At 36.0% G+C, this 144,179-nt stretch overlaps 5 protein-coding genes, 1 long non-coding RNA gene and 1 pseudogene across 8 annotated transcripts; 5 read left to right on the top strand and 2 right to left on the bottom strand.

Annotated features, from left to right (window-relative positions):
- Nucleotides 1-1,116: 1,116 nt before the first annotated feature.
- Nucleotides 1,117-21,666, bottom strand: LOC306872742 (transmembrane protein 94-like; the record flags this gene model as incomplete). Its single annotated transcript, XM_079421502.1, has 26 exons — nucleotides 1,117-1,189; nucleotides 2,013-2,183; nucleotides 2,498-2,591; nucleotides 2,764-2,861; nucleotides 4,115-4,263; nucleotides 4,455-4,536; nucleotides 4,819-4,904; nucleotides 5,674-5,751; nucleotides 5,837-6,017; nucleotides 6,420-6,528; nucleotides 9,244-9,343; nucleotides 9,470-9,564; nucleotides 9,646-9,757; nucleotides 10,647-10,804; nucleotides 10,905-11,050; nucleotides 11,967-12,069; nucleotides 13,053-13,226; nucleotides 14,104-14,383; nucleotides 14,473-14,649; nucleotides 15,757-15,861; nucleotides 15,994-16,110; nucleotides 16,650-16,736; nucleotides 17,074-17,176; nucleotides 17,625-17,776; nucleotides 18,123-18,319; nucleotides 21,594-21,666. The coding sequence occupies 26 exons, from the start codon at nucleotides 21,664-21,666 to the stop codon at nucleotides 1,117-1,119; spliced, it is 3,300 nt and encodes a 1,099-aa protein (XP_079277628.1).
- Nucleotides 21,667-26,449: 4,783 nt separating this feature from the next.
- On the top strand, nucleotides 26,450-36,597 carry LOC306873016 (GRB2-related adapter protein-like; the record flags this gene model as incomplete). Its single annotated transcript, XM_079422007.1, has 5 exons — nucleotides 26,450-26,527; nucleotides 27,852-27,949; nucleotides 30,234-30,353; nucleotides 33,382-33,550; nucleotides 34,728-36,597. 5 exons carry the CDS (start codon nucleotides 26,450-26,452, stop codon nucleotides 34,905-34,907), a joined length of 645 nt encoding a protein of 214 aa, XP_079278133.1. The 3' UTR covers nucleotides 34,908-36,597.
- A 1,748-nt stretch (nucleotides 36,598-38,345) lies between these two features.
- On the bottom strand, nucleotides 38,346-61,757 carry LOC306873011 (sodium/mannose cotransporter SLC5A10-like; annotated as a pseudogene). The gene is made up of 15 exons: nucleotides 61,647-61,757; nucleotides 61,283-61,354; nucleotides 59,810-59,914; nucleotides 58,835-58,894; nucleotides 58,510-58,614; nucleotides 57,296-57,387; nucleotides 55,066-55,146; nucleotides 53,896-54,101; nucleotides 51,437-51,572; nucleotides 44,181-44,288; nucleotides 43,894-44,044; nucleotides 43,217-43,385; nucleotides 40,691-40,906; nucleotides 39,347-39,437; nucleotides 38,346-38,542 (listed from the first exon to the last, which is right to left on the bottom strand). The product of its transcript is annotated as a sodium/mannose cotransporter SLC5A10-like (transcript).
- Nucleotides 45,123-54,263, top strand: LOC306873010 (protein FAM83G-like). Of its 2 annotated transcripts, none has more exons than XM_079421999.1 (5): nucleotides 45,123-46,281; nucleotides 47,764-47,931; nucleotides 48,039-48,163; nucleotides 48,794-50,021; nucleotides 51,731-54,263. In XM_079421999.1, the coding sequence occupies exons 1-5, from the start codon at nucleotides 45,820-45,822 to the stop codon at nucleotides 51,809-51,811; spliced, it is 2,064 nt and encodes a 687-aa protein (XP_079278125.1). In that variant the 5' UTR covers nucleotides 45,123-45,819; the 3' UTR covers nucleotides 51,812-54,263. The 2 variants fall into 2 exon arrangements, with proteins under 2 accessions (XP_079278125.1, XP_079278126.1); XM_079422000.1 differs by having other exon boundaries at nucleotides 45,129-46,281; nucleotides 51,399-54,257.
- Nucleotides 61,758-66,151: 4,394 nt separating the features above from the next.
- On the top strand, nucleotides 66,152-118,209 carry LOC306873018 (caskin-1-like). Its single transcript, XM_079422009.1, has 22 exons — nucleotides 66,152-66,744; nucleotides 89,846-89,897; nucleotides 93,768-93,865; nucleotides 94,397-94,542; nucleotides 94,621-94,716; nucleotides 97,445-97,566; nucleotides 98,650-98,758; nucleotides 99,847-99,955; nucleotides 100,053-100,147; nucleotides 100,407-100,521; nucleotides 103,716-103,955; nucleotides 104,989-105,090; nucleotides 108,694-108,893; nucleotides 109,004-109,085; nucleotides 109,511-109,620; nucleotides 110,591-110,701; nucleotides 111,101-111,202; nucleotides 111,487-111,625; nucleotides 113,224-114,179; nucleotides 114,451-115,084; nucleotides 115,428-116,244; nucleotides 116,338-118,209. The coding sequence occupies exons 1-22, from the start codon at nucleotides 66,651-66,653 to the stop codon at nucleotides 116,432-116,434; spliced, it is 4,626 nt and encodes a 1,541-aa protein (XP_079278135.1). The 5' UTR covers nucleotides 66,152-66,650; the 3' UTR covers nucleotides 116,435-118,209.
- An 11,227-nt stretch (nucleotides 118,210-129,436) lies between these two features.
- On the top strand, nucleotides 129,437-131,020 carry LOC306873019. Its single transcript, XR_013784451.1, has 4 exons — nucleotides 129,437-129,564; nucleotides 129,783-129,925; nucleotides 130,414-130,465; nucleotides 130,855-131,020. It is a non-coding gene; the product is annotated as an uncharacterized lncRNA (long non-coding RNA).
- Nucleotides 131,021-131,322: 302 nt separating this feature from the next.
- On the top strand, nucleotides 131,323-141,746 carry LOC306873015 (monocyte to macrophage differentiation factor 2-like). The gene is made up of 7 exons (XM_079422006.1): nucleotides 131,323-131,445; nucleotides 136,264-136,345; nucleotides 137,430-137,590; nucleotides 137,850-137,924; nucleotides 140,204-140,305; nucleotides 141,324-141,393; nucleotides 141,478-141,746. The coding sequence occupies exons 1-7, from the start codon at nucleotides 131,432-131,434 to the stop codon at nucleotides 141,679-141,681; spliced, it is 708 nt and encodes a 235-aa protein (XP_079278132.1). The 5' UTR covers nucleotides 131,323-131,431; the 3' UTR covers nucleotides 141,682-141,746.
- Nucleotides 141,747-144,179: the final 2,433 nt, after the last annotated feature.

Genomic DNA, 144,179 nt, shown 5'->3' on the forward strand with positions numbered 1-144,179 from the left:
GCCAAAAGGACAGTAAGTGAGGGTGAGGTTGCTTAGCAACCTTTGGCCTTGATGAGAGGAAACTGTAGTCACCGTTAAGTGATCACAGGTACACACACACACACACACACACACACACGAGCAAATTCAAAAGGCGGGTGATATTCCTTAGATGAATTAAGAGTTTGTTAACCTTCATTTTATCAGTAAAAGATTAATGAGGACAGAGGAAGCTTGTTCCGTAGGTAGAGGAAGCTGATAAGGGAGTTTTATGGCAAACACACAGTGCCGAATCAGCGACTTCCATTGTTTTAACATCTCAAAGGGGAGATGGGTGTGAGAGATATCATACACTCAGTACTACACATGCAAAGACCTTCCCTGGTTTGCAGAAGCATTTTTATATCATAAAGCTGCTTCGTTTCCCTATACTGTGTAAATTCAGACATCAGTAAAGTGTGTTCAGGTAGCTGACGATGTTCACACACGCACGTAGAATGACAAGTCAATTACTCTCATATCTGCTGACCCAGCATCTCATAAATGATGTTTCATTAAAAGCACTTAACACATCCATCTGTTCACGGGGCGATAATATATATTGGGCTATGGTTTTTTTATGATAATATCAACTGTCAATATAGTAAATGAGTTTTATTAGGAGGCATGGACAATAGCAAAGACATATACTGTGCTGTGTGTATGTTAAGGACTTGATACTTGAAAAGTATAATACTAATCAAAGGTTGTGCCTGACATTAAAAAAAACAAAAAACAAACAAAAAAAACTAAATAATAAAATACATGTAGTTAAAGCCTGATTATAAGGCAATCAAGAAAATCAGAAAGATTAACCTCTCTAAACTGGGAAAAAAAAATCACCATGAGAGGTTGAGGTGTCACCATGCAGTAAAATAACTTGAAAGTAAGTAAGTTGATATAACTTCATGTTGATAAAATGAAATTAGCATCTGCAGACTGGAGAGAGTGTCAGGTTGCTGATGTTGTTCTCATTGCAGTACTGCCACCTAAAGGTCAACACTGTTAATACTGAATCTCTATTTTATTTCATTCTAATATGTGATGTCAATATGAAAGGGGGCGTATGTATTTTTGTGACTTGTTTTTGACAGACTATCAAAAAGGGGAGTTCATGCCGAGTTTGGTGTCAAATTGAAGCTTCTGTCTTTTCTGGTATCTCACCCTCATCCTGTAGCAAACAATCACAAACCCACAAATATTTAACATGTATGGCACACAATAAAATAAGCAATTTATAATAACTTTAAATAATAACTTTTTGTTTTTAATTATTAAATTATTTAAAAGTGGACTTAAATGTAAAATATTTTAATAAATATCTAATAACAATAATGTTACATTTTTTAATATAATTATATATTTTACATGTTAATTCAATTAAAACATACATGATGCATGAGAACAATTTTAATTAAAAGTGATTTTATTCCGTATTAAATTGATCAAAAGTCACAAACTAAAGTTAAAATAATTCTAATGTTACAAAAGATTTTTATTTCAAATGAATGCTGTTATTTTGAACTTATATTCAAAGAAACATAAAAACTGTTTCCACAAAAATATGAAGCAGCACAACTGTTTCAGCACTGATAATAATCAGAAATGTTTCTTGAGCAGCAAATCGGCATATTAGAATGATTTCTGAAGGTTCATGTGATGCTGAAGACCGGAGTAATGATGCTGAAAATTCAGCCTTGCATCACAGGAATAAATTACATTTATTCAAATAGCAAACAGTTCTTTTAAATTGTAATAATATTTCACAATATGACTGTTTTACTGTATTTTTTGATTAAATAAATGCAGCCTTGGTGAGCATACGAAACAAACAAACATCTTACCTAACCAAACTTTTGAATGGCAGTATAGATGACTATTTGGATATACGTATATTAACTAGTGATCTAGACAGCATTATACTGTTTGCTAATGACTTATTTAAATAAGTTATAAAGTGTAACCATTGCATTATATTGTTGGGGTTGCATTACCTGATCTCATGAAGTTTGATGCCCTCGTTGATAAAGACCAGCGGGATCAGCCAGAGGATTCCTAACACCCAGGATGCCATGGGAATATCAGAGATACAGAACATGTGGTGGAGGTCAGGGTCATGCCACAAGAAGCGGGACGCTAAAGCTAAAGAAGCATTAAGAACTGGCCTGTGAGGGAAACAGAGACAACCTGCTATTTAAATGACCATGCCATATCATCCATAAAAACGCTCATGCTTCTGAAGTTATGAATTAGGCTTTAAAGGGATAGTTTGGAAAAAAAAAATAGTCAATGGCTACTGTCATATTTTTGGTTACACACTCTTTAAAATATCTTATTATGTGTTCAACAGAAGAAAGAAATGCATACTGGTTTGGAACAACTTCTGAGTAAATGATGAATGGTGAACTATCCCTTTAATGCTCATCTACATGCTAAGAACACCAAATTTATAAATATGTCATGATAAAAAGCTACTTACACAATGCAGATGACCGCACACCAGCAACGGTTGCTCAGCGGGCTCTGTTTCCACATGGGTGCTGAGCGATGCACATGACTGATAGATGTACACACTTAACACACACACAGACACAGGGAACACCAGGTTCATATTCACTTTCAGTATGCTGAATGATTTAGCTTTAAAATATGATGCAAGCTTCATGTTGTTGAAGGAACTGTTCAACCATGAATAAAAATACTGGAAGAAAATGAAAAAAGCACCACAACGGAATTGTCACTGACTGGCATTGAGCAGCACAAGAAAGGCGATGACTTTCTGCGCCAGACTTAGACCATCTGAGTGACTGCCGTACCAATCGGGAGACCACACTGTTGAATTCCTGCAGACAAACACGCCAAAAATTTCTACTTTTACCATTATACTCTATATTATTTCAATATCTCAGCAACACAACAAGGGTGAATTTGCACAAAAACAGTATATGAATTGTGTAATATGATACATTGTTGATACATGACTTCATGATATCCAAAAACAATTGTTTTTAATAATTGTCATAATATCACTTGCTCACCAATGGATCCTCTTCAGTGAATGGGTGCCGTCAGAGTGAGTCCAAACAGCTGAGAAAAACATTACAATAATCCACAAGTAATCCACACCACTCCAGTCCATTAATTAACGTCTTGTGAAGTGAAAAGCTGTGTTTTTGTAAGAAACAAATTCATCAAGACGTTTTAACTTTAAAGTGCCCTGTCCATAATCCATAATAACGCTTCTGCTAGTGAAAAAGTCCATCTCTTATTGTCCTCTCACATTGAAATCCACTGAAATATTTTAAGACGGCACTTTATCAATGCATATTTCTGACCTGATTCAGATGATACAAGATTTTCACTGGAGAAAGCAATATTATGGAAAGAGGACTCAATGTGTCAATGTGGATTATTGTGATGTTTTTATCAGCTATTTGGACTCTCATTCTGACGGCACCCATTCACGCCAGAGAATCCATTGGTGAGCAAATTATGTAATTTTTACATTTCTCCAAATCTGTTCTGAAGAAACAAACTCCTCTACATCTTAGATGGCCTGAGCATGAGTACATTTTTATAATATGTTCATTTTTGGGTGAACTATTCCTTCAACTTTTGGCAGACCGAGTGAAAAAAACAAAAAACAAAGAATACAAATCACAATTCATTTGTCACACAGAAAATAGAATATATGCAGTAGAAAGAGTAGAACTATGTTAGAATGCTATTACAAACATTCTACATGCATCACATACAATCACGGTGCACACAGCAGGGAGGATCAAGGACACGCAGATGAGGACGTAAACTCAAACAATAGACTTTAATGTCGACATCAGGACAGGGCAGGACAAGGCAAGGCAAGGCAGACACAGACACAGACACAGACAGGAAAGCCGGGGAGTAATGAGTAGACCAGACAAAATAATACTGAACAGACAGGACTGGATACACAGGATAATTAACTCAAACACACCTGGAACAGAATAAACTACTAATCACATTTAACAAGGACAGGAAACAAACCAAATATGGGCATGGAATCACGGGGAGCATGTGGAAACACAAGACACACACACAGAGGTCTGAAACATACATGATAAGTGATGTTGGGTGACACAGATCTTCATCTTGATGGTTAATATCAAGACAGAAGCTGTGCAGCATGAGGCCAAAGCATGTGAGAAAGGTGCACACGGTGAGACCAAACTTCACCAGGAAACACAGCATAAACAGCCGCAATGTCTGCAGAGAAATACACAAAACTACTGCACATCTCTTTAGCTGATGAGTGTTATGTGTATCAAAACAACTTATAATTAACTCATTAAGCAGATGCTCTTTTGCTAATATTATCCAGGCCAATGAAAGATTAATTAAAATATTCAGAAAATACTTTACAGACCCCTTTTTAAAAGCTTTTTCTGTTTCTTTACCTTTTTTGGTAGGAATCTGTGATTCTTCCCAGTAGGAACTTTCATGATAGAATTGTCCGATGGCTTTCCCAGAAGGGACACACTGGAAAGAGAAAGGAATTAGTTAAAAGAGAGTAAATAATAATACAATGATGCCTTCAAAAACTTATTCCAGGCACAAAACTAAACTAGGACAGCTATAATACATGTTTATATTCAAGGATTTGATCAGACATTCAAGATCAGGACAGTTTCAATTTTAAGAAAACACCCAATTTTAAGACTGACCACTGATCTGAATGTTTAGCAGCCCTCTCAGTATTTATTACTGATGTTTGGTCGTTTTGTGCATGTATTTGAATACATGTTATATATTCATTCATACCTCAGTAAGGGAAAATAGAAACAGGACAGAAAGAGGACATCACTTGTGCCCAGAGGAGGAGGAAGTTGACACACGCATGCCAGAATCTGTGGAAATAAACAATCACACACCAGCTTACTCAGCTGCACCTGTCAAACTCTGAGATTTAGATGTAAATCATGAGTGTGTTACTCATTACTTCTGACAGAAATGGCAAAGTCAAAGTAACTAAAAACTAAAGTGCATGTGGGACATATTAAATGAGATCTATCTATCTATCTATCTATCTATCTATCTATCTATCTATCTATCTATCTATCTATCTATTGTATGTATGTATATATATATATATATATGTGTGTGTGTGTGTGTGTGTGTGTGTGTATGTATGTATATACATACACCACACACACGCACACACACACACACACACACATATATATAGATACACATAGTACATAGATTGATAGATGATAGACAGATAGATAGATGTCAATTAAGTTAATATATAAATTAATTATATATATAAACTTGTCATAGCATTTGCGTATTTCTGCTCTTTTGTTGGTCTTGATTGCTTCTATTGTCCTCATTTGTTAGTCGTTTTGGATAAAAGCATCTGCTAAATAACTAAATGTAACTGTAAATATATATATATAGATTGTCATATATTATTTATATAATTTATACATATTATTTGTATTGGCCTTAACTGGCCTTTTTTTATATAAGAAATTATATTTCAATATAATAATAAATGCATATTAATTAATTAATGTATTTTTAGTTTTATTAATTATTATTATTATTATTATTTATTTTTACTATGCATTTATTATGCTTTATTTAGGTGACACTCCTATTCCTCTCTAATACCTGAATGAGGACAAGGGACAGCTGACACTGGAGCAAAAACAGAAAACACTTTCTGATGCCTGCTGTGGTGTGACGTGCCTGAAGAAAACAACATTATAATTGTATTTATAAAAATTACTAATATATTATACATTCATTAGTGTGCATGTGTGTCCACATTCACCTGTTTGATGAGTCTGATGACGGTGTTGTTGTCTTGTTGGTTAAACTGTACTGTGCAGGCCAACCCACAGATGGCGCTAGAGAGCTGAATTACACTCAAAGAGTCTGATGTGTTCAAAGCTGCATCAGCTGCATCAGAATTGGACCAACAACATGTGGGAACCAGAGGATCTAAAGCAATGCTGTCAATTAATAGGTCAGAAAAAATGGATAATGTACTCTATATATGATATAGTATAAAAATGCATCAAATAAATGCATAACGGCAAATGATTCCACTTAGAAATCTTGGCTATATTAGTTAGTTTCATTGTGACAAGTTATAGTACAACAGCATGCTAATAGGCTGCGAACAGGTCACGAAAGTTCAACATGTGTTTAATGAACTGTATCTACTTTTTCAGACAATATAGGTGGCAATTTTTATGCCACAATGTTTCATGCTGGAATTACAATGAGTTGGGATTAGGGTGTGTTGGTAAAATATTAAAATAAGTCACGTCATGCCATGAGTAAATCCGTTCTTGGCAGGTTATTGAGACAATGGGAAATGAGAAGAGGTGAGTTAAGGTTAGACGGATCACCTGATATCACTTTGTAAGAAAATTTCATTATTGTTGATGTTTTGACTGCTCCCGAGGCAGCACACGACCTCTCCATACTCCTGCATGATACACACCATCTCACATTCGGCTACACACACACACACACAGTTTAGGTGGCTTTGTTGATGGCGATATAAATAAGTCTGAGCAGTGTTGCCAGAACTAGAAAAAAAAGCAACCAGCTCTGACAAAGCAGGCCTAAAACTAGTTACTGCAGTTTTTTGTGCTTTCTCAGGGAGGTGTTTATGACTAAAAAATTTATTCATTTCATTCATCTGATGAAGAGCTATTTTTAAGCAATAAATGTTTTAATTATATGTTTATACAATATTATGAAACTATGCATCAGAACAAGTGGGATGAGAACACTTAGTAGGTTCAAAACATATGTATACTATGGTTCATAAGTTTGGGGTCAGTAAGATAAAAAAAAAATAAAAAATGATGTCCACCAAGAATGCATTTATTTAAAGCTGCAGTCCGTAACTTGTTTTGGTTAAAAATTATCCAAAATCATTTGGGTCATATATTCCAAGACGTGGGCTAGAATCTGTGATTGCAAAGTACAGTAAATATCCACACCGGTGCGGGACTGACTGCCACACATTCACCTCAAAACATGGCCGTGCCGACTCACAACCAAGAATCCACAAGCAACTGCAATTCCAGGTTTTCAAACAGAGATGGCGACAAAGAGGCAAAACTTACGGACTGCAGCTTTAATAAAAAATGCAGTAAAATAAGTTATACTGTTAATTATTATTACAATTTAAAATAACTGTTTTCTCTTTGAATACATTTTAAAATATACATCTGATGCCAAGCAGCATTTTTTTATATAATCAATATTGAAAATTTGTGCTGCTTAATACTTTCATGGAAACATGAAGCATTTTTTGGTGAATAGAAAGTTCAAAAGAGCTGCATTTATTTGAAATAAAAATGCAACTTTATAAATGTCTTCATTATCACTTTTGATCAGTTTAAGGCAGTGGTTCTCAAACTTTTTTGGTCATTCCCCACTTTAGACAAGGGGGAATTTTAAAGCCCCACCTGCCCCCATCGCCCCAACACAATGCTAATGAAATGCGCAACAAGCTTAATATGTTCCAATTTATTGAACTAACAAGTAGTATCGGAGTAACAAGTTGTATCTAAAATACAAACTATATACATAAAGTAACAGAAAGTTCAAAAATAAAGAAAATAAAAGTGCAGCTGTGTCATCATAACTTGCATGAAATTAAAAAAATAGAGAAAATAAAAGTGCAGCTGTCAAAATCTTTACTAATTTCAAAAATAGAAAAGATATAAAAGTGCCACTTTGCAATCTGTAAAAAGAAAAGAAGAGAAATCCATTCGGCAGGTTATCCCTGGCCTGCATTAGTGGCTGCAATTGTTTTTTTCAAGGTGACTGTTATTTTATAACATTCCCGCTTAATGTTTCCATGGCGACGCGTCATATTTGTCACGTGACACACCGCAGCCACAATAACACTGTATGATCAGATCGCCTTAATTTCCTTTTTTATTTCAAAATATTCACAAAGTTGCTTACCATGTCATCAACTATCTGATATTCCGATTCTCAAAAATGTGTAAGTGAGTGTGTTCGGTCGTTTAAAAACCTTTATAAATAATCTTGATCTATAACGTGAGATGGGCGCCACCTTGTTTCTTTGCGACTCAGTTCAGAGAGTCCTGTCTGTCATCAGTTTCTCCCGAAGTACATGCAAGAAAGTGTCCGGTGAACTCCGAGAAGAATAGAGTAAACTTTATAGTTACTTCCACTATGTTTGTCTGATGTGAATAACACACGTCGTCAAATTATATTTGAATAGATTGTTATTGCTGCTTCCACAGACATCAGTGTGTATTTTACAAACTCCAAATGTATTGTTTTACTAGTGCGCATGTGTATTTAAATGTCTGAAACCTAAAATAAACATTATTAGGTTGAAAACAATGCATAGTTGTGATATATGACAGCGCTGAGCGCGTCCCTCTCTGGTTCAGCACCAACCAGCGCGCGAAAGCATAATTTGAAACTGCCAGTTATGTCACGTCACTGAACATTCTAAATCCCATATCTGGGACCGTACTCTCAGGAGCACAGAAATAAAAATACCATATATGGGACCAAACCGGATACCGCTCAAAAGGTTAAACATTTCATTTGTAACCATGAATACAAAAATGAAACTGAAATGACGCGTTGAACACACACACACCGCGCAGTCACTCTCTAGTCTAGTGCGTGGTCTTGCTCCAGATTCCGGAAGATTTGATCTCACGTTACCATATAAGGCATAAAAAGGAAAATTTCCTCCCGTTTGGCGCGCCCCACCTGTCACATCTCTATTCCCCACCAGTGGGGCGCGCCCCACAGTTTGAGAAACGCTGGTTTAAGGCATCCTTGCTGAATAAAAGTATTCATTTCTTAATGATGGATTTACTTATTACAAACACACAGCTTTTCACTTCACAAGACATTAATTGACGGACTGGAGTCAGGTGGATTAGTTGTAGAATATTGTGATATTTTTATCAGCTGTTTATGTTTTCAAAGTATTAATTTATTTCATCTTTAAGTTCTTTAAATTGTATTTTTGAAAAGGAACTCTTTAGTCATTTTAACTGTTTTACTGTCACTTTTGATCAATCGGTTTTTCATAAATGTCTGCTCAATGCATTTTTATTGAAAAATGTATACAATTTATTCATTACAACATTTGTCAACAATATTTGAGTCATAAGAGCTAATAACATTGTGCAACGCTAATTTTGTGTGTGTGTGTCTTACTCTGCGATGTGCAGTCTGTAAATAACGGGACCAGCAACGGAACATTATCAATGTTCTCCAGATGTGGTCTCACATTCTCTATTCCTTTTGGAAGTTTTGCCTGGAAAAACAAGAATCAGATTATCTCTATTTTGGGATCCTACCTCCTGTTCCCAAGAAGGAAAACATCTTCTTAGAAGGTCTAACTAATGCCTTTATAGAAATCTGAAGTGTTAATGAGTGGCACCCTGTTTAGGTCCTCGATGAGACATGCTTCATCATGCTCCATTGCTCTTGACTCTGCCCTCTCTCTGACACTGTCTCTCAGCAGAATGTCCTCCTCTGAAATCAATAAATGCAAATTTAAAAGGATAAAAAGAACAGAACTGGTCATAACTGGCCATGCATAACTCTGTCTCTCACCTTCCTCGGTCACCGGCTCCTCCACGTTATCTGGGTCGAGAGGGAAACTCTCTGATTGGAGGGAGATGTGACAGTTCCATCCCGTCTCCAGTCCCATTTTCTCAGCAAACACCTACTCATGGGGTGATTCAACTTGTAAATAACATGAATAAAACATTCGTACAGTCGATCGTCCAACATTGTTTGAATAATGAAAATATTAAACAGCAGCTGCGATGTAAATGACATGATTTAGAACATGTTCCCACATCAACATCCTGTGTTGGTCCTACAAAAACATTCCTATCCAACAATCATAACATGATCTTAAGTCAACAAAGACCCTATTTACTTTTTTATACATGCTCCTGTTATTATAGTACAGTTTTATCAGTGCACAAAAGCATGTTATATATTTATATACTACCGTTCAAAAGTTTAGAAACGAATACTTTTTCAAGATTCCAATTTCAAATAAATGTAGTTTTGTGGAACTTTCTATTCATCAAAAATAAATAAAAATACTGAAAGAAATTGCCATGGACTCCACAAAAATATGAACTGTTATAATAACAGATTTTTTTTTTTTTAATTAGAATTATTTCTGAAGGATCATACGACACTGAAGACTGGAGTAATGATGCTGGAAATTCCGATTTGTCATCGCAGGAATAGATTATATTAAATATATTTAAATAATAATACTTCACAATAATACTGTATTTTATGATCAAATGCAGCCTTGGTGAATCTTACTGTACGTATATATATATATATATAAAAAAAAAAAAAATCATACTGAGACCAAAAATTTGAACAGTAGTATATGACATAATACATGATATAAACTGACTGTATTTTATCCAATTATATAAACTTGCTTCACCTCTGAAATTACTTTCCTTTTCATTTGATGTCACAAAGGCTTTTCAGGCTATTTGTTAACATTAGACAGGCTACAAAATACCTCTATTACCACTATGACTGTACGTTTGTGTGTAGGAGTGTTAGTGTCTGCTGACCTTACTCCGAACTTCCTCTTCACTGGAAAAATAGACAAAACGAATGCAAGCACTGTCCAGCCCTGAGATAAGTCTGACCACATCAGGACGGGCTTGGTACTGTGAGGAAACCAGACCCAGAAAGATCTGCTGCCTGAGGGGTGTGATAGAGACGTCATCTGCACACACACACACACACACACATTATACTTCCTGATAACTTTTCATTCACATACTTGATCATGTATTTTTACATAATCAGACTTTTTCCTCCTGTACCTGTAGTGTCAGTAATGTGGTTCAAAGGCAGTTCCACACAGGTGTCATCTATTTCCGGGTCATGTGGTTGTAACAGCGGCTTAAAGGAAACAGCAACACACTGACCAGCCATACAGGAACGCTGATAAAAATCCACAACTTCCCTCCTGCACACACAATAAATATTTTAACAGAAACTCTATTTTAATAGAATTTCTTTTAAAAGACTATTTTAAAATTCACCAATTCATTAATCATCATCAAAAAAAAAAAAAAAATATATAAGCAATATCACCCCCAAAAATATTAAGCAGCTCAACTGTGTTTTTTAAACATAATAAGTAATGTTTCCTGAACAGCAAATCAGCAAATTAGAATAATTTCTGAATGATCGTGTGACAATAGTCTGCAGTAATGGCTGTTTGAAATTCAGCTTGTACTGTATATATATATATATATATGTGTGTGTGTGTGTATACACTCTATATATATTCTATATATATTTTCTAATTTATATCAATTCTATATTATAAATACTTATATTTAAATATATATTTATATTAGATTAGATTTTTCATTGATTTAGTTTGTATTTCAGTCTAACAAAGCCCTTGCAGTTCCATCTGTGCGCAGCACAACAAAGTTCAGCTTCATGTAAATAAGCCGTGGTGCAATGTGAGTAAAAGTGGACTGCATTCAAATAGGAACGCCTGCTAGCACTGACTTGGCAACCTCCAGGGGTTTAATCGCTGCCAATGTGAATGTACCTTTAGAGATTCAAGATTTGGACTTGGATTTGGAAAGCTGATGATTCAGACTCCCCGAAGAAGTGTTTTATTAATGGAGAAAAAATAGTGAGATTCCCTAACACCTCTGTGTCCTTGAGCAAAGCACTTAACCCCAGATGCTCCAGGGGGATGTACCAGCAGTAAATGTGCTTTAGATAGGAACTGCTCACTGACTTTCTAAGAGCAGCAGGATGAAGCAGAAACGAGAGATGTGGTCACAGCAGGTGCTCTAACACACACACACACACACACACACATACAGAGTTCAAAGCATGACTCTACATAGAAGTCAGACCTGTGGGAGTCTGTGAGAAGTTGAATATCCTCTCCATCCCAGAATTCAGAGCATGCACCCAAAATTACGTCAGCCGAGCCATATGAGAACAACTGAAGATCACCTTAGGACAAAAACGTCATATTGAACTCTGTATGAAACATGCCAGACAGAAACAGAATGTTAGACAGTTTGTGAAATTATTAAACGGTGGATCTCAAACATATTTACTGCAAGAGATGCTCAGAATAACACAAGACTCATACCACCTTACTGCATACTAGTGTGCACATTTTCTGCATCATGCTATCATGGAATACTGTGTCCCATAATGCAATGCTCTCAGCTTGACAGTGTAATGTGACAAATGACCTGGAAGTAATATCAGCTGCAATTTTTAACATCTGTTTCTTTATTACTTGATCCAATTCCCAAGAGTTAAAATGTTTACTTGATGGAAATTTACACTTATAAAACCTCAATAAAAATTTGGTTTTCTTGACAGCTAATTGAAATAAATACATCAACAAAAACAAAATATAATAAAAAATAAATTAAACATAAATATAAATAATAATAAAAAACCAATAAAAATGACAAATGCACAAAAACTGGATGAAAACTGAAAATATAGAATTAAAAGCCAATTTAAAATATGTATAAACCTTAAATTAGTATATAAATAATACTAAAATTATGCTGTCCTATAAAGTTTCAGTTCTAGCTTCATGTGTCTTGTCTCATGGTCTCTTTCCTCTCGCATAATAATAATTTATGCATTTATGAGAAATAATTTCAAGAAATATTAAAAGTTACATAAATGTTTCATGTCCACTTGTTTATTTTGTAAGCAGCTGGGCAATAAGTGGGATATTGAATAATCTATAGATTATTATCATAAAAAAAACCTTCCACTAATGACCAGTTGGCTGTACGTTATGCCTTACATACTTTCACAAACTGTTTCTGTACACAATGCACAGTGTATGATAAATAACATCCCAGCGATCTGTTTCTAACATATTAACTGTTTACTGTTTGCTATGATGTTGTGATGTCACAAATATCCAGGTATGATGATGCATTAATCCATGTGTGTGTGCTCACCGGTGTAAGTATGGTGCACCAGCAGTGCTATGAGATGTGAGAAAGGAAGCTGTCTCATTGACACAGAAGGTGGAGCAATGGTCCCTGGGTCTCCAGGGCAGGAGATGGAGGGCAGGGTGTAGGCTGCCACACTCATTCTCTGCTCGAAAGGCTCCTTTGCAGTGGAGGAGAAGCCTGTAGATTTGCATGTACATACACTGTCACCACTACAATGCAGTTTTGCAGTTTTATTTTTGAAAAATATGAAAGACTTTAGGTTACAAGACACTCATCAAACAACAACCATGATACTACCCTTATATATTTTTTAATAACCCTGCAGTGCTATATAACTACTATGTTAAATATTAAAAATACCATGCCAGCATTTTTTTGTAATGGGAAATATACCACACCATTCAAATTAATCTTGGTATTTACACTACTGATCAGAAGTTTGGGGTCTGTACATTTTATTTTTATTTTTTAGTTTATTTGAATGTTTTTGTCTCTTAAACTGGAGCTTTCCTAAAATAAAAATACATTAAAAATGCAAAAAAAAAAAAAAAAAAAAAAAATTGAAATATTATTACAATCTAAAATCTTTTTTTTTTAAAGTATATCTTAAAATGTAAGTTATTCTTGTGATGGGAAAGCTGAATTTTTAGCATCATTACTCCAATCTTCAAACAAATAGTAGTGTGCATAATATTCCAAGGTATTTCCAAGAATACCCTGGTACATGTTTACAAAATGGTGATATGTCCAAAAAACAAAGAAAGTGCTTTCTGTAAATGATGGTATTTACTGTACGTTACTCCATGGTACTTAATATACCTTGCTTCTGATGTCCAGAAACATGGTTTTACCATAATACATATGAAGAAACACTACTGATACTTTTTTGCTAGTAATACACACTATATCCCTTTCTCTTTACTCTGGCTTCACTTTTACACTACCTCTGAGATTTTGTTGATGCTTCTGCTTTCTCACAGTTGTGAAACTACCTTGACAAAAGGTGCATTTCCCTGGAGCAATAACCACCACTATTTCTCTAATCTGGCTTTACCCAGAATCCTCGGTAGATGGCAGAGGCCCCAGGGTGGGCGGACCAGCTGACATGGGGGTCGAGTGCGCACCAGCGCGGCATGGGTCAGGTGGTCGGAGAGGCGGAGTATGCGGGTGGCAACTCCAGGGTCACAGAGGACCAACTGCACAGCCAATCCCAGAGGCCGAAGAGAGGGGGCGTGACGCTCCCAGCATGTGTCATCAAACTGCACCTGTGTGTCATCGCACTGAGCCTGACCCACCGACAAACTTAACATCTGCAGACTGCAGAGTGAGCGGATCTTGAGAATAAAGACATCAGATGAGGCCTCGTGAGATGTTATGACTCATGAAAGCAGACTAATTTTAATCAAAATATGCCTCTGTTTACCTGAATGGCATCCTTCAGGCCGACCTCTTCAGTGTCTGTGCCTCTTTCTATCTGTGCCTCTTTTTGCCTCTGTCTTTCTGTCTGTTGTGATGAGGTGGACTTGCTAAAGAACAGAATCTTCTCAGGGTTTGGACTGGGCCATGAAAGAATGCCCTGCTTATCAACACAACACAGGACCTGGAATACATAACACACACATACAAACAATTTGTGAGAACTTTTATTATTCTTAATAAATATTAAATACAACATGAATATCATAATAAATCAGAGATGCCCAAACCAATGTTTGCCCATGATGATATTAGATTTGGCCCTCCATGCCATATTACAAGAAAAAGGAAAAACATGCCATGTTCATGTTGAATTTATCAAATTTAAACTTTATTTTGGCATTGAAATAAATAAATAATTATAATTATAATTAATTAATTGATTGATTTATTCCAATGTCAAAACAAAACTTAAAATTGTTAAAACAAAAATATGTTAATTTAATTTTTGTTCCATTACATTATTTTTTTTCTATTTAACACACTTTAATATAATATCATCAGATATATTGCAACATTTACTTTTGGCCCACGGCCCTCAATCAGGATTTGGCCCTTTGTATAAAAAAGTCTGGGCACCTCTGTTATATATATTAACATTATTCTTAATATTCCTTCTAATATTGGCCAATAACCATATGATCCTTGCTGTGAATATGAGTGTGGTACTATAATCATTCAGTACTATGGTTTTACCTTCTGATACTTGTTTCTGCCATGGTACTCTTGTTGCTTTTTTTAGATTGTAAGATATCCTGCGGACCATTTAGGTATCTTAAGATATATCAAGATATTTTGTAATATTTATAAAGACATATTCAGAAATGTAATCATAAGAAGTACAGCGTAAACTAAGTTCACATTAGTTCATAAATATTCTTGCATACTGATACTGTGACAAATTGCATTCTGGTACACACTCAAAAGCTCTTATTACAGTATGGAATTACTGTGAGAGAGATAGAATAACATTTACTGCCCCAGCATCAGTGTGTGTAGCACAGAGAAACATAATGCAACGTACTGTACAGCAGGTAAGCTATAACTCAAACTGAATACACACACACATAAAAAGATATGAATGTCATTGCATTAGATCAAATATAAAAACAAGTGGCAATTATTTTAAAGACGATTTGTTTGCAGATGCCAGTTGATTATTGAATGCAATGACATGCATATATTTAATTTTGCCTTATGTCTTTTTGTGCCTGATGTCTTTTGCACTTACAGTTACAGATCCCAGATTGTGTAGCAAACTAGCAGTGTGGCAGAGTGTCGATGTTTGACCCAAGAACACTGAGTAACATTTCTTGCAGGTCAACTTCCACATTTCCTGTTCAATGAAATGGGGAAATCATTTTGGCATTCCAAATCATTACCAACAATACATCCATTCACATGGTTACAGTTGTAAGCAATAAATATACAGGCAGCAATTGTGTGGTTTCCTCTTTCTTGAACATACCCACCAGTCCTCTGGCTGTGAGCCCATCTGTAAAAGAACACGGGCCTCACCGTACATGCACACAAAAACCCAAAGCAGGGGGAAAGTCAGGGGCAACAGAGGCAAAACACCATTCACCTGAAACACAACATTTCATGTATTTGCTATAGATGCATTTTTATGTTTTGGTCAATATTTTTAAATGTACACTATTAAGATTTTATATTAAAAAAAAAATACAGTTAGCATAAAGTTACATTTTATTTCTGTGAAATATGGCATCAAAAAATATAACGCACAGCTTAACAAAGGGATAACTAGTTAGTGCTCAAACAGCTGATAAAAACATCATAATTGACAAGTAAGTACAAGTACTTGTGGATTATTGGGATGTTTTCTCAGCTGTTTGAACTCTCATTCTGACGGCACCCATTCACTGCAGAGGATCCACTGGTGAGCAAGTGATGTAATGTTACATTTCTCCAAATCTGTTCCGATGAAAAACAAACTCACCTACATTTTGGATGGCCTGAGGGTGTCAATTTCCAGCTATTTTTTATTTGTGGGTGAGTTTGTGATTTTGATATGTCTCCAATATATCACCAATATATTTCTAGTATTTGCAAGTGTTTTTCAGTGCATGTGAATTTGTGTATGACTGTTTTTGGATATCCTACAGGTAGCTGCAGGAGTGTGACAGGCCATGGTCCCACACCAGGAGCACCAAACAAAATACGCAGCAGATTCAGCACCAGAAGCAGCACCTGGAAAATGAAGGTCAGAAAGATTTGATGAAGGATGACTGACCGAACAGGAAACAAATGCATATGCCAGGGACAAAAAGAAACACAGTAGTTATTTATGTATTTTTCATTTTCATTTTCATAGACAGTGATAAAAAACTACCACTATAAAAAAAACAAACGTACCAAAAGGTACCATGGTACAACAGTACCTTGTTTTTTAGGAAGAATGGCATATGGAAATTCATACATACTACACAAATCATTTAAATGCAATGTTAGTCATTTCTTGTAAAAAAAAAAAAAAAAAAGTGCATCTGCCAAAATGTGAAAAGATAATAAAAAAAACAAGTCTTACCAGCACAAAAGGCGCTGGGACTCTTTCTAGTAAACTTTGCACAGTAAATCGTTCATTGTCCAGAACAGACACTGGTCTGTCTTGAGAAAGCTCCAAACACCTCCTACATAAAAAAGATCCTTATAAAAGAGATGACATGTCAAATTCCGGGCCTTTTTCCATAAATCATGCTCTTGTGAACATCCGGGGGCTGTAGTTTAGGAGTTCAAGTGCATTGGGTATGCTCTACCATTGTCTATGATCATTTCTGTCATGTGGTTACAAGCTGATCCAGTGATGATGGTGTAATGATGAAATATCACACTGAATGCAGTCCTTAAGCTCTTAAGTCCCTCTCTAGGATCTCTGTTTTGTGTCTGATAGATGAGCTAACATCAAAAGGCTCTTATTCAAAAGAACACCAATGAAACACAATGACACTTGTTAGCTGAAACCCTTTCCCTTTTACTTGTACTTTAGGAGAAACATCTGATACTTCCATAAAATATAACTGAGAACTACATTAAATGTTAAATATTATTAAAAGGGGGAAAATAAATAAATAAACATACTGAACCACCTCAGCCGCTGGAGTCTTTGTTACCCTAAAGAGCTGTGGTTGGAGCAAACGATGTGGGCGGGGCCTTCCACTATCCAGTGGTGAAGGGGGAGAGGAGAGATGACTAAATACATCACTGCGGGATAAAACAACATGCTCCTCTTCCTGTCCTCATAAACCAAAGACAAACCAAAAAAAAAAAAAAAATCACAACTGAGTCAGAGGTCTCATTTTATGCTTCTGTACAAAGAGAAAGAAAATTGACTCCAATCAGACAATTTGGAAAATAATTACATTTATCTGTTCAAAATAGTATAAAAGGATGAAAAATTCTGCCTTGGGTGGATTGTAGGCAAACTGTATTTACATAGCCGTATTTATTCATAATAATGTTTCACACAAAATGCAAATCCTGTTTTTTTGCCCATTCTCATTGTGTGCTACAGGAGAAAATCATATGTCTTTTCACTTTCAGGTGAACTGTTCATTTAAGCGTCTCATGTATTCTAACCTGAATTCCTCTTAGTTCAGTTGGAGCTTCACTGCCAGGGCGTAAAGAGATGATGTCACCCTCCACCAGGAGACTGACAGGTAGATTGACCAGTTTCCCATCACGATAGGTCCATTGTCGTGAAATGGCTGGGGAGGGTGGGGCAAACAAGTCCTCTGTGCCTCTTAGCCAATCAGAGGAAGGATGCTTTAAGAACTCTGTGATGCATTCAAAGAGTATAGTTATTTTTCTTGGCAAAGTATTTAGAAAATGTAGCCAGCGTAAGCTATCAACAACTTTACAGCAGAAAAATCTATTGGTAACAAAAGTAGCTTTCTACTACGTTTAAACTACTACATTTTTATAAACAAAAGCCTTTGACCTTTGAAATTTGACCTTTGATATGTGTTAAAATATCTCCAAAACTATTCAAACGTACACTGAAAAAAATTATTCATTGAATTGACTCATTTTTTTAAAGGTTACAATCAATTTATTTTAGCTAAATTTAAATAAACAAATTTAGTTGACTAACTGTCAACATATTTTTTTGTATTAAATTAAATGTAGCTAAAATAAATTGTTTGCGTCCACTTACCTTAAAAAAAACATTTCTGTGTATTTACTATTTAAATAATTAAACACATGAAACAACTATGTCATTTACATTTAATTAATTATTAATAATAATAATAATAAAAAAATGGCTGCATGTATATGCAATTGCAAGGTACTTTGAGGGTATGACACATAATAGCTACTAGGCCAAAAATGCCGCCTGTACTTTACTTGGGTTGGTAAATGTCTCTATTTGCAGTAAAGAGCACATGCAGGTATTGTCATTGTTGGCCAACAAATGCATTCGCCTGTTTGAATTTAATAAAAGTCTTTAAATGTCTATTTCATTCAGAGTTCTTTCAGTGCCAAGTATCCACCTTATTTTTCTGTAAGAGCAGACACGGCCATTTGTAAATTTAATGTGTCTGGCTTCCAGTGTCATCTGCTTCCAGCTATTTTTAGCTGTACAAAACAGCTCATTTTGCTGCTTGATATTGAAAATACTGGATACTCAAATTAAATATTGTCACATAAAAGACAACACTGTAGCATTTGTCAGTTAAAAAAATGAAAAGTTAACTAGGTGTAAATGCATATTAAAAAAAAAAAAAACTAGCCAAACTAACTGCTACCAAGAAATTTTACTAACAGCTTCACTATTTTACTAACCACTATGCCACTCTTTGACGCTGATATCTTTATATAATTTGTATAAATCATAAAGTAAAAGTGAAATCAAGCCCTTAAAGATCTAGATTCCTAGTTTCTAGTTTCGGTCAACTATGCTCAAAAGCACACTGCTAATTTTCCAGATTCACTTTGAATTTCCACTTTTTTCCACTTTAAATTAAAGGGTACCTATTATGCAAAATTAATTTATACATGTTGTTTGAACATAAATGTGTGTTGGCAGTGTGTGTACACAACCACCCTATAATGATAAAAGTCCACCTGCTCCTTTTTTTCAAATCCCCATAAATGTGATCATTGCATGGTCTCACGTGTTGAGTATTAACAATGTAGACAGCAGTATATGTACTGTATATGCTACTGTCACTTAATACACAGATCTAATATAAACATGCAATTTCTTTCCTAGCTCTTTACCTTGACAGACATAACCGACTGTGTTTTTGTAACTTATGCGTGTTTTTAACATAAACGTGTGTGTATTTGACAGTTTAACCACAGTAAGACATGAAAGAGAACTTATTTTAGTACTCACATGACCTGTGACAGCCACTTTCTGTGCGTGTGCTTCGGATGTGTGCTCAGAAAATCATATATCCGAAGTTTAAACTGATGTGGCTTTAAAACGCATGTTTTTAGTGCCATAGACATGATAATCAAAACCAAACAAATGTTTTTTGGCAAAATATCTAAAGTGCAAGCTGTAAAGGCACAGTCCTGTTATGGAAAAGGAAGCAGCAGCTCATTTGCATTAGGGGTCATACGATGAAATTTCAAGTTTTCTTTTCTCTTTGGAGTGTTACAAGCTGATTGTGCATAGACAAGACATCCCTGAAGTTGCAAAAACTAAAGTCTCAAAGCCAAAGAGATATTCTTTATCAAAGTTAAGACTCTGCCACGCCCCCCTAAAACAGGTCATTCAAACATGTCTACGTCACGATGTGGAAATATTTGCGTAATGCCGCCCAAATGTTCACGCAAAGAAAGAAGGCATGGTTTCAGTAACCGCAGTAGTGTTGATGTAGCCATGTCAGGGAGATGCTGTGTGTTTCTAGACGAAAGCAAAAGCAGTTTATTTGGCCTTCCGAGAGTACATGCATTTAGGAATCATTAAGATTACTTACAACAGAACAGCAATGCATTTTATGGCCGACCGTTTCGTGAACTTAGGAGAGGAGGCAATTCTGACTTTGCTATGACAATCTGGCGCTTCTGAATCAGTGACTGTAAGTATGTTTTGTTATTAGTTTAAGTATTTGCTATTGACTGTTCAAATGGAAAGTTTTGCACGTCATGTGTGTGTGTGTGTGTGTGTGTGTGTGTTAGCGCACATGAGAGAGAGAGAGGGTCGCATCACAGTGGAGTCAGCTGTCTTAACCTCGGCTTGTGTACTGCAAACACATACGAGCATCATCGCTGTGTCTGTCACTCTGTTCCCCTTTTGGGATTGAACTGATGATAAAACTAAGGACATTATTAACTGTCTTTACATTTATCTTGAAAGCCGAAGCTCGCTATTATGGTAAGGGGCTACATTTCAGACGAGTGCTTGCGGTGTTCGGCCAATCACAATGCACTGTGCCAGTTGGCCAATCAGAGCAGACTGCGCTTGTCGGAAGGAGGGACTTTGTAGAAAATTATGCCTTTGAGGGAGGCGGGGCATAGAGGACCTACAATAATGTACAGTATTTGAAAAAATAATGTGTTTTTTGAACATTAAAGCATGTCTACATATTCTGTTACACCAAATACACAAAATAATGGTCTTTAAAAAAAGCATCATATGACCCCTTAAAGGTACATGCATGAAAAAGCGTTTTTCTGCTTCCACTCAAGCCCAGCATTTTCAAAATGACATAATAAATGATCTGTTGGTTATTTTGAACTGAAATTTCACAGACACATTCTGGGGACATCTGAGACTACATCTTGTTAAAAGGAACATAATAGGTGCCCTTTAAATTATTTATTCTAGATTTAAATGAGAATAAATGAGAGCAAATGGACTGGTGTTAGTCCTGCTTCTGAGACATTTGCAGTTTGGAGTTTTTTTTTTTTTTTAATGAAACTTTACTAAGATACACAATTAAGCCTTCAAACCATGAAATAGCAAACTCTAGGCAATAAAATGTATTTTCTGGCAGGAAAGTAGATGAGGATGCTTAGTCTTGCACAAGGTCAAACTATAGTGGATGATTCAAACGAATGATGCAGTGGGAATGTTTGCTTAGTAGGGTGACTAACCCTGTAAAGTGTTCAGTAAAGTCTCCACTCTGCGGGGCATCTCCTCGCTCTTCAGCCACTGGAGGACTGTCATGGCAATCAGCCCAGTCAGAAGAAGAAGCAACACTGTGCATCCGCCAATCAAAGCTGTGCTGTCACTATGACAACCATACAAAAAGATAATTTATGTAACATTTCAGACTTTATGCAAATTACTGATTATTCAGTGTTTAAGATGCACAAAGCATTTTTATTTATTTATTTATTCTTTTGGCTGATAACACAATGTTTTTTTTTTTGTTTTTTTTGGTAGGTATATTCATCACGCACCAATCTTTTAAAAAATTGATGTTACCTGTTTGGTTCAGCCACATGACAGGTGATCAGACTTGTTGCACACAGGGTTGTCAGTAAAACCCCTGACCAGTGAAGACTGGACCAACGCACAGAGTGATGCAGAAAACATCTGCTCCATGCTGCCTGAACAACATCATACCAAAAGATCACCTTATGAGATGACCTTATGCGATGGTATCAGGATGTAAATCGTCTTTTGGAGCCATTATTTTTAAACACAGACATGAATTACCAATTGCACGCAAGCCCACTTGCCTTCCAGTGGCCATCTTTCATACAGCTCTCTCTGTTTTGTTGTAGGACAGACGATAGCTGAGTGTGCAGCTGAGATAGAGCCTCCACCGAGGACAAGCCGAGTTGTCTCTAATAAGAGAGATATGTTACAAAATCTGATATGCATGCAAATCATCTTCATTGAGCTGAAATACAGTACATAGACCTCTACTGTGACAGCAAGACCCTTTGAGGGACATGTTATCTGTACCTATGCTAGGTTTTAAAACCTTGGATAAAAGGAAAAAATATTAAGAGGAATTAAAATAAAAAATACACTAAAAATATAATAACATGGGCAGGTGTCACTGCTACATATTATTTACCACATTGTAAACGGAGACCTACCCCCAGCACTCAACCTAAACTGGTCCGGGTATGCATGCCCATATCTCAGCCAAAATCAGACCAGCCCTTACGGTCCGTAATTGGGCCGAATGTGGCTAAATGCGCCATGTCTCAGTGCAAATCGGGCCAGAGCCGCACATCCAAAGCCTAGCCAAATCTGGCAACCATTACTGGGCCAGAGCTGGCTCACTGCCAGAACACAGCCGAGTGAGCCGACACTCATTGGCCCGATTTCACTGACTACCTGGGTATACTAATATTATATACTAATATCTGCTTATTAGTACGGTTGAATTGGATAATTGAAGATTAGCAGCAAAGACACTGATTAATAAAATGGGATTAAATCCATAAATAATATTTGTGTTAGCAAACTGAATTATTGCAGGTTTGCGTAATGTGAGTCTAAGTTTGCTCTTCACTGTATTTATTCATTTTGAGGAATACTGAATCTGTTTTTGTGCAAGTGAGCTAAGTAAATGCATGTTCACATTTAGCCTAAAACTACAGTAACCACTGGATTTACACAAAACAACGCCTCTAAACTTATTCCTGATTTCTCTCAACATGGGGCCAGGAGAGCTGTCGGTCAATAAATAGGAAAACAAAGTAACTGGCATTACTTATTTGAAAGAGTAACTTAGATATTTCCTAAAATTATAATTGTAAATTAAATAGTAATGCGTTACTTTACTTGAAAAAAGTAATCTAATTGTAATCTAAAAGTAACCTGCGTTGCCTGTAATGTGTTACCCCCAACACTGTCAATGACTGACTTATAAAGATGCTTGTTTTGTTCCTGAATAAATCAGTTTTGAACGAATCAGTTGATTGAATTATTCTCTCATAATAAAGATAGTCACTTGTTGCCACAAACTGGTGTAACGATGTAATCTGCAGAAGGTTTCAGAGGAAAATCCCCACCTCTAAAACACAGACCCATTCATCCCATGTCCATGCCGAGTCTGGCAACCGCAACCGCAGCCGGGCCGAGTTATTTCTTTCGGCCTGCCGGATCTGGGCTATTATCGGGCCGTTTTGGTTTCCTGGGATATTTTTGTGAGCTTTGAATTTTCTTCTCTTGTGTCCTATTCTTCACGCAATTCAGAATGGCAGCACAGCTGAAAGATTTGTTTGAGCTTTTTGAATTTACATTTAATTTACATTTCCTTCAGCCTGAGGCTTATTTGTTTCACTTTTGGTGTGAAAGGGCTTTTACATTTACAAAAAAAAAATAAAAATAGAAAGAACATTTTTAATATTCAAACAAACAAGCAAGTCCAAGCCAGATGAGAAAATGTAACACAAAAGTAATGCAAAACGTAACTGTCAGTCCTCTGTCGTGTGTGTCATGTGTTCCTGCCTCTTGTGTCCATATTTGGTTTGTTTCCTGTCCTTGTTAAATGTAATCATTAGTTAATCCTTGTCCAGCTGTGTTTGTCTCGTTATCTATGATTTACCTGTGTATTTATAGTCCTGTCTGTTCAGTTTGATTTGGTCTGGTCAACTCGTTACTCCCAGGTGTTCCTGTCTGTGTCTTGCCCTGCCTTGATGTCATCAGTAAAGACTATTATTTGAAGTTATATCCTCGTCTGCGTGCTCCTGTTTCCTCCCTGCTGTGTGCACCGTGACAGTAACATTTCTTTTATAAAAATTAATAAATTAATGCAATTAGTTTTTTAGGGAGTAATGCAATATTATAATCCATTATTTTTAAAAGTAACTTTCCCCAACACTGGTGATTTTTAAAAAATGCAGGAACTATATTTCTATAATCACATGCTTTGTACAATATCTAAATATATGTGTATGTATGTGTATATATATATATATATATATATATATATATAAATAAAAATTATGAATATGAGTTTGCAACGATTCAGCATCTGAATAGCCGCTATCTGAATATGAGATCTCAGTCTTGTTCTGAATTGCAAGCTATCATTATTATCATTCTGAAAATTAAGCAAGATTCATGAAATTTAAATCATGGTTATTCATGAATGACCTCAAGAATTACTGAGTAATACCTACATTTACATAATACCTTTAACTTAAACTGAAAAGGTTAAAGAGAGCTAAATAATTATCATTTGCATATTAAAAATATGATAAATAGAAAATTCTGACAGGTCTACTATTACTTTAGAAATTTCTCAAACTACAGTACGGTAGCCTATTTGAAATTAAAACAGCTAGGTTTATATGAACTTTAATTTTCCTGCCTATATGAATCCTCCCTGCTACCAAATGCATTTAGTGTTATATTAAACATTCTTTGCAAATATGGAGTACAAAATAATATCAGTATTCTATGCACTGGCTCAGTAACTTTCTTTTCTTTTTTTGTTTAAACCTAAAATTATGTTTCTGTACTCACCGGCTCACAGCTATCATCCATCGAAGTTCTCATTGTGAGCACTGAAAGGCACTTTGACCGTTTCTTACATGTTTGTGTGTGGTAGGGGGCTGGGGGGATGCTGCCACCAGCACATGTTTTTAGAGATGCCAACTAACTGTCAGCTGTCAGGTACAGAACATTGAAATCATCTCCATGCAAACATGCACGAATCAGAAATTAAATATTCAGTTCAGTCTCATGTTTAAACTATATAGCTCTGAAATGTCATAAAACGAGTTAATCAAGCTGCACTAAGAGGCAGCTAGGGAGAAATGAGATATTGTGTGACCATGTGCGCTTGTTAAATGTCGTGTCATCTGAATCAGAGAGGACGTGACCAGCATGCATAACAATCAAACACATGCACAGCTGCAGCAAGCGCTCTTAATAAGGGTCATGTTGTTGGTTCAAACAGAAAACTGCCAGAGGATATCAAGCATGTGCCCCCTTCAACAAGATTTATGATTTAAATTTTAACATACCTCTGTCATAAAATAAAATTATATATTGTAAATACAATGTTTAGAATATTTTAGTAATACAAATGGAATAACCGCACAGAACAATAAATCAAAACTCTCTTATTTGAACTTCTTTGTAACCCATATATTTTCAGCGTATACTGTATATTAGAGGTTTACCGATAGTGGAATTGACCAATAACAATAACTAGGTTGGACCACGCTGGCCAAAAAAACAATTAATCAACCAATAGTTTTAAAAATGTTTTAAAATAATAATAATAAAAATTGTATTTAAAATATACATTTAAAAAAATTGTGTGAGTACATTTTATTATAAATTTATATATAATTTATTATATATCATGTATATATTTTAAAATAAATTTATACACGGTATACATAAAGAGACACAGATATGCAAATGTACATATATGTGTGTATATATATATATATATATATATATATATAAGATTATTTTTGTTTGTCTACAAATCTATTATCAAAAACATTGAAACATAGATGAAGACAAGAAACAAAGTGTGGTCACTTTTTTGTAGATTACATTATATATTTGAGAAATTGAATGGAAAGCGTGTGATATTCTGATCTGGTCACTAGTTTCCTGTACACTTTAATTCTCTGTTTCTCACTTCTCTCTCTCTCTCTCTCGCTGTCTTTCTCTCTCTCCATCCTCCTCCATTCCCACCGTGCACAGCTGTACTACGGCAGACACACATTTTCTCTCAGATTCTCTATCATCATTGTGCCTCCTCAGTTTTCCACTCAGTATTTTTGTTGCTCCAGTTTTTCTGTGCTGGAGGCTACTCATCATTCTTCTACAAATTATTTGTCTCATTCACCATCTCCATTATACATCTCCATACTCCATCCTTTTTAATCATCTTCTTTACCATTTAATTTATTACAATTTGCACTTGTCCTTTCCCATCAATTTCTCTCTGAACTCTTTCTTCTTTTCATCCCGGTCTCATTTCCACTATCTGTTCTTTTGTTTTTATGTTGTTTCTTCAATGGAGGCTGAGGCACTTTATAGTTTCAGAGCAACTGAATGCGATGAGCTCAGTTTCCAGAAGGGTGACATCTTGAAGGTGAGTCTGTGTGTGTGTGTGTGTGTGTGTGTGTGTGCGTATGTGTGTGTGTGTGTGCGTGTGTGTGCATGCATGTGCGTGTGTGTGTGTGTGCGTGTGTGTGCATGCATGTGTGTGTGTGTGTGTGTGTGTGTGTGTGTGTGCAGTAGTTTTCTGTGGATATGTGGCACACTTGGATGAAACTATAAAGGATACCAGTCTGCATGCTGCATGTTTGCATGAAATACTAGATCAGTGAGTCAGTTGGGAGTGTGTGCACTTAGTCTTAGCATGTATTTCAGAATGGATATCTGTGTGAATAGGTGGTGATATGTGTAGCTGGGCGGCTTGTGAGATGGTACAGTACAAGGTAATTCTTGTGTGAAGATATCTTTATGAAGATATCTTTATAGGCTCCTTTATAAATGTGACCTTGGACCACAAAACCACTCATAAGTGTCAATTTTTTTAAATTGAGATTTCTACATAATCTGAAAGCTAAATAAATACGCTTTTCATTGATGTATGGTATGCTAGGATAGGACAATATTTGACCTAGATACAACTATTTGAAAATCTGGAATCTGAGGGTGCCAAAAAAATAAAAAAATAAATAAAAAACATACAGTAAAGGCAGTAAAACACTACCATAGTCAGTTATTTGTTTATGTGTAATTTGCATTTCTTTGCAAACAGCTTTTTTGTTTTGATTACCAAATTATGTTATCTGGGGAATTGCATACATAATATGTATATGGATACATGAAATGTCTTTTAAATTTATCTAAGAAAATGGTAAAGTTAGAGATTTAAACTTTTTTTTATTTTGGTAAATTAAATTCAAAATATATTTTTTGAATTTAATATATTATAATATATATTTTGAATTTAATACATTTAATATATATTTGAATATAACATATATTTCCAAAGCAATTTCTGAAAAACATATGCAGAAAACTCAATTACCCTACTTTGGTATATGTACTTAAAATAGCCTGGACCAAATGTTTTTGTCAGCTGAACTCCTCTGATGTATATACTTGAAGTATTTGATGGTATTCCAATATAGAAAAGTGAACAAGTGTTTTATTTAAAAAGTAAATAATTTCAAGATATTTTAAAATAAAATCTATCAAAATAAAATAGTTTCAAATTAAATATTTTAAAAATATAAATTTCAAAATAGTAATTAATTTAGCTTTTTAAAGATTTAATTATTAGATTTTCTTTATTCATGAGCCCTAGTTTTGGAAAGCCTGGCCTAGTTTATTCTTAAATAAGGAGGATACATATCTAACCTAAGATAGTGGACATCTGAATACTAGTCTTATGATTATTTTAGGTGACCAACATGGATAATGATCCGAACTGGCACATGGCTGAGCTGTTTGGTAGGCGGGGCTATGTACCGAAGAACTATATCAATGTAAGACCTCACACGTAAGTATCACATGACAGAAATTAATCTAATGAATCTGTGAATGACCTGGCAAAATTCGTTAAGGCAAGAAACTTCTGGCAAAAACATTGTTTTTTAATGCACTGGTCAATTTTGTCTTTGAGTCAAGTTTGGCTTTTCATAACGTGTTGATTCAGACAAGTTAGTGTTGTTGATGGAAAGAAAACATACAAAATGCACTTCTAGTACATATCTTTATAGGCCATTATCTCAAAATGAGGTTATATGGTGTTTATATCATTAGTTTTATACAACATTTTATTCCTAAAAACATGTTTTTTTCTGTTTTTACAGTATTTATGGAGCGATAAAAAGAGATATCCAAGAGATATGCTTCTGTAAAAAACCTTTAACTATACTATATCAATACAATTAAACAAGAATGTTGATCGTGGCTTTGTCCATTGTTTAGACTTCTGTTCTAGAAATGTATGCAAATGAGTGCATATTCACCTGGGGCGTCTTAATTTTTTGGGAAAATTTTGCAGTCTTTAAAAGGAAATGGTATAGTTCTAGCCATATGATAATAAATCACTTCAAGTGGAGACAGCCTAGTCATATTTTCAGAGTCTGTTATTGTGATGTTTTATGCAGAGACACTGTCTCAGTTGGAAACTAGGGCATTTCCAAAATCTATTCATGTTATACTTTTCGTTTTTACTTTATTTGTAGTGCTGATATCTCTAGTGGTCCACAAAGTATTTGACAAGTGTTGCTTTCTCCATGGTTCTAATTGTGTTGAGCAAGATAGCAGTTGCACGAGTTGGAAAGGTGCTGCTGGATGCTCAGCTGGAGCGAGTTTAGGGTTGGGTTTAGGATTATTAGTCATCCGGACTAGAAAAAAAAAAAAAGATTTTTGAAGAAGAAGCTACTTCTGAAGTACAAATGTAGGGATTTCCCAGCATTTCACCTCACTGTGATGTCATATGACACCCATTGCTGTGGGTGTGGCCTTCCCAAAGGTGTGACTGGGACTGAAACTGCTTGGGAAGGACTTCCTTACCTTGCAGTTTGATTGAGAAACCTGTGAGGCATTGAGGATAGGTAAAAGTCAAAGCCCAGACCAAACCCCAACAATCATGCTGTAGCTTGACCTGAACATAGCAGTTTATGACTGAGAACCTATTCTGAAATAAAAGAATGAGTCAGTTAAAAATCACAATCATGATAAAAAGAGCGGACTGAATGAGATCAATCGCGGCTTATGATAAATGCAGATGAAGCTACTTATTAAGTATAAGATGGCAAAATGTTTTCACGCAATTAAACTGACATGTTATTTCACTCTATATCATGCAGGCACTTGTATCTCTAAAAGTGTGAAAATACCCAGTGATACAAAAGGGGGGAAAAAAAGCAATGCACATACTGCACACACTTATATTTTAATTCTATAGTGAATTTTGTGAACAAATTTTTTATATTTAAGGGGAATCAATCCCTCTGAACTCAATAAACCCCCCCCCCCCCAAAAAAAAACATATATGTATATATATATATATATATATATATATATATATATATATATATATATATATATATATATATATTTATTTATTTGAACTTGAAAAGTTAAAGTTGCATAATATGCAATGATTGTAATAATAATTTGCCATTTCTGTAGCTAAAACATTACATCATAGCACAAGCAAACTCACATAGGTTTAATTCCCAGGGAATGTATGAATTGATAAAATATACACCATAAATGGAATGTAAAAGATATTAAATGCCAAATGCATAAATGTTCATTTAATAGTGGCCTATTTAGATGAAGTCTAACTTCATATCACAACAGCAGATTATTCCCTTTATTTATGTGATTTTAAATTATTCAATATCATGTGTTTTTTTCTAAATGTACATTGAAAGTGCTTGAGACAAAAGAACACTCACAAAATACTTTAAAATGTCACATATTGTAAACCTCAACACACGAAACAGACACGAAAAACAACCAACTAGTCTTTTTAACAGAGGAATAAACTTAAAAAAAATGCGACAACAAAATCAGCAACAACAAAGTAAATATAACTGGCAAATGGTCAAACAATGAAACCATGTTAATTATTCATGCCCTGGTGCATGCTGGGAATAGACAGACTGGGACTAAACCACAAATCGATTTTTCAGTGTAGGCCTATTTGAACAAAACGTTAAGATTTTGCACTTGCTGGTTTGACTTAAAACATAGAAACAAGTCCCCTTTCAATCCATAAATATACAATATGATGTTGAACTGACAGCTGAGCTTGTATTTTGCAGGTGGTTTGTGGGTGGAATTTCACGGCAGGCTGCAGAAAACCGTCTGAGACCGTTGGAGTGTGGAGCGTTTCTCATTAGGGAGAGCGAGAGCACACCGGGAGAGTTCTCTGTGTCTGTCAGGTCAGATGCACCCTTACAAATGAAACCTGCCTTCACCGGACTATACAGAACAGCACAAACATGTATGCTTCATATATTGTGTTCCCTATTAAGGCTTGTTAGTATTATTCCCTGCATTTGCTGCATGCAAACGTTGACAATGGATGTGAGCGTACTCGCATATGCGTGTGTGTTAATGTGTGTCCTTGTTACCCTATCTGGTTCTTCATTAACACACTCTAATTAGAGTGGAGTGCATGGTAGCGTGTTGCTGTGATGCAATCTTTTGCTCCCAGCACTCCAGAACCTATTTAAACAGTTCAGAGTTCTCTAGGTGGAAACTGAAACCTTTTAGATATTCCAACCAAAAAGTACATTTCGTAACACTTTCTTGAAAACCTCTATATGGAATAACTAGGATGTTGCTTGGATGTTAGTTGCTAGGTGGTTACAGTCCAAGTCAAAAGAACCTATCAAGGTTTTATTAAGGGATTGCTCACCCAAAAATGAAAATTCGGTCATCGTTTAATCATTAGTTTTATACCTGAATGAGTTTTGTTCTTCTGTTGAGCACAAAAGGATGTATTCTGAAGAATGTTGGTAACCAAACAGTTGATGGTAGCCATTGACGTCCATAGTATGGAAAGAAATACCATGGACGTCAATGGCTACCAGCACAAATTTGGTTACAAATATGTGTTTTTGTGTGCTAAACAGAAGAATGAAACTCATTAAGGTTTGGCAAATCTTGAGGGTGAGTAAATGATGACAGAAGTTTCCTGTTTGCACTCTAAAAAATGCTGGGTTAAATACAATCCAGTCGCTGGGTAAAATATGGACGGACCCAGCGGTTGGGTTAAACATTTAACCCAATTGTTGGTTGAAAACAACCCAGCATGTGTTCTGTCCAATATTTACCCAGCACTGGGTTGTATTTAACCCAGCATTTTTTAGAGTGTGGGGAGAACTATTCTTTTAAGTCCGATTTTTTTTTTCACCTGTTTTATTGTTCATTAGTTGCCAAGCCATATGTTTAATGACTTTAGGATTCACTCATTTCTGTGGCACAAATGGTGCAGTGCTAGAGCATAATACTTGAATAATCCTCTTAAACATAAGTATAAAGAATAATAATGCGTGCCTTAGCATCAACCCCTTTTCTTTTCTTTTATTTACAGCTCAATGTAGAATTCTATTGAAAAAGTTGGCATGCATTGGGAGGGTGGACATGCATAGATTATTTTTAGATCACTTTGCTATACACCTCTGAAGACCTGACCTAAAACGTCAAATCCTACTGAGACAGAGAGAAAGAAATAGAAAGAGAAATCGAGGGACAGTTGCAACACAATCGCAGCACAATGAATCCAATTCTGCCATGTATTATTAGCACAGTGCTTCCTAACAAGCTTGAGTACCTGAAGCCAGCACAGATGTTTCTGGGTGTGTTTACATGTGTGTGATAGAGAGAGAGAGGGAGAGAGAAAAAAGAAACAAAAGAGAGGGAAAGAGAGAAAGATACAGTAATAATCAGCTATATGTGCCCATAATTCAACCTTTACAGATCCAAGGACTCCTGTATAAAAACTGCTAGAATTGTTTTAGGAAGATTAGCTAATGTTAATGCTTAAAAGATCATTAGCAAATGTTCATTCAAATAGAAATTTAAGGAACTGTTTATATATCACATGTACAGACCATCTGGGGATGTGCTCGGTAACACTGCAAACAGGTGTTTTTGTCATAATTGTTCAATTATTGTGTAATTTAGCACAGCTGGAATGTTATATTGACTAGTCATAATACAGGAATACACAAAACTCAGACAATTAATGTGAGACGTTTGAGTTGGAGACTGAGAATTTTTAATATGGCTCTGGTAAGTCATATCTAATGACTGCGATTATACTGACTCAATCTTGCTCTCCCTAAACATGCCCTGTTGTTTTGATGATCTTCAGTATAACTCACACACAAATCCACATCCCTGAGGCAGTTCCTCATTCTGTCAGTGTTTCTGTCTGAACAAGCTGAGTGATCCATGCAGTATTGCATGGACTAATGAGCATCTGTGTGTGTGTGTGTGTGTGTGTGTGTGTGTGTGTGTGAGCAAAACCCGTACAGGTTAAGAACAGGCGTGGCAGGGTGGAGCCGCCAGATGATAAAAAAAAAAAAGGGGTGGACCAGCCGGGTGATTAAAGACACCTGCTGCAGGTGCAGGGTGTGCGTCAGTGCCTGCACATTTCTCAGTAACCCAGAAACAATTAATAGCATGTTTTCCCAATATCTTTTTTGTAGAATGATTTATATTGGATCATCATCAAAATAAGATTAATCAATAATTAAAAAAATTATCTTACATTTATATTTTCTCCAAAGTAATTTTGTAATATATATATAAATATATTTATATAACATATTTATTATAAAATATTTATTAAAAACATGCAAATAGTTGTAATTATTATACAATGGTAAGGCAAGGCAAGTTTATTTATATAGCACATTTCATACACAATGGTAATTCAAAGTGCTTTACATCAAAGGAGGTAAAATAATCACAACAATAAAACAGGGAAAAACTTTTAAAATGATTTAGAAACGGTAGATCAAAACATTTTTCTCATACTTACAGGACATATAGACAATGCATATAATGTATTATTGGATCTTGATCGAATATGCATAGATATTATATTGTTGCCTATTGACTGGATTGTTTAATTTTAAACATCTTTAATATTTATATGCTGTTTAATGTTCTGTAATGCGCATTTGATCTTCTGAGAAGAATATACAGGAGCATAAGCACTAAGTCTAAATTGATTAAAGTTATTAACTCTCTGCTTCCACATCATTGTGATGCAAGAATTTGCTGACAGCTGAAATGTCAAACTGAGATTTATTAGGCAAAACCTTTAATCAAACACTGTTATGTTTGATTTCATAAACTGGTAAGTCAAGCCAAGATCTACCCCTTTATCTTGAAGGTAAGTAACCCATCTCTCTCTCTCTCTCTCTCTCTCTCTCGCTCTCTCGCTCTCTCTAGTTACGGGGACCATGTGCAGCACTTTAAGGTGTTGAAAGATGGACTGGGGCAGTTCTTCATATGGGATGAAGTCTTCAACTCCCTCAACCAGCTGGTGGACTTCTACAAAATCAACAGCATTGCCAAAGAGAGAACCGTCTTCCTGAAAGAGCCTGAGGGATCATTAGCTGTAAGAGTTGTGACATGTATATGAGCACATTATGTTTTTTACAGAGGTGCCAAAGTTTAACTCTGGTGAACTCTGATCTGCAACTGTGCAAAATGAAAGGATGTCTGACCAATAAAGTTTATAAACTCAAACTTTGATCTCTTGGCTCAATGCACAATGCAAACCTACATGGCTTGAGCTTGACCATATCCTGTTGCTGATATTTTTTAGGATCTTTTTGAGTCAAATGCAACCCCTCCTTGATCTGTATATCATTGCTGAGTTTCAAGGTTCAAGGTTAGAGTTGGCTTTGGGATTGGGTTACCCATGGAAGCCAGTTTATTACAGTTATTTTGTTTATTTCTCTTAAATTGTGACTTCATTATCTAACAATTGTGGCAGTGTTTTTTCAGAACTTAAAATTGCAACTTTATTTCTCATAGCCATTACTTTATAACTCACAATTTTGGTAACTGTTTTCACAAATGTAACCTTGTTCTCATTATTGTAACTTTTTTCTTGTAATTGTGACTGTATCTCACAATTGCAACATTATTTCTTCTAAACTGTGATTTATTTCTTAAAATTGACTTTGTTTCTTACATTTGCAACTTTATTTCTGACAAGCATGACTTTACATCTCATAATTGTGGCAGCTTCTTCATAATTGTAACTTTTTTCCTGTAATTGCATCTCACAATTACAACTCTTTCTCTTAAATTTCAGTTTTATTTCTTTTAATTGCGACCTTTGTTTTTTACATTAGCAACTTTATTTTTGACAGTCATAACTTTATATCTCACAACTGTGGCAATTTTTTTTCTTGTAATTGCGACTGTATTTCACAATTACAACTATATTTCGACTAAATTTCAATTGTATTTCTTCCAAGATTAAAAAAAAATCAATTTTATTTCTCATAGCCTAATTGTGAGACATTTGTTTCATAATTACAATAATTTTTTCATGATTGTGACTATTGCAACTGTATTTCTCCTAAATTTAGATTTTATTTCTTGTAATTGCGACTTTATTTCTCATAGTCATGCCTTTAAAGCTAACAATGTGACTTTCTAACACGTTGTATTGTCACTCTGAGGTGGAAACAGGCTTGCATACGTAGGACTGTGTTTTGTTTGACTGCTGATCCAGTGCAGTCTTGTCATGTCCGTGATTTGTGTGTGTGTTTCTGTTTCAGAGGCCACGTCATGCCCATGCCCTCTTTGACTTCACATCGAATCATGCCATTCATCTACGTTTCTTGCGCGGTGATGTCATCGACCTGCTCGACTGTTCGGATTCTCAGTGTTGGAGGGGGCGGTGCCGTGGAAGAGTGGGCGTGTTTCCACCGGAGTATGTGCAGCCAATTTATCACTGAATTTCAGCTATGCGTGTCACCATCCTGTACAGTTAAACTCATTGGGTGAGAGCCCCGAACATATTCATCAGTAACACGTTTTGCATAAATCTGAAGGTAAACTAAGCCTTATTCATCAATGTTTAATGTATCAGGTGATTAAGGTTTTGAAGGTTTGAATTTAACCACGTGTCAAAGGTCAACCTTTGCCCATCATCTTTGTTGATCGCTTTCAGAAGGCAAACTTGTTATAACTTGTCAACAAACCAGTTTTGTAACACCTTTAATGAACATAGCAATTGACTAGCTTCCTGTCTATTCTTCTTTCAAATACTTTAAAGTCCTTTCAAATAAAGGTATGACATTAGAATTGGAGTATCAAACTTGCATATTTTTACTGCTCTTAATATTTTATATTGATAGTGCAAAAAATGCATTATCATGTCATTTTCTTTTCATGCAGAAATGAGCCAGACCTACTATGTATTTATTTTATTCAATATAAAATTCTGCATACATGGTAAATATTATATTGTTTTCTTTATTGTGCTTATGCCATAAACATACTTTTGACAATTACTAATGACACTTTTTGTGATTTAAATAACTGTGAAAATACTTTCTGCAGTCCCAGATTAATATGCAGAGACAACTTTAAATCATTTGCATGTTGATTTCTCTGTAAACACTGTGGCTTTGTGGTGCTATCAAAACATTTGCTCAGCCAATGATGTGAGTTTGGGGTGGGGCTATCATTTTGAACATCCAATGGCAGATTGGGTGAGTGTCACGTTTATTTTGTAATTCTGTTTAATGCCAACAGAATTTACACACTTTAATTTTTTCATTTATTTGATTTAAATTTTTTACTGTAATGTTGAAATAATTACCGTAATTAATTTAATTTAGACCTCTAGTAATTATTATAATTTGCTCATTTAATTTTCTAAACAATATTTTAACAAATCATTGAAAAAACAGAAAATGTATTTATGTTGTTAAATACAGAGGTGATTACAAAAATGTGTTGCATAGGACACATAAAAATTATATATATATGTTTTTTTTTTTTTTTATGATTTTCTGTACCCATTATTAGAGAGAGCGAGTTATTTCATTGTTATCATTTATATGTCTGTTCAGGAAGACCACTGACTGATGATCTGCTGGAAAACAAATGTTGGATCCACCTATGCTATGTGAAAACATTTGGAACATCTAGTGCTGTTTACGTCATGACCAAAAAATAAGCAATAATAAGCTGATATTATTTTTTGAGTGACATAAAATAATTGCTCTCTACTGATTAGTTCATTTATGTAATTTCATTTACATTATCATGTACGATTTGTAAAATGAAAGGTTAAACTGTTATTTTCCCATGAAAATACTCCTGCTGTTCAATGATATACACAATATACAATATATCAGCAAGCAAGGCTTTGCTGCAACGCTGCTGTTCTGACATGTAATGCAATAAAATAAGAAACTCAACTTTACACCTATTAACATATAAATTGCCTGTACACGTTTAGATAGCAAGCATTGCTATTTATGTTGTGTTATGATAGACATTTTAAATCTATAACTTTTGTAGAAATATAGCAATGTCAGGTGTAATATTGCGTGATCATGTAAGGATGTATTTTGCAAGCACATATTGTCTCTATGAACTGTCAACTCAAGGGAAAAAAATAAACTTTTATTTACTAAGTGTATTGCTTGTACTTGTAGTCCAGATGTAAAGGAGGTTTAGTACAATTAGCCCAAAATGTTTCAAATCTGCTAAAAAAACAAAAAACTAGGTTTACACATTTGCTTTGTGATTTTAATGCATCAGTTTTCATTTGCACATTAACAATAAAACAATATAAATTAAGAGAAAAATTTGAACATCCACAAATATTTAACAGTTAAGGTTTCTCATAATTTTCTATTCTTAAAATCATTCACAAGCTGTTCTTACAATCATATAAACTATGGCTACTCTGACGCTATTGTTGAAATAATTATTTAGACACAAATTACAGTCAACCTGTACAGAAAATTACAGTTTAATCACAGATCATTTATTTTCAAGAAGAACAACTGCAGTTAAATTTACACCCACATCCGTGGGAGTATCTAGTAATGAGCATATTTATTTTTCTCCCAGTCAATGTGAACGTATTTATCAAACATGCACTATGAGCTCTTACTGTAAGCATAACGTATTACCTTTTAAGCATGCACAGTGAGAAAACTCACGGCCATTTTTTTTTTTTGCTCTATTCTTAAAGACAAATATACAGTTCTTCTACGTAAGCAGTGCATATATGCATTATATGTAAATCTAACTGAAGAACTATTAAAACATAATCCCAATAATTTAAAGGGATTTTATGGAAGCTTGTTTCCTCCATGGCTGTGGTTCTCAAACCTGTCCTGGAGTACCCACAGCCTTACACATTTTGTATGTCTCCCTCATCTATCACACCTGATTCAACTCATCAGCTCATTAGTGAAGACTGCAAGACCTGTGTCAGATATAGGCTGTGTCCAAATTCAGGGTCTGCATCCTCCTTAGGATCCTTCCTACCCGGTTGAAGGAGGAGGGATCCTCCGACGTCCGCAAAACCCGGAAGTCGGTGTTTGTGAATTTGGACAGCCTACCCTTCTTTCAGTTCCCTCCCTTACCCGTTGCTCATATCCTGTCGCCTAGCAACCGTGACAGCGCCAAGCAAGAAGCGGGAAAATGGACAAACAAAGAGTTATTCTCCTCATTTTAATTCTTTTGGAAGAAATAAAGCAATTAAATAAATTAAATACTTTCTTTGCTCGTTGTCGGAGAGTTTTTTATATCAGACTACAAGACAGTCACATCCAGGTAAGCCATTATAGCCTATTTTTATTTGTTTTTAAGTATTCTACTAATTTCTCCTACAAATTCATTGAGCCGAAGCATAAACTTTAGCTTGTTTTGTCAGAGAAACTCCTCTCCCACTCCGCTACCGCTCGCTTCGTCCGCCATTACGCTCTGCCGAAAAGAATTATGGGATAGGTAGGACGGGAAAGGATCCACCACACCCATCCTTCCAATTCGGGGAAAAGGAGGACGTATTTGTGGGCCGCATTTGAAGGATCCTACGAATTTGGACAGCCTTCGTCGCGGCGGTGTGACGTAACATCCTTCAAATGAGTACTCCGAAGGATGCAGACCCTGAATTTGGACACAGCCATAGGGAGACATACAAAACATGCAGTGCTGGGGGTACTTCATGGAAAGGTTTGAGAACCACTGCTCCATGGGATAAAAAATTACAAAGGTAACTGTGACTTTTTATCTCACAGTTCTGAGGGGGAAAAAAAACAATATTGTGCGATATAAACTCAAACTCGCAATTGCAAGAAAGTCTATGAGAAGTCTAGGTGATGCATTGTACCAAAAAGACAAAGAAACGATGTGTGTGGCGGTGTGCGTTATGCATAGTACGCATAGAGGAATATGTTGACACACATGAGAATGATGGCATTGACACAACAGAAACGAAACCAGAAGGGATCTTCTCTGATGCCGGGAATCACAGGAGGTGGCGTCCCGGTTGCAAATCGTCCCGGACGAGGGCTACAGAACCCAGCGGTGCGCACACACTTACCCCTGTGCACAGACTCACAACCTACACAAAAATGGTGATTGTGAAATTAACTGGCAAGGGAGCTCTACAGTGATGATAGTATTGAATGGTAATGCCATGGTGCTTTGTTATATACTGAATGATTGCATGTTCATAAACTATGGGATTTACATGGTTTTCTAAGGGATTTACAAGGTTTTCTTGAAGGAACACCAAAGTATTATCATGACTTATTATACACAAAAGGCTTTATAGCTGAATTAAATGACATATTGCATGATTGCATTCTGATTTCATTTTTTTTTTCAATGTTGTGTTTGATAAAATAATACACTGTATGCAGTAAGCTTTCATTCAAAACCAAGAAAATGACTTGGTATTTTTCTCAGCTCCTTGTGTGTGTTCTCACGCATATAAGACACTTTTGTTTTGTCAACTCATACACATATGTAGAACAGCACCACACCCTGATGAATAGGCCACAACAATCCTCATGAGATCTATCATGCAGTAAACTCCTCACACACCTCCGTTCTGTATTAGGAAGCTGGATTAATGTGTGTATAGTTTTGACAACTTGTGAAGTCCAAAATGTCCTCACTATTCAAAAAATATCCTGACTAATATAGTGAAACCTGTTGACTGACTAGTCCTTACTAGTTTATGATTATGAGGCTTGCTGTATAAATAAGCCAAATCATGTTTCTAATCTAGTGTTATATTTAGGGCTGAAGTCCTGCTTAGGTGATAGAAAATATCACTAAACCTAATTTAAAAACAATGGAAGTCTATAAAATGACGTCAATAATATCATAAAACAAATGTGTGTGTGTGTGTGTTCCATACCGTCTGTCCTGCGGCTGAGTGTAGTTACTTTCTGTAGAGGTATTTCTCTCTCGGTGCTGTTATGTAGAGTCCACCAGGTAAGATTATGTGTCTGAAACAAAATCATACACAAGTCACTCGAGACATGATATAAGTATGCATATATGTACTACTGGGTTTTATTAAATTTAGTAAATCAATTCTTAAAATTTCAAACAAATTCTGAAGGAAGGGACTGATTAAAAATTCTATGAGTAGAATTCTAAGAGTATAGTATAGTGTAGTATAGTATACTGGGGAACCATAAATACTGTAGAGGCTAGGCTATCTTTGAAATGACATACTACTATACTATTTTTATTGTTTCTGCAGTATATAGGTAATGCACGGGATTTTTTCTGTATATTTAATTCTGTAGCCTGTAATGCAATGCACCTGACTGAACCTTCCATTTACAGTCAAACAAATGAAGTGAAATTAATATTAGCAATGATTTAAGCTCTTTTCTTTACTTGTTATACTTGATCAGACTGTCAAGAGTTGAGACATTTTTAAACAAAACTGTAGTAAAATAACCAGTTTTGTATCTCTTCTGGGAAGTAAATTGCAGAATTAAACATACTTGCAATTAGGTCATGTGGCAACAGTGAAGCATTTTGCAAAACTGTTTGACATTCTGCCTTAAGTACATTACTATTTAAAAGTCTGATGTCAGTAAGGTTTAACGGAAAGAAATAAACACTATATTTAGCAAGGATGCATTAAATTAATAAAAAGTGACAGTAAAGACATTTATGATGTTTCAAAAGATTTCTATTTCAAATAAATGCTGCTCTTTTAAACAATATTATTTATTTACAATAGAAACCAGCTTCCACAAAAATATTAGGCAGCTCAACTGTTTTTAACTTTGATAATAAGAAATGTTTCTTGAGCATTTTAGTATGATTTATGAAATGTAATATAATATATGAAATGATAGTGTATGTGTATGTATGTATGATATACATACATACATATGTGTATATGTGTGTGTGTGTGTGTATGTGTATATGTATATGTATGTGCGAAACAAAATATATTAGAAGAAAGTTATTTTCAATTGTAACAATATTTCATAACATTACAATCTTCGGTGTATTTTAGGTCAAATAATGCAGCCTTGGTTAAGGGACTCCTTACAAAAACATTTGAAAAAATCTTACTGACTGCAAACGTTTGAAAGGTAGAAAACGCCATTCTGAACAAAGTCAAAGTCTAAAAGTCAGACAAGGAGCTACAAGTATTATAAATGTTTCTTAAATATTTGTTAGAAATTCTTCTTTTTTAAAATCTATGAAAACATTTTCTAAGAGAGGCTATTACCTGTTCGTCAGTGGGTGGAGGGTTCAGTAGACTGATCACCACTACAACAAAAGCAGTCAGGGCACAGAGTATGATGGCAAAGTGCAGGTAGTGTACACTCCTCAAGACAGAGGGAGCAGGGTCAAAAACACCACAGCGGGGGGGAGGAAACGCAAACTCTAGAACCATCCGTGTCAATCCCACCGCTAGACCCACCATCAGGCCCCAGAATGCTCCCTGCATACACAATATCAAAAAAAAGGAAGCCTTCTTCAGGAAACCTCTTAGCATTTGCATTTATGAATTTTGGCAGACACTTTTATCCAAAACTTGCATTGCATTTAAGATATATATTTTATCAGTTTCTTGAGAATTGAACCCATGACCTAGGCATTGCTAGCTACACGCGCTACTGTTAGAGCTACAGGAAGACTTAGCATTTTCTGGTGCTCTACATACCAACAGGTGTGTTCTTTTACTCGGTGTGTTATAAGAGCGTGGGAGACTGTTAAACTATTTTTTTTTTTTTTTACATTTCAGGTATCTTGCGAGGATGCACTGAATGATCTCTGAGCCGAGATTCCTGACATGACAGGCTCTTATTTGCTTATTTAATGTACTTAAGGGTGGAGCGAGCTGTGAAGGTCCCATGACAAACACATGAATTCCTGTGAAGCATGTCATATTTCAGTGATATTTATTCAAGTGTTTTGCCAAAAATGTGTTGCGTGTAAAGACAGTAGATATGAACTATTAAACTGAATTTTGTTCTATTTTGTGTCACTGACTCACACAGATGCACTTACACAAATACGTTCACTGTAACGATTTATTTCTTACCCTATGAATGTCACCTGGCCACTTTTAGTTTCTTTAGGCAGGCTTCTTTTTTTTCGGGGGAACATTAGCTTTCGCAATAACATGGCCTAACCGTAAACCAATGTTAAAGTTCTCCACTTACTGCCTTTTTTTCCCCAGAGCAATTATACTTATCTGAGATCTCACAAACTAAAATGGGTATTTCCTTTTTGCTATGGGGGACGGAGGATAACACTGTACTAAATGACCCTTCAGGGTAAAAGAACGGGAATTTTGAATTCCCACCCTCCCAGTTTTAAAGCTCTTAAATGTTTAGTTCAACAGGTTTTTATTCTTTTTAAACTGCCTGTTTCTTTTTAAACAGCTAATCTTTTGCTAAGTTACAGCCGATGTGAGCAGATACGGTCACTCTAATGCAGTCAATGAGAAAACTGCAGTTTTGTTCTTTGCTCAAAGTAAAACATCCAAGATAATCAGCCTGGTACACCACAAGCCTTCTGAAATGTTCATTCTAAGCATATTTTAGGGGGATTTCACAGAACTGAACGAATCACATGGCCTTTTTTATTTTTTTTTTGCACTCTCACACAATGTTTCTCCTGTTCTAAGAATATATCTTGTTTATTCCCAGCAAAGATCTCAAAGAAACATTTCACATTGGCATCATCTATCCATTTATCTATCTATTTTACATATTCTTTTCACTATAACATTATTAGGGCTGGGCGATAATTCGATAACGATAATTATCGCGATATAATTTTCCTCGTTAAAATGTGGTATACTCACTTTGAATTTTATTACAGGAGTAATGGTATATAATTATAGTGTATGTATTTGTGATTAAGCTATAGTATGTGTGCATTTATACATAATGCTTTTAGACTACTGTTTTTCATACAAATAGGCTAACCTACCTAAAAACCATATAGTTATATTTTTACCATAGTATTGAGGTGCTATATGTGTGGTTTTAATTGCGTTTATCATGATATTATTTTTAATATTATCAGGCAACCCAAACTTGTTTCTTGATTTGAAACAATATCACTTATTAGAACATGCAGAAACTAAGAAATATATATATATTTTTTTTAATTTAGATATTTATTTTAAGGAAAATTAGAAAATGGAGCAAAATTCTGGCTTTAAACTTGAAAGAAATAAAGATTTGACATTTATCGTGATAATTATCAATATCGACTGATATGAAAAAAATGGTGATAATTTTTTTGGCCATATCACCCGGCCCTAACTATACTTATTAACAGGATAGAAGATCACTGTCACATGCAACTGGAAAGATTTTACTGAATGAAAAAATAAAATGCCGCTTATACATGGGTGTGACTTATCAATGTCCCGTTTGTGTTCAGTTTCAAAAACACAATATATAATGACTCAGCAACACCAATAAAATGGCTTATATTAAGGTGCTATATTAAGATGTGACCTACTTTCTGTACAATAAAAGTATCTATCTTATCAATCACTTCCAAGTGAAAGTTACGCTCTCTTTTGCTGTCATTCAGACATGTACTCACTCTTGTGTGTTTTAACAGACAAATACACACACCCTCACTATTGTGCTACAATAAAATAGGCCGACATTCCTTCTTCATGAGAGAGAAGTGGTTTCCTTGAATGCATTTGAGTGTTTAATTTTGGTATGTCAATATGTACATAGTCTAAGTGAGGCCTCAGACAGTGTTTATGTGTGTGCATTACCGCCTCATTAGTTCTTTTCCAGAAAATAGCCATTACAAAAATGGCTGTTACAGGAGGGGCTAGATAGCTGGTTACTGACTGGATGTAAACATACAGCTGACCGCTGTTAGCGCTCTGAAGAATCGGGATCCAAACCACGCTAATCACCACCAAAATAACAGTCATAATCCTGGGAAAACATATGGACATACATTTTATGATCATCTTCAGTTTCAACCACAGTTCTTAATACGGACAATGAAAGTCATTATGTTAATGATATTAAAGTTAAGTTCTAATACAAAATCTAAATCGTATTGAACCCTATTAGTAATATTTGCTGATTAATTTCTATTAATCATTATTATTCGGCTATTAGTCTTCTTCCATTGTCTAGTTCCGTGAATAAGTATTTGTGGTATGAATAAGTATTTGGTTATTTCCATTTAAATGGAGCTCAACCCAATGACAGGGCATAAATATGAGCTAATCTAAATGATTAATTTATGTCTAGCTCATACTGCATTTTTGAGGCTATGAATCATCTCTACATACTTTCATGTAATTGCTTTTGAATAAAAAACATGATGTTGGATCTTAGATAACAAATAACCTTTATGCATTACATAATGATTAATGATTTGAAATAGGAGACACAATTCCGTGCATGAAATGCAAACAAACACAGTCATCAACACCTGCCAACCAGCAGCAGCTCCTTTTCACTAGCACCTCTTCGATACTTCTTCCAGATGTCCATGGTGAAGAGGGTGCTACTGCTGTTAAAGATGGAGGTCAGTGATGACATTAAAGCGGCCATCATTACAGCTATCATTAAGCCCCTGAGGCCTGGAACACACACGTGTACAATCATTGCATGATTTATGCTAAAAAGACCATGACATTGACTACGCATCTGGTAAAGTACATGTTAACAATTCAAACATATACACAATTTGAAAAAACAAAAACTGATCCTCATTACTGTTGGGCATGAGCTCGATGACCAGTTTTGGAAAAGCAATGTTGGAAAAGCCCACCTCTGCATCACACACCTTTACACACTCTTCAGGGTCCACACAAGCCACTGTGTCTAAGGGGTACAATGACGTAGTTTATATATATATATATATATATATATATATATATATATATATACACATACACACACAGTAGGGGCCAAAATTGTTAGAACACTAGTATTTTCAGTCAGTTATTTCTACCTTTTTGTCTATCTTTCGCTTTAGTGTGTCAGTAGGAAATATCAGTTTATATTTCCAAACATTAATTTTGCCATTAATTGTAATAATCCAGTGAGATTTGTGTTTGCACAAGGAGTGTGACAACAGCCAGTGCTCCACACAGAGATCATCATCCAGTCTGTCTGGAATAACATGAAGGAACAGAACAAACAGAGACAGATCTGAGACGTCTCCAAGACGCTTCAAGAAGGCCTGTTTATTTATCTGCATGTTATATGATCATTAACCATCAGAAAATCATTTGCGAATCCCTGGCCTAATTAATAATAAATAAATACATAAATAAACTGATAAGTGACAGTTATAAAACAAATCATTCATGAAAATGGAAATAGTAACATACAAATCCTATATCAAACTATTAAATGTATCAAACAGAAGCTTTAGTCGTCTTAATTTAGTCGTCTTAAAAACCATTGCTAGAAGAAAAAAAAAGCACATTAAAGCAAATGCATTCAAAATAAAGTTCTTGTGGCAGCTTCCATGCGTGACAACTATCCCCAGGAGTCAATTTAAGTGTCTGCCTATACTTATACAAAGTCAGGGGAGGAAATAGGAAGTGTTTGTTTCACTTTCTTTGGTTTCCAGCAACTTTTTTCTTCCCGGATACCCCGCCCAAACCCGCGTCATCGGCGCTCATGCCACCAGACATCCAGCCTCTTCCTCCTTCCAGCTCCACAGAAGTAGGGCAAAGTAACACAAAAGCCCCACAGGACTTTACTGGGCAACAATCTCAGGATATTGTTTATAACGGGAGACGTGGAAGAAACTTGCAACACTCTGGTGAACAATCCGGAAGCTTGTTTTTCTCGTCGGCGTCGGAGGTTTCCAGGGTTCGTGCTTTTGTGGAAGACCCTAAACTCGGATCCAGTCGGTTTGATTGCAGTCAGTCAGCGTGTGTGTGTGTGTGCCCCTCCCGGTCAGGTGACTGAGGTGTGTCTAATCACTAGAGCCTGTGGAGATGCTTTGTTCTAGTCTACCTGTTGGTAACTGAAAGATGATCTCCGGCTCAGCGGTCAGCTGCGTCCTGTACTGAACTAGGACTCTGCTCGGGGAGACATGATCAAATAACATATGAGGCATTGTTTATAACTTTAAGAAACAATATCGCCTTTATTTTTATGAAAAAACGAGCTTTTGTGCGTAATTTATCGCTGAGCCGCTTTATTCGAAAAGAAAAAAAACTAGGCTACTTTATCTCACTTTACCATGGAAACCCTTTACCTCGATCGCAAAAGGGGGTTTCTAGTAGTTAACCAACTTTACTAAGAGTTTTTATACTTTTCTGGGATTACAGTGAGACTTAAATAATACGAGAAGAAATAAGAGTCGGCTTTAATTCGGTTTGTGTGTGGAAACGCTATGGCTCTTTCTCAGGTCCAGTGTCTTGATGACAATCATGTGAACTGGCGTCTGAATGAATCCAAACCGGAGTTTTTTTACAGCGAGGATCAGCGGCTCGCGCTTGAAGCGCTTATTACTAAAGGACGCGACGCGTTTGACGCCTATGTGAAAGAGCACGAGCTGCGTCCTTTCCTGTCGGAATCCGAACTCGAGCAGCTGCGTCGGAGCATCGAAGATTATAAACCCGGTTCTGAGCATCAAAAACCAGATGGTACAACAGATGGAGAGGACGGTGCGGTTTCATTGCAGTATTGGCCGGACCGCTCTGATACCTCCATACCGAATCTGGACCTCGGATGGCCAGACTGTAATTCTTACCGCGGAGTGACGCGCGTCAATGTGTTCGCGCAACCTCCAGTGGACGGACAGACGACGCATATAAAAGAGGTTGTGAGAAAGGCCATCGCACAAGCACAGAAGGTGGGTGAACTAGAGAAACTTGAATAGCACGTTTATATGGTCAGTCAGCCACAGAAACACTGTCCACTCTCAAAAAGAACCGTTCTTACCCGCCTCTTTATGTAGCCTGGGCTATTCTGTGACTTTCACAAGGACGTTTTTTGAGAAGTATGGTGCAAAATCGTGAACGCAACCCAGTTTTCCTTTTTCTTTTAGTGCAATTAGGCAAATATCAACTATTTTAACCACAAGAGATTTGGTTTCATATTTTTGGTATGTAAAACTATACTAAATTGTTAAATAATGACAGCATTCACTTGCACGCTGAAGCAGCCGTCGCTTGCTATGGTTACATCAGGTGAAAGCGATTTCTGTTCGCAGATCCCGACTAAAGGCCAATTCACACCGCACAGACAAACTCCAACAAACTACTTTTTTTTCACCCGACTGAACATGCTTATAGATATAGAGTTGGTCGGTGTCTTTTGGTGCAGTGTGAACATGAGTTATTTTTCATAAGGTTCTAAATCCAGCAGCCAACTTGTTTGTTCGAGTTTGTCTGTGCGGTGTGAATTGGCCTTAACTTGTAGTCTAGTGTCTTGTGGTTACAGAAACCATGCATATCTTTGTTTGAAACGTTCATGGAAAATATTTCTGAACTTATGGAAAATTAACATTAATTTCTTGATGTTTCATCATAATAGTTTCTTCAGAACAGCTTATAAGTGCAATGGACAATAATAAAGTTTAATTGTGGACCTCAAAAAGTTCTCCTTTCACTGTAAAATATTTTTTGGTCAAAAGTGTTAAACTATTTTATGTTGCTAAGTCATAACCATGGCTTGGCTCTTTAATATGTGTTAGTCTTTAGTAAGCTAAATACTCATCTTACATTACATAAAGTTATAATTTTAATAGTAATAATCAATGACAACATCAGTGGGGTGTTATGGCTCTTAGCAAAAGAGCTGCTATGCTTATGTTTGTCAACACGCACTATTCAAAACAACTCTTCTGCTATAAGCTGATTAATTTTTAAAATGATAACCTGGAATTGTTAGGAAATAATTGAGTTCAGCAGAAAATGAACTAAACATGTTAAATGTCCAAATATCCATCACGTTTCACAATGGTACTAGTTTCCAACTGACTCATTTGTCTTGTTAGAACTTGAATCCAGCAGTTCGGCCTGTGACACATACCAGCCGAAATTCCCTTCCTCCCCCTCTCTCTTTAAGACACACACACTCAAATACTCAATCAAAGAGATTGCTTTTTCTAAAGACATTTCACACAATGAGAGCTTATAAAGAGATATCGGTCTTAATAGGTGTAGTACAACAGATTAAGGGTGTGTAGGAGTTGTTTTGTGTCATCATGCTGTCTTCTTAATAAAGGGAACATATTCCATACTTAAAATAGAATTGGAATTGGAATATGACCTTTTTGTGTATAATCATATGTACACCGAGAAATAATACAAAACCATTTGTGTTTTTGCAGATGATTGCTGTGGTAATGGATGTTTTCACAGACGTTGACATTTTCAAGGATCTAATAGAGGCTGGATTTAAAAAGAAAGTAGCTATATACATTATTATAGATTTTGCAGCTATACAGCCCTTCCTAAATATGTGTGAGAGAGCCAAAATGCACAGGGGACACCTCAATGTGAGTAGAAGACACATGCATTAATGTCTGTTTTGTAGACTTTTATTAAAATGAGAAAATATGCAGTTTGTGTGTGTCAGTGTATGAATAACAATTTGTGTTTGTAGCATCTTCGGGTGCGATGCATCGGTGGTGCCGAATTCTTTACACGCTCCGCTCAGAAGGTGCATGGCTCTTTGAGTCAGAAATTCATGTTTGTGGATGGAGACCGTGCTGTGTCCGGCTCATACAGGTTTGTTTTGTGTGCTTAAATGTGTAAATGTACATATACATGAATTTTTTGTCTTTTTAAAATACAAGCCAGTCACACTAGACTGTAAGGAAGCTTATTAACTTAAAAACTGTCTGCCTTGTAAATTGCAAGTTCAATTTGGTATGGGTAAGAGAATCTCAAGAACCATAAACCAAACTTGAAGCAGGAACAGTCTTAACTAAACTAGAAACATCACTTATTTCACCCAGACATCTGATAGAGAACATGGGAAAACATTCAATTCACAATGGCAAATTAAAAGATGATAATTTACAAGGGTGTAACATGGTAACAAAACAATCAAACTATAAGCTGAATAAAAAAAAAAGATTAGTCAAACAATAATCAAATCACAAGACAGACCTAATAAACCAATCATATGGCATGAAATGTCAGAATACCAAAAGAAAAGGGAAGTGTGAACATACAAAAAAAGCTGGGTGAGTGAGCTATTGTCACACAACTGAAAAACATGCCATCACCTCAACAGTGGTGGTAACACACTCTAAGATGTTTTGGTTTGCTAGTTTAAATGACAATTTATGTGATTGTGCTGTGCATGTTGTTTGTTTATTCTCTTTTCTGACTTAAGGCATCTTTATGTTTCAGTTTTACATGGACAGCTTCTCGTTTCGACCGCAACATCATTACAGTCCTGACGGGACAGGCTGTTGAAACTTTTGACAAGCAGTTCCGCGAACTATACCTGAACTCTCGTGGGGTCAGTCTAATCAAGATCCCATTGGCGGACCCTCCGGAGCCTGACCCTGCCCCAATTGCTGTTCCTCCCCCTGTTCCTGTAACTGTTGCAAGAAAACTAATTAACCCCAAATATGCATTGCTTAATATAGATTCAGCAAGCAAAGCCTCTTCAGACAAGGCTAGTGCCAAGAATAGTAACTGCAAACATCCTATGGTCCAGATTCTCAAACCTCAACGGGAGTTGATAGAAAAACCGAAACAGCACCCAGGACTTGTAGGTCTGCAAAAGGCAGATCTCATACCCTACTTGCCCACCTGGCCTGAGCCAGACCCACCCAGTGATGTTATTGGGTTTATTAATATCCGTGATACAAGCAAGCCAACGCGGGTGCATTTAATGCGCTCGCAAATGTTCGAAACATCTCAAGCAATACGTTTTAAAGACCCTTTCACTGGCCCACCTGAGGAGCCGTTACCAGATAAGGCAAGTCCTCGTTCTAAAACAACACAATTGTCTAAAACAGTTACTGTAGATGCAAATGTTCAATCGAGCACCCAAACTCAGCCAGAGACTGAGTCTAGCAATGCCCATCAAGATACACCAGCCAATTCATCCCATTTGCCAAGCTCTCCGATCCAGCAAGAAGAACCCCAACCCAACCCTCCTCGACAAGAGAAGCAGTCCAACCCTGAACCAACAGAAGTCAAACAGGCTTTAGAAATGCCTGTGCCCAAGCCACGCACCCTTCAGTTGGTGGTGAATAGACCGGAGGCCTCTGGAGATGCAGAGGTCACTTTAGTCAGAAGGGACGAAAACCAGACAAACTATGCAAACATGGACACCTGTGACAACGATGCTGACAGCACCGCTGTTATCTGTGCACAATCATTAAAGGATAAAGATGACAATTCCACAATGTCAGATGAATACTATGAATGTACTGACTCTGACAGTAGTGAAAAACTCCCTAACGGAAGGTTAACAGGTTCTGGTCGTGTTGGAGACCACAGCCCTGATGCGCTTAACATGATGGCCCGTTTCTCTCAATCCATGCTGGACTTGCGATCGGATGATGTCGAAAAAAACACTGCTGAGAAAAATCTACTGAACATGCAGAACAGAGATAAAACAAAGGTAGGTTGGATTTTTAATTGGTGTGACTGAATGTGAAAGTGCTTTTTTTCAGATTGGGTTTTTCACTCCACCAGTCTATAAACCTGGGAGTGTCTCAAGTAGATGAAAAGAAGCCAGGCGTGTGTGTTATGGAACGCACAAGGGCGTGCCGTAGTGTGTTCCCGGACTCAGTTGACATTTACAGCACGCCTGAGCCTGTATAAGTGCTAAAACACATGCATGGGGGTAGTGGGGGAGAAGGGGAAAATGTAAATGAAGCTTCGTATCAGACGAGAATTTGAAGATAGCATTTTATTAGGGTTTGTCAGATCCTCGTTTTGGTGGGATTTCCCAATGGAAAAAGTAATCGACATGTGGCTCTGACTAAATTGTTTGAAGTGAAGGAAACGTTTGTTTAGGAATAAACAATATATCAGCTATAAGTCAATGTATCTACATGCATGTGTTGGCCATTATCGGATATTTAATTGTGCTTTCTAAATTATTACAAATTACAAAATGTGCAGATGTTACAAATTTAGCATACAGTTAATTTTAACATACAGTATAAATGTATTCTAGAGTTAACTTGCCTAAATTTGTAGCATATAAAATGTAGTTTTAAATATTTTAATTTTCATTTATTTAAATAGAAAATTGTTTAATATCAATTATTCATTGTTTATCAGTGAAACGGTGTTGGACAGAATTTTAATACTGGATATTTAAAATCCAAACTTTTATTGCATAGTTCTTACAATCCCACTTTATATTAGGTGGCCTTAACTACTAAATACTTACATAAAAAAATAAGTACATGTACTTATTGTGTTCATATTGTAATGCAAAACACTTAAGGTCAGGGACAGGTTTGGTGGTATGAGTAGGGTTAAAGATGGGTGTAAGGGATGGGTCAACAGTGTAATTATAAAAGTAATTAAAGATGTAATTACATGCATGTATTTTTTGAAATATAAGTACAATGTAAAGGCATGTATGTATACAATAAGTGCATTGTATCAAAGGATTAATCTAAATGTAAGTACATAAGGCCACCTAATATAAAGTGGGACCGTTCTTACAAATCTTTACCTATAATGCCACCGTTAATCTTGTCTCATGCTATTTCCATTATGTCTAATGTTTGAAAATGCTTCTGTTTAGTATGATGTGTAGTATTAATATTTATTTGGGTGTAATACCCTGCTTAAGGTTGTAGCTGGTTTTTGTGTATTTGCTGATGTAGTGTAGTTCATTTTGGATCTGCAACAAACCAGCTACCATTTACCAAAAAACAGCTTGACTACTTTAAGATGGTATGACCCAATTATCTATAGGTATAGGCTTAAAAGGTGACAAAGCTTGCACAAAAGATGACATAGCACTGAATTTTTGCAGCACTAGCGGATACAGCAGCTGGAGCGTGTGTGTAGTACCTGGGTAGAGTGCCCTGCTGATCATTCCAGGTAGGATGATGAAGATCATGGGAAGCATCTTGAGATAGCTGGCAAAGATCGATGCTCCTTTGGCATGACTCAGATTCTTGGCTGACAGAGACCTCTGCACGATTACCGGCCAAGATACAGATCAACCAACGTTACTTTTTGTTTTCTGAGTTCATCAAATTCATCAGAACAGTTTATATTTTGTTGAATCATTTGAAGTCATGCCTGAAGGGTTTTTTTTTTTTTATCCTTTTTCTTTCTCATATACACCTTCCTCCCTTTCAGCTTTACCAGATGGTTTCCAGATCACCTGTTCGCGACATTTATGGCCGGGCCAAAGTGGTGATTGCTAAACCTGGAGTTTAACATAGACCCCCTAAAAGCAGCGGTCATGTGATCGGGGGCCACAGGTACTGGCAGGGGAAGGCGTATGCTGACCTCCCCTCAAATGGATCAGGCCAGCAAAATCTAAACCGCTCAGGTCGGTCCCCTAGAAGACAAAGCCACGCCTATACGATAGAAGGACTGCGAACCAGCCAAACACACGCTCAGCGGCTCATACACTCTCAATCACTCTCTCCCACTCATCGGGCTTCTCAAACAAAGTCTCCGTCTCCTCGTAGACGGGTTGAGACTCGTATGCCATTAGGAATCTCTTTATCTAAACTCGCCAGCTACAAACACCTCAGGGGGAAGGTTCCAGTGAACATGTCTGGTTTTGCTTTGGGGGATAAATTGTTGACACAGAGACACAAGGAAAATTAACTGATTTATGGTGGCTTTCTTTCAAAAAATTATCAACTTTGTATTGAGTACAAAGGCATGAATGTGCAATGATGTAGCCACCAGTCTCCACTGATAAAGACTTTTTAACTGGAGTTCAACTGGATCTTTAAACTGGACCGTGGCAAGCAAAACTCGTTACAAGCAGCCTGACTCTTTATTGATGTGCCTTTGTGTAATCTGGACTAGTGCAAAAAATTTGGTGGTGGATTTGTGACCATGGTGATGGCGATTTCACATTCACCCCTGTTGTTGACTAATTATTGTCTCAGCTTGTGGGAAAAGGACGTTGAAAAGGTTAAGGTACAGTACAAACTGACAGAGAGTTCATTTTAAAGTCTGCATTTGTCCATGGTTTTATCCGAGGAGATCAAACTGTCTCAAGGCCTGTTCACACCAAGATGAATGATTGTTGTAATTAAACATTTTTATGTGAATCGCTTCAGACTGATACAAACGTTTGCATGTTGTCAGTGTGACAGATTCTTTTTTTATGGAGAGGCGTTCTAATCTCTTTTCCATTGCATTGCGGAAAAAAAAGACTGGTCAACCAAGATTAGTGCTTTTAGTCACATGCCCAGAGGTGCTGCTGTTATATAGAATTAGTACTTTGTGGTACTCTCAAGCAGAATATTTTGAATAGAAACAGTGAAAAAAGCTGGGTATTTCAGTTTTTCCATAAGCGCCACCTACTGACAGAAAGTGAATTTGTATTTTGATTCAGCCTGTCTATAGTTTTTTTTTTTAGTTTTTTTTTTGAGAAAGTCAGACCACACTTTTGTGCCGATCATTATTGGTGTGAACCAGCCTTCAGAATTAGCCTTTGAGTTTGAGTCAAGACCAAACCCTCCCAAGATCCAGACCAAGACCTGGACCTAAACTCAGACCAAGACCTAGCTATTTTAACAAACTGAAACTTACGCAGAAAAACACTGAATTTATTGCAGCACTGAGCCACTTTGTGCAGTGTTGAATTGACTGTGGTCATGACTGAGACCCTTAGCCAAGATCCAGACCAAGTTTTGAGCTTCCAACCAGAAGACCCAAGTCATCAGACCCAGACCAATCCCACATTAATTGGGTTTTGAGGGGACTCCAACTCAGACAGTATTTCCAGGAATTTAATAATGTTCTCCTTTGGTAATTATTTGTTTTGTTTAATGCCTGCTAATGAGGTTTGGAAATACATGCTTTAAAAAAAAAAATTAAGATGTGCACTGTACATTATAGAAGGAAAGTGTTACAATTTTTTTCTATAATTTTCCCACTCTGATGCTAGTCTGCACACAATGATTTTCACAGTTTCTGTGAGAATATACTTGAATAATTTGGAGATGGTTTATTGGCGCAGGACTCAATATAGATTTTAGTTGACTCAAATCATTTGCATCGAATTGCAAGGGTCTACCCTGAATTAGGTCTAATTGTGGAAAGATATTCAGACTTGGTAGATCGTTTTTCTAAAAGGTCTTTACCCCTGTCTCTAAAACTGCAGTTTTTGTTGTGTCAAGTGATATGTTAAATATCTTCTAGCAGAGTGCAACTCGTAATGCAAAGTACATTTGCAACACTGTCCTTTATGCAAAGCTTTTTTACATTGTGTTGTGAAAACCAGGGTAGCCTTGTTATCCATTTTTGAGAGTAAGTGTGTGTGTGTTGAAGCATACCTGATCGGTGCACCAGTACCATGTTGCAAGAATGGTCAATCCCAGTGTCATGCCTGGCCAGGGTAGATCTCCATGCACAGGGTCTCTGAAAAGGTGCATGGCATCAGGCCTGGGCAAGTGACATGTCGTGTTTGGGATGATCTTAGATGGCACAGCTTTCAAATACACGCTCTCCAGGTTACTGTAGCATCCAATCTTATTGAATGCTGTAACATGTACATAAATACATATCAGCTAAATCTACTACTTTATGGGTAATGTGTAGAGGTTTAGCATTATTTGTTTTTGTAGTAGCATCAAAATGACTTGGCGTCAAAACGGAATGTAAATTTTGAATTGATTCCAATTAAAATATTTAAATTTCTTTAACTTGTTTAGACTTTTGCATTTCTCATATTTGTTTTCTTGTATCTGTGTACATTTTTTATTTAATTTTAGGTTCTTTAGCAACTTGGAGAAAGTCATCTCTAAAGGTTTAAGACATTAATGGGTATTTTTCCCAATTTCCACACCTCCATAGCATTTTTTATAATGTGTTTTAATGTGTGCTAACCGGATGTGGTTTAAACCTCTCTCTTTGACTTTTATTTTTCTGGTCATGTTACAGGATATTTTCTTTGTTGCCTGATTTCTATTTCTGTGACAGCCACAGTGAAATCTGGTCCTAATTATACCAAATATGCTGTTATTTTTGCCTGTTTTAACTTTCTTTTGTGGAAAGACAAATTCCAGATGATGAATTCCAAGACAAAAGGTTTGACCCTAATGTGCATAACACCATGAGAATGCTTTTAAAGCTTGTTCACATTGAATATTCAAAATGTAATGCATTTATGCAAGAAAAAAAATTATTTGTGTATATTTAATTTGTTTTAGATTACCTGTCAAATAATTTTTTTCTTAAGATTTTTTTTTATTTTATCGTTTTGCCTATATCGGCAGACTACCAGAGATATGTCAAGGTAAGATTTAGGATTTCTTGAAATGCAGTGAATGAATGAATGTATGTAAACCACATAACCTGGAAAATGTGCCTGCCAAACACTTTCTCTTACAGCTGCCATCTTTTTCCAGAAGTGCCACTTTCGCGATGTACTTACTTCCTAAGTGACAGTTGGCATGAGATCACTGCCACAGGAGAATAAAAGAAGAAGCCTGAGATTGACTGACCTGTAATGGTTAGGATGACTGCTCCAATGATCATGATGAAGGTCTGAAGAGTGTCGGTGTAGATAACAGCAGCCAAGCCACCTGGTGAAACAGAGGACTAAGCGGGTATTGCTCACTTCTCTCATGATGGTTTAATGTGATATGAGTCAACAGGGTCAAGTCTGAATCAGCACTTGTAGACAGAGGAGTGAATACAGTGACAGCAGTGCTTCGGATTAAAGTAATCATGCAATTATGCTGGAATGTATCATGTACCTGATGGTAGATGAACAAATTCAGAGTTACAGGATTAGTTTCGAATTGACAAAACCAAACCACTCCAATCTGGCTTTGTTGGTACCATGATGCTGATCATCAACTTTCTTTGTCAACTCAGGCTTTGATCCTGAGTTTGTGGAGCACGTGCACATGAATGTGAGACATCACTGCCGAACAGCCAATCACATGCCTTGGTTAAAGGTTAAAGGTGTTGCTAAAGGGTAAAGAATATGAGGAATTTAAATGCATTTACAATGAAAAAAATTACTTGTTCACGAAAGAGGACAAATCAAATAAATTATTTTGCTTTATCAGTGCAGTCACAAGTGAAACTTAAGTTGGTTTATATAGTTGGAAATATCCAGCCATAGAGACTCAAATGTAAGGTCACATAGTAATTTTTAAAGCATTATCTGTTGATTCTACAGCTTATTTATATTACACAATATCTGTACTGTATATATTAACATTAATTTAAAATAAATGATTTATAATAAGTTAAACTAAAATTGCTAATTGATAATATAAATCATATAAAATAACTACATAATTATCATTAAAGCCAGACATTTAATTTGGAGTAAGACAAACTGGGGGAGTGACTTTTTTTTGTGTCAGACATGTCACTTTGCTCACATCTGATTGGTCCAATTTCAGTTTGAGATCTCTAACTCAGAACATAACCTGCCCCGGTGCAGGTTAGCCGTGGAGTGCAAGTTACTATGACAATGAACGCAGCTAAAAGCAAAGCCACTTTCATGGTACCTAAAACCCAGGATTGGTGCAAACTAAACTGAAATTTACCTGGCTAGCCAGCTAATCCGGCTTCATGGTACAGGCTTCATAATTACTACTGCAGAAATGAACTGATGCTGAACCACTGGGCTTCAGTGAGAAAGTTTAAACAAGTAATCATTTAGTAGCAGCTTTTATCCAAACAACTGGTCAACACGGGACTACTCAAACCCAGGTTAAGCAGTTCGCTCGAGGACTCTTCTATTTTAGAATTTACACTATCCACAACTCCAACGAGGAACATTCCTGTTTCAAGCCTTGAGCTTTAACCATTACGCCATCCCATCCAGTTATACAGCATTACAGAGCAAAAGGAAGACCGCAATTGATTATTGCATCTGCTTGCTTGGCTGTAAATCTGTGCGCAACACGGTGAGACATCAAAAGCTGTGCTTTGTCACGCTACACTGCTGCTTGTTTACCGCAAATACTAATTATAAAACCACTCACTACTGAAAAATGTAGTGGTACCACTTTACAAGTATCATGAGCACTTATTAATCTAGTTTATTGTTAAGTTACAAATATACTATTGTTCATTGTTAATACAATGCATTAGTATATGTGGAAGTCAACATTAGCCTAAATCAACAAATGCTCTAATAAGCATACCTGCTTATTGTTTTAATATGCCTAATGCATATATAGACCCTGCCGTTTAAAAGTTTTTAAAAAATTTTTTAAAATAAACTAAAAAGAAGAATACTTCCATTTATCAAGGATGCAAGGATTCAGTTTATCAAAGATGAGAGTAAAGACATTCACAACTGTCAGTTTCAAACAAATGCTGTTCTTCTTATCAACTTACTATACATTAACTTTACTGAAAAAAGTATATCTGTTTTCACACAAATATTAAGCAGCACAAATGTTGCCAACATTGATAATAATGAGAAATATCTCATGAGCACGAGGATCATGTGACAATGAATACTGGAGTAAAGATGTTGAAAAATCAGCTTTGCAATCAGAAGAATAAAGGACACTTTAAAATATAGTAAAATAGAAAAAACTGTTATTTTAAATTGTAATAATATTCCACAAAAAGACTGTTTAATCTGTTTTGATCAAAACAATGCAGGACTGGTAAGCATAAAAACAACAAAAACATTAATAAAACTTATGAACCTCAAACTTTTGAACCGTATATACAAAATACATACATGCACATACAAACCTGCAATAGTGTAGAGGGCAGTGACCACCAACATGAGCTCAGTGGAGAGGTAGAGATCCCAGCCCAAACAAAGCTCCAGAGTACAGATCTGTCTGTGAACGATACAGAATTTTGAGATCAGGTTGCTTACTTTGTCGCCAATTTGTGTTTGTCCTAAAATGACTTGGAGAACAGAATAGTTAAGAGTACAGTATATAGAGCCATTAAATGAATGTTGCAATATAGCTTTAGATCAGTTGGTCTTGGAAGAATTTATTAAGAAATATTTGAGGTCTGACTTTTAATTCTAGACTTTGCTATCTTGTCAAATCTAAGAAAATCTTTAAGAAAATCTGAGAAGTAGGAGACTTAAGCAAAGGGCTTAACGTGCTGTCTATGATAACCAGTTAAAATATCAACAAGATCTCATTTATTATCTTTTTTTCCCCAATGGGAAGTGTTAAAATATTTTTTTTTTCAGTTATTTTCTTGGGTATTTGCATACACTGCTATTCTAAAGTTTGTAGTCAGCAATATTTATATATATATTTATGTATACATGTGTGTACACACAAATTGAATGACTTTTTTTTTGTCTTAATGTATTTTAAAATGTTATTTATTCCCATGGTGGCAGTATTTTCTGATTTGCTGCTCAAAAAACATTTCGTATTATTATCATTGTTGAACACAGTTTAAAAAAGAGCAACATGATACATTTTTTAAAGGATTGTTTGATTAATAGAAAGTTCAAAAGAACAACATTTATTTAAAAATAGAACATTATAAATCTTCTTGCTGAATTAGTATGAATTTCTTAAAAATATCATACTGAGCCCAAACTTTTATATGGTAGTTTTACCACTTATAACATCTAACACTTTTATGACAAATAATGTTTTTATTTTGTTTGTTTTTTTTTTTTTTATGTTCCACAGTTTAATACCTAGCATTATGGGTTTGTTAGTAAGCCAGCAAGGGAGCATGAGCATTTGCGTGTAAGTGTTTTTGTGTGTCTGCAGTGAAAAACAGATGTTGAAACACAACTAAACTACATTCTCTTTCACTTCACATTCCTTAGGTACAGAAACATGCCAGCGCAGCAATACAGGTCTCAATAAATGAAGCCTTTGTAGATTAATGCTTGACTTTTAGCTTTGTGGGAATATATGTGAATGAAATGGCAAAAAAAAAACTGTATGAAACATTATGAATGTATGTGTTTTCGTGCTCACTGAGATCTTGGTAAACACAGACAGCATCAGACTGAGAGCTGACAAGTACATGCGAATTCGCTCTCCTCCAAACCGCCGACCCAGATACTCTGGCATTGTGACAATCTGTGAGAGAGAGACAGGAAGTGCAGAGAGAATGGCACGAACTAAGGAAATTAATAGGCAAATCTGGGAAAGTAGCACATGTGGTGAGAAAGAAAGAGACTGTGAGTCTATGGTGCATGTGGCGGCGTTAAACATAAGTTCTCAATTATTAATTCACAGATTAAATAGCTCACTTGGCTCTTCGGTGTAAGAAGTGGTTTGGTGCATGTCTAAAACTCACCCCAGAAGACACATAAACTGGGACAAAGATCCAGGCAAGAGCCAACAGGACATACGTTGCCTAACAGAGAGGGAAAGTATATTACTGCACTGCAGAAAATCTGTTTGTTTTTCAGTGAAGCACATTTAAACAAGATCAGTTCACCTAAGAAGCAAATCTGCATGAGATAATATGTTTGCTTTGAAATATGGAAGCAAACATAGTATCTTTCTTTATACTTGCACTTGTTTGCGCCTCAGTGTGCAAATAGTCTCTACAATTAGTCATGAAAAAAAACTTTATTTTTTTATTTTAAATTTGTGTCTCTGCCACTAATAATGGCAGAGAACATAACAATGAAGGAGAACGTCAAAATAGATGGGAATTATTGCACAAATGTTTTTTCAGTGTCAGATTTTGGCAAATTGCATTGAAACCAATGTGTGAAATGAATGTCATCCAAGCACTTACCGACAAATTTAAGTGTGCAAATACTTTTTAGTTCTAGTGTATCATAAATATAAATATGTGTAAATAATTTCCACCTACTTTAACTTAAAAAGTTCAGTTGCTGCCTTAAATTATTTTGGAAGTCATTTCAACTTGAATTATCTTAAACTTGAATATTTTTTTTATTATTTAATTGTTAAAGTTATTTTTTAACTTCACTTACATTTAAAACTAATATATATCTATATATTTAGACAAGTAAAAAAAAAAATATTCTGACAAATGACAGACTAGACAAAAGACTGACAGAAAGGACCAACAGTCTAGACAAAAATTTAAGAATAGGATGCTCAGCACCCATAATTCCAGAAGCTGGTCCTTTTTCTCCCCCTAGTGCTGATCGAATATAGGTGCATTTACATGAAGTTTGATTAGTGTTTGAAATAATGCCCAATAGCAAATTGTGACTAATACATTTTTTGTACTTGTTCAAAATAAATGCAAGAAGGAAATTGGGAAAGAGGTATTTAAAATGATGTCACTCACATTCCACTCAAATCCAGCCACAGCAATCCCCCCCGCTGCTCCTGTCCCAGCCAGACCGATGAACAATCCTGAACCCTCACTGCTGGCAAACACAGATGCACCAATCTGCATCCATTCATGCCACATAGTACAGTTCTCTACATAAAACAACTAGATTAACAACAGACAGCATCAGACTTCATTTCTGTAGGCTAGTTGACATGACACATCAGGCAGTGCCTGGAGTGTGTCATGCATGCTAAACTAATCAACATTGTTTTAATTCTTGTATAATTATTTAACATGTCTAATATGTATAATAATTATATACAGGCCTAAATTTGTATGACCTCATTTTAATTGAGATACTACATGGAGTTTTAATCCTATACATTTTTTTTTGTCATTCTGCATGACTAATTAAAGGAATTGCAAAAGAGGAAAAATTATTGGTGTTGGAGAAAACGGTAAAAAAAAAAAAAAAAAAACACCTAAAATATATGTTTCCCTATATGTGTCTGAAAACCACTAGTTCCAAAAATTATTTTTTTTTTAAATTCTGAATTATACATAATAATATGCATAAAAAATAATTAACACTCATTTTAATGTCTTGTTATTTGGTCTGTCTATTGCATTAATTAGCGGCTCTCTATCTGTGCAAAATAATTTTGTTCAGCATGAGCTGAGATATTAAAGCCCATATTTTGCTTTAGTGGAAGCTGGAAATTTCTTTTGTAGAGTTCACTTGATAAATGTCACAAATTTGGTTAGTGATCTGATTTGATAAGTGCAAAATTTTCATAATGCATAATGTATTTGCTTTATTATAATTTTTTCAGTCTCTTTTGGTTGATTTATAGCTTTTACTTTCTGTGGTTTGATTTTTTGACCTCAACATATACATTTTGACCTAAAATCTGGATTTAGGAAATAAGTAGTTCATGTAGCCTACATGTTTTATCTACAGATTTACCTATTTAAAAAAAGAAGCTACATTTTACAAAATTATTCATACAACACTTGCCTTTGTAGTAGTTTATATTACTGCACTACCTAAAATGTACGTTTTTTTTTTTTTTTTTTTTTTTAGGTAGCTATTTGTTTGTAATAAAAGAAAACAAGCAGGTAAAAAAAACCAAAAAACTTTTCATTTCATTTCATTGTTTTTTTGTTTTTTGTTAAAAAATAAACTGATTATTTGTCATTTTATTTGTTCATTATTAGTCTGTTTTTAGGCTTTAACCATACTAAACCAAGGTCAATTGTATTATTATTATTATTATTTTTAAGTAGTTTTAAACATAAACAATAGCAGATAAAAAGATTATTACAAATAATCTGTTTATTTAAAAAGAAGATTAATAAAGGTAATTTCATCTGCTCATAATCAGGCTTTAATTATAGTAAAGTGAGGCAAAAATAGTAAAAACAAAACAAAAAACATTTAAAATATTTCTTTAGTTGGGTCAGTTTACAGTAATTATCACTTACAGGCCACCAAGCCATGTCTCTGCCAGCCAGAAAATATCCACTTAGTGTGTTTCTGCTCACTGTGCAAGATGACTGAAACACACACACACACACACACACACACACACACAGAACAATTTATGCAAAACTAAAATGGAGTTGTATTTCTCACCCTAACATCACAGATAATGTTAGAATAGTATTCTATTTTAAATAGTTTCTATTTCCACAGTTTACATCCACGTTTTTACAGAAAAATGAGATTTGTGTTTCAAATATATAAACACTGTGAGAACAGAAAATGATTAAACTATTATTTAAATAATAATTATTATCTATGATTCATACAAACACACAATTATCAAAATACACTAATGCAGCTCACCCATATTCCAACAGCGACGTTCAGTAACAAATATGCTCCGATTACAATGATATCAGATACACTGAAAGACTGGGAAAGGGCGAAAAATTTAGTGGTAGAGTTAGCCGCCATGTCCTGCCTTCACACACACCACACACAGACTAAGACAAGGAGGACAGAAAGACACAAGGCGTTCCGTTCAGTCAGCTCTGTGTGTGAATTGATCATTAAACACATCAGTTTAATGAAGCAAACTTGCACCTACATGAGAACAACAAGGCAGGTGAAACAGATCCCTGCTGCTTGCTGTGGGTTGAGAGATGTACGCACACACCTGCACACAGACACAAACACTCATGACTACACACACGCATTCATACATACATGCTTAATCGAATAATCAGAGCATTTAGACGTGTGATCTAACTAACCTAATGTGACTGACAAAGTCTAAAAAACATCCCTAGACACACTTAACAAAGTTAATCATTTATTTAAACAGCAAGTGGTGCTACCCATTAACACATGCACTAACCATTAGCATCAATCTTACACATGGACATAATTATACTCACTAGCGATATCTTTAGTATTAACTGGGGTCACTGTTCACATCGGGCGCACTTTATTTTACAGTGTGGCAGGGGTGTTTGCAACCTAATTTCCTGGAAATACAACACTATTCACCCAAGATGAAGTTAATTATTGGAGTTAATTAATTTTAATGCATATCATGTTCTGCTGCTTATTCAGTAAGCTTTTTAGTTCATATTGAGAAATTTTGATGAATAAATAATGTCTTTGGCTGATTCTAGTATTGCTTTCCAGTATATTGTGCTATTTTGGACTTGGCAGTTTTAAATTATGATGGCATATATAATATTTTGTCTCCCATTTGAGTTAATTATTACTTTGATACTTATTTTGTTTATACGCTGGCACTGAAAAATGTAGGACATTTTTTTATATATATTTTGTAAGTCTCTTATGCTCACCTGCATTTATTTGGTCAAAAAATACAGTAAAAATAGTAATACTGTGAAATATTATTGTAATTTAAAATAACTGTTTGTTTTATTATTTGTTACCCTGGAGCACAAAACCAGTCTTAAGTCGCTGGGGTATATTTGTAGCAATAGCCAAAAATACATTGTATGGGTCAAAATTATTCATTTTTCTTTCATGCCAAAAATCATTAGGATATTAAATAAAGATCATGTTCCATGAAGATATTTTGTAAATGTCCTACTGTGAATATATCAAAACTTAATTTTTGATTAGTAATATGCATTGTTAAGAACTTGATTTGGACAATTTTAAAGGCGATTTTCTCAATATTTAGATTTTTTTTTTGCACCCTCAGATTTTCAAATAGTTGCATCTCGGCCTAATATTGTCCTATCATAACAAACCATACATCAATGGAAAGATTATTTATTCAGTATAAATTATTCATGTATAAATCTCGATTTCGGAAAATTGACCCTTATGCCTGGTTTTGTGGTCCAGGGTCACATTTTAATATATTTTAAAATATAATTTATTCCAGTGATGTAAAGCTGAATATTCAAAAGTCATTACGACACTGATTTGGTGCTCAAGAAGCACCTCTTATTATTAATATCTTTTGTGAAAACAATTTCAGACAGCTGAAAAGAATAGCATTTATCTTCAATAGAATTATTTTGTAACAATGTGAAAGTCTTTACAGACACTTTTGGTCAATTTGATAATTTGATGCATCCTTGATGAATTTCTTTCATTTCTTTCAAAAAAAAAAAGCACCTTTTGCTAAAGGTGATTATTATGGTATTAGAAAACAAACAGTGAAGTTTGTGACAGTGAATTTTAAAGAAGAAAGACTGAAATTGTATTTTCTTGAGCTTGTTATGCATTTATGCATAATCTTTGTACTATAGTGATGAGAATCTACAAATATTATTAATATTAAAATGGCAAAAAATAATATCTAATAATAATAAAATAATATTAATAAAATAATAATAATAATAAATGGTTTTTGGGTGCATTACGGTACATTGCACTGAAAATAGAAGAGATCCCTTACTGTATCTCAGTCCTTTTCCTGGATATTTACCTTCGAAAGAGTTCAGTTCCAGCGCAGTCAACACACCTGCTGAATTTGTTGGTTCAGTTGTGTTTAATTAGAGTTGGAGCTAATCTCTGCAGGAAGGTAGATCTCAGGAGTAAACTGTAGGTGAACTAGTGATTAATGTTCTGAGTGATAAACACATATGTATCAGATCCAGGTTGAGAGAGCAGGGAACTGGTAGGAGAGGAATCTCCCTGCAGTTCATTTGGATAATAAGTTTTACCTGAGTATAAATTTAGCCACCGCAGTCCTTAAAACTGACAGAGCAAAATAAGTAAAGAACGGCCAATTACCCACTGACTGATGTGGGTTAGAATGGAGCTCAAATTAGACATCTGCTCTGGTTTTGCTGACACCCTTAGAGAATAATGTATCGTATCACAGACTTTTAATTGTAAGATTGTCACCAAAATTATGGCTGAAATGGCAGATATAGAGAATGAGAGCGGTTAAATTATATGAAAATAATCAGTATGGCTATCAGTGTCTGAGGGCCACCAGTGAGATTTAAAGGAACAGCTCACACATTATTCCCCCAAATGAAATTTCAATTATGTGGAAAACACAAGACGATCTTTTACAGAATTGTTTAGCTCTTTTCCATAAAATTAAGTTATATTTTGACCAGGGGCTAGTATGCTCCAAAAAAGATGCCTTGTGTGCTGTATTTGTTTTCTGAAGCCATACAGTAAGTTTTTGGACCAGGTGATGGACAGTATAAAAAAACTGTGTGAACATTGCAGAATATTCAATATAAGAAAGAAGGTCAGATATTCATAAAACAGTGTGCTATTTCCCCTATTTCTATAGAGGAACGTGTGCCTTTGGCTATTCATGCACGGTCAGTATCTACCCTGCTAAAATCTGTCCTGTGACCTTTCTCCTCAAAAACATGCTCGCTCACACACACAGAAACACACACAAATACAACACACACTGCTTTCCTCCTTTTTAATCTGTCAGGCTCATAGGAAAGGGTCTATTTAGTCACGCCCCCTGATTGATGCAGCACCATCAATTTAACCAAGCAGTCTCTCCCTCACACACACACACACACACACACACACACACACACATGATATGGCAAGCTGTTTTATCATTTATTTCATTTAATTTCTTTTTACGTTATTAATATTTCAATTACTAGTAAGTCATCCAGTAGTGATTAGTGTTCTTTTTTAAATTAGTCACTAAAAGAAGAAATTCAGGGGAACTATTATCATAATTTAAATAAATGATTGCAATTTTAAAAATTCCAATGTATTGTAATTAAAACTTTCTGTTATGTTGAAGTTTTTGGGGTACCATTGTGCTAAGAGTAGCGCTCATATTAAGGTTGTGGGTGGCTATATGAAAGTAAACAGTAAATTATCAGCCTCGATGACAGATATAATGCAGCGAATAATAAGGTGCTAATCTGATTAATCAAAAGACAGAATAGATTTTATAACAAACATTTAGGACTACTCACCCAACGCGTTGTACACGTAAACTCATGCCAAATATCACGATGTGTGCTGAATGAAACTTCTTGATTTCATAGCGATAAACATCTCATGGCCTTCGCGTCTGTGTATTGACGCTAAAAGTTTCCAATTGAAAGCAATGCAGGTCCGAGTTTGCCGATATACGCCGAGAGGCACTTCACAGTGACGCTAAAGGCGCTTGACCATGCTTCGGTTTTTGACGCCTAGGGAGTGAGAATGGGTTGGCATATTCTGGTTCAAATAAATAAGGCTGAGCAAAAAAAATTTGCAAGTCATCCTCTCTGTCGAAATCTTCAGACATGTTTACGAAGACTGTTTTATGTGCAGTGTGCATCTTCCTCTGCTTGTAAACAAGGCACATCTCATTCGGGTTCTATGTCAGAACAAATATCTGTCTGCTGAATAAAGTCATTATAACTGACATAATAATGTCAGTTGAATAAAGTCGTTATTTTTGTGTTCTTTGTGGACATGATGTCCTTACTACCTTTCTGGGCCTTGAACGTGGTAGTTGCATGCATTGCTGTCTATGGAGACATATGCTGTCTATGTCCATGGTCAGAAAGCTCACAGATTTCATCAAAAATATCTTAATTTGTGTTCCAAAGATGAACAAAGGTCTTACAGGTTTGGAACGACATGAGGGTGTGTAATTAATGACAGAATTGTCATTTTTGGGTGAACTATCACTTAAAAAAATTGTTTTCCAGTTTCACTAATAAATGTTGTAGTTTTTCTAATAGGCCTACTATGTACTGTTAGAAAATAGTGTGTATTCCGGTAAAACTGAAAAAAAGAAAAAAAAAGATTGTGTGTTATTTAACTAAAAATATGTAAAGTAACAAAATCGATACTAGTTAGTTGTAAAGAGTTAATGTTAAATCGGCTTGCCATACACACACACACACACACACACACACACACACACACAAACATGCGCACATGAGAAAGCGACAGCGGATTACAACCTCCAGCGACCGCGCACACATCTGCCTGGATGTTTACGTAATATATACGGTCTCTCTATGAGCTTTGGGTCAAAGAGACGCCTTCCGTTTTGATTTACAGAGCATCTGCTTTTGTGTAGCAATACAACCATGTCACCGTGCGTAAATACGCGCAAGATTTCCGCGCCGCCTCTTTAACCTGAAAACGTTTGGACTCTGTCACCTCAGCACGCAATAACACCGTTTTTCGTCGTTAGGGACTGCGTGGACGCCACTGGTCACTCCACTGGGCATGTAAACGCGTTTTACGCGTCTAGCGCGTCTCTGCGCACTCGACCTTTTTACGATGTACGGCGGGGATGCGCTGGCGTTAACGGCACCGTTATGGTCGCCAGGTCCCCTGAAGATGCGCTGTATGTAGAAGTATAGCCATGACTGCATGTGTGAGAGAGGGTGCTTGAGTGTGTGATTGGACAGGATGGGAAAAGAACAGGAACTCTTGCAGGCGGTGAAGACGGAGGATCTGATTACCGTCCAGCGGCTCCTCCAGAGACCCAAACAGGGCAAAGCGAGTGAGTATCACACCCACCGATCTTTAAATGTCTCATCACACCCTTCACACACCCCCTTGCTATAGCAGAGCTTCAATGATCACATAAGCACACATGGCTTTGGAATTATTGATATTATATAGCGAAACGCTTGGCTTTGGTGAAATAAATAAATGTTTCGTTAACAATTTCTTGCGTTTTCCCATCAGTTTCCTCGTAAGAGCATGTAGATAAAATGAATTTGTAGGCCTTATGCATATTAGTGTCGCTGGGAACCGACAACCGGTTCTTTTTCAGAACGGCTTCAATTTTTAAAACATTGAAACCAAATGATTTTACAGAACGGTTCTCTGTAGTGCAATTTTCCTCCGATTTCCGCTGAGCACCACAGAAGCGTTCTAAACGAACGACTCTTATTAGCATTTTCCTTTTAGTGAATCACGCCAGGCCAGTTTCGTCCGAATGACTCCAGAGTGAGTCGGCTCTTTTTTTTAGTTATAATATCAGCGCAGATATCGACATTCGTTCATTATAACGCGAGCGTTCCACTTGTGTCGCGTCGCTAAGGGTAGATGGGTTGTCAATACTTGATGCTCGCTGTGTGTAACGGCATGAAAGTGGCGGGCCGCGCCAAATCCGCTTTGACGTCCAGATGAGCGCGCGCTCGGATATGGCAGGTGGCTCAAGATCTCTAAAGATTAAAGAGATGGAGTATTGAAGGAAACATGTGCAGATGGATATTGTCATTTTACATGTATGGTCCATTAGATGCTATGTCTACCTGTTTATAATATATACATTTATGCTGTTTAAAGATACCGTTTTATTGTTTTTAATTTATGTCAAAAGTAGGTTGCCTGTTATTCAATATTAGATATTGTGCCTATTTGATTTAACTAGCTGTCCTTCAAATGAGATAGATAGATAGATAGATAGATAGATAGATAGATAGATAGATAGATAGATAGATAGATAGATAGATAGATAGATAGAGACCATCTTGTTGTCCTTGTTGGGAAGCATGAGGCTCAGGAAGGGAAGAGGGATTATATCAGTGAAAAGCGCCAGATGTCAGAGTGATAAAGTGTGTGAGTACAAGAGAGAGAGAGTGAGAGGCCACTCACTCATTTGGGTGGCTGTGCATTATATTGTGTAAAGGGGCATCCATAATGTCAGAGGTTTGCTAGGTCACAGTAGTTTTGGTTGAGTATGGCATGACCATGTGTTTGTGGTTGGAGAGATTAAATAAAAAAATACTCAGAAGGCATGTAAGTTTATAAACACCTCTCTTAAAGGAATAGTTCGCTCAAAAATTACTCAGGCTGTCCAAGATATAGATAAAGTAAAAAAAAAGTAAAGTCGTGACGTATTGTCAAGTATGGTGACCCATACTCGAAATTGGTGCTCTGCGTTTAACCCATCCAAGTGCACACACACAGCAGTGAGTAGTGAACAAATGCACACACACACACACACACACACACACACACACACACACCGTGAACACACACCCGGAGCAGTGGGCAGCCATGCTGCAGCGCCCGGGGAGCAGTTGGGGGTTCGGTGCCTTGCTCAAGGGCACCTCAGTCGTGGTATTGAGGGTGGAGAGAGCGCTGGACATTCCCTCCCCCCACCTACAATCCCTGCCGGCCGGGGGCTCGAACTCGCAACCTTTCGATTACGAGTCCGACTCTCTAACCATTAGGCCACGACTTCCCCGATGATTATGTTCCTCCACTGGAACAGATTTGGATAAATATAGCATTACATTGCTTGCTCACCAATAAATCCTCTACAGTGAATGGGTGCCGTCAGAAGGAGAGTACAAATAACTGATAAAAACATCATAACAATCCACAAGTAATCCACACCACTCCAGTCCATTGGTTAATGTCTTGTGAAATGAAAAGCTGTGTGTTTGTAAGAAACAAATCCATCAAGGCATTTTTAAACTTTAAATTGTTGCTTCTGTCTAAAACATCCATACTAGTCTTCTATTAATCTCTTCGGTGTAAAAGTTGTCTCATCTGAATCAGGAGAAATAAATACGTTGATCAAGCACCGTTTAATACAAGTAAGTTGGTGAATTTTGATGTTAGAGGACGAGGAGATGGACTTTTTCACTGGATAAACATTATGGGTTATGGACTCGCCAGTTTAAAGTTAAAATGCCTTATTTATGGAATTGTTTCTTACAAACACACAACTTCTCAATTCATAACTCATTAATTGATGGACTGGAGTGGTGTGGATTACTTGTGGATTGATGTCTTAATCAGCTGACTCTCAGTCTGATGGCACCCATTTACTGCAGAGGATTCGTTGTTGAGTGATGTAATGCAAAATTTCTCCAAATCTGATGCAGAATTTTGATCTCCAAATTTTGACGCAGAAGCAAACTCATCAACTACTTGTAAGGCCTGTTCACACCAAGGAATATAGCGATAACGATGAAGATATAGTTTTAAAAATCCTTGAAAATGTAAAAGAATAGCACCACCACAGCGCATAACTGCAGTGCATGCTTAAAATAAAGAGAACATTATTGTGTGTCGGTGGGGGCACCAATACAGTTGTAATATTGTAATAGTTATCATTCTTGGTATGAACAGACCTTCAGAGTAAGAGTGAATATTTTACACGGCAAGCAAAACAGGCTGTCATTGCTGTCTCAACCCAGAATGAGGATGCAGATAGTTTGTGACTGTTTTGGTAGGTCAAAAATTATGCTCAGCTGGAATAGAGTTTCCTCTCATTTATACAATAAATAGTGTCCTGGACATTCAGCGACTGTTGCACAAGATCAGGCACACACACCCAAACATACAAGCACACATGTCTATAATTGAAATGCAATTACCACTTCCAGTGCCGGGTAACATCCCAGGTGCTGAGAGATGTATCTCCTGCTATGGTAGGAGGGGTGGCCTGAAATGAAAGCAGGCCATTCTGTGTGTGTATGTATGTGTGTGTGTGTGTGTGTGTGTGTGTGTGTGTGAGAGAGAGAGAGAGTTTTACAATAATAGCTATACTGAAGATGCCCTTCTTTCTTTTGTGTTGGTAAAGAAACCATTCAATTTTTTTCCAGTGCATTTTTAGACACTATAATTTTTTAGAAAAAGAGAGGATTGAAATTTTTATGTATACCTATAATTTGTCAAAATGATAGAAAATTATGGAGTGCAGGACACAATACACTGTGGAGTAAATATACTACATAGATGATCTTTTAAGAGAGAAGTCGCTATTTTTCTCTCTTGGCATGGTAAAAGCGAGGATCAACTGGTATGTCAATATGCCAGACTGCATACATACTTTCTGTGATTGTTGCTAAACCCTTGCTAACACCTTTACATCAATGTCCAATATGTTCTGTGCTGCTGTAGTAGTTAGAGTATACCAGAGCTGCTGATGTTCCTGTCTCAAATCATCTCTCAAGAGACTCATAAACAAAATTGTATGTTCTCTGAAGGTTTATTAAATTACATCCTTGAACTTTCTCTTCCTTGACCGTTGTTTGATAGCACCTCCCCTGAAACTACAACAGAAGAAAAGAAACTTGGTACAAAATTTTGTGTTTTGATTGGTTTTGCTAAATGAATTCTAGTTTATAATATCTAATATCTCTATGTTAGTCATTGTTTTGAACAATTTAAATTGCCGAACAGAGAAAATAAAAAAAGTGATGGTGTTTAAGGAAGTGGTTATTGGCTCTTGCAAATATGAATATTTAATAAGTAGGCGGGGGGAAGAAATGCATTCCTTTTACCTCAGATGCCTGAGCTGGGAATGATGTCACAACCAAATTGATTGCGTTCCAGTACACAAGTGGGAAAACCAAGATGGAGACATGAACTGTTAATACCAATCAACATTTTGTTTGCACAGATAATGCCGAAGTATCATGTCCAAAGACAGAGGTTAAAGTACTGTGTGCACTGCTGAGTTTAGTGAGACACAGACACACAGAAGTGCTAATAAACAATATATTACTACTGTTTCACTTTTGCTGATGTGCTGAGAATTTTAGATTCCGAACTCATGGTTGTTGCATTCATAGATATGTATAGATACGCTCTAGGCACGTAGATGTGGCCGCCTTCTTGGAACGGTCAACTTGACGTCATTCACCATATTATAGGTTCGCACAGAGCCATTCTGTGCAGGATTGTGCCATCTTTCGAATATTTAGTGATTACTATGGTGAATGACTTTAAGTTGACCATTACAATATGGCGAACAGCTTACGTATAGTGGCCAAACGGTATAGAACAGTACAGTATAGTGTAGTACGTATAGAAACAGTCGATAATGAGGCATCTGTGTATACATATCTGTGATTGCATTCACTTTTCATTCGACTTGGGGGTTGGAATTTCTGGTATCCATGTACAAATGGAATGCACCTTTATATCGATTGTAAATAGATGTTGGTAACGAATAAGGCAGCAGTTGTGCTCATGATTCTGTTTAGTTCTGTTTAGTGCTTCTTGTAATCAGTTCAAACCTTGTTCACATTGGGAAATAATTTTTATGCTGAACAAATCTTCTACTCTAAAAATGTAATTTGAAGCATTGGTTATTTAAGCTTTTTGTTATTTTGTGTTTTTAAGAATGAATAAATGTGCATATAAATGTGCATTTTTACGTCCTTGTTCCTCACCGGTATCTGAACATGTTGATTTAGTAGAGCAGATGTCCATAGACCTCCCAAAAGATTAAATTAGTGGCTGTAAGAGTTATTAGCCTATACATGTTGACTTGAGTCTGCTATTTCAAGAAACTCCTTTCTCTTGTTCTAGAGCAGTTAAATGTCGCTCTTACATGGGCAGTTAACCACTGGTTGTTGACATCAGGGCACCTAAAGCATCTGCTACTGTGATTAGCATAGAGAATAGGGCAGTAAGTAGCTTTCAGTTCAGTTTGAGCATGCTAAAATATGTTTGAACTACACTGACTACATCACATACAGAAATGAATATAATTTTAAATGGCCAGATCAGGTGTGAATACTGTCACCTCATTAAATAACAACACGTAGTTGCATTTAGTGTGCGCAATAAAATGGCCTGGACAATATAAATCATATTTGATCCAGAGAATATGAAACAATTCATTACTTCTCATGTTATTCCAAGTCTTTTATGAATGGCAAGCCACCCACAGATTCATTCAAGCAGCAGAACAGATGGAAAGTAGGGAAAAATCAAAGCGTTTTAGAAATGTTTGTTCACAGCGTAAAAGATTCTCGAAAATCCACGACTGGAACAGGTTCATACGAGGTGGCACATTTGACCTATTTTTAGTATATTTCTGTCACTGAATTCATTTTCACATGTTTCCCAAAGGTATTAAGAGATAAAAAGAAAATCCAAGTGGACCAGATGTTTGATAATTTACCAGCTAACAGCATTTGTATTGGTTTTAAATACTCATTTTTATATCTAGAGTATGTGCTTGTCTGTATGTGTTTTCATCTATATAGTATTGTAATATAGCCATAAAATGATCGATGGATTGTTGCATCATAAAATACGGATGAGGAAATCTTTCTTGAGGCTAGCAGAGTATTAGTTTTCTGGAAATGTGAATTTTCTGACTGATTATATGCATGAGTGTCTCTTTATGAATTGATGGGGACAGTTGAGATTTTGCTCCCAGGATGTTGTTGGATAGTGCATTGAATGTCTGTCTAATGCCATGGTTTTCAACTGGGGGTCCACAGACCTGTGATGGTCCGTAAAAGTACTGCATTGGGTCAGTGGACTATAATGTGAAAAAAGTATTTATTCATTATTTATTTCCTATGTTTGGTTCTTAATGCAGTTATGTAGTCTTTTATTTGAAAAGCTACATTTTTTTATTGTATCTTATTGATTTAGTATATTTACAGTTGAACTTATTCACTTATTATTGAACTAATTAATAGAAATATTATTAGAAAGAGATTCCTGAGTTGGAAAAGTTTGTTTAAGTGTTATCAGTTTGTGTTTGAGGCATTTTTTTGTGATCTTTCTGTTTTAATGAACCAAAATCACATTTGTTCATCAGTGGATGTATATCAGGAGTGGCGGCACATTTGTTTAAATTCTGCGTTGTGATTTTAGTACAATAGATAGCGAGATGCACAAAAAAGCGCTGATGCTTTCTGCTACTGATAACAACCTCATTGAGCACTCAGCAAAATATTACAAATAACAAATTCCAGCACTGACTCACCATGCATAAACAAAATGAAACCTAAGCTTGACAATTGGAAATGTTTCCTCTGTATCAGATAAATCCCTATTGTTGTGAGACAAATTGACACCTACTGTATGATTATGTGAAACAGGAGCAAGCATTGTGTTAAAGATTTATAGATACTCAAACTTGAGTGATGTTTTTGGACTACAGTTACCTCATTCATGTGTATCTGTTTTTCTGCAACTGTGCCTCCTCACAGGGCCTCATTTCTACACGGTGTGTGTGTGTGTGTGTGTGTGTTTCTGGCCATCCTGTATGGTGTGAGCAGGACATTCCCAAAGCAGCAAAAAGAAAATGCCAGAACACATCAGCTCAACTAGCCATGAACATCAATGCACTCTCAGAAAAAGGAAGAGGGAGAGAAAGGAAAGGAAAGGAAATGAAATACCATTTAGCTCACCCTAAAGGAGAATACATGCATCTTGCAGAACTTTATAGACAGGACTTTTTGTAAGTGTATCTCATATCTAGGGAATATTGATCAAAAAAGCACTACTGTAATTCAACTCAATAGAGACTAGTACATTTACATTATTTGCATTTAACCCTCTGATGCATTGTGACTACTACAGATGTGTAACTGTCAGAAATGATTTATTCTATATTAATGAAATTTAAATGATTATTTTTGTATTTTGAAGTTAATATCTGTGTTGTTATTGCTAACTAAAACTAAAGCTAAATCTATTAAAAATGCGTTCCTTAACTGACATAACGCTTAAATAAAATAAGATGTAAATATTACACAAAACTAAAATGTTGCTTTGGCAATGATCGGAAATTAAGTGCTGAAACTAAAATAATAATTATAAATAAAATGAATTGTACATATCAAATACTAAAAACTAATAAAAATGATAAAAGCTCATAAAAACGACTCAAACTTATAATAATATTAAAATGAAAACTTTTTATAGTATGAAATATAAGCTAATTCAAAATATTATTAAAATACTGTAATTGTATTTTTTAAATTATAGTTTTTTTTTAGCACTGATATATTCCCTACTGGTATGTGTTTTTATTAGTGTGGTTATGTAGTGGAAATAGTTGATATATAGTTGTTGTCACGTGTTGGTTTCAGTTTAGTTCCTGTTTGTCCTTATTTGGTCGGTTTCCTGTCATTAGTTAATCATCATTTATTCCATTCACCTGTCTTGTATTAATCATCTTGTTTCCTCATTAGTTTGTGTTCTTTATAAGCCTTGAGTTCAGTAGTCGTCTTCATCGTGTCTTAAATGTATGTTTACGCTGTTTATCCTGTTGTTGAATATGTTTACTCCTTTAAAGAACCTTATTATTCATAATCCCTTGTCTTCCTGCCTTCCTACATCAGCATCGCGTAACAGTTGTAAGGCCACAGGTTATGAATTAACCATGTTTATTGAAACATTTCCTGAGAACTTTTACGTTTTTTGGTCCCTTGAATGCTGTCTGACCTTGAAAAGTAGTTAAAATCAGAAGATGAAGCGAAATTGTTTTGCAGCAGTTGAATTACTTGCATCCAGCAAGAGTTATTAATGTTTTAATCCAGCTCTTTTCATGCATTCATAACTGTCAAATCTGTAAAACCCAGTGCTAATGTGGGTTTTACGATGGCTTCCTCAGTGGTGGTTTTGTCATGTCATTGTCAGATTGTATTGGTATTGTAAACTCGAGCTGATCCGTCTCCAGTTGCAGCTGACTGATTGGTTGGGCCATAATTTTCCCAGACAAGGAGGTTTCATTGGACTTGAGGCCAAATGTGGAGCTGAGAATGTGAACACTGAAGATTCATCTGTATGTACAAGGCCAAGTGTGTGCGGTGCAGCAGGACGAACCTGCGCTCATAACAGGGTGACACAGATTCCTGCACAGGCCGTTTCCTTTGACCAGAGCCCTTGTGTCCTTGAGAAGGGTGCTTAACCTCTGTGAGTCTATATATATATATATATATATATATATATATATATATGAGCGTCATTCCCTTGTCTAAACTTCTACTGTAATTCATAATTCATTTCTTCTATTGACTTGAGTTGTTCACACCACTGTGACATTCTAGTGACAGCACTGATATGCAGAAGACATTATTTGCGAAGTAGATTATATGATTGATTGGTTGGTCATGATCATGATTGATTTATTGATTTAGTTAAATATCATCATTACTTCATATACAACTTTGTATATCTCAAGGTTATTTCAGATACTTCTAGGTATAAAAATGTTCATATTTGTAGGTGTTTTTATAGTCATTCATTTATTTATTCATTATATCTCTTAAATCTCACTGTTATTTTAAATACTACTGGGTGTACAAAGATGGTACCTGTATTAATTAATTAATTTGCTAATTAAATCTGTTATATTAAAATTATTTCAAATACTACTGGTTATACATAAATGGTAACTCTGTAGGTATTCATTCATTCATTCATTCATTCATTAAATCCAGTGCTGTCAAATGATTAATCGCAATTAATCGCATCCAAAATAAAAGTTTTTATTTACATAATATATCTGTGTGTGCTTTGTTTATTTATAATGTATGTATACATACACAAACATACAGTATAGGCTATATTTTGAAAATATTTACATGCATATATTTATATCCATATAATTTTTATATAAATATATTTAATATATAAACATAACATATTTTTCTTAAATATATACATGCGTGGGCGTGTATTTATATGCATAATTAATATACACAGCACACACACATATACTATGTGAACAAAAGCTTTTATTTTGGATGCGATTAATCACGATTAATCGCTTGACAGCACTAATTAAATCTGTTAAAAAGTTATTTCAAATGCTACTGGGTAGTATTATATACAAAAACGGTAACTCTAGGTATTCATGCATTCATTCATTCAATATAAATCTCACAGTTGTTTCAAATATTCAAAAATAGTAACTCTGGGATAACACAAGAGCTTGTGTGTTTTATGTAACCAGATGACATGCCACTTATTAAAATTAGGCGAACATATTAGTGCCCCCCCCCCCCCCCCCCCCCCCAAAGGGATAGTTCACCCAAAAATGAAAATTCTGTCATCATTTACTCACCCCCAAGTAGTTCCAAACCTGTATGAATGTCTTTGTTCTGCTGAACACAAAGGAAGATATTCTGAAGAATGTGGGAAACAGAGCAGTTCTGGGGCACCATTGACTTCCATAGTATTTTTTTTTTCTACTGTGGAAATCAATGGTGCCCCAAAACAGCCTGGTTACAAACTTTCTTCAAAATATCTTCCTTTGTTTTTGACAGAACAAAGACATTCATACAGGTTTGGAACTACTTGAGGGTGAGTAAATGATGACAGAATTTTTCATTTTTGGGTGAACTATCCCTTTAAATTCAAATTCAAATTTTATTTGTCACATACATATACATACGTAGTACGACATGTAGTGAAATGTATTGTACGACTGTCCAACAAATTGTCCAACAAAATTAAGAAAAACCTCAAGTTTAAGTAAGTAACACTTTTTTAAATATCTATTTCGTTTACTCACAAGTGCAAATGAAAGCAGAATAGTAGTAAAGGAAAACAATGCATGCATTTCCTTGCACAACAGGCAGCAGAAATAGTGTCTGACTATGTATAGCACCTGAAGTTGTTGATGTTAATGTGTAGTAAAATATTCCAGGGGTCGTGGTAGGTCAGCTGAAGTCTGGACATCGCAGGTTTTTGCTGCATTGAGCTGAGCTTGACAGGTCTTGTCTTGGAGATGAAAACAGAAGAAGGCATGCCTTCAGCAAGATGACTTGTGCTGGTTCCGCTTGTGTCATTTTACAAAGCTGTTGCGGGTTTATTCTGGGCTTTGGAAAAGAACAGTATCTGAAAATATGCATGTTATTTTCTTAAAGGAACAGTTCACACAAAATAAACATTCTCTCACCATTCACTCATCCTCATGTTGTTCCAAACATGTATTTAAGTAAACATTTAAAGGAACAGTTCACCTATAAAATAAAAATAGCTGAAAATTGAATCGCCCTCAGGCCAGTTTTTTTCACACCAATGGATTTTCTGCAGTAAATGGGTACCGTCAGAATGAGAGTCCAAGCAGCTGATAAAAACATCACACAATAATTCACAAGTAATCAACACCACTCCAGTCCATCAATTAACATCCTGTGAAGCAAAACTGCATGTTTGTAAGAAACATCAAACCAACACTTCTGGCAAAATTACCAGTCCATGATCCAGAATAATGCTTTCCATTTCCTTTGAAATACAATATGTTGAACATTATAGTTGTTTTTATATGTATTTAAAAGTAATTAAGCATGTATAAATAAATACAGAGACCAAAAATTTAAGAAATGACATTGTGATGATAGATTATGTGACAACATGGAGCGATGCACAGAGGTGTGCGCTTTTTAGATTGGGTTTGTGTTGAAGAGCCACTAATAAGTAATTTATTCAGGGCTCTCACCCTTGTTAACAAGTGTAAATGTCATCATCATTATATATGTCTGAAGGATTGAAGTCTGTAAGGTAAAACATGCACTTACTGATATAAATCAATCAGTCTGCTGTTTTATTCCAACCATAACTCCTGATTAGATTCTTCCATAAATATTCAGTTTATCCGTAGAGTTAAAGTACACGTTTACTGGGGCAAAGTAAAACTATTAAGTAGTGTGCTGAAACTTAGTGTCCCTTTTTATAGCTGTAACCTAAGAGCTGTGTCAACGTTCTGGTTCTCTTTTCATCTTTAATGGAAGAAACAAAGTCATACAGTTTTGGAACAACATGATAACAGAATTGTCTTTGGATGAAACTTTTCCATTAGATGCTGACTTCATAGGACTTTTCATAAGAGTTTTGTTAGATGATTTTGGTATGAAGAAACGCCAACAAAACACCGCATGAAAGCACTTCATAATCTCCTACAAACATCATTTCAACACAATTCATTTTGTCCTCAGTTTAAATTGTCTCTCAAAAACTGTGGCTTTAATAAGGATATTATAAATATGATTATTTAAAGAGAGTCCAAACAAGAACATAGAGAGCATGTTTAAATAATCCGCACACAAAGGGTATATAAACAGGTGCTTATATATTTCAAGAAGTCATTTATTCCTATGATGGCAAAGCATGAAATAATTCTAATATGCTGATTTGAATATATTAAATTAGAAACCAGTTATTTTAAATTGTAATAATATTTCACATTATTATAGTTTTTACTATAGTTTTGATCAAATAAACACAGCCTTGATGAGCTTGAGATACGTTTTTCAAATTAATACAAGTTTTTGAGTGTATTTCATTTCATATTTCAAATAATTTTATACTTAAAATATCGTAATATTGCTTGTGAAATAGTATTTGAGGTCTAAGGTTTGAGGAAATAATTTGCTGATTGTTTTTTGCATCCTTGTTTCATGTTGTTCTCACAGCTGAGATGAACATCTGGTTTTGTGTATACGGGGACAGTGTACATGCTTAAATACTATTATTCATAAAACTAGTCAATCGAGTTTCCATGGCAATGCTGAGCATCTGTATTGGCTGAGACTAGAGCTGTGTGTCTGGGCATCGACATATTGCACATCCGTTTTTTTATCCTCTTAAGGCTTTGTGTCGGTGTGTGTATTTGATGGAGGGACAGGCTAATCCCTGAGGTGACGAGAAATGACCAGAGGAACAATAGTACTGTTCCTGCTAAAACTCCAGATCTGAGGCTGCCTGAATGTTAGTTATATTAAATGACTTGTGACTTTATTGCGGTGCACATACAGAAGCACTGTGAAATACGAAATAAGTAGTATGTGACAATCACAGCCAATCAGCATATATTTAACATTTAATAGAGTGCAACAGTGCTTGCCCTCTTTCCCATCAGAAAGTATGTCTCCAGTTCATTTTTCCCAAAGAGATATTTAAAAAGTCTTTGTTAAAGGGTTATAAGCCATGAAATAAAACCAACCTGCAATGAGATGACTCACATCATTACAAACATTCATTTGAAGCAAAAAAGTGTTTGAAAATTGTACAAAATGACAAGATATACTTAACATATTTTACAGTATAATGGAAAGATCTATGAGGTATTGTGAATGATATTAAAAAACGGTAGCAAAATATATAATGGCGGGGCCATTCAGCACAGCATCACTGAAATAGAAACTAAACAACTGACAAAATGTCCTGTAGCTCATCATGAGAGAAAAATGTACATTTACATGGACGAGATATAACTTTACCTAAGATTAAACAATTAGGCACCGAAGAAGGTCATGCTGTGGCTGAAATGTTTGCTGTTCCTCTGTAAAGCTGTTGTTTTTTAATCTCGCATTTGCATTTTTGTTGTCTCGTGTGAGCTTTTTTGAAACTTTTTGCCTTTTATGAGGAGATATGGTATAAAGCGTTTTTTTCCTCTCTCTTCTCAGGAGAAACAGATTTTCACTCAAGTCTCCATTTAATGTCATTGCCGTCTAGGAGAAACATTGGAAATATTAAAGAAACTCCTTCGTGATTTTTCTTTTCTATGAGTTCCCTCATATATATTTTTAGAGTCTAGTGTGAAACTGACAGTCACGTGTATGGCACGTGAGGCCAAACTAGTGGAAGAAAATTGTTGTTCTCTCCATGTTTCTCTCTCTCTCTCATTTTCTTTTCACAGTCAGATTGCTCAAGCTTCAGGCCATGGCTGTTTTAAACTGCACACAGTTAGATGATGCTGAGGGATGCTGAGGGTTTGTGTGTGTATTGTGAGAGTGTGTGTAAATACGCAGCGCACACTAGTCCTTTTTGGTGGTATTGAAAGGACCGTGGTACATTTGCTGTGACACAAAGAACCAAATATAACTCACAGAATTCAAAAGGAGTGTAGTGGTAAGTGTGGCAGTATATGTTCAGCACGCTTTTTGCAGTTCTGCCCATTTATAGCACTCATGCTTTCAGGTCATTTTAAAATGATAATCATTAAATATCTATAATTATAGCTGTGGGTTAAAGCATGAGAATGGGGGAGGGATATGATGTGTGTGTGCGTGTGTTGTTCAGATTACTGTGCTTGTCCCAGATTATGTTTCAGAGCTGAGAGATTAAATTACTTCCTTTAAAAAAACAGGCATGGTGGAATTCCATTATTATGCGTGTGCTTTCTGAATTAAAGAATTACAATTTCCTCACATAATTTACTTCAACATTTCAGTCTAAAATGAGGAAGAAAATACATTATATTTTTCATAAAGTAAACATTTGTAAAACCAGTTTTTATTAGATTAAAATGAATAATTAAATATTAAGTGCTGGTCTTTGTTTTTAAAGGTGAATCTTACATCACATTTCAGTCTAAAATGAGGAATATACTTTGTATTAAGAAAGTATTTGTAAACCATTTCTTATTTAATTTAATTTAATTTAATTTAATTTAATTTAATTTAATTTAATTTAATTTAATTTAATTTAATTTAATTTAATTTAATTTAATTTAATTTAATTTAATTTAATTTAATTTAATTTAATTTAAATACAACTGAAATAACATATATATTTTATTTTAGCATTACATTAGTCCCATGCTTTGTTTTCAAGGGTGAAACTCACATTACATTTATAATACATCCCCATAGTCTAAAATGGGGAAAAATGACTATATTTTGTATAAAAATGTTTGTAAGACCTTTTTCTCATTAGATTCTATTGAAATGAAATTAGTATATTTGTATATAAATACAAATGAAACAATGGCATTTTTGTAGAATATTTATTTAAATATTTATTTTGTATTACAGTAATGACTATTGAGGCTTTATTTTCATGAAAATGGTGGAACAATGTAAAAAAGTCTTATTGTTTTTATTTTATTTAGGCAAAATATCATTTTTTTTTCTTCCTTTTGATTTTAGTATGAAATGTGCTGGTGTGCACCCGTGAAACATATCATATCTCCAGAGTGAACCTTATCCACTGCTATAAATTATATTCCATTTCCATTTCCTCTTGGGGGAGTACATTGAGAAGCGTTAATCTAATTCCTGAATTGGGAATATTAACCTCAGTGTCAATTGCATTAAAGGTTTGCAGCTCTTGTCATCTCTTTTGTATTGAACTTGTGTTGTATCCGTCAGTATCTTCATAACCAGTGATAAGGCTGGATAAGTCTCAGCCCGTCCCCACGGGGGATTTGAAGCTCAATAAGTCATGTTCTGTGTTCACCCCATCCCGAGGTCCATCATCAATATCATAGAGCTTGACAGATTAAGGTTTTCAAACATGAAAAAAAAACATAATTATGTAATATTTTTATTCTGAGAGTTATTCTAAAAGAAAGAGGGAGAATCAACATGTTTTCTATGAATAGACCTTTATACCCCCAACGAGCACTATATCACTTTCAAAAAACCATTTATAATAGTTAAATCATTTAAAGGTGGGGTAAGTGATTTCTGATTTCTGCCAATCTCGCCAAAACTAACACGCCCCTACCCCAAAAGGGTCTCATCTCTATTTTGATAGCTCCACCCCACACATGTACGCATCCCAGGCAACGATTTGTTCTGTGAAACAAACCAATGTTACTCACCTATCGAGAAGAAACAAAGCAACCTTGGCATCCGATCACAGGTCTATAGAAGTCATTATAATCAGTGATGCTGTCTACACTGGATGTCACAACAAATCCCGGACAGTAAACTGCTGCGGCGTTCTATTTATGACATATTGACACAAATTTCAAATGATTTTCAACAGTTGCTTTGTCGCGACCAGTGTAGACAGACTTTAGCTGTTGCAGGGTGTATACACGGTGTAAGCCTTCTTTTGTTCCACAGACGTTTCCCTCTTTTGTTTTTTATTCGCCATCTCTATCTTTCTGTTGTTGCTTGGCTCGGCTAATATCTATGCATATATGCACTGATGAGCGCTCTCTCCTTGCATCATGAGTAGACACGCCCCTTATTGCTGATTGGCTACAAATTTGTTTTTGGTACTGGGCCCGTTTTCTAAAGCGTATTTGAAAAAATACATACCCACCTTTAAAGGGCACCTATTATGCAAAATCCACTTTTACATGGTGTTTGGACATAAATGTGTGGCAGTGTGTGAACACAACCACCCTACAATGATTAAATATCCACCCACTCCTAATTTTTTAATCCCCTTTAAAAAGTCTGTCTCGCTAGGCCTGCCATTTTGATTCTCACGCAGTGTGACATCACATTGCTTAGGGCCGGGCCACAGGGGTTGATTGACAGCCCTGCATTGCTATAGTTTCTGCCCTCAGCGGTTGTATGCTGTCCTCCATTTTCTCTGCACTTGAGCAGTTGTAACATCAATAATGTCTCGCAAGCAATCCCGGTGCTCTGTGTTTGGATGTAAGACTGAACATAAGAGTCTTCATTTTCTCCCAACATCTGAGCTGCTGAGGACGCTGTGGATTACTTTAATTTTTCTTGGTAATGCACCTCAAATCTACCTAAATACGTGTATCACTCCAGACTCCTTTGTGAATGTCATGTCGGTATAGTCCTTAGTGTTTTAACAGTATTTGTGTACATTAAGTATTTTTTAACTGATCAGCACCATACTTGTGAGATTAGTTCACGCTGTTCTTAACGCGAGATTCGCACGCGAGTCCATTGATCCGCCCCGATGACAGGTCAGCGCGGCGCAAGCTCTGCAACATCGCGCTGTTTCAGTGCATTTTGCTTCCTGTATGTATGACTAAACACCGGTTCTTTCACTCTCAGTTATGTTGCTCCTACCGGCTGTTTATTGCTGTAGATATGCAAGGCAGAGAGACGTATGCGCAACGCCCTCTTCTGGAGACGGGGCGGGAATATGCAGCTCATTTGCATTTAAAGTGATACGCTCCAAATCTTCCAGCTGTTTTTTAGACACACCCCAAAAATTACATTTTCCAGCTGTTATAATAAATGATCTGTTAGGTACTTTGGGCTGAAACTTCACAGACACATTCTGGGGACACCCAAGACCAATATTGCATCTTGTAAAAAAGGGGCATAATAGGTGTCCTTTAAAAAAATGGTATCTGTCACATTAGGTACATTATGTACATTAGTATGAAATGTTTATCACAGCCTTTTCCCAATGTAAAGGAATAGTCCACCTAAATATGAAAATTCTGTCATCTTATATCTTACAATTTTGACTTTTTTCTTGCAATTTTGACTTTTTATATATCAGTTATTTTCTTGCAAATCTGAGAAGAAAAGTCAGAGTTGTGACATACTGTATAAATACAGTTACAGGAAAAAAGGTTGGATTTGTGAGATAAAAAGTTGCAGTTAGCTTTTTATTTTTTTTATTCTGTGTGGGAAACAAATAAACAAACAAACAACGTTCTATACTCAGATTTGCGAGAAAAAATTTCCAAATTCTGAGTTATTTACTCTGAAATGTGACATGTGACACTGATGACAAATGTGACAGAATGTTCCTATTGTAAGCCACACCATGTAAATTACAGTGAAGTATCAATACACTGATACATTACTGTCATTTGGATCTACAGTAGTTAGTGCCGGTAGGGCTGTGTATCTGATTTAGAATCTATCTGCGATTGTGGAGCTGATGTCAGTCACTTGCTTGTCTAGGCATATGTGTCATGGGCTGTTGATGAATTGATTTCTTAATTACCAACAGAATGAAGTACAATGTAGGGACTTTAAAACTGCTTTAGTTCAATGATTATCCTCTTTTCTTAAGTCCTAGAGACCAGCAGACTACATGAAGCACAATAGCCCCTAAATGTTAACAAGAGGCGAGAGCCTTGGTAATTAACTTCAGTGCTGTCATGCAGCACAAGAGTTTGTCTGGAAAGTCAAGAATACGCTACACAAGAACAGTGCATTTTGAAAGTGAAGTGTGTCATTTTTTGTGTAACTAGCAGCAGTTGTAAATGCAAAAATAATGACTGTCCTGTGGATGTTGTGTGGCTATGCATGGTGTCTTTTGGGCGTGTGCCCAATTACCCATATGGTTAATCTGGCCCACAGCCTAACTTTGCCTAATTTAATTTTTTAAAAAGGGATACTGCTTCTTCACCATTAATAGAGGGCAATGAGGGCATCTAAATTCTGTCCACTATTTGTTGCACGAAATTATGAAATCTCCAGGCTACAGGTGATTTTTGTCAAAGATAGAGGAGCTGGTATAATGGGAAGGGGTAAAGGACTTAAAATATATTTTGCACAAGGAAGTATTTGTAAGACCATGTTTGCATTCGATTCTCATTACTATTTAATTTCATATTTAATTACATTTAATTTTGTAATTTATTTTTTTATTTGAATTTTTTCATAATTAAGAATTGCATTCATTAAAATTAGAGAATGAGAGTGCTGTTCTTTGTTTTTGAGGGTGAATCTCACGTCATATTTTAGACTAAAATGGTCTTAATCTAATCTAAAAACATGAATATCAAGTGAATTCACCATTATTTTTTATAGTGCTTTATACAATATGTTTCAAAGCTTCCTGATTCACAGGAAAATAACAGAATCAGCGATTGCAAAATGAATCAAATATGAGGAGAATCCAAATTCTGCTATAAAGCAGTTCTAATAAGACAATAGTGTCATTATTCAGCTCCAGTCAGTTCAGTGATGGTTCAGTTCAGTTCAATTACTCTATTATCAAACAAGTTCAGTTAAGCTGTAAGCAGTTTCAAGAGTCTAAGTGTTGCTGGAGAGACTGTGGGATTATTAGGAACTATTGGAGCACTTTTTAATGTTTCCCAGCTGTGACTTTCTGATTTATCAGTGCCCTGCATAGCTAATGAATTTAACTGGTTCATGATAGCTCAGTGTTGCTGTAAGGCCTAAATAAAAAAAATTGTTTATGGGAAATTTGGTAGCTAACTTTTGTGCAGTCCAAACTGGATTAAGCATATGGGCATTTTGGCATTTGCCCAGGAGCACCACATCCAGGGATGGGCATCATAAATGCCATCATTTACTCACCCGCATGCCTTTCTAAACTCTTATGACTTTCTTTCTTCTGTAGAACACAAAAGTGTACCAGTATATCCAAGCCACTCTTTTTTCATACAGTGAAGGTGAATGATGACCATGGATGTCGAGAAAGATTTCAAGACAGGATTTAGTGAAATAACTTGTGAAATTTCACTGTTTCACACACACTCAGCTATCCTATGAATGCAAAAGACTTAGAATATAGTGCACAAGTCATACAAACTACTTTTATGGCGCTTGACAACATCTGGTCCTCGTCCGCTTTCATTTTTAAGGAAGAGAGCATCTCAGACATTCCGCTAAACTTCTTATTTTGTGTTCCTCTCATTTTGGAACAACATGGGCAAGTAAATTATATCAAGATTTTCATTTTTTGGGTGACCTAATCCTTTAAAGGGAGCCTATTATGTAAAATTCACTTTGTGTGTTGGCAGTGTGTGTACACAACCACCCTATAATGATAAAAATCCACCTGCTCCTTTTTTTAATCCCCATAAATCATAAGCAGTGTCTCAGAGCAAACTGCTTGCAGAATCTGTACAATGTGACATCACTTTGGCACAGGCCCCGCCCACGACTGTTGACAGACAATGGCGTATTAGCAGAGACCCCACGCTGAGTGAACCGCACACAGTCTGCCATGTTTATCTTCATACTAGAGCATTTAAAAGCAGCATTCAAGTAAGAAACGTTTTTCTTTTATTTGGGTCATATCATCAGCATGGACAGCAGTATAGGTACTGTATATTATACTGCTGTCACTTAATACACAGATCTAATATGTGACCTGTGCTGGCAAAATTAGTCACAATGAGCTAATTTTCAAAAATTAGTTATTTTTATTTTAAAAAATGATGTATGATTTGTTGGAATCGGACAAAAAATGACTGAGCTACACCTGTTTGATGTCGATGGAGTCAGCAAAGTAAATTTAGAGAAAAACTGATTTCAAGTTTTCTGAGGGTTCCAAAGCAAAATCACTCAGAAACATTACATCTTTTCCCCCACATATTTTCTTAATAATTATTAATAATTAGATTAATAATCACAATATAGCTATTTTTTATTTTATCTTTGTTGTTATAAATAAGAACTGATGCAAAACATAAACAAATATAAGAAGGAAACAAGTGTATTTCCTTTTTTCGTTTTACATCTAAACATAAGCATTCAATTAGTAAACTGTAAAAATCACTTAAGTGTGTTCATTAAAAATAAATTATTAAATTGATTATTAGTTTATGTGTGCACTTTTGGATGAGAGGCCGCACAAGAAGCGAGTGGAGAAAAGGTACTCCTCTCAGAAAACATGCAAATAAAGATACTTTTAGATGTTTAATTACTATTTGGAGCACTGGGATCAATAGATGAGGGCTTAATGAACTCATTTTTGTGAAAATGTCAAATTCAAAAATCAAAATTAGCCAGTGCGCATTACTACTCATTTTGCCAGCACGGGTCACAAATAAACATGCGATTTCTTTCCCAGCTGTTTACCTTTACAGACACAACCGACTGTGTTTTTGTAACTTGTGTGTTTTTAGCATAAACGTGTGTGTATTTGACAGTTTAAGCACAATAAGACATGAAAGAGAATTTAGTTTAGTAATTGCTTCGGATGTGTGTGCTCAGAAAACCATATCAGAAGTTTAAACTAATATAGCTTTAAAACGCATGATTTCAAAAGAATGAACGGAATAGCTCGAACCCAAAGATTCGAGAAATTAACTAATCAGGTCTGTCTCCGGTACAGCCTGCATAGCTTCAGTTTATGAGTGAAAAGAGTGAATGATACAGATCGCGTGGTGAAGAAAACTAACAAACTGCATAACCTGAAACAAAAAATGTATTGTGTCTTTTTCTTATAATTTGGTTTTATTGCATTGTCTTACTTGAAACGATGTATAGGTTAATGTGTTGTGAAATTTGGCTATTATCATGTAACATTTTAATTATATTCTGCTGAAGTGAAGGAAATGACTTGTTTGTTCATTTTGATGAACGAGATTCAAAGATCCAAGTCAGTAAAATTATCCGATCTTCCCATCAATAGCAAGGAGCAGCAGCTCATTTGCATTTAAAGAGACATGAATGAAAACAGCATGTTTCTGCTCCCACTCAAAATAGCCATTTGAAATTATATAATAAATTATCTGTGGGGTATTTTGAGCTGAAAATTCATAGACATGATCTAGGGACACCCGAGAGTTGTATTACATCTTGTAAAAAGGGGCATAAATCTTCTCCTTTAAGGAAGAGAGCAGCTCAGACATTCTGCTAAACTTCTCATTTTGTGTCCCTCTCAATTTGGAACAATATGTGTAAGTAAATGAAGTCAAGATTTTCATTTTTGGGTGACCTAATCCTTTAAAAGACCATAAACTGTATGACAACAAAATGCCAGGGATTTCTGCACTTTTTGAGCATTGCTTAGGGAGAAGTTATGTTTATGAGCAAAAATTTGATTTCCGCATTTTGCCATGGCAGATGATGGATTATATCATCTTAACCTTTAACCTCTTGTAGATTTCCAAGTCTTAGACACTCTGAAACACTCCAGCTGGGTCTTTTGGCTCATAAAGCTGTGAATTAACCGAATGCATCACCGAAAGAGGATCCAAGGGCGAGATGAGTCTTATAGAATGTTTGAAGCACAGGAGATTTTGTGTGCTCGTGAGCAGGAGCTGGGCAACACCGATTGTTATTGTCATGGTTAAGGTCAAGGTTTCCATAGCAACAGGCACCAATGAGGTTGTAGTGATAATGGTATGAATAATTTATCACATGGAAGGATTATGACCGAGTTCCAAAAGACCTCATGGTGTGCGACTGTATGGTTGCCAGTTTGTGAATGTATACAAAATGTATGTATCTACCCATAACTTCCTCATTGATCATGATACTAGAGAGACATTGCATAGCAACTCCAGGTGAGGCGTTGCCATTTCTGTCACATTCGTTAATTGGCATCACAGTGACATTGAGTCATCATGGAAATGCTCATTTGCGTTTTTATCATTTCATTCCGTATTGTTTCTGAAGGTGACTTAGATAGAATGTCTGAGATTGTGTGTGTACAAAATGAAATGCTTAATTAGTTGTTGTATATTAAATGTGCACTAATTACGTATCTATTAATTTACTGTTTTCAAGAGATAATGTTGAATAGGGAAATTAATTAACTAATTCATCATCCTCACCAAGTCATAAGCATAATTGATTAGGCTGTGATCAGCGAGTATGAATAATAATATCATTTATGCATAATGAATAGCTTCTTAAGCATGTTTATTAGAATAAGACTGTTATTAAGGTCAAACGAGCAGCGCACATACACATACAGGTTGCTTATTTCACCGTTTAGTGATATTTCCCTGAATTATACATTTCTCTCACTTTCTGTCTGTCTCTACACCCCCATCGCCTGTCTCACACTCTGAGAAGGCTGCCATCTGGACTCCTTTCATTTAGCACACATACATACACACACACACACACACACACATACATCTGGAGATTAATATATCAAGCCATAGACATTTGATGGAAATATCGCCCAGAATTTAATACATAGCTTTGATTTTGATTAGGATTGTCAGTGTGTTTGTAATTTGTGGTTGTGTGGATGTGTGGCTCATAACCAGCTGTGATTAAGTTTTGCTTGAGTTTAATGAATGGAAACTCTACCTGCTGGCTTCAACTGAGAGGAATCCCCTCTGTGACTGATCCACATCTCGCTTTGACCTTAGACCTCGATATGTGGGAAAATATTTTATACCTGCTAATTAGGGTTCTGGTTCAAAGCAAAAATCACTTAAAATGGAATTAAGAATGCACAATGTGTGTGTGTGTGTGTGTGTGTGTTGTGTGTGTGTGTGTGAGTGTCGAGTGTGTGTGTGTGTGTGTAATATTTATGTATATGTATATATTTCAGAAAAAATGCTATGTTTATGTATTAAATTTATAATATAAATTATATGAATATAGATATAGACATAAATAATTACATGTAAATATTTTCAAAATATATAATGTATATGCGTGTATTTATATATACATAATAAATATTCACAGAACACACAAATATTATGCAAACAGAAACTTATTTTGTATGCGATTAATCTCGATTATGTTACGCGATGCTGATCCAGGAAGGCATGAAGACAAGGGATTCAGAATAATCAGGTTCTTTAATGGTGCAAACGTTTTCAACAACAGCATAAACATAACTTTACTTTAAGACACGACGAAGAAGCTGAACTCAAGGCTTATAAAGAACACAAACTAATGAGGAAACAAGATGATTAATACAAGACAGGTGAATGGAATAAACGATGATTAACTAATGACAGGAAACCGACCAAATAAGGACAAACAGGAACTAAACTGAAACCAACACGTGACAGATTAATCGTTTGATAGCACTAATATATATATATATATATATATATATATATATATATATATATATATATATATATATATATATATATATATATTAGTTACACACACTCACACACACACACACACACATATATATATATATATATATATATATATATATATATATATATATATGCGATGTGTAAGAAGACTTCATAAGAAACAATATCATACTTCCATAATACTATTTATAATAGGACCAGTCATATTATTCAGTTATTATTTAAATAAATGCAATTAAACGTACTATTATTGTTGTTGTGTTTATTATTATTATTTTACAATTTTGTATTAAAAGTAAACACAAAGCATCTATTATTACGTTTCATATGTAATCATTGCATTACGTTTATGTCTGAACTACAAATTTTTTGTTAGTTTAACAAATGTATTTTGTTAGTTAATTAATCGTCTTTCCTTACAATTATAATAATTAAAACTAATCAAAACTGTTTTCTGTTTTCTCTCCAGAGCTCCTGGGTGCTGCTAAGAAAGTGAATGTGAATTTCCAGGACACAGACGGGTGAGGTTCATTTGTACTCATGCACTATCAATTAGTGATCAGCTGATGTGGACTATTCAGTGGCCATTGGCTATATTAAACAGGAAACTGCATTCGCAACTTAATGTGACATATTTCCTGGTAACACAGATCAGGATTTTGTATTAATTAGCAATTGATTGGATTGTGAATTGTATTTACCCAAATAACCATTAGGTGGTTGGAGGAAAAGAGCTGAAAACTAAGAATGCTTGGTGACATCACTACCATACAGTCTATTTTCATTTCATGGTTAAATTATCTACTGGACAGTTGGGTATGATGTTGAATAAACTTTTGTATTGTTTGAATTTTCAAGATTCCTACAGTGCAGAATACAGGTGTGTTGTTATTAGAATGCTACAGTGTATTAGAGTAAGAGAGAGTGAGTCTGTGTGTGTGTGTGTGTGTGTGTGTGTGTGTGTGCGTGCGTGTGCGTGTGTGTGTGTGTATACACACACATGGCTTGGGGCTCTGGCAGAGAAAAATCTCTTACTGATGGAAGTAGGTCATAGCCTCCTGCTCAGTTAGGCAGTGAGGGATCGGAGTGAAGTGGTGGAGTTGAGCTTTAATGAAGTCCGATTAGGGATCCTCTAAAAAGTTACACAGGAAGCTGAAAGCACTTGGGCTGGAAATGAGATATTAGGATTGGGGTATTATTAGGAGATATGTGACCCTGAACCACAAAACCAGTCTTAAGCCCGGTACACACCAAGTCAACGCCGACGAACTAGTGGCGACGAAAGCAGACTGCGGGGTCGGCCACTTCGACGACGACTTCGGCAGCGTCTGGGTCCAAAGTTGCCCTGACACACCAAGCCGACGCTCGACACCCGACGGCCAAGTAGCACGTCGTTCTGCGCCTGCGTAAAGAAGAAATTCCTTTCCGTACCAGCAGGTGGCAGTAGTCTGTGTTTGTTACTCAAAGCCGGAAACCAGAAGAGCTAAAGGGATACAAAACATAAACAAAGGTGCCTGAAATCAGATCAGAATCTCGCTCACCACAGACAGAATCTTGATATTTCAAAAATGTTTGACACATTGCAAATGGCACTGGCGTTGTCAGCCCTTGGTCTTTTGCTTGTTGAAGAGGAAAAGAAGAAGCGGCCGCGAAAAATACGGAGAAAGTGTATAAATCTCAATTTAAAAAAAAAGACCCTTATGACTGGTTTTGTGGTCCTGGTACACATGTAGGCTGTTTTGAAGAAGATATTTAGACCACATATTAAGAAAAGGCCTAGTAATTAGTAGACCCGCACAGATACAGCTAAAGATTTTTTGCAGAATAATAATACCTGTCATTCAGTCCCCATTTCTGATTTCAAGTTCTACACATCATCTTGTTTTTCCTTATTTATTTGCATTTTAAACACATGTTGAATATATGTTGTTCAACAGAAAATATTTAATATTTAATATTTTTGGACCTTATGATTCAGCTACCAGTTAGACTTTATAGAGGTGAATCAGGGAAGTTGCAATGCACAAAATTTCAGGCCACCACTCCACACATGCACAGTAATGCTCCATCTCTCACTGAGAAAAAATGAGTATGATTGTTTGAGAAATTTAATCAAAAACAGATTTTGAAAAGTCAGACTTTTGTCTTCTGCTTCGTTACTGTCTGTTGTCTTGAATCCATAGTAATATCTATCTAATATCTAGGTTGCTGGTTAGATGTTAACATGAATGACAGATGCTAACACTGTTGCTGAGAGATACCATACCAGATTGTATCATGCCTTTAAGGTTTTGAGAAATTGTATCTCTACTTACATTATGAAATAAAATGTATAACTGAATTGGTAAAAAAAAAACAAATCTTTAAAATGTGCAATGATTATTATTTCATCAAAATGTCTAGCTTGCAGAGTGTTTTGATGCAACAGGCAATCAATATATTTTATTAAAAAAGATTTAGCTTATTTTAGGTACCTGTAGGCTCGGTTTCACAAACGGGGCTTAGCTTAAAGGGGTCATATGATGCGATTTCAAGTTTTCCTTTCTCTTTGGAGTGTAAGCTGTTCATGCATAGATAAGATCCCTAAAGTTGCAAAAACTAAAGTCTCAAAACCAAAGAGATATTCTTTATAAAAGTTAAGACTCTGCCACGCCCCCCTAAAACGGCTCATTCAAACACGCCGCCACATGTCTACGTCACGGTGTGGGAAGATTTGCAAAACACCGCCCAAATGTATACGCAAAGAAAGAGTGATTTTTATTCTCGCTGTAGTATTGTTGCTGCCGCTGGTGCTATGTCCTGGAGACACTATGTTTTGTTGTGAAAGTGAAAGTACTTTGTTTGGGCTTCCAAAAGAGGACACAACTAGAAATCAGTGGTTAAGTTGTATTTACAACACTGTTCCAGAACAGTTCAACCCAAATATTCAAGTGTGTGCAGCACATTTTACGGAGGACTATTTCCTGAACCTGGGAGAGTAGCCTACAATGCTACCTCTGCACAAAGGCTGTTTCTATAAAGTGGGGCAATTCCAACTTTGCAAGGACAGTCTGGTGCTTCTGAATCATAGCCTGTAAGTATGTTTTCATATTTAAAGAATTTGCCACTGACTATTCAAACACGAGTTTTGAGCAGTGTAGAGTCGTGCTAGTTGTTTGTTGTTTGTCAAATGCAGACATGGTACTATTTGCGTGGTGCGATGCAACACGACGCATAAAAAGACAGTATAAGTCATTATAATCAGTAATTATGTCCCCACTGGATGCAACAAATGCCTCGTTTGTAATAGGTTTTATTGTGTTTGTCTCGTCACGCTGGGACATGGCATCACAATACGGTAAGGGGCGTAACATTTCCGACTCACGCTTGAGGTATTCGGCCAATCGCAACACACTGGTTAACTGGCCAATCAGAGCACACCTCGCTTCTCAGAATGATGAGCTTTGTAAAAACTGCCGCTTTTCAGAAAGGCGGCGCATATAGGAGCAACACAAATGTACAGTATGTGGAAAATAATGTGTTTTTTAACCTTAAACCACATAAACACATTGCGTTACACCAAATACACAAAATAATGTTATTTTCTGCAACTTCATATGACCCCTTTAAGCCAGGACTAGGCCTTAGTTAAATTAAGATATTTAAGTGACTTTTACAAAAATGCCTTAGAAGAAAACATTAAGGTGTGCTTCTTGACAGAGAACAATGACATATTTTAAGATATGCCAGAGCAAGATATTTTCAGTTGAGACAGCTCAAACGTGTATTTTAGTCTGGGACTAGCTTAAGCCTTGTCTGTGAAACCGGGGGTAATGTAGGTCCCACTTTTACTTCTGCTTTGAACACTCAGTATTTCTAAAAGCTAAAAGATTTAGAAGATTTAAAAATATATATATACATTTTTATAGTTTTTTATAGTATAGAAATTATGACATAAACATTTGGAATTATAAGATACTATTTATGTCAAAATGAGATTTTATCTCATGAATTCTTGAGTTTACATTTTAATTATGATTGTTTATGTCATAATTTTGACATAGGTCATAATATACTTTTTATCTCATATTTGAATCATAATTATGATTCACCAAAGCATTTTTTTTTTTCTTATATGGCAGGAATGGGCTTCAATACATATTTGAGATACAGTGGGTTAATTTAATTTCTTACAATTGCACCCAATAACTCTTATTTTAACAATGACTTCTTGTTTTAAATGTGGCATTATGTTCTGGTCTTTCTCATTTTACATTAAATCAGTTACTTTCGCAATGATACTTTCCATATTTAAATCCATTCCACAGGTTTCCCTCCAGAAACCTATACAGATTTTAAATGTCAGTAGAAATGGTTAATGCATTATGTTTTTTTGTGCTTTTGTTTTATAGGTTATCTGCCCTGCATCATGCTGCTCTTAGCGGTAACGTGGAGGTGATTTCACTGTTGCTTGAGTCACAAGCTGTCGTAGACATCAAAGACCAGAACGGTACAAACACACAGCACCACACACACATGCAGATGTATTGAATCCAGTTAGTAGTAACTGTCTTTATACATTACAGTAGTAATGCACAGTATTTACTTAACACAGATTAATCAATTATCAAAACAGCCGTTTCTTAAAATAACTGTTTTCTATTTATTATATTTTAAAATGTAATTAATTCCTGTGATGGCAAAACTGAATTTTCAGCATCATTACTCCAGTCTTCAGTGTCACATGATCCTTCATAAATCATTATAATATGCTAATATGCTGCTCAAGAAACATGCTTTGTTGAAAACTGTTGTACAGCATAATATTTTTGTGGTAACTGTGGGTTTTCTGATAAATACAGTTTAAAAGAACAACATTTATTCGAAATAATAATCTTGTGTAACATTATGAATGTTTTTACCGTCATTTTTGATCAATATAATGTGTACTTGATGAATAAAAGTATTAATTTCTTACTAACCCCAAACTTTTGAATTGTTGTGTATGTTTCTCATTCAAATATCTTCCCTTTTTCTGAAGGGATGCGGCCCTTACATTACGCTGCTTGGCAGGGCAAGTGTGAGCCCATGAAAATGCTGCTCAAGGCGGGCTCATCAGTCAACAGCCAATCAGATGAGGGACAGATCCCTTTACACCTCTCATCACAACACGGCCATTATGAAGGAGTGAGTACACACACACAAACAATTAGACTCATGCTGCACACACACATACTCACTGTACTGCACTGTGTGTGTTTGCAGAGCGAGATGCTGATCCAACATCAGTCGAACCCCTGCCTCAGAGACCACGCTGGGAAAACCCCTCTAGACTTGGCCTGCGAATTTGGACGAGTCACGGTCAGTTAGGCTGTGTTTGTGCGTATCTGTCAGCGTGTATGCAGGGGTTTGTGATAGATAGATAGATGAGAAGCTGTGCTCTCCTGTGTGATTGTGGGAACTACACCTCTTCTCACGTTCTCAGCCAAATGCAGGAAACCCCTTATTCACTCACAGCCCGGTTTTCACTGCTTCCAAATGAGCACAAGAGTTTGTCATAACAGTTTATTATAATCAACCTCAAATCTGTCTCTCTTCCATGGAACACGACAAGGGAATTTTTAAAATGGTACTGGATGCTATTTCAAAATATTGAAAGAGCCATAAATGTGTTATACTCTAAATCCATATGCACTATATTCCAACTTATCTGAAGTCATATGATAGCTTTATGTGAAAAAAACAGAGCGAAATTTAATCTTTGACTCAAAATAAGGGTTCTTTGTTGGCATCTATGGTTCCATGGAAGAGTTTTTAACATCCATGGAATCTTTCCACTGCAAAAAGGGTTCTTCATAGTGGGAAAATGTACTTCATATTATTAAAATATTTTTTCACACTGAGAAAAATGCTTTTGGCATCACAGCAAAAACTCCCTTTTCAAAAATATTCCCTTTTGGAACCTTTACTTTGTGTAATTTACTGATGATCTTAACCTCATTGAGCAGTTAACCATTGTAACTGAATCACGGAATTCCCTGAGATCATTCAGAGAACTAAACCAGTCTGATTTGTGAATGAAGCATTCAGTCCGCATTTGGGAACAGGATCCGATTCACTGAGAAGTTTCTACTTAAAAGAATTATTCATTTGTGAATGAATCGTTGCTTTTCATGTGAACACAATAAGGAGAGCTAGGGCAGTTGTCTGGATCCATCGAAAATGGTTTTAAATTCAGTCTGTTCCTCACTTAAATCTATCAGCTTTAGAGGTCTTTCACTATATATGAGTCCATGTATGAATTTAGGAGTGTATGATACTTTTATGGTGTCTTGGCATCTGTCTGAAGCTTGAAAGCCTCCTTTTGTGTTCTAGAAGAAATACATTTCTGGGTTTGGAGGGTGTCATTGAGGGAACTATTCCTTACTATTCATGTTTGTTTTATTGACATACTGTTTTATTTGTCATATTAAATCTTTTTTTTTTACCTTTCTTCAAAAGGCAGATTTTGTTGTGTTAAAGTTGCTGCATATAATGTTCTGTTTTGCTAACTTAAGTCTTCTGATTGGCTAAACAATAGCGATCGAATCCCTTTTTGCTGTTGACACAGCTTAAAGCTGTCAGAGAGACAGGTGTGATTTCTCACGATACCTATTTCTGTGATATCTGTCAGATAGTAGGGCTTTTATTGTATGCTATTCCATAAAAATATATTTACAGCACCATTAACTAACAAAAAAAAAAATTAAAAGCATAAAATAAAAAGATTTAATATATTATATAATAAATGGTGCACTTTTATGGTTAAATTCTGAGTGAGGTACCAATTCATTATTTTGCACATAATATTTTATTTTGTGGGCAGCAGTGCCAACATTTAATCAAACCCTTTTCCTACACAGTTATTTAAGTGAAAACCATCTAAATTTACTGTGGTTAACAAGGTGGTTATTCAATGCCACAATTTTTGGACATATACATATTTCTGTCATGACAACTCTCAGAGGGATTGGCATGGTAATGTACATGGCAATGTTAATATGTCTGGTCTTGGCGGAATAGATCTGCTACGCTGCTGCTGCGCAGAGTAAGCACTGCTACTGCCAATACATCCACAACATGCTGCTGTGGGCATGTAATGAATACTGCTGCTGCTGCAAATACAGCATACATGAAATAACCCCATGTAGAATATATGAATCACCTCGTAGCAGATCTATACAGGTGGAGCTGGGGAAGGTGGAGGGTTTCTGAAGCACGCTGCGAACTGCTACAGCAAGCACTAGTCATATATTTGAATGCTGAGCAGCTAGCTCATTGGCTACTGATACAGGAGAGAACCAGTCAGCTGTGCCATGTGATAATGATGTCATTAGGTCAGATTGAGATAGACCTATCGGACTGCGCCATCTAGAGTTTCACGCCAGAACTCTGTATTTATATACATAGACATTGTAGTATTTTTTCCCCCCTTTATTCTACTTTTTGTTCTGGGACATTTATAAGGATTAGTATAATAATTTTGTATTTATAAACAGTTTTTTTTTTTTTTTCTTTTCTTTTGAACGTCAGTCTACCCAGGGACTACAGACAGATGAAAATTAGTCATCTTGGCTAAATATGGCACATTGCTTCTATGTGTTATTAATCGGTATTGTTCCTGAATGGACAGTTCACCCAATATGAAAATCTGTCATAATTTACTCATCCTCAAGTTGTTGCATCTGAATTTGCAGTCTGAATTTTTATTCTGCTGAACACAAAAGAAGATATTTTGAAGAATATTTGTAACCAGACTGTTTTCTGGTCCCCGTTAACTTCCATAGCATTTTTTCCATACTATGGAAGACAATGGAGACCAGCAACTATTTGATTACCAAAATATCTTATTTTATCTTCAGCAGAAAATCAAATCATACAGGTTTGAAACAACATGAGAGTAAGTAAATGATGACATAATGTTCATTGTTGGGTGAACTATCCCTCTAAAGAAAGAAAGAATGAATATATAGCAGATCAAACAGACATTAAACACCTATGTAAGCTGTGTTTGTGCAGTATGCATCTATCTTTTCTGTGTGTCCTACAGTTGGTGCAGTTGCTCCTGAACAGTAACATGTGTGCTGCTATGTTAGAACCGAAGCCCTCCGATCCCAATGGCATCAGTCCGCTCCATTTGGCGGCTAAGAATGGACATATCGAGATCATCAAGTAGGTGCTCACTGGACTTTGCCCTTTTGCACTTTATCGCACTGAAGTCATCATTTAGGTTACATCTTACATGTAAGGTACAACCTATCTTTAATGGTACAGTTCAAGTGAGCATATTATTATAACTCATATGCTCATATGTTTGCACATGTAATTTGCCATGTATTAGAACTTAAATTTCAAACTATCCAGTGAGGTGATTAGAACAATTTATCATTTATCATTTTAATATCATGAATACTTGTCTTACCATGACTTATTTTTTGGTGAATCTCAAAAAAATATAAATGGGTATTTTAGTTTAGAAGTTTTCTATTAAAATATAAAACAGTTATTTCAATATTTATACTATTTCATTTTTATATTACTGTCCGTAAGCTTAAGAGACATCTTTTAAAACTTTTGAAAAAATTTAAACATTGGAATGGTAATGGATGTAAAGTCTGCAAAACTCAGAGGATGTTATGCATTTTTTCATGAGGAGTTGTACTAGTTTTATTATTGCTTTCATTTAAATTCTTTACAAGGGGACAGACATTGATGGTGCGAAATCCTGACACAGCATTTAGCTCACTGACACAAAACTGCATGACTGATGTGCTAAGACAGGTCAGGAGCAAAGGGATCGGGGATGATGAGAGAAATGAAAGGCACTGTGGGCTGTCCGATCAGTCCCCGGAGGCTTCATTCATTAGATCCACACACACACACATTCAAAGCGCGTGTCCTCATTTTTCCCTTTGATGGCCAGTGCCATCACTGCCTAGTGACGCACAACGTTAATTAGTGATTTCATCACTCAACGCACATATTAGATTGTTTATGGATCAATATGAAGACGAGTTTGAGTGGATGGGTGTGAAGGACATAGTTTTACTTAGTTTAAATTGCTGCAAATTTATAATTACTTTAATTTCATTTATTTATTTATTTTCCTGGAAAGAAGTGTTTATTAGATCTAGATCTTTTTATGTACAGATTAATAAACGTTGTACTGTTGGTATGAATGGTATTGAGAAATATGTCTTTTAGTGTGTTTAAATAAAAAAATTTTATGACGTTTTCTTGTGTGCATGTGTTCAGGTTACTGATCCAGGCTGGTATAGATATAAACCGACAAACAAAATCAGGCACAGCGCTGCATGAAGCTGCTCTTTGTGGGAAAACCGAGGCTGTACGACTGCTGCTGGATGTGAGTAATTTGACTGCTTGCCAATGGTATGCATTATTTTTTTAATATACAATGCCATTAAAACATTGGGAGTTGGTAAGATTTTTTTATATTTATGAAAGATAAATTCAGGCTCACCAAGACTGCATTATTTTGATAAAAATACAGTAAAAGAGTAATATTGTGAATTATTTTATTATTTTTCGTATGTTTTAAAATGTAATTTATTATTTTGACACAAAGCTGAATTGTCAGCATCATTGCTTTAGTCTTTAATGTCACATAATCCTTCAGAAATCATTCTAATATGCTGATTTCTTGCTTAAGAAACATTTCTTATCAATGTCGAAAACAGTTGCTGCTTAATATTTTTGTGGAAACCATAATACATTTTTCAGGATTTTTTTATTAATAGAAAGTTCAAAAGAGCAGCATTTATTTGAAATTTTGTTAACATTATAAATGTGACCGTGGAGCACAAAACCAGTCTTAAGTCGCTGGGGAATATTTGTCGCAATAGCCAAAAATACATTGAATTGGTCAAAATTATCAATTTTTCTTTTATGCTAAAAATCATTAGGATATTAAGTAAAGATCGTGTTCTATGAGGGTATTTTGTAAATTTCCTACCATGAATATATTAAAACTTAATTTTTGATTGGTAATATGCATTGCTAAGAACTTCATTTGGACAACTTTAAAGGCAATTTTCTCAGTATTTAGATTTTTTTGCACCCTCAGATTCCAGATTTTCAAATAATCCTAACAAATACATCAATGGAAATCTTATTTATTCATCTTTCAGATTATGTATAAATCTCAATTACGAAAAATTGACCCTTATGACTGGTTTTGTGGTCCAGGGTCACAAATATCTTTACTGTCACTTTTGATCAATTTAATGCATCTTTGCTGAACAAAAATATAAATTTATTTCAGAAAAAAACTTACTTAAACCAAACCTTTGAGTGGTAGTATATTCTGTCACTGTGACAACTGAATTTATTTCTTGCATAGAATAAATAAATGAGATAAATGGCTGGCCAGTTGTGCTTTATTTACTTGCCAAAGCCAAGTTTACCATGTGAATGTGTTTTCTATCTCTTCAGAGTGGTATCAGTGCTGGGGTGAGGAACACGTACTCTCAGACAGCTCTGGATATTGTTAACCAGTTCACCACTACCCAAGCCAGCAAGGAAATCAAGCAGATGCTGAGAGGTACAATAGGGCAAAGTTTCTGAAAATACAAAAACACATAGAAATGTCCAAGGCTTTCTAAATTCGCTGGTATCTGTGTGTGTGTTCATGCATATAGATGCATCAGCTGCCATGCAAGTGAGGGCTCTGAAGGATTACTGCAACAACTACGACCTGACAAGCCTCAATATTAAAACAGGCGACATCATCACGGTAAAGAAGCAATTCTTGAACTGTAACATTGTAATGTAGAAATGTATTTCTGTATTTTACACCCAGGGATGGCATGCATATTTCTTAAGAGGAACGAAGCACTTATTTAAAACTCTATAGTGGTTTTTTATATACACTTCTATTAAAAAGTTTAAATCACATTTGATTTTGACACTGAAATAATTTGAGTTTTGTCACATGGTGCAGTGCATGTTTTCTACTGCAGGCTCATTCTGGAACATTTCTGTTTGGTCCTCAGGTCTTGGAGCAGCATTCTGACGGAAGATGGAAGGGCTGTATCCACGACAACCGAACAGGAAATGACCGTGTGGGTTACTTTCCGTCCAACATGGTGGAAGTCATCAAAAGGGCAGGTGTGCCATTGCATCACCACATGAGCCTTCTAGGATGTCATGTGACACATATGCACATATTACATTAAGGTCAATCTGAAGCTCATCTACCTGGCACTTAAATAAATGTCTGTGTGTGTGTGTTTAAATGATTTTGATTTAGTCGCATGCATTTCTGCATACATGAGTATTTATGTATTCATTTTCATGTGTGTGCGTGTGTGTGTGTGTGTTAGGGATGGGCATTTTGTTTGTTTCAACCACTTGAGTAAATGGAAGAAGTAAATAGATAAATCAACTAAGTACTAAGGGAGCAGATATCACTATACTATTGGAACAAACCTGCTGACATAAATGAAACCGCTTGTATGTAGCTTATGAAGAGAGAAAGTGATCAGATGTTCCTGACAAATGAAAAAAAAAGTCCCATAGACTTAGAATAGAATTCATTTTTTCTTTCTTTTTTGGGAACCTGTGATGCTTTTTTCTTTGATTCTTATGAATAAAAAGTTTAAAAGGAAAAAGGATTTCTGAAGGATCATGTGACTCTGAAGACTGGTGTAATGATGCTGAAAATTCAGCGTTGCTTCACAGGAATAAATTATATTTTAAAGTATATTAAAAGAGTTATTTAAAATTGCAATAACATTTCACAATTTTTTCCCCTGTATTTTTGATCAAATAGATACAGCCTTGATGATCATAAGAAGCCTCTTCAAAAAATATTAGAAGTCTTACTGATCCCAAACTTTTGAACAGACGTGTACTTGATTGTAAGACCAGAATATCATAGAGAAAGAGTGGACAGTTTGAGTGACCACCAAGTACACTCTTAGCAACCACATAGCACTTCATTAATGGTGCAGTGTGTAATATTGACAGCTAGAGGTTGAAAAGAGTACTGCAGTCCAAATTTAAAATACTGGTGAGAGTTGTTGTCATCCTCGGTCTTAACACTCACAGGTTGCCAGATTGGGGATACACAACAGGAACAAACACAATTGACAATGGAAGGTGTTGCACCTTACACTGTAAATTGAAGACTTGATTTATTCACGTTTGAATATTCATTTGGTTCTTTGGCTTTTTAGATGGATACTAAGGCTTTTTAGGCCAGGTAGAATCTGCAATCTCTCACCCAGTTTGTTTGCTGGCTTCCATGATTTCAATATGCTGTGATTTCCAACAACGGGCAACCCAGGGTGCTGAAGTACTATTGGGTAAATTGGCAGTGGGCGGAATCACAGAGACCAAAACAAAAACAGACATTCCAACATGGAACACACGTTTCAAAATAGAATAACTGGCTGTAGCATAGCTATGTGAAATTTGCATAATATCTGCAAACATATCATTTTCATGCATACATTTACGCTTTAGTACAGTCAAAAAATAAAACAAAAAGCAATGCATTCGTAGCAATGCATTCAATAAAACCACAAAGAATACTGTAGCAACCACATAGCAACACATTAAAAATCACCTTAAAAACATATAGCAATAAATAAATTGCTTAAATGTTTTTTTTAAGTTGTAAACAAAATGAAATCTCAAAATTATTATATTTTCATAATTGATCATTGCTGTCTGTATTTCAAAATGTGTATTCATGCCCATGGTAGATGTGTGTGGATGTCATTCGTTCGCTCTATATCCAACTGTCCTACCCTTTATCACCAGTCAAGTGATTCTAATTAGAAGCGTCAGCTTGAAGAGATGAAATAGGGAGTGACAAACAGAGCAGATGAGAGTGGCTCATCTATCTGTCACTGTTCGGTCATCTCTGAGTCCACCTGTACCATAATTTCATGTCCCCATTTATTTTCATTCAACCCACATCAGTGAATTCGCACTTTTGCACATTCACACACATGCAAACAGGCTTTCACACATTTATACATGCAAATCAGCGGCGGCTGCTGCTTCTCGAATGTGAAGAAACAACATCACTTATCAGTGTCAGAATATGTATTCAGATTTACATTTTTTATTCTAATGTCCGTAATTTGTTATGCATACTTCTCAAACTACTACTTATCCAGTACCATGGGTTATGCCTTTGAGGCTGTGTTGGGCTGGTTGGGATCCAGTCCATATAAGAGAAGCTGGGCTTGTAGGCAAGACCTAAAAATACAGTGATTAAAAAGTAAGGCTGCATTATTAATCATATTATAAAAGCTGCTTTATCAAATCAAAGAGGTTGCGATTTAATTAATTAAATATATGCACTGCAGGTTTCAGAGTAAAGCGTGGCACTGAGTTTATGTGCACGTGAGCAGCTCATGATCTGGGGTTTTTTAGTTTCTCGAAGTGGCTCAGTTTGCAGTAAATGCTGATCTACAGGGATTCATCTTACTGTTTGGATCACTTACTGTGCATTTGGACAATATTAGCTAACCATATTTCCAAACTTGTAATGAGAAGTATTTATAAACTGAGTTGAGGTTTACCGCCAAATAAAATCAGCAAATTTACCAATTTTATTAAATACTTTTTACAGATAAATATTAAAATAGTAATATATCTTACTTTAATATGAATTAACAAGACTATACCGCTACTAATCATTATTATTTATTTATTTATTTATTCATTTTTATATTTATATATAATTACACCATTTCTGGCCAAATTGTGCAGTTCCTCTTGTCGGATGAACATGGATATTTGCACCATTAAAATCTGTGGTGCAGCGGGGCTCTATGGGCTGTGTGATTACAAAATGCATTGCTGGGTTTTACTTTACACTTTTTTTAAAAAACATTTCTTCAATATTGAAATATGCCAATATTGAATTGTTACATATATTGATTAATGTACATAGGCGACACTCCAACGCACTTCCAATCCCTGTTATCTGCCCTTTTCATGCATGAATTGTAGACTGCATGCATAGCACATAGATCAGTTATAAATATGTTTGTTTTGGCGGGAATGCATTGCAAGTATACTGTATGTTGTGGAAATAGTATGCATGAGTAAAGTTTTTTTTATTTTATTTTTTATTTTAATTTTTTTAGTATTCTAAGCTTAAGTGTACATAAGTTCATTTTCACCTTGCATGTTAACTTACAGGGTAAAGTTAAGCTCAACAATAGAGTTAGACAATTTTGCTTGAACATGTTTTGTTTTGTTTCCTTTCCTGTTTTTTTGTTTTTGTTGTTGTTGTTCTTTTTGTTTGTGTTTTTTTGGTGTTGCCGTTCTGTTGTACCCAGGACCCTCAACCCAACAGTATCTTAAGATACAGATCCGTCCGCCAGCAATTGGTTCAGTTGTCATGGTGAACGGTGACTCCTGCCACATTTTTTCTCTGCCCCTCACTCCCCCTCCCCCTCCTACCCAACCCCTTACCCATCAGCCCCTCTTCACCTCATTTGGCTATAATATGCCTACCTGCAGCACATTTGGGTATGAACCAGCCTCCTCCTGCTCAGAGGAGCCACAAAAAGAGACAGGTATAAACACACATAACACAGTCAGAAAAATACCTACATTTACCCATCATGAGTGTATCATATCATACACCTGGCATTTTTTTTTTTTTCTTTTTAAACTTCATGAACATAGTAAAATGCAGTGAACAGATGTGAATCTGAATGTTTTTGGTAAACTCGGATGCGAAAAAATGAGAGATATTTGTGTGAATCTGACTAAACCTATCGAGAACATTTCAAAGGTCATATTTCACCTCAAGAAAAAAGTTAAAAATCACATTTTGCATGAAGAAAAATATTTTTTAACCATTGTGACATTATTTTTATGTCTGTTAAACAACTTCCTCACCAATTCTCTTTACCATATAGTGCAAAAATTATCATAATGTGAAAAGGCATGTATTATTCAGCAGATTTTTTAAAAATAAAAATTAATCATTTTATTCAGTGAGGAGACCTGTGACACTGAAGATTGGAGTAATGATGCTGAAAATTCAGCATTGACATCACAGGAATTAATTACTTAGTAAAATGTTAAAACATATATAATTAAAATTGTAATAATAGCTCATAATATTACAATTTTTACTGTATTTTATATCAATTTAATGCAGTCTGCATAAGATATTTCTTTCAAATAGATAAAAAATATTACCGACCTAGTTTTTTTTTAACAGTAGTGTTTTGTTTGTTGCACTGCCTTTTTATGAATACGAAAACAAACCAAATTGTATTACAGCACTTTTTCTGCAAATTAATGTATTACAGTAGAGAGGATCTTTTTGTTTCAATGCTAGACATAACATTTCACAGCTAACTGGAGTTTTCTATTTCTGCAAGGGGTCTGAATATTTTTTGCAGGAAACATAACATATATTTTCATCAGCAAGGCTCCCAGATTACTGACGGATATGCTACAGTCCATTTAAACTGTCCTAAATGATCCCTTTGCTATCTGCACCCTCGGTGTGCATCTGTGGTTGCCAATTAGGAGTTTGCAAAGTAATGTTTTATTCTTACATCACTGTGTTTGTGTGTGTCTGATATCTTTCAGGCTCAAGGGGATCCGTTTCCAGCCCTCATGGTTCTCCAACCCTTAGCGGCCAGCAGAGTGGCACTAACGAGGATATTTGGGTACTGAGGAAACCTTTAGCTGGTAAAAACACAGTTTTTTTTAATGGACAGTTGATGTGACATGCTATATGTTATCTAGAACTATTTTTTTAAATGTTCATATTATGTTTGCAGCGTTTATTACGTCACTGTAAAAAAAAAAGAAAAAAAGTTGAGCAAACCTAAAAGTTTAAGGCAACCATCAGCTTCAGCAGATTTCTGAGTTTTCTCAACTTATGTTTGTAGGAGATTTTTGAGTTTTCTCAACTTTTTGTCGTATAAACTTAAAATAAAAAGTTGAGAAAATTCAAAACTCTGCTGAAGCTGGTTGCCTTAAACTTATTATTTTTTTTTTACACGGCTGTAAAAAATAAAAAGTTGAGAGAACAGGGTGCCCAACCCTGTTCCTGGCGATCGAGTGTCCTGCAAAGTTTAGCTCCAACTCTAATCAAACACACCTGAAGCAACTAATTAAGGTCTTTGGGATTGCATGAAAATTAAAGGCAGGTGTGTTTGATTAGAGTTGGAGCAAATTTTTGCAGGACAGTTGATCGCCAGGAACAGGGTTGGGGACCCCTGATTTAAGGCAACCAGTTTCAGCAGATTTTTGAGTTTTCTCAACTTTTTATTGGTTGCCTTAAAGGGCACCTATTATACCCCTTTTTACAAGATGTAATACTGGTCTTAGGTCCCCAGAATGTGTCTGTGATGTTTCAGCCCAAAATGGAGTGTATGACTTTAAATGCAAATGAGCTGCATATTCCCGCTCCGTCTCCAGAAGAGGGTGTCGCATATATGGCTCTCTGCATTGCATATCTACAGCAATAAATAGCCGGTAAAAGCAACAAAACTGAGAGCGAGAGAACCGCTGTTTAGCTGTACATATAGGAAACCAAATGCACTGAAAGTGGGATGAAACAGCATAATGTTGCAGATAGTCTCGCGTAGCCAGACCTCAGACTGACGGCTGAAGGTCTGGAATGTATGGTAGCTTTTGTTGGCCAAGGCCCAACTGTATTATTTTTTCAGTCAAGAGTAGTGAGTTTTTTTTTCCTCTTTGTGTTTTGTTGTTTTAATGTTAAAGAATAAAAATTCTGTCATCTGTCTGTCGATTCTTTAAGAGCTGCACGGATCTAATATACAGGCACGCATCCGTTTCTCTCAACTGTTTACTTTCATTTTAGACATAACCAACAGTCTGTATGTAAACCTTGTGTGTTTTGACAGTATTAGCTCAAAAGATAACTTAGTTGAGTAATCAGGCGCTCTTAGACAGGCCTTTTAGTGCTCGCGCTTCAGGTGTACGGGCTCGGAAAAAGCGCATGTCTGACTAGCGCGCGAATGAAAAGCTTAACCGGCAAGGCTTTAAACACACTCAAATTATGTACTTTTGTGATTGCAAATAAGTGCAGTGTTCCGTGAGTGTAACTCTACCGCTGACTTAACACTGATGTGAATGCATGTCGCGCTGTACAGTATATTGATACGGCAGCACCAGAACTGCAGCTGATAGAATGTGTGCTGTAGCACGATACTTCGATATTTCTTCAAAAGCCATTTTTATCGTCCACGATCAAAAATCGTCATAGCGAACACCCCTACTTTCAAGTTTACTTTACTTTTCAAGTTATCAAACCTAAACCTACACTACGAAGAGAAACTCATAGTTCTTTCATTAATTTCATATTGACTGAAATACCCTGTATTCCCTGATTCACTCCCAGTATCAACACAACTTTTCTTCTATTTTCTTTTTTTTTTTTGTAAAATAAAGAAAACAAATAAGGTGCGCTTTCTGCATTCTCAGTCTCCGTGAATATCTTCCTGAAGCGAGTCACTAGAATGAATGAAAACGACATGAGAAATACAGTATATCTAAAGAAAGCTCGAAGTGTCTATTATTAAATGAAGTAAGTCATGTCGAAGACAAATATTCTCAAAAAAAAAAAAAGTATGAAACCAACGCGAGGTCCAGTCTTCCCCGTCTGAGCTCACCTATTATATGATCATGGCCACGCACATCGCGCGGTGTAAGATAATCACACGCGAAACCAAGCTTGAGACGCGCGAACATGTAAACGCTCACGTCACCTCTATAGAAAGATTCAAGTTCATCTCGGCTACTTTTCATTTTTGGAAGAAGACGCACGCGCTGTGAGGAATAAGCCTTGAATTGTGATGCCGACGCGGTTTAATCCAGCGCTTGATCTCATTCTGATGAGTCATTTATTTTTTACTTTATTAGTGTTACTGTGACTTTTCCCAAACTATAATGCCAGACTAAAATATGTCGAGTGCAACATTTTGAAATATGATAGGCCACCATAGGCAACCTTTCATTGCATCTAAATGTTGTAAGACTCTCATTTTAGCTGGCAGAGTAACAACTCTGTTGACGTTACAGCTGCTTGAGCATGGAGAAAATGAAGGACAGCGTACAACCGCTGAGGGCGGAAACTATAGCAATGCAGGGCTGTCAATCAAGCCCTGTGGCCCGGCCCTAAGCAATGTGATGTCACACTGCGTGAGAATCAAAACGGCAGGCCTAGTGAGACTGACTTGGTTTAAAGGGGATTAGGAGTGGGTGGATTTTTATCATTGTAGGGTTGTTGTGTTCACACACTGCCAACACACATTTATGTCCAACACCATGTAAAAGTGGATTTTGCATAATAGGTGCCCTTTAAACTTTTAAGTTTGCTCAACTTTTATTAACCTAGGTCTCATATTAACCTAGAGACTACATTGAATATTTATGCTTTTAAAAATATACACTACCATTCCAAAGTTTGAGATCAGTAAGATTTTTAATGTTTTTGACATTATACTCACCAAGGCTGCATTTATTTGATCAACTATAACAAACAGTAATATTGTGAAATATTAATACAATTTTATATAGCCATTTTCTATTTTGATATTGTATATGTTGAAATGTAATTTATACCTGATTTTATGCTTTTTTTAATGCTACTCTCCCCCCCCCCCCCCCCCCCCCCCCCAAAAAAAAAAGAATACCAACATTTTGATTATTAGTGCATAAAAAATAAGTAAACAGGACTATTTAGTTCTAAACCTGTATTTATTTATTTTGAATGTATGACCTTTTTCATACATAAAATACAGCGATTTACATTGTTAGGATCCTAAAAGTAAAAAAATCTGATAAAAGTAAAAAGTAGTTCATATAGGACAATATTACAAGTCTGAAGCCATACATAAAACCATACCATATATGATGAAAAGACATTGAAGTTGTTTTTCACCAAAAATATCAACACATCTCATTTGTGCATTCAATTACAGTGCTTCAAGAGTCATCGCACCACATATTTGGCTCGAATGCATCTTGTGATAGATTGTGACAGCAATACGGATGCATCTCTTGAAATGAATGCAACCAAATGGCATTTGATTTTTAAAACAGAGGATGATCCAAAAACTTTACCATATACATCCATATAGATTCAAATATGATCATGTTATTTGTCAGCAACCCAAATACACACTACAGAACTTTTTACAACTACAGGATGTGCCTTTTAAATATCTCATGTTTCTCTAAAAGTAGTTAAAGCAAACGTATGCACAAACATGGACATACTTTTTTTTTTGGTTTTCTTTCATGATAACTTGTGTCTGTCAGCAGGGGGTAGTGTTGGCAGTATGGGCAGCACAGGCAGTCTGACCAGTGGACGTTCATCTACTAGCGGACAAAGTAGTAATGCCAACGCTCACCTCACCAACTCACCTGCGCCCGTGCCAACCACCCCCACGCACTCACCTGGGGTGAACACGCTTGGCCTCAACGTCCCGGGACTGCATGCTCAGGCCGAGGGTGTGAAGGTGCGGCACACACAAAGCCCAAAGATGCACACAAGGACAGATGTGTCTGTCTTTCTCTTTTTTTCTCACATTACTGATCATGTGTGTGTGCATTTGTGTGTGTGTTTTAGCTGTTGGCCACGGTGCTGTCCCAGTCAGCCAAAGCAAAAGAACATCTAATGGACCAATCTCAGTCTTTAGATCCTAATTCAGGTACTGCGATATATATATATATATATACCAGTATTCTCAGGAACTTCAATTTTTCTCAGACATTTTAGTTACTTTTGTACATGTAATGGTGTCCAGGTGGTTTTTAGGGGATGTGTGAAGTAAGTAAAAGAGCAAAACAATCCGCCAGAAAACTATTGAAAAAACCTATCTATCTATCTATCTATCTATCTATCTATCTATCTATCTATCTATCTATCTATCTATCTATCTATCTATCTATCTATCTATCTATCTATCTATCTATCTATCTATCTATCTATCTATCTATCTATCTATCTATCTATCATTTGTACACATCTTATATGTCCATACTCATAAGCCCATACTACTATTCAGAGTCATAATAAGTAAAAATATGAAATGTGAATTTTATTTTATTTTACATTTAAATTTTTTCCCCATAGTGTCTTCTCAGCGCACTCAGAGTGCATCTGCTGTCCCACGTCAGCAAAGAAAGAAACCCTTTGTGGATCCATTGCTACAGAGGAAAGATGAAGTTTCAGCTGAGAGCAAGGCAAGTGTGTGTGTGTGTGTGTGTGTGTGTGTGTGTGTGTGTGTGTGGTGGACCAGATTTGTTTATGTGAATCATAATGTGTCTATATTTGTCTCTTGGGTGGTCAGATACTGGTCAGAGTGTTTTAATGAGAATGAATATCGTAAAACTTAAAGCTATACACTTTTAAACATACACTACTATCCAAAATTTTGTAAGCTTTTTAAATCTTTCTGAAAGTAGTCTCCTTTGCTCACCAAGGTGTTTATAATATTGTGAAATAATATTACAAGTTAAAGTAACGGTTTTCTATTTTTTCATATTTTAAAGTTATTCCTCTGATGTAAAGCTGAATTTTCAGCATCATTACTCCAGTCTTCAGTGTCTCATGATCCTTCAGAAATAATTCTGACATGCTGATTTGGTGCTCAAGAAAGATTTATTATGATTTATTATTATTATTAATGCTGCAAACAGTTGTGCTGCTTGGTCTTTTTGTGGTAAATGTGATGTTTTTCAGTATTCTTTCAAGAATAGAAAGGTCAAAAGAACATTTATTCGTAGAAAACATATAAATGTTCAAAATAACATTTTGAAAGGTATTAGTAAGTACTGTTTGTACTTGTAAGTATCAGATAACACCTTAGTACTTTGATATATCGTAATGCTGGATCATTACTATATTCATATGTTAGGGTTTATATCAAGATATTTTAAAGAATATATCCAAAAAACAGTATCGCCATGATCATTTTTGGTTAGTGAAGTATAATTTTGAAGCAAGTATGTTATTTGCTGCCACACAGTGGTTAAAGTGTGTACTGCCTGACACACTTTGATAACATATCTGGACATGGAATCATGAATCTGTCAAAGGAATGTGTGAATTGATGCATTTCTGTTTTTCCCCTGCCTTGTGTGTGTGTGTGTGTGTGTGTGTGTGTGTGTGTGTGTGTGTGTGTGTGTGTGTGTGTGTGTGTGTGTGTTTTAGAGCTCAGAGGCAGTTGTTGAATGGCTCACTAGTGCACAGCTGCAGTTCTACACAACAAACTTTCTCACTGCTGGTTATGACCTGCAGACCATAAGCAGAATGACACCAGAGGTAATGCAAACACACAAAGCTCAGATATACGTTGTCAATCATCATTTCTTGTGTTTGTGTAAGTATTTAATACATATGATGCAAAGTCTTTTGAAGTATTAAAATGATGAATTCTTGAATAAATGTTGCATTCTGTAACTATATATGCATAGTGGCCCCAAAAAGTATTTTGAGACTTTCCACACAAAATATCATTATAACATTCAGATAATTTGGAGAGTGACTTAAGTGCCCTTATTATTTTTGAGTCCACTTGTCATTATAGGAACAGTCAGAATAAAATACATCATACATTTTTGCAAATAGTTCTTTAATTGTTATATATATTTACAATTATTCTAACTGTTTATATCAGTTTTGAGATTTTATAAGCTGTGTGTATGTGTGTGCACCACACAGGACCTCACTGCTATTGGAGTGACAAAACCAGGGCACAGGAAGAAAATGCTTTCAGAGATCAGCAAAATAAACATCCCAGACTGGATACCTCAAGAGAAACCTGTAAGAGAAAAAAGTGGGGTTCCAGAAATCTGGAATTCAAAATATAATAAAAAGGAAATTCTACAGAAAGCTTTATTATTTTGAGTATATTGAGAATATTTTGACTATTTTTATGTCTCTAATCAAATATGTACATTTATAAAGTTATATTGTAGAACATGATTATCAGGCCTTACATGAAATTCATGCTCATTTTTTATATAAAGTTGATTATACAGTATTTATATATACACATGTACAATTTTATGTGATGTGTAATGTGAACTTGCTGTTGCACCTTATAGTCAAATCTGGCTGAGTGGCTGTCGGCAATTGGTCTCAATCAATACTACCAGATACTGGTTCAGAACGGCTATGACAATATGGACTTCATTAGTGATATTACCCTGGAGGACCTAAAAGAGATCGGCATCACTAAACTAGGCATGTATACTACGCATTATATGTTTACATTTAGAATTTATGCAGAAAAGACTGGCATGAATGATCACCAGTATATTGTTTTTTGGATGGAGGCATGTTGGTGCTGGTGTGCCCAACCAGTCTTTTTATCTAGCTTAACTAGCTACACTTCCTTGATCAAGCAGCCTCGCCATCTGCATTTCGCTACTAAATGTCATGAGGAATAGGAGGACATTCAAATACTCCAAAGCATAAATGTTGAATAAGTTGGATATAAGATAAATATCATATGTGTTGTTTAGCCATAAATCTATGGTTCTTTTTGTTCTCTACGTTCTTCTGTGCTGGTAAGAGAACTTTCAAGAAGATGCTGCCACACCGCGTTTGTCAGCACTTGACTTAAACCACAATCAGGCCTGATTGCCAAAGCCTTGGCATGACTCAGGGTACCAGGCAGTGTTGTAGTCGAGACCAGCTCATTTGAGTCCAAGTCAAGACCGAGTTCAGAGAGGGCTGAGTCCGAGTCAAGACCGAGTTCAGAGAGGGCTGAGTCCGAGTCAAGACCGAGTTCAGAGAGGGTTGAGTCCGAGTCAAGACCGAGACCAGAGAGGTTGGAGTCCAAGACAAGTCCAAGTCCACATAAGGTTGGGTCTGAGACAAGACCTAAAGAAATCTTCAAGAATATGTCAAATGTTTGGTGGAAACAATAAAATTGGCACCATACTCAAACAGTACATCAGATATGGCATGTACACTGCATTTTATTTAATTAGCGTGATATTGGTTTAAAAAATATTATCAGTTAAGGGTAAAAAGGCCACAAAGTAAGGTGCTGTAAAGGCAATTTTATTACAATTATGACTTGTCAGTTGTTTAGTGCTCTTGTCCACATAACATCGTTGTACCACTATATACATCCACCCAACATTTCTAGTACATATAACATTACTGTACCACTCTATACTGTAAGTCCACATAACATTTCTCGTGCACGTAACATTCCTGTACCAGTATACCTGTATATGTTCAACTGTAACAAGTTTTACATAACTTTTAACATTTAAGCTTAAGTACTCTTGTCTAAAAACATCTTACTGCATATGAACTCTTTGTGGCTCTTATATGCAAACTGAATAATAGATGATGTAACAGACATTTTCAACACATAGTTAAGAGGCTCCACATGACATCCTGACCTGAGTCCTGCTGCCTTCGCACTAACGTTAGTCTCAAGTCATACGCAATTGCACACAAGAAAATAACCAATCATTGGACGTGTCAATCAAACATCAATTTAGAGAAATATTAACATATAGTAATAATCATGAAATATTTTGATTGCGACTCGGGAATAAGTCCAATTCCTAATATGTTAGAGTACGAGTCAATACCAAGTCAAAATGCACACAAGTCCATGACTAGACCAAGACCATTAAAATATGGTCTCGAGACCTAGTTTAAGACCGAATCCAAGTCTCGAGTACTCGACACTGGTACCAGGCACCATTGATGCTATTATAATAATTCATGCTGGTCTTTTCAGCAGGGAAAAGCTTACAGGCTGAACCTAACAGACAAAAATAATAACTTTTCACCTCTGCCTTTTCTTTCCCACTAAGGACACCAAAAGAAATTGATGTTAGCTGTCAAACGACTGAGTGAATCTCCAGAAGCAGACATTGCCACCAAGGAGAGCCAGTTAGAAGAAAGCACAGATTCAAAACAATCATTAGAAACCAGCACAGAACCAGATGAGAACTCTGTCCCCTCTGTTCGTATACGTAAAAGAACAGAGGGACGTTCGGAGGGACGTAGCTCTCCCCGGCATAGCACCCAAGGGCGGGGCATACAAAGAGCTAATGCCCCTCCTCCTCTGAAGAAACCCAGCTCAATTGAGAGTCCCACCCCAACACCTCCACACACCCCTACTAAAGGCAGAAGTTCATCTTCTGCTTCAAATTCTCCTTCACACATTCCTTCCTCCCCGCTAAAAACACAGAGCAGAGCTAGAGGGCCTTGCGAATCTCCCCGCTCGCATTCTCACGCTCGTACTGTCCCCTTACTTTGCCTACCGCCTGAAGGAGAAACCGAAGAGGGCAATAGCCAAACTCTGCCCCTGCCAAGACGCGGACAATCCATTGTTACTGATGCTGAGCATGACTTACCCATTCCAGACTCCTCTGTGAAATACGCCACACTAGGTGGACATAGGGTTACACCCAGCAGCTCCTCGAGAGCCTCTAGTGAAACTCTTGACATCAACAGTGTCAATCGCAGTCAGTCATTTGCTACAGCTCGGCCGCGCAGACGGACTCGTCCTCCAACTCCACCGAAGCGTTCATGCTCTTCCATTTCCACTGGTAACCTAGCTGACGAGGCTGCAGCAGATGATGCAAGGTCTAGTGAAAATAGGGCTAACAATTTGCTACTCAATGTGACATACAGGGAGCGCAGACGTAGTGACTGTGGCATTGCCTCTGAAAAAACTTCATCTGGGGGCAGCGTAAGAGACATTGCTGCCATGCTTGAAATGTCCAATCTCGGAAGCAGTGGAAAAGCAAGTGGTTATCTGCAGGTAATTAAACAGTTCTAGGCATTGTTTTAAGCTACCATAGCTAATGCCCAATGGTGTTTTTTAATGCAAAAAAATTTATCTTACAATGCACTTAAAATCAATTCACAAATTAAAAGGTTTTGTATAGAAATACATGAGCTTTCATATTTTTTCTGATGCATACACCATGTAACTGGATAGACAAAGTAACTAGGAACTGTGCAATGCATTTACATTTTGAATAATGAGTACTGATGCCCAGCACGGTTTTGATGTTTTACCTGTTCCCCAGGCAAGCCATAACCTCCTGCGGCAGAACCGTGAAGTTCTGAATTCTGATGCAGATAGTCGCCGCCGCACAATCAGCGAATTTTATGACTCTTATATGCAGCCTGATGATGATGTACGAGAAGAAGAGATGAACCGAGTCATGCAAGACTCCTCACATCATAGACCAGCACCTCGTGAAACCCAACCACTTAAACAGGCCCCTGAACCACGTCCTCGTTCCATGATCACTCATCTGGAAGCGGGAGTTTCCTTTCTGCCACAAGAGGAGTGGTCACGGATGGATGCCACAGCAACTTTGAGAAGACCACGACCACCACATCACCCAGATTGTGAACATTTTAACCTGACAGAAACAAGTACTATAAAGCGAAGACCCAAAGCATTGGCTCCACCACAGAGTAATGGCACTGATGGAGATGGGCCAGAGAACATTCGGAGAAGGCCTGTATCAGAAGCTTGTGTTGGAGATGGTGGTAGGGAGGAAGAACTGCATCATTATGGCTTTGGCTCTCTTCCCAGACAAATACTAAAACCCCCAGTTTCACCTAAACCAGCAATGACCCTTCGAAAACCAGATCCCCCAACTCCTACAAGGAGGGTTCCCTTACCTGGACCAGAAGGTCAATATAGCCCAGGTAACAATGCAATCTAATAGATCATTAATTTTCTTTTTTTGTTTTCACTCTTTGTCCTGCAAACTGGTCTGTCTGTAGCAAACTAGCAAGCAAGTTTAAACCAGTCTAGCAAGCAAAAATAGAAATTCATCCATGCATGAAGTTCATGGGTATTTTTTCACAGTTGCTCAAGGAAATCAGATCTCTTCTTAGCTTGTATCTCGCATTTAAATAGCCACATAGCAATAGATGCCTTCCTGATTTATGGTTAATGTTGTAAAAAGACTTTTATGAAATGATTTGGACAAGTTTTATATTATGTTGTTTATATATATGTTTTTTTTTTTTGTTTGTTTCTATATAGTGGAGGTTAAAAAAGTCCCACCTCCAGTATCTCCCAAGCCAAGTCCGCCTCCTACACTGCCCAAACCGGTAAAAATCAAACCAATCCACACAATTGGAACTCCTGGCTCTCCTCAGGCAGATGTTCTCAACCCATCCAGTGCCTCCTTCAGCCAAGCTCCTTCTGAGCAACTGGAGCATCTACCACAGACTTCGAGTCCGGTCACCCCAAAACCAATAGATGGGATCATGCTTTCCCCTCGTGCAGCAACGTCTCCAGCTCAGAGTCCACAAACGCCTCAGACACCCCAAACCCCACAAACACCTTCTACACCAGGTTCAGGATCAGCTCCAGTGAAGCCCCCGAGGTCTTCCATGGCTGGTCTATCAGTGGATATTCCAAGCCCTCTGGAAGTAGAACTGCCTGGAGTGGATGTGCAAAAGAAGCTAAGAGAAGTAGAAAAACAAAGAGAGGAAGATGACAGTAGGAGGCAAGAAAGAGTAGAGGAAGTTGGAATTGCTAGAATGGAAAGGACAGGCCTGATCCAGGTGGATCAAATGTTTCAAGGTGAAGAAGGCCTGATTTCAGATATAGGGGAGGGAGCAGGACCCGTGGTAATGAGAAGGAGGAAGGTAGGTGTAGCCAGACAGACACAAGTAGAGGGTGAACCACAAGATGGAGAAGGAAAGACAGAGGTGGAAAGCCAAGGGTTACTGAAGGTTGCTGAAACCGGGGGCTCTGCTTTGGGGGACATGGTACAACTCAGACTGGAGGAGACCAGTGCATCCCTGGCTGCTGCTCTGGAAGTAGTGGAGGAGAATATTAAGAAGGATGACAGGTATAAACACTAAAAGAAATCATTTTCTTCAAATCATCTTTCTTCTGATGACGATGTTAGTTGTTGAAATCTCTTCCATTCTGTCTACTCTAGCTCCATTGTGGACAACAAGAGCACAGTCAACATTCTCGATGACATTGGCAGCATGTTTGATGATCTTGCGGATCAGTTGGAGGCCATGTTAGATTAAAAAACAAAAGGTATACCAGATTCCATAGGGAGTGTGACACACTTGAGCTTCATGAAGTTTCTCCGTGAGGGCCACCGGGATGCCATCTCAGCAGGATTGGAAACTCAATAGGGCAAATGAATCTCTTCCATTCCAACACGTTTAAAAGTCAAACTTCAACTGAGCATCTCTAAGAAAAATCCTAATTGTTGACTAATGTTTTTCTCAAACCCCTTTCATTCTCCACCAGCCTTTCCTCTAGTGGCCAGAGTAGGTACTGCAAGTATGTATCCTGACCTGCTGTCATGCTGCTTCCAGAGATAAGCACAATATTAAGAGAGACTATGTGACAAGCTTTCTAGATATTATTTAAGCAGAGAAATGCTAATATGTATGAGTGTGTGTATATGTGTGTACTACATGTTGGGTAAGGGTTGACTATCGATGAATATGCTAAGACCAGTAAAGGTAAGTCGTTTTCTCTTTTATGAAGTTAGGAAGCTGTATTGTTCTTTTCCACATCTCTGCTGAGAGCTTGTCCACATGTAAAGGAGATCTTTGAATTTTACCTTGTGGTCTTCAGCTGGAAAATTTACTAAACACTTGGTTTGGACTAAATATATGAAGAGCACAACACCATTTATGACCCTGAAGATATTCAGACTTTTTGGACTGTTTTGTCCAAGATATCTTTGTTCCCTTGAAGTATAATGAAGAAAAGCTTTGGACTTGAAAAGGTATATTGTAATCTTTATGTATGTTATTAATGTTGTTGCTGTTGTTGTTGTTGTTGTTGTTGTCAGTGTGTGTGAATGTTTGACTGTGTAGTGTAGTTCTTGCATTGACAAATCCCACCCTGCCCAAGGTATAATACATAGATATAGACAGAATTCAGAATAAGATGCTGGAAAGAGTAGTGTATATATGACATATAGGTTATAGTTATCATTGATAGTCTAGAGTATGGAATGCATCAATATGGAATGCTACAGACACCTGCTCATTCCTAATGTGCTCTAATAAGTTTTTGTGTGTGTTTGTTTGTGTGTTTCGAGGGGAGGTCAGTTTGAGAGTGAGAGAATTAGGAAGTGTATGTTTATAGTTTTGGGAAAAAAGACTGTATGTTTGTCTTCTCTTACAAAAATGTGCCATGTTTTTGGATATGGTACCATGGCATTTTTGAAGTAGCTTGGATGACCATGTTAATTCTACAGTACATGTATATGGTAATCATACAGTACTGTTGTATTACCATCTGATACCATAGTACCACCACAGTACTTTTTTGTAAGGGCTGAGTAAGTGTTAATCTCTTGGACAGTGCAATTATTCCTGTTTTGTCATGCAAACAAAAAAAAAAAGGCTTGCTGACAGGAGAAGTTGCATATTCTATACAAGTGGCTAAAATTAGATATAAGACTATGTCATCACAAGATGTATAAGACTACAGAGCAATATTTTTTATCCATAAACCATGTTATTAATTTTAGCTTTATAAGTGATACTCTAAAACCAGCCATCTGGAATACAACAGAGCTGAACATTTTCCGACAATCATGACAATGTTGTCCTTGATTATGACCCTGCAAAGTCAATGGAATAGATGTTGGAATATGAAATCTTTTACAGTGTAAAACTGTGTAATAATCAGTTGTTATTTTGTGTAAACCTTCAGATGGCAAATGTGTTTGTCTGACCCTGGTGAAAAAAATATATATCATCAAAGACCTCTTCCATGTAAAAAGCATTGCGAATATGTGGAATTAATATAAATAAATTAACCACAGTGGCATCTGAGAGTTTGGTCATGCAATTTCATTTTTTATGACCATTTATATTGTGGTTTGAATCACATTAAGGAATGTTATAAAAAAAATAGTTTGTGGTAGTTTGTAATATGCATAAGCAATTCATTAATAGCTCTTCCACAAATAATATCCACATTTATCTATCTATATCTAACAAAAGCACATTAAACACATCTATCTATCTATCTGATCATGCACTATTTACTAAAGATCTGCAAATGACATATTCTCTGTTGTTTATTGCTGGAATAATGTATATGTGAGATGAAAAAGAAAGAAGTGAAAAGTCAAGAACTTAATCTCTGTAGTCGTTCCATTCCAGTAATACAATAATGACACCTTCTAAAAACATTCAATGTCACGTTTGATTCAGCACATTATGTACATTATCCAGAATCACTCCAGACCCTTTAGATTCCCAGCTGCATGTTGGTGCTTCTTCTCTTCAGTTCACCTCACTCATTTTCTACAGGGTTCAGGTCAGAGGACTGGAATGGCCAGCAGAAGCTTGGTTTTGTGCTCAGTGACCCATTTTTGTGTTGTTTTGGAGGTTTGGGTTTGGATTATTGTACGGTTGGAAGATCCAAACATGGCCCATTATAAGATTTCAGAGTCAGTCACTTATTGATTTTTTATCTGTTGGTATTTGATAGAATCCATGATACCATGTCCGGGACCTCCAGCAGAAATATAGGCCCACAACATCAAAAATACAGCAGTATATTTCATTGTACACATGGGGTACTTTTTATCCCTGTTCAACAAACCCATCTTGAGTGTTTGCTGCTAAAAAGGTCATTTTTTTGTTTCATCTGACCATAGAAGCCAGTCCCATTTGAAGTTCCAGTCGTGTCTGATAACTGAATATGCTGGAGTTTGTTTTTGGATGAGCTAGGATAATTTTTCTTGACACCCTCTCAAACAACATGTGGTGATGTAGGTGCTGTTTGACAATTTTTTTAAGGTTTTCTGACCCCGAGACTCAACTATTTTCTGCAATTCTCCAGCTGTGTTCTTCGGAGAGTCTTTAGCCACTCAAACTCTCCTTCTCACCGTGCATTAGGACGATATAGACCAGTGATGGGCAAACTTGGCCCTTCCAGGGCACTTTCTTGCAGACATTTGATCCAACCCTGATAAAACTCACCTGCCTGTAGCCTTCTAGTAGTCTTGAACAAAATGATTAGCTGGTTCAGTTGTGTTTGATTAGGGTTGGAGCTAAACTCTGAAGGAAAGTGGCCTGGAAGGGCCAAGTTTGCCCACCCCTGATATAGACACACATACTCTTCCAGGCAGTTTTGTAACATTTTATGTTGATTGGAAATTCTTAATTATTGCCCTGATGGTGGAAATGGGAATTTTCATTGCTCTAGCTCTTTTCTTAAAGCCACTTCACTAATTTGTGAAGCTCAGTTATCTTTTGCTGCACATCTTCAAGGACATCATGTGCTTGGAACCTGAAGTATTGGCTGGGTCGCAAACAGAAGACATCATCAATGCTGTATTTGGACGTGTCAAGGATGGGTGTAAAGTAATAAAGCACTACATTCATTGTTTTGTGTGTAATTTGTAGGCCTATGTGTGTGTTGTATATGACTTTTAACATATTTTGCTGAACTTCATTTAACATATTTTGCTGAATCTTAGTTCAACCAGGAGCAGGCGGTCAGCATTACACCTGTGACCCCGAAATCTCAGACCAGTCTTTCTGCATGGTTTATGTCATAGCTGTGGATACAGTCCAATTCACAGATGATCTTCTTATTGACAAGCTGAGGATAATCCACCAGAGAATCAGTGATAAGGGTAAAACTGACATTACAAATGAGAATGGGCGTAATGATAGGGGGATTGGTTTGTTTCAGTGCGTAAGTGGACAACATCCAGAGACAGGTTGCATTAGTTGTTTACAGTAGCCTATTTGAAGATCCAGAAAATTTATGTGGTACAGTTATGTGGATATATTCATGCCTTTCAATAAACACTGCCACAAATTTGCTCAATTTTATTGAAGAAAAAAAATAACTTGCCATAGAACCTCCACACTGTCTCTGCATTTGCTGTAGGGATTCCTCGAGTGATTGTCATGACTAAAGTGGATGAAGCATGTCCTCTGGTCAAATATTATCTTAGGAAGATCCACAAAAGCAAGAAGATCAAAGAGAATGTAGATATACTTTTACCGCATTTTCTGTTGTTTTCATTTGAATAAAATAATGCTCAAACATGTTATCTAATATGCTAAGATCTTAAATGATTGGTTAATATATGGTCTGATACTTGGGTCATTATTATTAACATTTTACCAAAATCATGCTCATGTGGAGTTACAAGGTTTGTGACTATTTATTAATGATGAGAAAAATAATAATTAGAAGAAGAAGAAAAATGAGCGTGTGCTTGTGACCATGATTCATATACACAGTGGATTCAGTGAACACAAGTGTAGTAAAATAAAATGGAAATATATAGATTTCTTGGGAAGAACCAATAAATAATGTGATATGCAAAAAGCACTGTAGGTGGTGTATGATAGACACTAGTTGGCAGATGCTATGAAAGAGATGTGATGTTGATTGTGGGCAATACAGGATGGGTATTGAAAAGTAGTTTTATGCTGAGAGCATTTTGATATCCTCCACCCATTATGATCGTGACAGATGACCTCTGAAATGACGGGAGAGCACATACATTTTCCTTTACTGTCCAGTCTATTATTTAAAGTGAAACTGAAAGTTAGACCTGCATGTATAAATATAGCCTCTGATGAGAGCTGCCATCACATCACGCCTATACATCCCACTGAACACAAGTCAGTAGTAGCTCTGTGATTCCTCTTATTACTCTGTTCAATTTAAAAAGCTTTGTGTATTTCTACAGTGTGGTGTGGTATTATTTTCTAAATGGGACGTTCATCATCAAAAGTGACTCAAGAAAAACAAGAGACATCAACAACAAAAGCAGCACCAGAAGGTAAGTAACTATTGCTATTTAATGAAATTTGATCTTTTTAAATTCATAAATTCATAAAATGTATCTGTTTAACAAAAGGCCTTACAATATTCAGAATTCAAAGACTGCATTTATAAAATGTTGGATGCTGTGATCACTCCCAGGTGTCTGTTAGAATACAGTAACCAGGCAAGGACTGAATTTTTGCAGTGTGGGCATAATATTGGTAGGCCTACATCACAAGAATGGGTAATGGGTGTGGTTCTGAAACAGAAACTAATCTAATCTGTGATTGATGTAAACGACAGCACAGAACTGCGCTGTACGTAGGCCAGCCTATAACATGCTGGCTGTTTCAAAGGGATCCAATTTCTTCCTCTGGAATCCACACTTACAAGACGTAATGTCTCTTAAGACTATCGGCTAGAAGTCTGCTGCAGAGCTCGGCAGAAGTGCACAGAGCAAGCACCCTTCTGAAACATAAATAGGACAAATAGGACCCCAATGCGACAGTGGCGAGCGGTGACTGAGTGCTAAGATTAAGATTTTTATTTATTTATTCATTCATTTAGTTTTTATTCCCAGTGAATAGGTGTTAAAACTCCCACCAGGTTGAACTACTCCAACAATAGACCATGCAAAATACCAAATAATAATAATAATATATTTAAAATATTACCAAGTGACTTTGCAAACAACAATAAAATCAGAGAAGGACACAAGTCACAAGTATACGAAAAATAAAGTTATGTTTCCTATTTTTTCCTGGTGTTTGTAATTATTTAAAATGTCATACACATTTTTATAAACCTTTTTGATTATTATTTTTTACTACTTAGACATGTTGACAATAACATCTTCAACACTGTTTATGATATGTTTTTAGTGGACTTTCAAAATTTGCTTTGCTTGAGAAAGCATGAAAATATACAGTTACGTTTTTTCATATGATTTAGTCGAGTTGGTTTTGCATCAAACACAATGTAATTTTCGAGATCTGGCATCTCCAGTTTTCCGCTTTTACCACGCGCATGAAATCACGCGCATACCAGCAAACCACTGAGAACGCGCATCAATCCTGATGATGAGTCAGCAACAGAGCTGAGGCTTACTGGAAGCTTCCGTCACTGACGTAGATTTACTGAAATTACAGTTGTTTTAAAATAAATACTTTTACATACTTATTCCCAACGCTTTATTAAGCTTTAAGTCACATCTCAAATCACAAGAACATCCGTGCGTGGCGGTCATTTAAGTGCTCAACACTGCAAGTGCACATACTGTAGTGCGCTATTTGGACCTCACTTAATGGCTGGTGCAGGGGCGTAGCCATCATTTCAAAAGTGGAGGGGGCGGAATGTCTAGTGTTATACCTGTTCTTTTTTTTCAGTTAACCCTTGTCTAATTGACAGGTTTTATTTTTAATCATACCTTTTTGCTTAATATGCTTTATGATTATATTGTTATATATGATTATAAAACAGAAGGAAAGAAAGAGAGAAAAAAGAAAAAAAGAAAGAAATACAACAGCTTGTCACTGGGACAGTACCCTTAAAAGGACATCGTTGTACCTTATTTACCCCCAAAAATTTCATAGTTGTACATTACGGTACATATTGGTACTCTAATATGCACCTGTTTGACTATAAGTTACAAAGATGTCCTTATAAGGGTACTATTGTTTACATATTTCAGATTGTATTTTGTGAGTGTTGTATGTAGAGTACATGGCACACAGTAATAGATACTTGCACATTCACATACTCCTTTATTCTGTTCTGTTCTATTATACATTAGTCTGTTTAGTCTATATTAAAAGACATATCTTATCATAGACAATGCTGTAAATAATCTTTACCTCTGAAGCCTCACTGAAAGTTCCTGCCTCATTCACTCTCAGCTGTGAATTCACTTCTGCCTCTGTCTATAGCAAATAAAGCAGTGTTTGAAACATCTACATACAGGGAATAGTGACATACAGAAGAAAATAACTAATTAAGTACACTGCTGGACAATAACCAATCATTTGTATCCTAAATTATTATTTAACACTTTAGAATGGGGAACACATATTCACTAACTATGACTTTTACTTCAATAAACTCTTAATGTACTGCTTATTAATAGCTTGTAAGGTAGTCGTTGTAGTTGTTAAGTTTAGGATTATGGGATGCAGAATATGATCATGAAGAATACAGAATTAATATGTGCTTAAGTACTAATAAACAACCTATATGCAAGCTAATAATTACCTAAAATGATAGCTGAGAAGTTGTTCATCATACTAATGTTATTTTTTTATTTTTCTATATTTGACTAATTATGTGTTTTCGATGATTGATCCATATATAATCCTACAAACGATTGTGTATTAATAGATTTTATAAAATGTAAAAACATACAGGTGTTAAAAGCCACTCTATCAGTTCTTCTCACCTGCAGTTTGTTTTTCTTGCGTGTCGTCCTAACAAACCTAGGCTGACTGTTTCTTGTTCATTCTTGACAACACATAAAAACGTCAAATTAGTGCAATAATGACAGAGCAGCCCTAAATGAAGATCGGTCCAGTATCAGATCAGTGCTTGCAGACTTGATTGAAATACATCATGTAACTTAGATGTGGCAGAGTTAAACATGTCACAATGCTGCAAACGCTGTAAAATCTCAGTTCAACATTATCTTTATTCTTATTTGAAGGGTTCTGATAACATACATACGTGTTAAAATAAATAAGTGCATGTTTATCCAGGCAGCTTCTTTTTTTTTTCTCCATATAATGAACATCAAAACTTGCTAATTATTCAGCAAGAGCAATAGGCAGAGTCACTCAACATTGTGCAACACTATTCGGATCCCACATGCCAACTTACGCTGCTTGACTTCTTCGTAATTAAGGAGTGAAGAGTTTGTTGCCGCTTTGAACTCATCGCGACCTCTAATGAATGAAGAATACAGCGCGGGACCGCGGGCGCGAGCCTGGGCATGTCGTGACGTCACAAACTGAGTGACTGATTGCCATGGAAACGTAAACGTCATGTATATCTTGTCTCTTTGAATTTTAAATCATTCTGCATTTATATACATTGCTCCAGTAAAACCTCAACATGTCGAGAACACAACTGTCCAATGAAAAAGTGCGGGGGACGAATTTACTTTTTATAAAAAGTGGGGGGTCACGTCCCCCGCGTAATCTACGCCCCTGGGCTGGTGCGCCACATAACCCCACCCCGTCCAACTTGTAACAGCTATGTGTAAAATTATTATAAGACATGGACATCAGTCAGTATCAGTAATCAAATGTACATTTTCATAATATTTTATATTAAGCCTATATATATTTTCTTAATTAACCAAAAAAAAAGGTTTGTGTGTGTGTGTGTGTGTGTGTGAGTGCAGTCACAACTGTAACAAACGTCGCCTTATATGCCGTGGTGGATGCATGTTATTGAGTTCATCCCACCTTTTCTTAGCAATTTTAATGGCATGACAAGAATCATATGCCTTTTAAGCAGATTACACACTATAAGTAGCCTACATTCTCAGAAAGAGATACTACCAATTGTTCTACCAGAGATACTACCAATTGTTCAACTGAGCTATTTGTATCATCTATATTTTTATCTATATGTATTTTGATTTTGATTTTTTCACAGAACTGGATGGACCATGGAGGAAATTTAACTGGGAGTAAGTATACATGTACAAAGGTTATGTAGACACGTGCATTTGTCCAGTATTATCAGTATCTTATTATCAGATAGTCTGTTCGAAGATATGGTAAAGTCTATATTTGTAGAAAGCCCAGATAAAAGCTCAAATTATATTTCGACATACCTACTTATAAATATACATTGTCTAATGCAAATTAAGAAGATGGAATAGGCTACTCCAGGACACTCGTGGTGAAAATTAAAAGCCTTTAATTCCCTGGGCTAAATCATTAAAAAATGAGTAAATCTACACTAGAGGATATATTTTATTATTTTTTAAGAATATATTTATTGTTGTTTTGAATAGTTTTTACATCGCAGGACATTGTGTGCAGGCTTTTGTTCCCCTTTACTTCTTTCAAAATATCAAACTATAAATGTAATTATTTAAAAAGAAAATTACAAACATATATCAGCTGAATAAAATACCTCCAAAAAAATCATCCACATACAAAAATATTTTTTATATAGTCTCACACGTTATTTTTATTTATTTAGTGTGCAGATAAATTTGTCTCTTGTCTTTTGTAGACAGAAGGATGCGCTGAAAAGCTGTCTAGAAAATTTTGGACTGAGTAATCCAGATGTGACAAGCGTCAAAATACTGGTGGCTGGACAAATTGGAGCAGGGAAGTCCAGCTTTATTAACTCTGTCATTTGTGCCTTTCAAGGAGAAATAGTTTGTGAAGCACTAGCTGATGCTTCTGAATCAGCTGCCAGTCACAGTTTCACACGCAAAGTGAGCATTATTTGACTTCTATACTCCACACACAGAACTAAAAAAAAGCTCTTAGAGCTAGGAAAATGTGGTTGCTAAGACTGTAGGAATATGCCTTAAGGAAATATAGATGAATCATTAATCAAATAAATCAATAAAATGTGTTTAAAATAATAAGCATTGTGTGATATTTTATAATAAATGTGTTGCCATTTTTCTTGGTCTTTGTTTACAGCTGAATACATACCACATCAGAAGTGCAGATGCAGAATTGCCTTTTGAAATCTGTGACATCATCGGCTTAGAACCTACAAATATATCTGAACGTGAACCAGATGACATTGTCAAAGCCATATTTGGTCATATGAAGGAGGGATATAATGTAATAATAATTTCCTACATTAATTTGATTTAAAATGAACATGTGACCCTGGACCACAAAACCAGTCTTAGGTCACAGGAGTATATTTGTAGCAATAGACAAAAATACATTGTATGGGTCAAAATGATCAATTTTTCTTTTATGCCAAAAATCATTAGGATATTAAGTAAAGATCATGTTCCATGAAGATATTTTGTAAATGTCCTACCGTAAATATATTAAAACTTATTTTTTTTTATTGATAATATGCATTTCTTCATTTTGACAGCACAAAAAGTTTCTCAATATTTAGATTTTTTTTTTTTTTTTTTTTTTGCACCCCCAGATTCCAGATATTCAAATAGTTGTATCTCGGCCAAATATTGCCCTATAACCATACATCAAGGGAAAGCTTATTTATTCAGCTTTCAGATGATCTATAAATCTCAATTTCGAAAAATTAACACTTATGAGTTTTGTGGTCCACATACAGTTTTTGAATATGTGCAATATCTCTCACATTTTCTTTATTTTGCCTTTATTTCACATAGTTTAGCGAGGAGAATCCACTTGAAAGCGGCAGTGAACATTACAATGAAACCCCTTCACTGTCTGATCAAGCATTCTGCCTGGTTTACGTCATAGATGCAAATACATTCCAATTGTGTAAGGATGAGATAATTGTCCAAAAGTTGAGGAACATCCGCCAGAAAATCAGTGATAATGGTAAAGAAAAAAATGCAGGATTTTTAGCTTAATTTTAAAGATCATATGAATATTTTGAGGGGTGAGAACCAGAAAGGCGTAAGTGACATTTCACTAACTTTACAGGAGAGCCAAAACAAAAATTTTACCATAGTTTGATCTGACTTTGTGTACTGATTTCAATTGTTTATAATAAAAATGTGTACACTCATGGATGACAGTACTTTTGCCAATAGAAAGAGCTCATTAAGAGCTTTCATGTTATAGTATATATATATATATATATATATATATATATATATATATATATATCCATTTCACCAAAAATGTCACTTACGCCCTTCTGGTTCTCACCCCTCTATTTGATCTACATTTCAATAATAAATGAAGTTCTAAGTTAATTCTATTAACATTGCTCTAAGCATATAATTAATTTAGACATTCTTTCTTGTTCTAGCTATTCCACAAGTGATTGTCATGACTAAAGTAGATGAAGCATGTCCACTGGTCAAAAATGATCTAAGGAAGATCTACACTAGCAAGAGGATCAAAGAAACGGTAGGTAATTTAATCATCTATGCATGTTGTTTTCTAAGGTTTTACCAACAAATTTGCATTCTGTTTCTGTCCAGATGGAGTTGTGCAGAGTCAAAGTGGGTGTGCCATTGAGCCACATCTTTCCAGTGAAGAACTACCATGATGAGATTGACACAGATGATGATGTTGATGTTTTGATTCTCAAGGCATTTGATCAGATTGTGCGTTCTGCTAATGCAAGACTGAGGCGTGGTGCTTCCAACCTATCAGTTTTTACGACAAAAACCACCAATAAGAGTATTTAGGGCTGAATAAAAGATAAATAACTAAAAGTAGCCTATACCGTCATCTGAATCAAGACAGGTTCTAACCAACCATTTGACAACAGTAAAGTGACTATCACGCAGTATTAGAAATTAATACACAAATTAGCTGTGTCAGTGTGATTAACTCGAACACAACAATAACAAACTCAAAATTATGGTCAACTATGAGCATTTTGCTCCCTACTGAACTATTGTATTTTTTTTATTTTTTTTTTACTTTTCGGTATCAACTGGCACTATTTAGATCATTCAGCATCTACACATAGCTTAGTGCATAATGGTAGCAGAGAATCAAAATGCTAATCAGTACTACTCTATTATATAACCTTTATTTAACCCTTGTGCATCAATAATAATAAAAAAAAGTTACACACAGGTCCATAATGTCAAAAAACTGTGATAACAATTTGAAGCTTGGGAGCACATACTTAAGTTTGGCCTCATTTTAAAGAAGACCCATGGCAGGTTATTGTTGAAGTAAAAAAAGTTTAAAAAGTTAAATTAAAAAAAAAAGTTATAGAGGTTTAAGTTTATGAAAATGATTTATGAACAATATTTTATATAAAATATATATTTTAGGAAACATGTTGAACTATAAACCTGCTAGAAAATCAAAGCCATAAATCTAAACAAGTTGTGTTCCAAATTTGAGGTTGATATCTAAAAAAAATAGCATTCAGTAAGAATTTGTTTGGGCGCAGTTCCAAATATTTCCCATTAGATGCCAGTAAAACTCTGCTGGTGCACATAGTGCTTGGATTTGTGATTTGTCACAAATTCAGATTGTCTCAAATTTTACAAGAACACGCATGCAAACACACAACTTTTTTATGACACACATAAAACCACACTCTGACATCCATACCAACACACCCACACAATTATATTTGCATTATTTATCCAATTGGCTCTATAATATGCAGAAGCAGAAAACAGGAATAAAGCATTTGCTTTATAGGCCAAACCTGAAAAATGGCACCATCTTGTAAAAAATAGTAAAAAATAAATAAATTTTGAAGCTTTGCCAACAGAATGAAAGCCTATTAACAAAAATTGCATCATTTTACAGTTAAACGGCACTGTGATTAAAAATAGCAGTTTTAATGGGTTTCAATGGGGACATTTTTGTCCAAAATGTACTGAGAGGAACAGTTTTTTGTACCTAGTGCAAAATAGATTTATTAAAGGAAATGGGGTGCCATAGCAAAATTACAATACAAATACACACCTGTGCCAAAATTTATGTAGCTGGCAATAACACAGGTAAAATGATCAAAAAAAAAAAACTGAAAAGGGCAAAAATGTCCAAAAGGTTGCACAAGGGTTAAATATGTGATGCAAAATCCTTTATGCTACTACTCCATTCCCACTTTTTCCAACATATCTCTTCATGTAAAGTCTCTTAAAGTAATGATATGTACTCATTTAATTACTTAAAATTCCACAGTAAGTTTCCAAAGAAGCCATGGTCTTCTGGTTTTGCCGTAGTGAGTTCTACTGGTACAGCCCAAAAACTAGTCGCTTGAAGTATAGGCTACCGCTATGTTTTGTGAGGCACCTAATCTGCTCTAGCTTTCCCAGCATGTTGCTTCATGTTACAAAAGCATCTGGTAAATATAAACAGATTTCCACGAAAAAGGCTGAATATAATAGTTATGTTAATAGTGATGTAATAGAAAATGTTATAGAATAAAAAGCCATATAAAGATATGGAACAAATGGCAAGAGAAGTTATGAAGCATGCCGAATTCAGCTTGTCTGCATGGAGATATTACTGACAAAGAAATTAAATCTTAATAAAAATAACTTGTCATTGGATACTTGTTATTTTGGGGTCATGTCTGTATTTTATGCAAAGACTCAAGCCAGCCAGCAGAGGGCATGCATGAGCTTTGAAAGCATCTTTGATTCGCTGGTGGAGGTCACAAAGAAGACTTCTTATAAAAACCGTGGCACAACGCTAGTCCTTCCTCTTTGTTCAGCAGTGCAGTGCAACATGTCCTCTTCAGAAAGTCGTTATGTGCTCGCAAGCGTGTAAGTAATCTTCTTTTGCTTTCAGTTTAGTGTTTCAACGCTCTCTTAAGAAGGCGATCATAATGATTTAAGACTATCTCTGTAAAGATTTAGTAATGCTGTCTAAATTAAGGTCTTCGTTGCGTGTGATTTCGCTAAACTCGTAAATCTCCCGCTAGATTTCGAGGTGCTTGAGCTGGGTTTACACATGTTAACTTCTCTCTATGTTCTGCTTGTAGAGTTTCCAGTCTGTCTCGTGATGGGACTGCTGAAGCACGTGGCCTCGGAGGACTTCCGCCATAGGAGTTTGTAAATGTTGAACATCTGGGTTTGATGCATCGATTAGGAATCGCAATGAACGCAACGAAGAGTTGAGTTTGTGGTACGTGAACAAAGTTTAGTCAAACTATGCTTTATTTTGAGTGAATGTTGGAGCCGCTGATGACTTCTAATACTTTTCTGACACCTCGTATGAACGCTGCATTGCAGCAGCTGATTATAAACTCTAGTCTGAGGCTCTTTTGATTGACATGTTATTTTTTTGAGTTTGATCGCTTTTTTTCCATGTTTGTAAAGTTTTTGGAAACTTGTGGAGTTTAGTCTTTAGCTAGTTGAATCCAGGCCCATATTGTTAGTGTCTTAAAACGTATTGTGTAAACTAATGTGGTTCTATAATATAAGAATTAGGCTACCATATGATATACAGACGTGAATAAGCCCCGCCCCTTTTGTGGGACATTAACTACAGTAGCTGAGCACCTAGCTACAACAGACATGGAAATTTATTGGTCAATGTTGAAACTTTGACGTGGTGTTTGGCATTTAAGGTATGATGCTTGTTACTAATGTTACTTGTTTCTATCATGTCAGCTTTGGGAAGAATGAAGTTCCCGTCTAGAAAGATGATGTGGCTTCATAAGAGGTGAGACCCTTTCATTTTCCCACAATTTAGTGTCACACCGCAGTTGGAAGTAGATTACAACCTTTCAAAGTTGTCAAACTACACAATTCTTGTCTTGAAGATAACTTCAAACCTTTTTTTGATCCACTTCAAATGTTGACTATGAGAGCCTGGTAATGACGTGGTGTTTTTAGGAGGTTGCGGGAATAGTTTATAATGGCATATTTGTACAAACACTGCAGTGATGAGAAACTGTTTAACTGATCCATGGTTAATGGGTCTGATTGTAAACTCTCTCCCTGAGCTGTGCTGCATACTATCCCAGAATGCATCTCTGGACTGGGCGAGGCTGTGTGGTTGAGACTATGCTTTGATATGGTGCACATTTTATCTTTGTTTGTTGTTTGCAGGTGCAAGATGACCAAGAAGCCCATTTGGTGGTATGACCGCTCTCTGGGGCGTCTGCGTGTATGTCACTGCTATGCAAATGTGATTTTGAAACTTTGAATGTAGTGTTATAATCTTGAATGCACTTTAGATGAATGGATGAGTGTCTCAATAAAAACGTGTACAAAACCTTAATTTGTGTGGTTATCTGGTATAATTTGAGGGATGCTGCTAGCTACATTCATCTGGATTATTGTGGTGGTTGTAGGTTTGGTGTCTTATGAAATATGCGCCAATGGCGTCTATACCCTTATGAATCTTTAATTTGCTAGCGCATAGGGCATGCGTGCAATATCAGTGAATGCACTGATCTAATAGACAATGCATTGTATAAACCCAACCTCCTATACGGATGATCCACTCGTTTCTGACGGCAGGAAGACCGTTACATGCTCCCTACTTCCGGATTACTGCTCATGTTGTGTAGTTCATCAGCCGAATGATATTTAAGAGCGATGGTTTTTATAGAGGAGTGTTTCTGAAAGCCGCTCTGAACTGTTTTCATCTGGACTCGAGCAACTGTTGGGTTTACGCGTTTAAATGAAACTTGTAAGGTGAGTAAATATGCCGTCGTCGATTAAATGGTCATTTAGCGACAGTTCTGGATTTAGCATGCAAGCTTATTCTCAGTGCTGGTTTTTTTTGTCTAGAGCTGTCTTTTGTGATGACACCCACGCGCCACAAAGAGGCTAAATGTTACGTGTTTATACGGAAAATGGCAATCTTTGGCGTTAAACGTATTGTTGACTTTCTGGAAAATCGCGTTATGTTTATACGATATTAACTTCCTATAAACAAGCCTCGTGGATCGTCCATTTATATCTATATATATATATACGAGCAGCTAATCTGGATCAGCTCGGTTCATGATGTTAGCAAGTGCTAATTGGGTAGATACACGTTTTGAGTGATGCTGGACTGGCTCTTATGGATTCAAGTTAACATCGTTTAGGCTCAATATTTGACTTGACGTGACTTTAGTTACTAATAATAAAAGTTAAAAGGTGGGTTTGATGCCCCCCCCCCCCCCTTTTGAGCTTATAGTAAAAATGTCTGGGTGGTGTCATACAAACAAGACGAAATCTAATTAAAAGGCTGACATTCTTCAAGAAAAAAGGGAAGAATTGTCCAAAATATTTGAATGAATTTTTAAAATAATATTTAAAATAGAGAACAGTCAGAAGTGAATCAGATTGTTTTGATATAGATAGTTGGATCCTTTTATGGAAAAGGCATATATATATTTTTGACAGGCAAATTTTTAAATACAAAAAATAAATTTTGTAGTTGTTCAAACATTAAGGTCGTGTACACAAATTCATATTACAATTTTAAATTAAGTGATTTTAGTGTTTTTTTCCCATCTAGATGAATCATCCGTAGCCTTAAATGTAATTTAAAAATTAATTTCCTTAACATGCTTAATTTTATTTAGATGTTCTCAGTAACTGAAGAGTTTAGAAAAAGTATTTGCATTTCTTTTTAGTTTTTGTACATGATCTCATTTTTGTTCTATAATTTCAGAGTTGCCTTCTTAATTGTAGTTAGCAGACTTATTTTTTCTGTAAATTGCATAAAACTGAGAAATATTTTTAAAATACCATTCACTTAAGCATACTTTAGCAGTGATTCATATTTCAGCCACAGAAGTTAATTTATTTTTAATGTAATACAGTTATTGCTATTATTGGTTGCACCACATGAGTAGTTGCTCCAAATGACACAAAGATCTTACATAATCTATTTAAAGAAACATGTGAAAAGTTCAGCATATGGCATTAACTGCAGTAATTTTTTTAGACCCAGTTATTTCTAAACTTTGCCCAACCTTGGCTGCTCAGTTGACCCTTCGCTGGGAGTTTGATTAACAGGCAATCTGAGAAATCATAATGCCAAATCTGCCATTTTTGTCCAACAAACAAACCAGACAGGAGAGTAGATTAACACCGTTGGACTTGAACTTGAAAAATAGTGTTTGTTGACATCTTTTCGCAGTTGAAACAAGATACCTTCTGATGTTCATTCATGTTTATTTTGTGCTATGACTAGTAAGAGATGATTGGTGACATGCCGCTTGAACTGAGGTGCTACAGCGATCTGTCATGACACATTAAAGAGCCACAAAACAGTATTTGTTGTTTGAATTTCTTTAAAAAATTACAAAATTTGAACTCTGAGACTTTAATACCGAAAGGTACCTGCTCTGTCTTGTATGTCGGCGTGTTGTCAGTGTCTTGTTTGCTCCGAGATGTATTTTTCACTGCATAAGAACATGATGTGTGGCATAAAAGTGCCATGGTTTGTCGGATGGTTTGTCTGATGTAGTAGACTCAATTTAGAGTTGCTGGCTCAGGTTCTGAGATGAAATTATAAACATCTTTCTTACAGCAGAAAATTACATCTGGAGTTTGTGCTAGACTGCAGGGTCAGAATTAACATGCTGCCTATGGTGAGCGTTTATTTTACTTTGCTAGGCAGTGGAATCTGGTAAAATAGATTAAAATGTTTATTAATAAATTACTAATAAAGGCATGATTACCAAACTGAAATTAGATGCTCTAAATTCCCATTTTTTTGCATTTTTTCTCATATTGTACAAAGATTAAACACAAACCACTCAAAATGACCCAAATTGCATAAAAATCTAGTATTTTGTGTATATAAACCATTAATTGAATATAAAAGCACAAAAACTGAATCTGGGACATATATCTATAATGGAAAACACTCTGCAGTGGTCGCACCACATTATATTTTTAAATTCAGTCAAAATTTACAAGCACAGAATTAGCCACCTAAACAAAACAAGCTAGCTTCCCATGAAAGGTCACTATGAAATTTAGGATAAAAAAATAAATGCTTGTAGAAATAACTTAATATTCAGTGTTTTTTTTTTAGGTCATACCACATGATATCCAAATGTGGTAACTACATACCAGCCATTAAAAAGTTTTTTTTTTTTTTTTCAAATTTGAAAGAGTTTCAAACCAGCTTGATGCTTCTATGGGTCCTTGGCAAATTGTTATATCATGCAAAGTCTTATCTTTGAATGGATTTCAACATAAAAGTACCAAAATGGTAGTTTCTTGATGGTCGCACCACATGATATTTTTAAAGTTTGTTTGAATATTATGATGGAAATATAAATACAAATGCTTTGCAATTTTATACAGGAATAATTTTATTATATTTCTCCAAGTTGAGTTTTTACCAAAAAGTTCTATTTTGGTTTCATCTGACCATATGACATTCTCCCAATCCTCTTCTGGATCATCCAAATGCTCTCTAGCAAACTTCAGACGGGCCCGGACATGTACTGGCTTAAGCAGGGGGACACTTCTGGCACTGCAGGATTTGAGTCCCTGGCGGCGTAGTGTGTTGCTGATGGTAGCCTTTGTTACTTTGGTCCCAGCTCTCTGCAGGTCATTCACTAGGTCCCCCCGTGTGGTTCTGGGATTTTTGCTCAACGTTCTTGTGATCATTTGGACCCCACGGGGTGAGATCTTGCGTGGAGCCCCAGATCGAGGGAGATTATCAGTGGTCTTGTATGTCTTCCATTTTCTAATAATTGCTCCCACAGTTGATTTCTTCACACCAAGCTGCTTGCCTATTGCAGATTCAGTCTTCCCAGCCTGGTGCAGGTCTACAATTTTCAACAGCTCTTTGGTCTTGGCCAAAGTGGAGTTTGGAGTGTGACTGTTTGAGGTTGTGGACAGGTGTCTTTTATACTGATAACGAGTTCAAACAGGTGCCATTAATACAGGTAACGAGTGGAGGACAGAGGAGCCTCTTAAAGAAGAAGTTACAGGTCTGTGAGAGTCAGACATCTTGCTTGTTTGTAGGTGACCAAATACTTATTTTACCAAGGAATTTACCAATTAATTCATTAAAAATCCTACAATGTGATTTCCTGGATTCTTTTCCCCCCATTCTGTCTCCCATAGTTGAAGTGTACCTATGATGAAAATTACAGGCCTCTCTCATCTTTTGAAGTGGGAGAACTTGCACAATTGGTGGCTGACTAAATACTTTTTTGCCCAACTGTATGTGGGAGATGTGTATTATATATGGCATCATTTTATGCATTTAAACCAATTTTTAACTGAAAAAATGCAATCGGACAGAAAATTTAGGCGTCACGTCATTGACCCATATATATATATATATATATAAATAATCCAACATTTTCTTTTTTCAGCAATTGCACAAGTGATTGACACAAAGCCAACATCACTAAAAGATTAACTCAATTGTCTTTCTGTGGGGTGCATGAGTTTCAGCAAATGTTGACTCAGTGATCAGTAAAATTAAAACTAGAACAAATTTAGGCCATGATATTTGGGTTACTAACAATAGAAATTAGGACAGATGCGTGTTATACGTGTTGAACTAGATGTGGTCATTAAGAGAAACAACCATACTAAAAGTCAAATCAGTTCTGTCTGACCTAATTGCAGATTTCAGACTATATTGTTTAACTTCATAATGCAGAAATCTTGTCTATGTTTTTTAACGTCATCATGCTGCTGTGTGCTCACAACTACTATTATTCTTTTTTTGTTTTTTGGTTCAGGCAAATAGCTACTCCTTTAATCTCTTTTTAGTTTTCAACCCCTCTAAACATGAACATGCGAGACTGGCATTTAGGAACGTTATGTACTAGTCATCCTACTAATTAAAGTGAAGTTATGTGTAATAGCTACATTGCTACATCTGAATTTTGCATCATTGCATGACATTTCTAGGAAGGTCTAGGTTTATTCTACTGGACTTTCTCTATTTGGCATAAAACAGTGATCCTGAATTCAAAGTGTTACTTTGTGGTACAAAAGAAGTAGAAAAAAGAAACCACACACAGCCTCATTCATTTTTCGTCACAGTCTCTATGTTTCCATGACAACAGTGACATCAGCTCTGTGCAGAGATGTGTGTAAGGATGAAAGACTCCTCTGCTGTGGTTCTCTATGGTTACTAACCTCTTCCAGCCAACAGCAAAAGTTATTGTGAGTCACATGATCATTTGACCTACATGGCGACTAACTCATTAGCAATTACAGTAAAACAATACATATAATACAACAATGCAATAACGCATACATTTAACAGAAAAAGGCAGTTTTTTTGTATTTATACTGTATACTCTAAAAATGTACATCAAGCCCATTAGAATTTATTAGAAAGATTTTATTGAAATGACCAGTTTAAAACAACTGATTTAGTTAAACAACATTCAATCACAAATTTCAGGAGCAACACTCACTTTGTCTTTTTTATTATGCTTTAGGTAAGTATTAGTAAGTTATGCATTACATTTTTAGTTTGTAGTTAGCATTACTTCATCCTGTTTTCTAGCTCTTTTTTTTATTTTCTAGATTTATGAACAATCGTGCACCATCTAATAAGAGATATCAGCCAACAGAATATGAGCACGCTGCTAACTGTGCCACACATGCGGTGAGTTGTGTGTTTACAGTCTTAAAGGAATAATTCACACAAAAATGAAAATTTACTCACCCTCAGGCCATCCGAAGTGTAGAGGAGTTTGTTTCTTCAAATGAACAGATTTGGAACAATGTAGCATTACATCACTTGCTCACCAATGGATCCTCTGCAGTGAATGGGTGCCATCAGAAGACAATATCACAATAAGTAATCCACACAACTCCAGTCCATCAATCAATGTCTTAAGAAGTGAAAAGCTGCTTATTGTGATGTTTTTATAAGCTGTTTGGACTCATTCTGACGGCACCCATTCACTTTAGAGCAGTGGTCTCAAACTCAATTCCTGGAGGGCCACAGCTCTGCAGAGTTTAGCTCCAACCAGCCCCAAATCACACCTGCTTGGAAGTTTCTAGTAATCCTGAAGACCTTGATTAGCTGGATCAGGTGTGTTTGATTAGGGTTGGAGCTAAACTGTGCAGGGCTTTCGCCCTCCAGGAATTGAGTTTGAGACCAATGCTTTAGAGCAGTGGTTCTCAAACCTGTCCTGGGGACCCCCAGCCACCGCATATTTTGTATGCCTCTCTCATAGGCCACACCCATTTCAAGTCTTGCAGACTCTACTAATGAGCTGATGAGTTGAATCAGGTGTGTTAAATGAGGGAGACATACAAAATATGCTGTGGTTGGGGGTCCCCAGGACAGGGTTGAGAACCACTGCTTTAGAGGATCCATAGATGAGCAAGTTACGTAATGCAATTTTTTTCCAAATCTGTTCCGATGAAGAAACAACTCATCTACATGGTTGCAAAGAGGCAGAAAACTTCTGGAAATCTTCGGTAAATTTCTGGAAACTTTCTAGAATTTTTGGAGTTTCCAGGATTTTGGGGAATTTTTTTTTTTTTACAGAAATGTTCTGCCCCTTTTCAACCCAACTCATCTACACTTTTGATGGCCTGAGTGTGAGTAAATTTTAAGCAAATTTTCAGTTTTGGGTGAGCTATTCCTTTAATCATAATTATATATATAATTAGTTTGAAATTTTTTCCTCTACAGTTCACATTGGCGATCATGATCTGTTACTGTATTTTATCCTCAGCTCTGGATCATTCCCAGCATTGTGGGAGGGATCTTGTTGTACCTCTTGTCTGATGACCACTGGGAGGAGATTTCAGCATGGCTCTATGGGGCAGGACTATCAAGCCTTTTCATCATATCCACAGTTTTCCATACTATCTCCTGGAAAAAGTCTCATCTCCGGTAAGAGTATGACCTAAAGCTTTTTGAATAGTTCATTTTCAGTCTGTGTACTCTGAATCCAGACACTTGAACATGCATGTCTGTCTAGCAAGTTGCAAGTGTTTGTTTTAATATCTTGAAATTAAGCTTGCGTAGCTGTAAGCGTCTACACGTACTTGCAATATCATCATCTTTCAGGCCTAAATGATAATCCAGCTTCATATTTATTTAAAGATGAACTGGTGAAGTGAAATCTAATATCTGTTACTTTACTTTTTAGATTGGTTGAGCACTGTTTCCACATGTGCGACAGGATGGTGATCTATTTCTTCATTGCAGCGTCCTACACACCTTGGTGAGCTTTTGTCGAGAGTAAATGTTTTTGAGAAACTGGTTTTTAGTCTGCATTATAGATTAATGGATTTTTGTTAAATTTGGGGTGGGGAGATGGCTAACAATGTAAAGACCAAGGGTTTATATGTGACCAAGGGTTTGTTTCCACTAAGATTTTTGAATGGGGAGATTTTAGCAGAAATACTGATGGTGTGAAAGATTCTGATTCCACAGAAAAATGTTGAAGCACCAATAATGTTGTAAAAAATTATTTGCTGCTTAAACTTACAACAGTGTTGTATTGATTCGATTTCAAATATTATGTCAAGCCAAACCAGTGTTTTCATAAATTTAGATAATTTTCTGAACTACGTTAAACTGATACAGTTTAAAACAATTCCCAGCCCAATTCACATATTTAACTAAATAAACAGCTTTTTCGTTGCTTTGGGTTTTAGTCATTTTAACTTGTCCTACTTGATACACAGTTGCATAGCTTTGCCTTATGAATGTCAATTATACTTTTATTTGTTTATTTGGCAAACTTATTTATCCAAATTGACACACTGTACAGTGCATTTAGGATTTACATTTATGAGTATTTATATATCCTGAAAATTAAATGGTGAGACTTTCACTGATAGTTTGATGTTCAAAATACAGTGCCCTCCAAAAGTATTGGAACAGTACATACAAAATTGCTCTGTTGGCTGTGGAGTCAAGACATTTACAAATATGATTAAAAGATGAATATGAGACAAAACTACAGAATGTCACATTTTATTATTGGGTTATTCAACACATAGATGTTTTACCAGCTAAGAAGTTCAGCAGTTTTACAGTTTCATCCCCCTATCTGATGTGAGCATAAGTATAGGAACAGTTGCCTCACAGGTCTTTCTAAGCGATCAGCTGTGTCCTGTTGCATTAATTCTTCAGATATTAAAAGCAGGGAATATGTTGCATCAGTTATATCCATTACTTCTGTATTCTGAATCTTGCATTCGATGATGACACACACCAGGATGAAGATGAGGGAGCTGACTTTGTGAAAGCAAGCAATTTGGATGCTAAAAGAAAAGAGGAGAAGAGGACTAGCAAAAACAAAGGGCATGGAGAAATCAAGAGTTTGGAAACCACCAGCAACCAACAACTACCTGATCGGCTGAGAAAACAACAGTAGTTGGTGACAGACAAATCATAAAAGCTGTGAAAATGAACCCTAAAAGACGTGTCTGTAAAATCACCAACAACTTCCAGAAAGCTGGGGTGATGCTCTGACAATCTACTGTCCTCAGGAGACTTTGACACAGAATTACAGATGCTACACAGCAAGATGCAAACCTCTGACCAGCACCAAAAATAGAAAGACAAGATTAGAGTTTGTATAAAAGCACAAAGATGAGCCAGAAGAGTTTTGGAGCTGTTTATGGACCGATGAGACAAAGATGAACCTTTATCTAAGTGATGGGAAAGCAAAAATGTGGATAAAAAAAGGGAACTCCAAATTATCCCAAGCATACAGCTTCATCTGTAAAGCATGGTGGAGGTGGTGTCATGGCATGGGCATGCATGGCTGCCTCTGGAACAGGCCCTCTCAACTTTACTGATGACTTGATGTATGATGACAGTAGCAGAATGAAATTGGAAGGGTACAAAACCATCTTGCCTACCAATATTCAAGAAAATGCCACCAGATTCATTGGGAAGTGCTTCATATTGCATCAGGACAATGACCCAAAACACCCTGCCAGTTCAGTCAAGGAATTTATAAGGGCAAAGAAATGGAAAGTCTTAGATTGCCCAAGTCAATCTCCAGATTTAAATCTGATTGAACATGAATTTAACCAGCTAAAGAGGAGAGTAATGCAGAAACTCCCCAAAACAAGCAACAATTAGAATTGGCTTCATTAAAGGCTGGGAAAAGTATTTCAAAGGATGAGAGCAAGACTCTGGTGATGTCTATGGGTCACAGACTCACTGCTGTGATTGTGCGCAAGGAATCTGCAACTAAATAATAGCTTTTAATCTGCCTTATGTTCAGCTGTCCCAATACTTATGCTCACATCAATGAGTGGGATGAACTCTAAAAGTGCTGTTCTTTTTATTTGGTAAAACATCTATGTGTTGAAACGGTTAATAATAAAATGTGACATTCTGTAGTTTTGTCTCATATTCATCTTTGAATCATATTTGCAAATGTCTTGACTCCACAGCCAACAGAGCACTTTTGTCTTTACTCTTCCAATACTTATGGAGGGCACTGTACCTTTAATTAAGAATCTAATGTATTTATGGCAGGCTGACGCTGCGGGATCTTGGTCCATGGGCTGCCCATATGCGTTGGGTGGTCTGGCTGATGGCAACTGGAGGAACTGCCTATGTTTTCTTCTTTCATGAAAGGTATTGCATGTGTTAAGAGTATCAAGAAAATCTTTAATAATGATTAAGATTGTTAATTTCTAAATTTTAGACTTTTGAAAGAAATAGCATTGATTTTTCTAATTTGTTGATTACAGTACCCTGTATCATATTTGTTGAATGAAATCAAATACTTTTCTTACTAATTTTGAGGTGCTAAAGACTAGTGTGTTTTTTTGCTCTGGCATCTCACATTAGTCCACAAAATATGATGTGCATTTCATAGATTTTTTATTTTTTCGACAACCATTTGCAAGGTGAGGAAGTCTTGTATTGTAAGCAGAAACACTGCCACATTGACATGATTCTAGAGATGCACCGATAGCAATTTTCTTGGCTGATTCAGATTTCCGATTTTTTTTGGAAGTGTGACCTGCCGATACCGATTTTTGCCAATTCCGATTTTCTTTCTAAGAACTATAATTGACAGCATGTACAAACAAACATCTATGCAAATTTCAATGCAAAAATTATTTACATAATAAAATAAATTATTAAACATTACAATTCCCACAATCTGGACTAAGTTGCAGATTTTCTCTCACTTAAACAACTCTCAAAATAAAGTGCTCTGTGACTGGAAAGAGGAAGAAATAGTTAACTTAAAATGAGTTGCTGTATGTAACAAAACAGATGTAATTTCCCACTGTGTATATAAATAGTAATTTTCTCATTCAAAAACGTGGATTCATTCAACAACGAAACACCGCTGTGTTGCTCGGAGACACCCAATACTATTTTTTTTTTTGTTATTAAAATTATTTTTGATTGCTTTTTGTTATTTTGTATTTAGTAGTTTTAATTTTTGGGTGAACAATTCCCTTAAACCTGAGATGTATAATTTGAAAAATCTTGAAAAAATTCGAATAGATATAATTTGAAATGCATGTCTGCTTGAAGATGCATAACTGTGTTATCTTTTTCCTGTAATGATACAAAAGCACCTTGAACATGTTCTGTGTTAAAGGTGAACATGTTTCTTGTGTCCTTTGTGTTACAGGTTTAAAGTTGTAGAGCTGATCTGTTACATAGCAATGGGTGTTTTCCCCGCTCTTGTCATCCTCTCTATGGTAAGAAAATGAACGCTTGTTAATTGAAAACGTTATGACAGACTAATTAGAAATGAATGAAATGTCTGTCTGTTTTCTTTATAGGCAGACAGGTCAGGTCTGTGTGAGCTGTTGGTTGGTGGCGGGAGTTATGTGCTGGGCATGGTGTTCTTTAAAAGTGATGGAGTAGTGCCCTTTGCTCACGCTATATGGCACCTGTTTGTTGCAATGGGAGCAGGCATCCATTACTATGCCATCTGGAAGTACCTGTACACACCTGTCAATCAACCAACCAGTACGGCCCGGTGACACACACATGCATACACCTAACCACAAAATCAATTGAATATATATTTGTCACTAAAGTGCTACTAAAGCATAAGCAGTATTGTTTATTTGCTCTGTTGTGTTTTTGCTAGCGAATGGTTTGACTGATGTCGTTCTTGTCACTTATTAATAGGTCTTTAACTAGCACATACAACAGAAATTACATCTAGCCTTTGTGAGACTGCAGGCAGCAGGGGTCATTTTGGACCTGAGGCCGTGTGGATCCAGAACAAGAACGTTTCTAGAAAACTATGGACGTTTCACATGAAGGTTTACATTTTTTTTTTTTAAGTGAAGGTAAAACCACTGCCAGATATTTGAAAAAACACGCATCCTGGATAGTAATTACTTGACGACAGTTTAAAGGTTTTTCTGTAGTGTCTTTAAACCCACTTGGGATTATTCCACTAATTCTGCCACTGCCAGTGTGGAGATTGTCTTATTCCTGTCAGAAATATGAGAACGTTTTGTATTACTGTACACGGTATCAATCTCCATGCTTCTAGTCTAGTCTGTTGCATTTTTGGATGTGTAATGTCTTTGGAAAATGCCACAAGTGCTTGATGACGATGTCCAGGGAAAGATTTACCTGGACTGGTCATCTGATTTCATGGTTTAATGGAAAAGTTCAGACTCCCATATTATGATTGTGCTTTTGCCGACTTTAAGTCAAAGTATTGTTTAACATTTTAATTAATATGAAATGATTGAATCACCATGACTACATCATAGGATTACACCAACAAATCATTTTAAGGGTTAACTCATAGAAAAATAGCTCACTTTTTACAGTTTTTAACGCACTGAGACTTGCGTGGTGCCAATTTAAGGCTTTTGCCTATTTTACTGCATTCCATTTCAGTGAAAATCTGAAAACAAAGTGTTTTATTTTAGTTGTTATTTATTCATTTCAATTTACAGCTGCTGTAGATGTTGTATTACAGATCACTTTATATGAGAACTCAATAGGGTATGAAAAACGTCAGCTATTTGCCTTCATCGTTTAAAGGTTTCACAAAGAGGAGTAAAAACTACATTTTGAGAGAATACTGATGTACTGACTTTAGTCCGATTCATCTTAGATCAGTTTGAGAATCAGTGCACCCAAAACTGAAACCGGTCTTCATTTACTTACACCTGTTTAGTTCCATACCTGCATTTTTTTGCCTTTCTTCTGTAGAATAATAAATGAAATATTTAGCAGAGTGTCCAGGCTGCTCTTTTTTTATGGAAGCTTGTTTCCGCCACAGGATAAAAAACGGCAGTTGTGACTTTTTTAGGGCTGCAAAACGATTAATCACGATTAATTGCGTTAAAAATTAAAGTTTATGCTTAAATATAATATGTGTGTGTACTGTGTATATTTATTACGTATGTATAAATGCACACACATAAATGTATATATTTAAAAAAATATATTTGTATGTATATACATTAATACTGGTATATAATATATATTTTATATATAAATCTAACATTTTTCCATATATATATATATATGTGTGTGTGTGTTTTGCATGTATTTATATATGCGTATTAAATATACACAGTGCAAACATAAACTTTTATTTTGAATGTGATCTATAGTGATTAATCGTTTTGCAGCTCTAGACTTTTTTTCACACAATTGCGAATATATATCTGACTGTTTTCTCAGAATTGTGAGAATTTTTTTAACTATGAGATAAGTAGTCACAATTAAGTTTAATAATTTATCCATCCATGCCTTGGCGGAAACAAGCTTCCATACTTTTTGGAACTGCTTCATAAATAATAAAAATACAACAATAAAGTACTATAAATGTTGTATACCTCCTTTCGTGTTCTGTGCAAGAAAGAAAATCATACAGGTTTGGAACAACATGAGGGTGTAAATGATGACAGACTTTTTTCACTTTTGCATGAACTATAATACACATTTAGCGCGTCTTGTGATAACACTTGCTACTGCTATGGTCTGTATACCACTGGTCAAGGTTTGCAAATTAGACATCTGTTCATTGGACTGATCAGCCAAAGCTCTTGCTCTCAGGGTTGTCATCTCACTGGCTGGAACCATAACAATTTCTTAAGCATTCCATTTGTGCTCTGCTCCCTTAGGCCATACATATTGTAATAACTGTTTAACATTCAAAATGAACTTGAACTTTGTAGATAACTTGTATTTTTGATCAGGGGCACGTTGGTTGTCACAACCACAGATTGTGGATTTTAACGCAGACACATTCACACACAAACAACAAGTTTGCAGTTTTTACTTCTCAAACTACTAAACTGAAGTCTATTAAACAAGTATTTAAATTTGTATGGCCTTCACACTCATATAAAACTCTTAACAGTTACTGGTTGTAACACAATTTTTCTAAATGTGTATTGCTTTACATCTTAAAAGAAGTAATATTTCATGTATTATGAATATAGAAAGTGTTTGGTCAGTAGTTGTAATCCAAGTGTACACAAACATACTTAGCTACAAATTG

The sequence above is a fragment of the Barbus barbus genome, assembly GCF_936440315.1.
Source record: "Barbus barbus genome assembly, chromosome: 7".
NCBI classification, from domain to species: Eukaryota; Metazoa; Chordata; class Actinopteri; order Cypriniformes; family Cyprinidae; genus Barbus; species Barbus barbus.

What these genes read in the sequence shown, in the direction of transcription:
- LOC306873018 (XM_079422009.1), top strand. Translation starts at nt 66,651, where the DNA reads ATGGGAAAAGAACAGGAACTCTTGCAGGCGGTGAAGACGGAGGATCTG. An exon ending in AATTTCCAGGACACAGACGG is followed by an intron (nt 89,898 to 93,767) that starts GTGAGGTTCATT and finishes TTTGTTTTATAG; the next exon opens with GTTATCTGCCCTGCATCATG. An exon ending in AACACGGCCATTATGAAGGA is followed by an intron (nt 94,543 to 94,620) that starts GTGAGTACACAC and finishes GTGTGTTTGCAG; the next exon opens with AGCGAGATGCTGATCCAACA.
- LOC306873010 (XM_079421999.1), top strand. Translation starts at nt 45,820, where the DNA reads ATGGCTCTTTCTCAGGTCCAGTGTCTTGATGACAATCATGTGAACTGG. An exon ending in CCATCGCACAAGCACAGAAG is followed by an intron (nt 46,282 to 47,763) that starts GTGGGTGAACTA and finishes GTGTTTTTGCAG; the next exon opens with ATGATTGCTGTGGTAATGGA. An exon ending in GCTGTGTCCGGCTCATACAG is followed by an intron (nt 48,164 to 48,793) that starts GTTTGTTTTGTG and finishes TTTATGTTTCAG; the next exon opens with TTTTACATGGACAGCTTCTC.
- LOC306873015 (XM_079422006.1), top strand. An exon ending in CTAACTGTGCCACACATGCG is followed by an intron (nt 136,346 to 137,429) that starts GTGAGTTGTGTG and finishes TTTTATCCTCAG; the next exon opens with CTCTGGATCATTCCCAGCAT. An exon ending in GCAGCGTCCTACACACCTTG is followed by an intron (nt 137,925 to 140,203) that starts GTGAGCTTTTGT and finishes TATTTATGGCAG; the next exon opens with GCTGACGCTGCGGGATCTTG.